Source organism: Maylandia zebra, linkage group LG3, assembly GCF_041146795.1.
Source record: "Maylandia zebra isolate NMK-2024a linkage group LG3, Mzebra_GT3a, whole genome shotgun sequence".
NCBI lineage: Eukaryota > Metazoa > Chordata > Actinopteri > Cichliformes > Cichlidae > Maylandia > Maylandia zebra.
In genome coordinates, this window is record NC_135169.1 from 11,240,398 (window position 1) to 11,369,012 (window position 128,615).

At 43.4% G+C, this 128,615-nt stretch overlaps 4 protein-coding genes and 1 long non-coding RNA gene across 7 annotated transcripts; all 5 read right to left on the bottom strand.

The window, feature by feature from the left end:
- Positions 1–17,777: 17,777 nt before the first annotated feature.
- Positions 17,778–21,633, bottom strand: LOC101464603 (H-2 class II histocompatibility antigen, E-S beta chain). The gene is made up of 6 exons (XM_004575445.4): positions 21,570–21,633; positions 21,089–21,361; positions 18,931–19,144; positions 18,766–18,833; positions 18,558–18,677; positions 17,778–18,150 (listed from the first exon to the last, which is right to left on the bottom strand). Exons 1-6 carry the CDS (start codon positions 21,616–21,618, stop codon positions 18,125–18,127), a joined length of 750 nt encoding a protein of 249 aa, XP_004575502.3. The 5' UTR covers positions 21,619–21,633; the 3' UTR covers positions 17,778–18,124.
- Positions 21,634–23,123: 1,490 nt separating this feature from the next.
- LOC112433277 (HLA class II histocompatibility antigen, DR alpha chain-like) lies at positions 23,124–25,052 on the bottom strand. 2 transcript variants are annotated; one of them, XM_023155168.3, is made up of 4 exons: positions 24,898–25,052; positions 24,574–24,819; positions 23,847–24,125; positions 23,124–23,650 (listed from the first exon to the last, which is right to left on the bottom strand). In XM_023155168.3, exons 1-4 carry the CDS (start codon positions 24,953–24,955, stop codon positions 23,520–23,522), a joined length of 714 nt encoding a protein of 237 aa, XP_023010936.3. In that variant the 5' UTR covers positions 24,956–25,052; the 3' UTR covers positions 23,124–23,519. The 2 variants fall into 2 exon arrangements, with proteins under 2 accessions (XP_023010936.3, XP_076735630.1); XM_076879515.1 differs by having other exon boundaries at positions 24,574–24,783; positions 24,898–25,040.
- A 23,947-nt stretch (positions 25,053–48,999) lies between these two features.
- On the bottom strand, positions 49,000–50,085 carry LOC143416959 (uncharacterized). 2 transcript variants are annotated; one of them, XR_013097196.1, is made up of 3 exons: positions 49,982–50,085; positions 49,733–49,858; positions 49,000–49,239 (listed from the first exon to the last, which is right to left on the bottom strand). It is a non-coding gene; the product is annotated as an uncharacterized LOC143416959 (long non-coding RNA). The 2 variants fall into 2 exon arrangements; XR_013097195.1 differs by having other exon boundaries at positions 49,941–50,085.
- A 9,129-nt stretch (positions 50,086–59,214) lies between these two features.
- Positions 59,215–64,198, bottom strand: LOC101466043 (H-2 class II histocompatibility antigen, E-S beta chain). The gene is made up of 6 exons (XM_076879522.1): positions 64,096–64,198; positions 63,686–63,958; positions 62,751–62,964; positions 60,195–60,262; positions 60,006–60,119; positions 59,215–59,569 (listed from the first exon to the last, which is right to left on the bottom strand). The coding sequence occupies exons 1-6, from the start codon at positions 64,148–64,150 to the stop codon at positions 59,544–59,546; spliced, it is 750 nt and encodes a 249-aa protein (XP_076735637.1). The 5' UTR covers positions 64,151–64,198; the 3' UTR covers positions 59,215–59,543.
- A 4,130-nt stretch (positions 64,199–68,328) lies between these two features.
- On the bottom strand, positions 68,329–72,140 carry LOC143414688 (mamu class II histocompatibility antigen, DR alpha chain-like). The gene is made up of 4 exons (XM_076879518.1): positions 71,990–72,140; positions 71,672–71,911; positions 69,225–69,506; positions 68,329–68,921 (listed from the first exon to the last, which is right to left on the bottom strand). The coding sequence occupies exons 1-4, from the start codon at positions 72,045–72,047 to the stop codon at positions 68,791–68,793; spliced, it is 711 nt and encodes a 236-aa protein (XP_076735633.1). The 5' UTR covers positions 72,048–72,140; the 3' UTR covers positions 68,329–68,790.
- Positions 72,141–128,615: the final 56,475 nt, after the last annotated feature.

Consider the following 128,615-nt stretch of genomic DNA (forward strand, 5'->3'; position numbering starts at 1 on the left):
CAGTCTCCTTTTCTGTACACCATAGAGGGGCTCGTTGAATTTTTAAAATCATCCTAAAAAACACATCCTGGCCAAGTTTCATGCAACTTGTCTTTAAAATGATATACTGAGAATCAAAAACTGAGCAAAAGGACCGTTTTGGGTAAGAGCGTGCTAGAAGGGCTAGAACAGGGGTGGGCACTCTCAGTCCACGAGGGCCGCTGTCCTCACCTTGGGTCAACACAGCTGAATCACATGATTAGTTCGTTACCAGGCCTCTGGAGAACTTCAGGACATGTGGAGGAGCTAATTTAGCCATTTAAACCAGCTGTGTTGGACACATCTAAAACCTGCAGGGACACCGGCCCTCGTGGACTGAGATTGCCCACCCCTGGGCTAGAATGTCTGACTCAAAGCAGGAAGGTGCTCAACAAGCCAGGGCTCATATTTATTTTGTTGTAATGTCATCAAATAGTGATGCAGATGCCATTTTTGTCACATAGTACGAGTAGAAAGCACTGACCACTGCTGTCTTTCATGGGAGTTCAACACTGTGACCCAAACCCACTGCCAGCACCCAGCACTGCACAGCAAAGGACACCCTCAGCAGGTCCACCAGAGCTCCCACAGCTTTGCTCTCATGGAGCTGTTTTGGAAGCAAAACACAAACTGTGACGAGGAGAGCAGCAGGTTACCTGCTACTCAAGAACACCCACTTCTAGAGGAGGCAGCAGAGCTAGTCCACACAGAGAAACACTTTTTAAATGAAATAAAGAAGCTGACATTAAACGATAGATGTATAATATTATTAAAGTGGACTGACAGATACGATGAGCGTACACATGACTCTCTGGCTTTGGTGTTTTGCTTGTTACTAAACTAATATGCAAAGCAATGCTGCTGCCAAACACACCTCTGACAAATACCTGGAGTGTCTGGTTCTGCACATGCAGCAAGCTGTACTGGGAGCATTTTAAATATTTTCTCTGAAGTCTTGAATATATGATGTGTGTATTGATGCAGTGCAGCCACATTTACCCGTAATGACCTTCTTTGGCTCGTGCTCCTCAGCTTTACATGAGCATATAGAAGTGTGCAGTTAGATTATGAAGAAGATAACAGAGAATAGCAGTAATAAGAATGATGAGACAAAAGTATGAAATATTTAAGACAAGTTGTATTTACTCTTTGTGTAAAACTTGTGCAATGACCAAGGAGCTTGGAAAGAAAAGCGTCTGGACTTCTTTAAGTAGCTTGAAGACGTTTCACCTCTCATCAGAGAAGCTTCTTCAGTTCTAAGGTCAAATGGTGGAGAGTCCCAGATATAAACCTAGTGGGAGTTTCCCCCCACAGAGGGACAAAAGGACCCCCTGATGATCCTCTAATCGCCTGAGCCAAGGGGTGAAACTGGGTGTGGGTCCCAATCAGCCAGGGTTTCAGGTGGGCTCACTGTGAAACCCTGAAAGCCTGGCTGATTGTTCCCATTTGGGAACTAATCTTTCTAGCAGTGAAAACAGTGTGTCCATCCTCCCCCTGCTCTCCTCAGCCTCTCTTTGCTGCCTCATGCTGTGGGGGGCTCACTCTTCCTCATCGCTGTCGTTTTGGTCGCCCACTGCTGCACTTGGCCCTGGAGTGTCCTCAGGGAGAGAGGACATTAGGACAGGCCTCTGTCCTCTCACCTCAAACCACACTCAGAAAAATTATGGTTCTTAAATGGTTCTTTAAAGAACCATCATACGTCAAAGAACCTTTTTATTTTGTGGATGGTTCTTCAGCTATTACAAATGGTTCTTTAAAGAACAAAAGGTTCTTCATCCTTAGCAATCTAAGTTTGATGGTGTAAATGGCATAAATATTTATTCACTATAATGAGGCTGTGAATTATACTGTGTGTTTTCTTTGTGTGCATGTGTGTGCGAAGGGAGAGGGCGGGTTACCTGGCAATTACCCTTTAAGAGAACATGGTAGGAAACTGAATATTCAAATAAAAGTTAGAAATATTTGCAAACAGTAGACACAATACACACATTCAAATACTGTACTTTAGTTTTAAATTTTAATAAAGCATTACTATTTTCTACTCCAAGGCATTACTTTTGAGATTATTATATATTTTTGAAAATATAGCATAATGATAATACTAGTTATTGTAAACTTTACAAACCACCCAGCAGTATGTAAAGTCAAATTATAAAATACAAGTAAATAACAACTGCAGAACAGAATGTCAGTGTAATGAACACACACTTCGTTTTGACAAAGCACAGCTTAGGTAAATGATCTGAGTAGTTGTTCATCACTGAGCAATTTGTTGATATGTGTTTCGAGCCAAATAAATGACAGGGAGAGAGAGTGACGTCAGCACACGTCATACTATAACCTCCCGGGAGCGGACGGAGGGGGTCAGTCGTTGGGATGCGCATGCGCAGACAGAGTGTGCGAGCGGCGGGCCTTGACCTTTCGGGAAAAAAACTCACGGACGGTGACAGCGAGGCGGATAGCAGTCTTCAGTACCTGCTGGACTTTGAAGCTGTGGATTCTGGGACTGTTAGAAAAGGTAAAACATTTTCATTAAAACCTTATTACGGTTTTGTTTTTGTTACTCGTCATTGTAGCTTGCTGTTAATGTGCTAACAGTAGCGATTAGCTAGATACGTTAGCCGTTGACGTCAGCGCAATTTAGTATCCAACTGTTTTCCTAACAAAACCACTGTTATAATTAAGTGAAGCTGCTCCCAGCTAATGTGAACCTTTGGCTTCTAAAATATGTGGTTCAATTGCGTGCTGCGTACATAACCTAATGTCAGCTAGACCGAAATTAAAATTTAATATATTGTTAAAGTCACTAAAATGGCGCCTGAAGCCTGTTGTGGCGTGAGCTCTGTGTCTGCTCTAGAAACTCTGAAATTCTGTAGATCTGAGCCGTACATTAAATACTCACATGAACCTGTACTTTGAATTCTGTATGAGCTGTATAAAATACAGCTATGCATGAGTGTTTGAATGAATAATTAGATTAGATAACTCTTTATTGTCTAATCTAATTATATAGAAATGTGACATGAGAAGGTGTCTTTGACTGTTCCTGTATAACTTAGTTTCGGACTAGTTGACAAGTTATGCTCCGGTCATTTGATGTTTCCAAGATAGATGTTCTTTTGTAATATAGTTAATTTTTCTTTGTATATTTCATTTATCCACCATCATACATACAAGCTAAGAAGAGGTCGTTATACTAACAAGAGGTATCAACGCTGGGCCAAAGTTCAGCACATGGTTAAAGTTTGTAATCCAGCCAGGGTGTAAATATCACTCAGCAGCCAGAGCTGAAGCAGGTAGCATCAACACATAAATCTACTCTACCCGGCTTAAATCACAAGAGCACCTCTGACCAAAAAGCTGTAGATTTTTCTTGTTTGCACAAATTAATCCAGATTCACATTAATTGTGTTCACAGCTCCAACAAAATGAGGAAGAGGAGGGGGAGAAACACAATTAGGTTGAATTACAATTGGATGGAAGGCGAGGACAAGGAGAAGGAAGCTTAGGATGAGGAGGAAGAGAAGCAGCAGGAGCATCTTTAGGGATCCCTACGATGTCATTGAGGTTTGTTTCATTAATATGGTCCTCTCACAAAGAAAGATGACTTGTTTTAGTTCACCTACTTCCTGTATTAAATAGTGATGTGCAAAATGTTGTGAAAAACCACAGAGCAGGTACGTATAGTGCATCTGCAGGTAAATGAACATCAAATCTCTAAGACAGACTGAAATCTGTATATTTATCACCCTTATGATAAAACCCATGTCAGCCATTGGTTTATGGACTTTGTATTTTTTTAGCCTCAGCATCTGCTTTATTGCTGTTGCTATGTTGGGACCATATTAGGATGAGGGATCAGAATCTGGAGTCATGCACACTATTGTTTCATTTAGTGTGTATCCATAAGATTCGTACAGCAGATCCAAGTTGTGCCTTGAAAACAGGAAAGTCGTCTGCATAGAGGAGAACTGTAATAGCAGGCTTGTACAAAGTGAGGCTTTGTGCACTCGTTTTACTTCTGTCACCCTGTTTTGATGCAGATTTCACTTGAAATCAGGCAAGAACTGGACTTATTTTTTATAATGTGTTCTTATGAATTGATTGTGTATCGCATATGTTTGATTTGACTTTCTGCAAGGCAACAGTCGTCCGCTGGCCAAAAAAGTTTTCCAAATACCTCCACATGATCTAGCCTGGATTTAGAAAAGAATAGCAAAAAAAATCTGCACCTCCTGCTTCAGATGCAATTTGTGTTTCTGTGTTCAGAGGCAGCGGCGAGAGGGGAGACCTCGGCTCATCCAGCTGGATGAGGCAGCGGCGAGAGGGGAGACCTCGGCTCATCCAGCTGGAGAGCCTGACCAGGAGGAGTCGAACATTAACTCAGCTCTTCCAGGGCACCCTGCAGACTCGGCTGTTGGCATCGGCGAGGGATGACGTGAACGCCAAACTGGAGTCCATCACAGGTCAACTGCAGGTATGCGAGTCAGACCTGAGGAGGGTTTCACTTTTCTCTCTTCTTTATAATTGACCCTTTTCTCTCTCTTTCAGCTCCTTGTCTCAGAGTGGGAGGGGTTTGAAGCACAAAGGGAGGAACTTGTCGTTTGGTTGGCTGATATGGATGTCTGCCTGAGTGAGGTTGACCAGCTGACAGGAAACACCAGTGAAAAACTGAAACAACTGCAGGTGTGGGCTTGTTTTGATATGACATATGTTTGATATGAAACATACGTCAGAGAGATTATCCTAAACTGGACTAACAAAGGACCATGAGTACAACATGAAACGTACATTACATGGCGTAAGGCTGAAGTTCATTGATCATTTTAATCATAAACTTGTTGTTGAAATATTTTTACTGAACATGCAAACATCTGCTGATGAAAATGTGTTGATTTAATGGTCTGTTATGAAGCTATTGCTATTTCTAATGTGTTTTATCACTTTCTGATGTTTTATTAATTAAACAATACATGTATTATTTGTTGTGTTATCTGTAGCTATAGTATTTATATATATTTATTTATAGTATAGCAAATATATTTAATTATTACTGTTTAAAACACTAATATGTGACATGTATTAGTAGTGATGTTGTGCTGAGGGTTAAAATGCCTTTTTGTCTTTTGGTAACTACAAAATGAAAAACCATTAATATATGTCTATGCTGTGCTCGTATTTATTTTACCCTACTCAAATTCAATTTATGATGCATTTTATTTTGAAAGATTTAAAATGGTTCTTTAAAGAACCATTTTTAAAAAGGTTCTTTGAAAAACCATTAAAGGTGCCCCAAAGAACCATTTCTTGATGGTTCTTTGGGGCACCTTTTATGGTTCTTCAATGAACCACTGAAAGAAATGGTTCTTCAAAGAACCATTGTTTGAAAGGTTCTTTGTGGCACCAAAAAAGGTTCTTCTATGGCATCAGTCTAAAGAACCACTTTTGGTTCCAGTTGGCACCTTTATTTTTCTGAGTGCAGGGCCAAGCACAGCAGTGACCCCTCTCCTGAGCCTGGATACTTGCAATCCTAAAGGCAGAGGAAATCAAAGATGACAGCAGGCAAATAAAAACACCACAACAACTCTTAGTAGTTGCACATTTATTAACTTGTGTTCTTAATGATTATCTTGTTGATAACACACAGATGTACTTTGTCTTTAAAGTTATCTCATGTCTTCTGGCCTGCAAGCGGGTGACTTTCCCCTGCAGGCCCATCTTCTCCAGGATTGTCCTGATCACACACAACAAATAAGAGGAGAAAGGAAACCATGGCAACTATGTTAATCCCTAAACCCAAAGGTTTTCACAACAGAGGAACGCCGTCTGGACATCACAGGTTCTGTACAGCAGCGGTCCGTGGGTCGTTTGGTACTGCGCCGCCAGAGTTGAGGCTCCGCTGTGAAATTTATGGTTTTCAGGGTTTGTATCGTTAACTCGGTTTCCCTGGGTCTTTCCCTGTGTTGTAGCTGTGTGTCTTATTTTGGAAGAAATATTTACACGTTACCATAGTGACCAGAGAGCATTAAGTGGCAGAGAGGAGGACGTTACTCTCAAACAAACTTTATTTGTCACATACACAATTATACAGAGTACAACATGTAGTGAAATTCTTGGTTTCCTGGCGTGGTTTTAACATGGGGAGTTATCACGAAATTAATATATTGTTAGAGCTTATTTAGTGCTGATTGTTACTTTCTTTAAATATAGTTTGCTTCCAGTCTAAGAAAGGGCCGACTTTGGTCAGAGGCTGACAGGAAACTGCACGCTCTGTCCAGAGAACAGGAAGCTGCAGACAGAAAGTGAAACTAAGCAGAGATGTTTTGATTAAACTACGTGTGTCTGTGTGTGACGTAGGGCAGAACTACATATACTTGCAATGTTTTCAGAACTGTGCGTGGCTCGTGTCTACAGTTCTCTGTTTCTGGAAATGTACAATAAAGATGATTTTTTTGAGCTTTGACCACACTGAGTCCAGTCTTTCTCTGTCGGCAAAAGAATTCAGAAAAGAACCGAACATGATGATAATTGCATTTATACAGCGCTTTACAAGTCATTCACTCACTCTCACATTCACACGCTGGTGGAGGCAGCTGCAGTTGTAGCCACACCTGCCCTGACCGACAGAAGCGAGGCTGCCATATCGCACCATCGGCCCCTCTGGCCAACACCAGTAGGGTAAAGGACACAACGACCAGGACAGAGAGGCCGGGGATTGAACCAGCGACCTTCCAGTTACAGATGCACCTCCCAACCCCCTGAGCCACGGTCGCCCATGATAGGTTCCAGCCAGGACCCTTACTGGATACCGGGTGGGAATCGAACTCGTGACTCCCGCTCTGATGGTGTGTAGTCTTATATTTACAAAATACCACAGTTTTTGTCTTGGTCATTTTATGTGGTTGTATTTATCCGCTTTACCTTAAACGCTCCGTCTGACATAAACCGGTCTGTGGCGCAACAAAGGTTGGGGAGCGCTGCTGTGCAGCATGAGGGTTAATAGGACCGCACTCATATGAATATGATGTGTCAACTGATGTATTCTTGTACCTGCGAAAAATTATTCTTCTTGTTCTAAATTTACGCAAAACTACTGTCCTGTGTAACCCGCAATCAATCGTGGGATATGTTGGGCCACAAAGAAACACCAGACCCATCCTTCAAATCTGGGAAAGGACACATCTGTCACCACATTGGGAGGACTCTTTGAATTAGGACGGTCTTCGTCGTGTCGCTGTGACATAATTGCCCACAAACGTGGCCTTCGAAGCATGCAACCCTGAATTTGGACATAGCATGTGTATTCAGCCAGCGTCTCCCTCAGTCCTTTGTTGGGTCCTCCCTCATGGTTTTGTACCTCTCCCTGGGTTTCCCCTTTTGCTTTGATTTCACAGGTTTTGTCAGTCAGCAAATAAAGGTGGTTTTGAGTGTAACTCCTGTCTCCACATACGAGTCTGCATTTAGGTCCTTTTCCTGCACACAGCCAATTTATTACAGCAGATGCCATTTTTGTCACATGTACCAAGTACGAGTAGAAGGCACTGACAACTGCTCTCTTTCATGGAAGTGGAAGCTGTGACCCAAAGTGACTGCCAACACCCAGCACTGCACACCGAAGGACACATGCAGGTTCACCAGATCCTTTTAAAAAAATGAAACTGCTCCAGGAGTCGGCGCTTTGGCCTGAACAGCCTGTCCAGGAGTCAGAGATAGTTTTTAAAAAGTGTCTGTGTGTGATGTGTGGTAATGTCAGAGAGTCCACACTAAAGAGTCATTAGAAGGAAGCACACAGAACATGAACAAACTGAAAACACTGGGTCACCAGGAACCCCGGAGTTGATCCCCAGAAATATAGTAAAATTCCAGTTTGTGGTCCCCACAGAGATACGTAAACATGTACACACAGACACACCAAGAAGCAGGAGGGAGGCAGGCGAGTAAGAGAACAGCTGCTACAACGACAACAAGCTGGAAAGGTGAGAACATGAGAGAGACAGTAAATGTAGATGCTCTTCAGTCACACTGTAAGATAAAGACCGTCTGTGTTTCCCCTTTCACAAGACCTTACATATGCCAAGCTAACTTCTGTATGTCCACATTTATTGAAGATGTCATAAAACTCTGGATCTGCTGTTCAGAATGTCTTTCTAAGTTTCTTTGGCTTCTTCACAGCATGAGGTGCTAACAGGCTTCATCTTGTTGTCATAAATGAATGTGTGATTGATTTAACACAGACATCCACACAGGGAAAAGCAGGTGCTGGGTCACATCTGCACAGGATCATGTTGTAATCACTTCAAATCCCTATACAGAGATTTGTAAAGAGTGCTGTCAGTGTTACTGTGGATCAGCCGTGTAAGGGGTTACTCAGTGCTAACATTGTAATGTGTGTTACGCGGTCATAGCGACTAACGCGATTGAACGAGTCTGCATTAACACGTTAACGCTGACAGACCTAATTTAAAGCATGAATTCCAGGAACAGTAAAACAAGAACCGTCATTTTGTGTTGGAGCACACAGACGGCTACATTTCACACAAAGTTATCAGTTATGCTAAGGACAGGAGACGGGTGGGAAGATCATACACGCACTGCCACGTTTCAGGTCATCTGCTACCACGGTGAGAATATGTGGACAGTAATAAGATAATACAATCTTTAATAATGTTATAATTAATTTTATAACCTGTGTTATATCATAGACTCCTGAAAGAGACAGTTTGAAGAATGAGACGAGTTAGCTGATAAAGATGTTTTTGTGTTTCTCTGTTAACTCGACAATGAACGACAATAAAACCTTTGACGTCTGTGACCTGGACTCAGAGCTACTGCAGACAGCATCACACCGACCTGGCCAGTGGACTCCATCAGATATACAGTGAAGAGAAGCTGCAGAAGTCTACAGCCTCGTGGATCGGCCTGTGGTCAGATGGGAGTAACTTCTCTTTCAGATACTGGGACATGGACTCATGCAGTGATGGACTAAACAACAGGACATGTGCTACGACTCTGTTAGAGAGATCAGGAAGATGGGAAACATATTCAGCGACGCTTCATCTCCTGCTTTGCCTTTGTGTGGTCACCCATCAAAAACCTGTCCATTATGTTAGCAGTGTCCAAGCATTCTTTTTTTTTCCTTTTCATACCGCGCCCCCCTGCGATGGCTCTGCGACCCCCCTAGGGGGCGGGCCCCACACTTTGGAAAGCTCTGAGTTAACCAGTAAGTCTATGGCTGTTACAGCTTTCACAAACAAACAAGCGTAACCCGTCTGTAAGTGTTCTGGCGTGAAAGTAAGAGGCAGGAGACAGTACTGGGTCTTTGGCTCTTTACTGCACATCTGCAACACAGAAATATGTGTCTGATCTGTGTGTGTCACACGCCTGCCAGTACACCTCTCCTGATGAAGGAAAAAAGAGTGCATGCTGTTAAAAAACTGCAGCGAGTACGCTCACAAGCCTCTAGCAATCAGGCTAACTTAGCATGCTAACATTTCAGCTGCGTTCTCGGCTAAAACTCATTAAAAACGTATAGGGCTTTGGAGCGTGATGTCACGGGGGTGGGCGTGGAAAGGATTTTGGCCCGATCCGCCATTTTGGGGGTCTAAGTGAAAAAGGAGCGAAAGCATAGCCACGGTTCGTATTTGCTGTGTGGTCGGCTGCAATGTTCGATCGCACGACCGGCAAGAGAATAAGGTTGAAAATGGTTTATCTTTTCATTCTTTCCCAACCTGGAAGCAACATGAGCAGCTCGTGTATCGATGTTACCAAACAAAGGCGTCCAGCCTGGAGAGCAGCTGTGAGACGAGCTGACGTGCAGTTCTCTTCCATCTCCAAATATCTGTTGGTGCTCCAGACATTTTCATTCCGGTAAGTTCTAAATATGTTCATATCTTTATAGCCTATTAGTTTTATTTTCTATGCGCTCTGAGCAAATTAGAACAAACATCCTACTGAGTGATTTTGCAGAACTACCTTCTATTTATAGAGTTGCTAATTATTTGGCATTATTGCAGCAAACCAGCCGATGAAATGGATGAAACATCGTGACTGGGTTCCAGCGCTACACGAGGGACCTGCTTCAAACATACCACCATGCCAATCAGATTACTTCTTCCATGTGAGGGTGAAGAGGTGACCCTCCTGGATAAGATGGTGAAGGTTTGCTGCGTTTGGTGAACAGTGTGATAATAAAACCAGGGAAAATGAAACCTGCTCCTGTTAAATGTTCTTTAGTCTTGTGCTGTTATTTTTTCAAAAGATACAGTAAATAAAGTAATGTTAGTAGTGGGTGATATCATGTAAACACTGTCATGATTTTGTGTAAACATTTTGTCATTTGTAAACTATAAATGACATGGATTTTACACTGTTACTGATGTGATGTTTTACCTTTTACCTGTCACTACAGATGGTCTGTGAATGTTTTGATCAAGAGCCTTTTTTGGGCAGCTGAAGAGGAGAAGTCTATCTTATGGCCAACCTCTGGCTGTATCTTGGTCATATTACCCAGCAAAACCCATTATGCAGGTTCATCTGTAACAGTCCTTGTGCCACGGATCAACACTGCTGCTTCTACATTAAACAGAAGAGCAGCGACATGGCTGCAGGTCTCTGCGACTCCGGCCTTACAGGTGCAGCGGGCGGCTTCAACCTTCCCTGTGATGCTCACAGTGACCCATGGCTGCAATGCTGGTTCATTCAGTCTTTGAGAGTGCAGGACCTGAAACACACACAGACAAAGTTCATTTAAAGACAAGAACTATGAGCCAAGGCCGACACAAATGTGTTTAATCTACTTTATCATAAATGTAACAAAGTGTCTAGAAAGTTAGCACATACATGTAATTTTTCATTTCTTTATGTGTCCATCTATAGAACGCTGCAGGTTATAGTGTAAATCTGCCTGCAGAAAATGAACCTAAAGTATGTAATGCAAGGATGTCATCACTTTAGAGATGGAGAAAGCATAAAGTGACAATTATGAATCACTTAATATGATAAGGAGATTCTGCAGGTCATTAATCAATGTATAAAACTAAAATAAAATGTATTTTTAGTGACACAGGATACAAATATGGAAGCAAGATGTATAATTAGAATTATTTATAATAAACATTAATAAATCATTGCAATTTCTTTAACCATAAAGAATAACAATCCTTCAGGACAGTGTCTCATCAATGCACTGAACTCACTATGTTATCCACCTAACAGCCTCCACATGTTCTCACTGTAATTTCCCCTCATGAATGAATTTATGCTGCACTAATGTGAATGTTTGCAGGGAAATCAAACGCATTTCACTCGCAGTACTCGAGCTGACTTACCTTTGATTGAATGACGACTTGTACGCGCTGACTCCACAGACAAGGTACGAGAATATGTCAGGCTACGTCCATAGCGGTTGGTCTTCAGGGTTTCTACTCCACGGCCGTATTTCATACGGGTCCACATTTCCAATGCAGGCTATTTTCTGCAAGTACCGCCGCTTCGCCTCTGGACGCAATCGGTCTCTATACAGTCCATTCTCTATTGAGCTGCTTTTAAGCATCTTGTAATCGTCGTTCCAACACAGTGTGTTTGTTTTGATTCGTAGACCCCGAAAATGGTGCCGCGCTCCCACAATGCATTGCAGCGTGACGTCAACTCCAAAGCCCTATATTAGTGAACTCCGCCCTCCACAAAACTTATCCCGAATGAGTCTCTAAATGACAAACAAAAACATGGCGGTTCGGCTGTATTCACATTGCAGCTTGGGGTCTGAACAAACTTTAATTCGCAGAGAGCAACGTGGCAGTGACTTACCTATGGGCAGAAATCTGTGCCATCAGAAACTGAATTTGAATAAGTTAAATTTGAATTTGAATTGCTCAGATTGAATCTGAATTGTAACTTGAATAAATGCTTTTGAAAACTGAATTTGAATTAGTCTAATTTGAAATTCAATTTATGGTTTGAAAATGATCATCACTAAATTGAAATTGAATTTTATATTTTGAAAATGAATTGATTTGCTTTGAAACTGCATTTTATCCTTTAAAAATTCAGCTCTCGAATAATTTCAGTTTCACTTCTCACCATTCAGTTTCAGTTCTACAATTCAGTTTTTTGGAACTTACATCCGGTTCCGGTTCAAGCGCAGATTAATAGAACTACGTTTTACTAGCGGACCGAAAGTGTTACTGACGGGAATCTACAGCGTCTTGAGCTGAATTAAGACTTCAGAAGTCATTCGTCATGTCGAATGACCAGCGGATAAACTCTCAGGTTGGTAATAAATGTATTACATGTATAAGAACAAGCGTCATGTTAACAAATGATACCCGTAAGGTAACTTTTATGCTTATTGTAGCTGCTAGCTAAAAACGCTAATTTAGCGTAGTTTGCCCTGAATTCAGCTTTGACAAACATGATCGACTGTTTCTAGTAGAATTCCAAAGTTGTCATCTTGGACCCTCTCAGAGTACCCCCTCTGTATGCTTGCAGAGACCCCTACAGTAGGGAAACATGCAAAACGGTGTCCAAACCTTTGTGTTTTAGCTTTATTTATGTCTTACACAGCATCCCAACTCTTTAGCTAACTTAATAACTTTAGCTAACGTGAATAGTTAGTGTAATTCATTAGTGCAGCATTACTGGATCACCTCTGTGACCGGGACACACATGCACACGCCTACGTCACCACACAGCGCACACACACGAACTCACACAGACTCAGATCACAGGTAGGAGAGTGAGATGCAAAAATGAAGTATTTAATTTAAACAAGGGATGTTTTGGGTGAAATTCATGAGTATTTAACACATATGTTACACTAAACAACCAAAGCCAACGTGGTGCCATTTTTGTTATTGGTTGACATTTCTCCACCAATAGGTGGAATAGGTTTTCTGTCGTTACTGTTTTCACGCTGTCCTTAGAAAATGCTTTTTTAAAGCATTTCTTAATGTGACGATAGTATTTAGCATCACTTATACATATCTTTTTTTATCATAACTCTGGATTTAGCGCCCTGTCATTAAAACTGAAAAACTGGTGTATACTTTGAAGTCCAAACTTTCAACACGGGCTGAAATAGAGACTCAGCGTGGCTGCAGCTTGTTGCTATGTCAGTTTAAATCAGTCATGTGATTTGGAGGTGCGGCACACAGAGGGTTAATAACACTTCATTCCATTTCCAGAGTGGAATAACCAACCACCTGTGTGAAATCTGAAATGCCCATGGTGTTGATTCACAGTCATTGGCATTGTTGCTACTGACAACAAGAAACAAAGTCGGTCTGCCCTATGGGCTGAACCATTTGTTAATGGTGGAGGGGGGAGGTAACACTATGCAATATATTCAGTTTTACCATTTATATTCACTGTAGCTAGGCTCAAAGTGTTAATTCTGGGTGGCATGGGATCATTTTAGGGTGGCACATGCCACCCCGTGCCACCCTTCTAGATCCGCCCCTGCTCTTTCAAAGGCTGCAGAGTTCAGGTGGACCCTCTAAACTGCAGGTAAGCAATCATTTTCTGTCATCTTTCTTTGCTATTCCACTGGACTGGACATAAGTTTAGTTTTTGTTAGCTACATCTGTTGAAGTTGTGGTAAAATGCTAACATTAGCCTATTCGTTGTATTTAGCTAACCTGCAGCTAATATTTGCTAAGTTTAGTGATGCCCGTGTCTCTTTAGAGGCCAGTGTTGTGAATAAGCAAACATATTTGGACTTTTAACTGGATTCTGCAGTACAAGTTTTAGTCTAGTTTTTTTTTTTTTTTTCTTTTGCCTGTCCCGTTTGGCTCTTTTGCATCAGAATTATTGTCTAAAGGCAAAGAAAGATGCCCAACGGATTTACTTTACCAAATAGACCATCCCAGCCTTGCCGTAATGGTCCATTTGATTCACCTTTTATTGTTTATTTTATTTTCACTTGCTGAATACGGGACAGACTTGACTGGGGGAAAGAAGGGGAGAAAGAAAGAGGGAAAGAGAAACAGCTGAGAAGAGGGACGGGGGAGAAGGGCAAAAAACAAAAACCAACAGAACGGGCAGAGAAAAAAAATGCATCTATCGATCACCTGGATCACCTGCTGAGAAAGAAAAAAGAAAACAAGCAGAAGAGAACAAGAGTAACAGAATAAACAACATCACAATGATATATGGGAATATGACAGTAAATACTAAATGTTAAACATTATTGTGCAGCACATAAGATCAACAGAACACAGTGTGCTTTGAGGTAGGAGCCAAAAAGGGTGTAGTTTGTGGGTGTGATCACCCGTGTGTACACCTGTGAGCATGGACGCGCTTGTTTTTTTAAAAGGTTCCTTCATGTAATGATCTGCTAGAGGGTGTGGGGGGGCCACAGCCCCGTCCTCCAGGGCATGAAGCAGGTATGGAGGAGATCAAGACTCCAGACATCCAGAGGCCCCCAGAACACAAGAGATCAAGGAAGACCAACAGAGGGGCAGCTGCGCCACTGTCCCAGTAAGAGCTGAGGAGAGTCCCAGATGAGGGCTCACTCAGCAGCCGCGGAGCAGAAGCCAGGGGGGGTTGCAGTGACGCGCCCGTGAGCTCTGCCGGCAGCCAGCTGCGCCTGAGTGACCGAGCCCCAGGCCGAGAGGCCGGGGGCACCCCACCTCCGAAGTGGCCCGAGCGAGCCCCAGGCTCCAGGCCCCGATAAGCGGCCGCCAAGGAGTGAGCCGGTGTGTACCTGGAAGCCCACCCCCGGACACAAAGAACCACCAACGCACCGATGTCTGAGGGAGTCCGCCACTGGCCAGTTTTAGTCTAGTAAGTGAATGTGTTTAATTGTAGGCATGGACATTACTGGATATTCTTTATTTATTATTTTACATTTACAATTTTTTTTTTCCTGGGGACCCTGTGACACCCCACTGAAGAGCCGTAGGCTGGATCTCTTAAGATCTCACTGTCGGGTTTGTAAGGCCATGTTACTCCTAAATTTCTATCTTGTTCAAAGAGAAGATATAAAACAAAGTTCTAAGCTAATCGAACTTAGTGTTCTCCTTTTTAAAAAGAATCGATAAAGAATCGAATCGTTAAACAGAATCGAAAATGGAATCGGAATCGTGAAAATCTTATCAATACCCATCCCTAGGCAGGATAGAGTGAAGGAGAGAAGACAGGTTGGATCCACTGTGCTGTCATGAACAGCCTGCTGTGGGTGGAGGGTGAGGTGGAGCAGGATGCTGTGGAGGAGGTGAGGCTCCAACCCTAAGCCCAACAATCATGTTTTACAGTCCTGTGGTCTCAGCCTCAGATACTTATTAAATCACACAGAGCTCATGTAGAAACAAATGAACTAAATATGTTCTCCATTTCTGTCACACAAAGCTGTATGAAACGTTTCCCACAGTTGGTATCATGGTTGCTAGGCAACCTGGGCAGCGCGACGGAGGTTAGACCATCCCATTTCATGAGCCTACAAGCCTCGCACTTCCGGCCTTAGTGGTCTTCGCGGCCCTTGTAGACTGTTAAGGCTGCAGAACCTAAATTGGTATACAGTCTTTGTCTTAGCTGAAAGAGATGGTACCACTAACGTATTTTAGTCTCTATATTTATGTTGAGGCTTTTGAGCTGGATCGTAACAAATGTACGTTTAGGTTCAATAGATCCACACTAAAGACTTTTTGTTTTACAAATCACTGAATGCATGTTTCAAACACCTCAGTGTTAAACGTTTTGTTGTTTCAGTGTGTCAGGTGGCACTCGTTGTATACAAACTGATATCCTGTGATTTATCTCTGCTTTAATCCTGTGATTCAGTGTTGTTGGATAAACCTTTTAATAAAATGTTCACGCCTGGTTTCATTGATATCACTTCCACCCAGAAATCTGGACTTCATCATTTTGCCCTCACATCATTATCTGAACAAAGCATTAAACAGCAGCAATGTTAAAATGAATAATGAAAGGAATTTATTGGGTTCTTTGAAGGTACAGAGTTGATGGACGCACCCCATTTAATACCTACAAAATACAACATTAAGCTTTGATCTTTATTTTTAGTTGTGTTATTCTTCTTTTTAACAACATTTTTAATCTCCTCCTCCTCCCCAAAAACCAATCACTAATGGTGTTGACCACACAGATGGGCACTTGTTGGCCTTCTGGTGGAACGTTCTGTTGCTTTAGATCATTTTTATGCTGAAACAGCAGATAAAAAGTGTGTCGTATCAAAGCTGCAGACTGTTTCATGCATTTCCAACTCTTTATTAGAATCTTTAATGCAAAGCACTTAAAACTATTACTGTTAAATACGGTACTGCTCATAATAAGGTGCCATTAAAATATGAATAAGCATAAAAAACAATGAACGTCATTCTTTATAATTTATAAAATATCATTTTGCATATTTGTCTGAACAGCCTGAACAAAATAAAGGAACCATAAATTTATTTAAATTATTGACACAGATATTTTTCTATCTGCATGATTTCTTTCCCTTTGATTGTCTTGTTAACGGTGACCTCGTCCTTCTCCAGTTCCTCATCCAAGTGCTTCCACGTTTCCCCCTCACTATAGACGCTCTGTCAGGTTTCCAGGAGTAGCTGCAGCTGGTTCTGCATGTCAGTTGTGGCCACACCAATGATGTGGACCTCGGATCTGTCCTCTGCGTTTGTCTGTCCACACAGCATAAACACATATTTAGCCCTGCAAACTTTCATCCAAAAAGAAAAACTATGGTGATCATGTGGTTTCAGCAGGTCAACAGGACACAGACATACACATTATGTCTTGGTGAATACTCAATCATGATATAACCTGGCCCCTAGACAGGTCGTAACACCTGGATAAAACATTCTCATTAAAGTCACAGTAACACTATGATGTGGTCCATGATCCATGACCTCTAATGAGTCTGACAGGCTTACCAGGTTTTTCAGGAATGATCTGGAGGTCTGTATACGACTGAAATCAGTCACCCGAGCTTCAACTTTTAAAGCCACAAACTCACCATCAGTTACATTATGGAGGTACTTCAATGTCACTTTTCACACAAACAGCAACTCCACCAGCACCTCTGTTTGCCATGTTTGTGTAGGACAGGTGTTGTTTCCAATGGAGACACACCTGTGGGACTGAAGAGCCCCACAGGTGTGTCTCCATTGGGCACAAACTGCTGCTGGACACAGTTCATGGTGACTCTGGATGTCAGTACTGTGAGCTGCCAGTCCCTCTGTTACTGTGAACAATGGTGGAAGCTCCTGACTGTCTCACGTGCAGACACGCGTGTGCACACTAACAGCTTCTGTCACGCTCTCATCACGTGATTTAATGAGCGCGCTCAGACGACTCCTTCTAGAACATCGACACTTAAAGTGTTATTAATTTAAATGTGTGTGTCCATATTTGTAACATTGTTAGTCATGTCATTTTTACCTTATTATGTGTACCTGTTGGCTCTTCTTTCTGGCTTTTCTAAAGTTTCTGCCCAGTTTTCACAGTTCAACAACAAGTAGTTCTGAGGGAACTTCAGCTTGTTCAGCTTTTTCAATATTTCTGCTAAATCTTTATTGTTCTGCTGATTTTTGCAGTCACACCCCATTTTCTCAGGAAATTGAAATTGTATTAGTTATAGTTATTATGATATTTCCATATATACTGTCACAACATGTGATTTATTTACTGCTTGTATATCTTTCATATCCGTCACCTCCAAGTCTATATGATCTTGAGCCTTCCTGCAGGACAGTGGAGCTCGATAAAATCCTCAGGTTGACATTAACAGGATGCATGTAAACAGCTGAGAGTTTGAGTCATTTATTTTGGAACAATGACCTCCAGTACAAATGTTTGATCTATGGTAATCAGATGAGCAGAAACACCCAAATCATTCAGAGACATGGATTACAGGGATTACATCACATGGATTAAACAGCAGAGGTAAAGCATCAAACAGCAGAGTCTACATTAGACCTGATCCAGGACCAGCCCAGTGAAACCACAACAACCACCAACAACACTGAGATGGTCCTGGATCAGGTTCAGAGTCCAGACAGAGATCATCATCATCATCATCATCATCATCATCATCAGTCTGAACACAGGAAGCAGCTGCTTTTACAATATCAGACAGAACCAGGACCCAGGCTCAGTTAGTGGGAACCAGGATACGACCTGAAAGAAGAAGAGACGAGGACACAGTCACCAACACTCTGAAAACAAACCATGGACACTGGTTTTAAACTGGTCAGTAACAGTGATTCAGTTTCATGTTTCAGGGCTTGGACCAGGTCTGAGAGTTCTCTAAAAAAATGCTTTAAAAAATGGGTTTGAATGCAGCCTGACACTAATGTGGTCTGAAAATAAACTGTACTGGTCTACAACTTTGTGAAACTGGTTTAAAAACAGCCTGAATATGAATTTTAAACATCAGTATATAAAATAAAACACTGATGTAAACCAGATCCAAACCAGTTTTAGACTCATGTAATGTGGTTTGAGATTTAGACTGGTCTAAACTGGTTTCATTCTGGTCTAAACTGGTTTCAGGTATGAACTGGTCTGTGAGTGGGAGTTCTGACCTCGGGCCTTCCTCTTGTAGTAGATGAAACCAGCCAGAGATAAGATCAGACCCAGGATCAGTCCTGAGGCTCCGATGGCGAGCTTGTTCCTCTCTGACTCAGGCATGGACGAGGAGGGATCTGAGTCACACAGGTGAGAGTCAGACAGGTAGGTGTGTACAGGTGTGTACAGGTGTGTACAGGTGTGTAGATACAGACAGGTATTTACCCCAGTCAGTGATCAGAGGTTTCTCCAGGCTGGCGTGCTCCACCTTACAGGAGATCTTCTCCCCAGACCTTCAACACAAACATCAGTGACTCTCAGATCTTAAACTTTTAAACTTTAGTCCAGACTTCATATCAAAAGTCTGTTTCCATGGAAAATGATGCTCACCTGGGTGTGTACTCCAGGTGTGAGTGGGTCTGGTAGTACCAATCACCATCTGCCATCTCCTCAGTGGAAGTGACATCAGCGCTGACTTCCTGTCCATCTCTCAGCCAGCTCACTTTGATGTTTTTGGGGTAGAAGTCATAGACACTGCAGACCAACATGGCTTGATGGATACCAGAAGGAGGCGTACTGGAGTGAAGTCTGACGTAGGGCGTAGCTGAAAGACATTATGAGTTTCTGTCGTTGGTAATATGATATTCTCAGGGATGATTGTATACATGCATCAGATGATGAATCAGCTGTGAGGAGAAACATCATCAGGCTGTAAACATCATTTATTTTAAAGTAACACATGCAGAGCTGTATGTGCTGGAAATCTACCAGACTTGAACCTGGATCAGTTTTTATTAACATCCAGTGAAGTGCTGACTCAGAGTGACATCAGTGTGAACCATCAGTGAACTGATCCTCCTGCAGATGAGCTGCTGTGCTGGTTTAAAACTAAAGTCTGACATATAGAGAGTAGCTGATAAAGTACTGATTGCAAACTAAAGGACTGAATCCACAGCTGGTCCCAGTTTGAATTTCTGCTCATCCAGCTGTTTAACTGATGAGCAGAAATTAATAATGATTTATTTTTGTTTGATACACTTGTTTCTTTTCACAGTGTGTTTGTGTTGTTTGTTTTTTACAGCTAAAGACTCACAGCAGCTGATTAATGAATGTGTTACATTGGTTGCTGTTTCATTACGTTTGGGTGTAGGTATAGACAACTGTAGGCTGAACAACAATGGTGGAGGAGATGGTGATAGTGGTGGTGAGCGAGGACCTGATGGAGGGTCACTCTAATCAGACTGTACCATCCAGAGCCTGCAGGGGGCGCTGTGTCTGTCTATTTGGTCATATTTGTTATTATATCTGTTATTAACCTCTGTCTCTCTTCCACAGCATGTCTTTATCCTGTCTTCCTTCTCTCACCCCAACCAATCACAGCAGATGGCCCCGCCCCTCCCTGAGCCTGGTTCTGTCGGAGGTTTCTTCCTGTTAAAAGGGAGTTTTTCCTTCCCACTGTTGCCAAAGTGCTTGCTCATAGGGGGTCATATGATTGTTGGGTTTTTCTCTGTATCTATGAAGCGCCTTGAGGCGACTTTTGTTGTGATTTGGCGCTATATAAATAAAATTGAATTGAATTTGTAACCAGTCACACACAGATGGGTGAGACAAGAGCTGCTGGCTGATGGAGGAAATCTCTCACACATCCTTCCTTCTCTGAGGTCACACCATCTCACTCCAGAGAGGAAGTCACTCCTGTAAAGAGCCTGCTCATCCACACATGGGTCAACACTCAAGGTGCACTCAGGTGCACTGTAGATCTAGCCATCTATAACCCAAAAGTGATGGATACGACATGTGGAATCCCTTTTCACTATCAGACAGCTTCCCCTCCACAGGAGGTCTGAGCTGGTTCTCCTCATGTTCCTCTGAGCTGCTGGGAGCTGACTGTAGTTCATGACATGAAGAAACACTCGTTTGATTATCAGACGGTTCAACCAGCGGAAAACTGTGTTCTGTCCCATTGGAACACATGAATTATTAAGCTCATGTTACACAGCTCACAGGTTGTGTGTGTTATGATGATAACTTAATAATTGTTTCAGTATATTTAATGGCTCCACTGTTACACTGACTCATTGATCTGAGCTGTAAATGTGTGCAGGTGTGAAGCTGTTAAAGAAACCAACAAACAACAAAGAAACAAACTGCAGACACACATTAGTGTGAAAATCCAACTTTAAACAAACATCAGTGTTTATAAGATTTATCTGCTTTAAAATAAGTAAAGAAGTAAAACGTGTTCAATAACCTGTCAGGCTGCTTCATGCTGTTAGAAATATTTATGTGGAAATATTAATAAATTAAGCAACATTTCACCTCGAACAGGTTAAATAAATACTTTAATATCATCAGTGTGTTATGATGAACAGCTGCAGTTTGCCTGTTTCACCAGCAGGGAGCGCCACAGACTGAGGTTAGAGTGTTCAGAGTCAGTGATTTATTACAGTCATTGATCATCAGAGTCTGACCTGCAGCTGTGAGTCCATCATGAATGATTCAGAGTGAGGTCAACACCTGATGATGTCACACAGACCAGCACACTCACCTGATTTAGACAGAACGGCGCTGTAGTCAAGACCAATGTTGTTATGGCAGTACGTCTCCTTCTGAGCTCTCTCTGAAGCCAGCTGTCCTGGAATACTGTTAAAGTACTTTGCCTGCTTCACTCCAAAGTCAGTGTATCCAACATACTCTCCCACATTGCTGTCAAACCTGACGACCTCCATCATGTTGTAATAGTAAGAGTCGATGAACTGGATGTCCTTCAGCTCAGTGGAGTTAAACACACAGCGAGCCATTCTGTAATTCATGAATCCATCTGAGAACAAACAGAACATCAGGACTGATCACTGTATTGATCACAACCAGTGAGAGAGTGTATGTGTGTGCCGATGAGTGGATTTGTGTGTATTGATCACTATACTGATTAGTGATGAGTGTATTGACCAGTGATCAGTACAGTGATTGGTGATCAGTGTATCTCTGCAGTATATTAAGGAGTGTATTGATGAGTATATCGATCATACCTGCTGTGCTGAGGCTGATGAAGAGGAGGCAGAGGAAGGATGAAGCCATGTTCCTGAGTTCTCCTGACAAACTGACTCAGTCTGACTGAGAGCTGCTCTAAAAACAGAGAAGAGGTCACATGACCACAGCATCATCTGTTACCAGGAAGAACTCTGTGACACCAGCTCACAGCTCACACTCTTCATCACCGTGTGTGTTTGTCTGTTAAAGTCCATTAAAGCTTTAAAAACAGAGAGCACTCAGAATCTTCTGTTCTCATTTATCTCCCACAGTCAGAGCATCATTCATCTTTAATATTTATCTGTACCAAACAGTTTGAATTGGCCATTGGTGTTGGCCAGAGGGGCCGATGGCGCGATATGGCAGCCTGGCTTCTGTCAGTCTGCCCCAGGACAGCTGTGGCTACAACCGTAGCTGCCTCCACCAGTGTGTGAATGTGAGAGTGAATGAATAGTGGTATTGTAAAGGGTCTTTGGGTGCCTTGAAAAGCGCTATATCAATCCAATCCATTATTATTATTATTATTGACATCAGCACTGCTGTAATAATAACCACAACCTGTAATATTAAAAACTGTCATCTTCTCTCTTCTTCCTCCTGTTTAATAATGAATAAAACAATCCAGCATCTTTGTAGCACTTTTGATGACTGCATCGCACTGTTATATTAACACTTCCTGTTTGTCTTTAAAAGTAAAAGGATAGAAACACTTTTATTGTGAAAGATTTCCATGCAGCTGGCTGATGCTCCTCTGTGTGACAGCACAGGCCTCATGGATGTGATGGAAGTGTCTCAAAGATGAAAACAGGTTTTTTTTAATTAATGTGAAGTGTGATGTCATCATGTAGAGATATATTTTTACATTTCAGTGTTCGGAGCAGCTGAATCCCGTTTTCCTGTGATTAAATTAAATAATAATTAGAATTTGCCATTTAAATACTAAAGCAGACAAATTCAAACATAAAATCGTTAACAGTCAGACTGCAGCAGATGGACATCAGCTCATATAAAATGATTATTGTGCTGTGTTACTGTAGCATCTTTGCCTTACAAAAGTGACTCCTTCAGGTCGCTATTGGTGGGATTTATTGGTATATAAAGAAAACTGAATTGAATCATGATGAGATTTTAACAGCATTCAGGATCAATTTAAACGTTATATATTAAAATATGTTACAACAGAAGTGTTAAACATGTTTGATTCATTTCTATAAACTGTTAATTGATTTTTCTCTCACCTGTTTGGATCAGCATACACATAATCAGAAATGTAGTTTTATATCTTTGTGTGGCATTAAGATAAATTCAGATATCTTTCATTTTAAACACACACACAGATTCCTTCATTAAACTGTATGTTTGACCAATGACGTCACGTGACAACAAACAGGAAACAGAACCTAAATAATAACACCAGTGAGACACACCTGACTCAGCTCTGCACTGACTCAAACCACAGAGAGTGAGCATTTGTAACAACACACAAAGAACAGACTCACAGATTTGTGTTTATTACCCACGTTTTTATTGATACATAACGATCTGAAACACAGTTTGATAAACATTGAGTCATTATAGAAGTTTATGAACACACTGAGATCACCCGAGCTCAGATGAAACTGATTTCAGCAACAATGATTTGACTTTTATCTTCTTTGTTTTTGTGGCAGGAACAGAGTCCAGGTAACATCTGCTGGATCGAACATGTGGAGCTGTGGGTGGAGAGCGGCTGAAAGTAGCTTTGCTTTGAATTCCAGAGTTAAACTTTATTGACACACATGATGACAGACAGAACAGCTCATACAGGTGATTAACTTCAGGCAGGTAAACAGGAAGCAGACAGGAATCTGATGTTCATTACAGGTGAACTCTGCACACTTACATACAGGACAGTCACACTGATTATGACCTCATCATATAACACTGATGACATCATCACTGTGAGCCAATCAGCTGCACTCGTTTCCTTTGACGAGGAAGAAGGTTCCAGCAGCCACACCGACCAGACCGAGAGTCAGACCCACTCCACAGAACACAGAGGGTCCAACACCTGGATCAGAGTGAGCGGACGCCTCCACCTCTGGAGACACAAACACAGAGAACATGAACCTCCACATCTGGACACAAACAGGAAACACAGGATGATGTGCCAACATCTGTCTCAAACTGTCAGCTCAGATCAGAGCCAGCTGTTGAGCTGTTGTAATAAACACTGGGCTCAGTCTTCACCTCTGGAGACAGAAACACACAGAGACATTTAAATAAAGTTTTCTCACCATAGATCTTGGTCAGCGGTTCAGTCAGGGACAGATGTTCCACTGCACATCTGTAGATGTCTCCCAGCTGTGGGGTGAAGTCCAATCTGGACGTCTGTCTGAAGGAACCGTCTTTGTTGGGATAGGGAGTGTTGATGCTGGATCCTGTGACCTTCTGCTCGTTCTTGGTCCAGGAGACGTTGACAGGAGCAGGATAGAAACCAGTCACGTGACAGATCAGAGTGTTATTCTCTCCAAACTCCACCTCATCTCTGGTGTAGATCATCACTGAGGGAGCAACTGTGCACAAACACATCAGGTGATCATGATGATAATAAACATCAATAAAACGTTCAGGTGTTCAGTCAGATGATGTCATCACTGTCTGTGTGAGAGAAGCTAGAGTGAGGTCAGAATCATGAAGTTAAACTACAGACAGACTCAGTTCAGCTTCAGAGGAACTAAGAGGAGGAAAAATAAAATAAACTGTGATCTGCAGTAAATGCAGAATACTGCATTCAGAAATACTGAAACATGAACACAAATATAAACACGTCAGTGTTTCTGTACACATGATCAGTCTGAATGTGCTTAAGGTGGAATTATTTCTTATATTTAATCAGGCTGAAGCTGGCTGTGTTTGATTGGACAGAATACATCGATGCTGATGATGTCATCAGTGTGTTACTCTACAGAGCGTGCAGGTAAACACAGGTGAGGTGAGACAGGTGTTACATGTTGTATTTACTGTGTTTGGGAGGGAAGTCCTTCATCCCCACACGAACAATCTTCAGGTTCTGTTGGCAGGACTGTAGATTAGCCACAGCTTGTTCATAAGCTCCTGGGTAAGTCCCATGATCCATAAAAGGAGGCTGAGGGTAGATCATCTCCTTTTTGTTGAAGTCTGCGTAGGCTTTCTCTTCACCATCCAGTCCATACATGTACTCTCCATCAGAGTCTGAACAGCCATTGATACTAATGTCCTCATGAAGAACTGAAACACATCAAACACTGATCAGTGACCTGATCAATAACCTGATCAATAAGCTGCTGTTTACAGAGACAAACTCACCGTCAGCAGAGACACAGAGGACACAGGAGAGGAAGAGGAGCAGCTCCTTCATCTTCATCAGCAGCTCTCTGACAGTTAAACTCTGAGTGTGTGTGAGTGTGTGTGGACCTCACAGAGTGTGTGTGAGAGTCTGTGAGTGAACTGAAAGTGCAGCTGAGCTCTAACACACAGCAGCCAATCACAGAGCTCACAGTTCATGATGTCATCAGTGTCCAGGCAGACAGCAGCTGGAGGTGAACATGATCTGACACACACAGCACGATCAATAATCAATATTTATAGACTCTTCAAAATAAAGTTCAGCCAGATCAGCTTCCACACTGAGGATTTTCAAAATAAAACCAACTTTATTTTAATAAAATGATTCAGTTTGTTTACAAACACTGTGAAATATGACTTTATGTGTTATTTAAATAGTTTCCAGTTGAAATCACCTGAGTTCATGTGTGTTACTGTGACAGTGAGAGTCACAGCTGTGTTTGTCAGCAGGAAACTTTTACAGACACAAAAACTTTACGCCCCCATCATATGTTGTAGATGCATCCAGCAGGTCCATCAGAGTCTTTACTGGGCCGATTCTGGCCCCGGGCCTTATGTTTGACACCTCTACAATAACCTGATCAGCTTTCAGAGAGTGATTATTGATCATAACCTGCTGTCAGAGGAGCAGCTGAGTTAGAGCTGAGGAGGAGTTTAAAGTGTTTCCTGTTTCCTCTGCTGATAATCAGCTCTTTGCTGTCACACAGCTCACCTGTGCAGGTGAGTCAGTCCATCTCAGATCATTGGCTGTGTCCCAATTTAGCGTCCGCACGCTTCGAGTACGCATTTTGGGACGAAGGCTGTCCCAATCTGAAGTGTTCTCCAGCAGCAGCTGACAGATGGAGAGAATAGACAGACTGTTCCCTGTTTGTGAAGGACTGCTAGGAAAGTTTAACATAACTGTCTGTGCTGAATCAGTCTTATTAAGTAATGTTCAAATAATGTTATCATCCCAGTGTTTCAGTGTGGGAGAAAGTACTCAGAGTACTCAGGGCCTTCAAGTTACACACTATGAAAGGCAGCAACAAGTGTAATATTCAGAAACCTAAAGTCTGTATCAGCAGCAGAATGGAGCTAAAATAAATGTTGGTTTCAGTTCTATGAAGCTTTGAGTATTTTGGATCAGTAGCTGCTGTGTTTGTTGCATCATATTGCTGTAACTGTTTATATGCTTTATATATTCTGAGCTAAGTTGATCTATAGTGTTACATCATATTCTATAAGGATGTTATGTGTTTGTAGACTTTCTGCCCAGTTTGACCCATTTAGCAGACGTCAGCCTGTTTAAGGCTCTGATGTCTATTCTGTGTGACTTACAGCAGTTATGACATGGTCTGATTTTCTCACCCAATAAAGGAATATTTCATATATCAGTCGACTCTTCATTCTATCAGACACAGTTATCACAGCTCCTACATTTGCTTTTTACACATATATGTAAGCACTGAGCCAAATTTAGTAATGTCAGCATATTAAACGAACAATGTTTGTCTCTTATACATAACACATCTGTATACACACTGTCACAGATACTTGTCTTTGAGTGAAGATTTAAGGTGACAGGAAATATAAATAACTGCAACTTGAATCTTTACTGAAGCTCAGAGGCACAGAGTTCACTCACTGCTGTAATATATCCTAATACTCTGACAATAACTATAATATTGGCCATATTATATTTACATTATGGATTAAAGGGCTTTGGAGTTGACGTCACGCCGCAGTGCATTGTGGGATCCCGGCGACACGTTAGAAGGCCACGAATCAAAACAAACACACTGGCTGTGTCCCAATTCAGGGTCTGCATGCTTGAAGTACGCGCACTACGCGTACTACGTACGGTGCGTACTATAAGTACGAGAAGTGCGGAAGTGAGAGGCTTGTGAAATGGGACGGTATACGCTTCGTCGCGCTGTTCAGGTTGCCTAGCAACCATGATACTAACCGCGAGACACGTTACAGCTTTGTGTGACAGAAATGAAGGAGAAAAATGTTTTGTTGGTCATTCATTTTTGTCATGACATCACTTTGATTAGTTGAGTATCTGAGGCTGAGACCACAGGACTGTAAACATGATTGTTGGGCTTCATGTCTGTGCTGAACAGTCATTTAAGATTAGCTAGTAAATAACAATTAATGTTGTTCATGAGACTAAAGTCATCTCACTGTGGTGATGTAAATATTCAGTACTTTTGACAGTTCACTCTTCGGCCGCTCCATCTTATTAGGGAAAGTCCACATACATAAATGTAAATTTCAAAACTCAACCCCATCATTTAATTTGTTTTTGATTGAAATTGAATATTACTTAAACTCTCTTAAATTAACTTCCAATAAAAAAGGTTTATCACTGATTGAAGTTCATTCAGAAATGTTTAAGGAATGAGCTGTCACAACTTTCAAGTACAAAGTTGTTATGAAGTCTTTCACATCCCCCCTTTTTTCTTTATTATCCTTTATTTATTCATCCTTCTTATTTCATTGTGCTGTATATTGTTACTCTTATTTGTCTTGTATGTCTACTGTACAAACTGAACTGGAATGACTGTTCGCTTTATGATTTCAATAAAGTTTGGGAAAAAAAGAAAAACCCTCTTCGGCCGCTCCCTTCTGCTGTATTTTGTGGCAAAATTATCCACACCCACCGCCGCGCTATGAATTGTGGGATATATGGGACCACGAAGCGTGCACCGGACCACGCTTGATATTTGGGGAAATCGACGGCGCATTTGGAGCACACTTCGAATTGGGACTATTTGATTGTAAATAAGGTGAAAGAAGTCTCATTTAAAACTCTACATAAATGTTATCCAGCCAGTCACTACATGGTCAAATTTAAAAGGGACATAAATACTAATTGTACTTTCTGTGGGGATCATCCAGAAACTGTGACACATCTTTTTTGGTTCTGTTCTTTTACACAGAGATTCTGGAAGAATTTAGCAGGTTTGTTATTGTCCATATTTTAAGGGAGTTTTCTTTACGATGGAAAATGTTTTATTCTGTTTCTTTAAGTTCCCCAAGAAGTCTGAGAAATGTTTTTTATGATAAATTTGTTAATACTTTTAGCTACATTTTTTATCCATAAATGTAAGTTTACTAACAAAACACCATATTTCTGTCATTATTTTAAGGATGTGCAAATGTCCATACAATCAATATCAGACTGCACCAACAAAAAGGCTCAAAACAATATGTGTGTGAATTTTTGCATGTATTCTTATAATTGTTACCTTTGTCTTTTACCCCTGGCTTTGTGTGTTCATGTTCTGTTGTTTTGTATACTTCATCTGTTCTTATGTTGTATACTCATTGTTTGTTAAATAAAGTTAAAAAACAACAACTTTGAATTGGGACAGCCGTCGTCGCGTGGCGGTGACGTAACCGCACTTAAAATGCGTACTTCTAGCGTGCAGTCTCTTAATTGGGACACAGCCACTGTGTTGCGCAGAGGTTGCACATAACACTGACTTCTCCTCAGCAGCTGCCCCAAAATTTGCTCTAGATGAAAACATAACAGTGACCATTGTCTGCCCCTCACCCTCAGTAAGTCCTGCTACTGTCCTGGGGGTTGATTGTCCTCCTGCCTGCACCTCAGTTCTTTGTTCCCATCTCAGGCCTTTTTTCTATTTTGTATTCTTACACCCATTAACCGCAATATTAGAATGTTGCAAGCAAACTGTATTCTCTTTAACTCTGATCTGTATCAAGGAATCTATTCTCAACAAAGTATATAAACAAAAATAAACAGCAATGTGAATTTCTTTGGAACTTACCGGAATGAAAATGTGGGGAGCACACCAACAAACATGATGGCAGAGAGCTGGCTATCAGCTCGACTCACCGCTGCTATCCAGGCCTGCCGTCCTCGTTTGGTAACGTACATGAGCTCTAGTGATGTGTCCTGTGTGTCAAAGCTCCTTCGCGTTGCTCTCAGGAGGGGAGACGATAAAAAACGAGCCCATTTTCCAGCTTATTCCTTCCCGATCGCGCGATCTAACATTGCAACCGACAACACAGCAAGTACGAGCCATAGCTGATGTTTCTGTGTGCTTTCCTCCTGTAGCCTTTGTTTGGCCTACGAATCAGAATCAGAATCAGAATGGGGTTTATTGCCAGATGTTGAGGTTTACAACATTAGGAAATTGCTGCGGTGCTTCAGTGCAAACATAGTGTCATAAATAGCACTTAAATAGACATGAAAAAAATAAATAAATAAATAAATAAATAAAAGTAAGAATAAGAATTAAAAGTGCTATGTAGAAAGATATGTGCATGAGATATACATGAGATATATACATGAGAATAAGAATTAAAAGTGCTACGTAGATAGATATATACATGATATATACATGAGTGCAGGTGGTGATCAGTGCCAAACATGGAATGATGCAGTGACACAGCGTAGGGTCATGTGTTAGTGGTGGGAACAGTCATACGGTTATTGTTCATGTGTCCAACAGCAGAGGGGAAGAAACTGTTCTTATGGCGAGAGGTTCTGGTGCGAATGGACCGGAGCCTCCTGCCTGAGGGGAGCAGGTCAAACAGACTGTGTCCAGGGTGAGAAGGGTCAGCTGAGATCCGAGCTGCACGCCCCAGTGTCCTGGAGGTGTACAGGTCCTGCAGAGATGGGAGTCTGCAGCCAATCACCTTCTCAGCAGAGCGCACAACACGCTGCAGTCTCTGTTTGTCCTTGATAGTGGCTCCAGCGTACCACACGGTGATGGAGGAGGTGAGGATGGACTCGATGATTGCAGTGTAGAATTGCATCATCGTCCGTGTTGGCAGGTTGAATTTCTTCAGCTGCCTCAGGAAGTACATCCTCTGCTGGGCTTTCTTGATGAAGGAGGTGATGGTGGGCTCCCACTTCAGGTCCTGGGTGATGGTGGTACCCAGGAAGCGGAATGAGTCCACAGAGGTGATGGGGGTGTCAGTCAGGATGATGGGGGGGAGTGGGGCTGTGTGCTTCCTGAAGTCCACAATAATCTCCACTGTCTTCTGGGCATTCAGCACCAGGTTGTTGTGGCTGCACCAGGACACCAGATGTTCAACCTCCCTCCTGTAGGCAGACTCATCCCTGTCCGAGATGAGCCCAATAACGGTGGTGTCATCTGCAAACTTGATTAGCTTGACAGACTGGTGGGTGGAGGTGCAGCAGTTGGTGTACAGGGAGAAGAGCAGAGGAGAAAGAACACAGCCCTGAGGGGAGCCGGTGCTGATGGTCCGGGAGTCCGAGACATTCTTTCCCAGCCTCACGTGCTGCTTCCTGTCCGTCAGGAAGTCAGTGATCCACCGGCAGATGGGATCAGGCACATTCATCTGGGAAAGCTTGCCTTGGAGATGGTCTGGAAGGATGGTGTTGAAGGCAGAGCTGAAGTCCACAAACAGGATCCTGGCGTAGGTTCCTGGGGAGTCCAGATGCTGCAGGATGAAGTGTAGGGCCATGTTGATGGCGTCATCTACAGACCTGTTGGCTCTATATGCAAACTGCAGGGGGTCCAGGAGGGGGGCCGTGAGGGTCTTGAGATGGGAGAGAACCAGGCGCTCAAATTACTTCACTAAGATGGCGGCTCGACCCAAACTCGTGACCACGCCCCCTCCCCTGACGTCACGTCACGAAAGAGGTTGGCAGACCACGTGACTTTCATGCATTGCTTTGTGGGTACCCATGGCAACAAAATCAAAACACTGCATCAAGCGCTAGTGTTTCCAGCACCGGTAATCATTCATTCTGCGGTTTTAATCCCTACTTGCATTTTATTTGCCCCAAAAACAAAACAAACAAAAACAAAACGACGGACACCACGTCAGGTCCCCAAAAATGAAGCCAAAACGTCTCTATCGCCCCCTGGTGTCTGGCTGCAGTATAGGTCATAAACCCCGCCTCCTCCATGTTAGCGGATGGGACTGGGGTCAGACTAAAATAAATTAATTCTCCTAAAATCAACTTTTTCCAAAGATTCTTTCTTTTGTTATCAACAGTTCTCATCACGCTGATTTATGTCCGAGGGGTCTCCTCTCCCATAAGTCTGATTCTAATTCCTACCGCGGTGATGTTAAATTGGGGTGAAACGTCATCATAACAGCTTTGACTGGCAGCTGCAGTCACGGAGAAACTTGCGTATCTCTGTTCGGGAATAGCAGATAGAGCGTAGGCTCTGAGAGGAGGGCCAGCGTTTACGCTACGAAGACACGACCGACTGTTTTAACCTGACAGCCTGAGGTGTTCTTCAGTAAACTGGACTACCCGACAGAAGGACCCGAGGCCCCGCTGCACTGTTTCGGTAAGTTAAACGTGTTTGTAAGCTACTCCGTATCTACCGTCCTTAGCTCGGTCCTGAGACCTAGCTAGCTAAGATGAGCACTCGGCTGTCAGGGTTCGTTTAGCTGTGCAGGTGAATGAATTTACTAAAGAAATCAAGAGAAACGCTTCGGCTGCTCACTGATTACTGTTACTGTACTTTTATTACAAGTATTATACTGTAAGAGCAACAGGCTGCATCCTGCTGCAGCTCCTGTGCAGAGCTGAATATTAAATATGTGCAAACAACAGCATGTTTTCAGTCTCCACATCTGTAAAGATAATAACTTAAAAAAAAAAAAAGCTTGTACCTTGTAGCTCTTCATTAATCAGGAACTATGGATTAAAGTACTGTAGTGTACTGTAATGCTGAAAAATGTAAGAGAAGAGCTTCAGATCCTGAGTGTGTGAGGACAGAAGAATCAGCTTTATTTCAATTTTGAGGGATAAAATTTATATGTGAGTTTGATGGTTCTGTTCTCTTTGATTACAGGAGCTGCCCTCAGATTCAGACCTCAGCACCACCCAGTGACAGCAGACAGATCATCCAACATGTTCACATGTTAACTGCAACATGAACTGATGAAAACAGTACAAAGGTTAAAGTACCACACGTGCTGTAGTGAAAGCTGCAGCTTTATTGATAAAGTTAAAGACAAAAAAACAAAAGGATTACTCACCCCTGTAACTGTGTCACTATATATCAGCATTAACAGGATTATCAGTTTGGTGTTTCACAAAGCTGCTGATCTCAGACCTGCACAGCTTCTGTTTTAAACACTTGATGTACTCAGCTGCATGAAGAGCACGTTTGAGTTTCTCTAACACAATTAAATAAAACCTGATGAAGGTCAAAGGTCGTCACTTGTATGTTGAACTACAAACTTGTCATCTGGAATTCTTTCACAGTTTTTTGCAGATAGTGTGTTATTTACCATAAAGTGATGCAGAGTTATTCATACCAGAGTAACCAGAGAGGATCACATATTTTTAAATATATAACTTTCTACAGGACTGAATATAATATCTTTATGTAAAAGTCCGGAGCCTCTGGGGAGTATCCGAGTATTTATAACATTACACAAAGCAAAGGTCTCATCACAGTGTTGATGAAATGCTGGGTTTATCCATCTCCTGGGGCGGGCTTACGGAGGAGTGATGAAGATTTCCCTGTGAGGGAGCTGCTGGTGAAGATCATGAGTCCTGCTTGATCAATGTGATGAGCTTCAGTCTTCCTGGTGTTTCTTAAATGAAGCCTCTTTCAGTGGGTCAACAGAACATCTGGCACAGGACAGCTGTGATGAAACAAAGGGAAGAAGTTTCTCCAAACCTCTGGAGCCAGAAACCCAGCTTGGTCCTGATGGTCTCCCTCACTAGTTTCTCTCCAGGGTGAATGTAGCTGTTGATATAATATGGACTCTATTATTAAATGAAAAGAACAAATTAGACTACACTACTGAAACCTTCTGCTGCTGCTTTTAAAGTCTCCATGTTACCAGGCTGTAGAGATTTAAACAGTTTTAGATCCATGACACTCACAGTCTTATGTTAAAATCTCAAAGGACAGCGTTATATTGTTGATATTAACAGTAACTCTGGGCCTCTGTGGAGTGTGCAGCTGATCTCATCGCTGTCTAAAAACGGATAAAAAACCATAAGAAGTGCTGAATCCCTCAATAACAAACTATTAGAGTAGCAGGTGTAGCATCGCTAACTAGCTAGCAACAAGCCCCCAACACAGTGCGTATGCTAGCGGCTAATCTAGCAAACGAATTAACAACAGAGCGATTTTAGATGTTGTAGAACTATAAGATGATAAGCTGTGTGTCTTTTTTTATAACAGTGACATGGTTGAATTTACCTTAATTTAACGAGTCGTCAGTCGCAGTAAACCAGCAAAAAAAAAACTCGAGTCGCCAGGCTGCGTAAAAAGTGTAGGGGGCGTGTTTGCGGTCATGTCCAGCTAGGGTTGCCAACTCCCTGAACAATAAATAAGGGACACCTCGTGGCCAGGGCCGGGCAACCCAGTTGTCTTCACCCTTCCCAGTGTGGTGAATTTTCTAGCTCTTTTTTTGTGTGTGAAATTATTTTTTAACCATTTGACTTGAACTTGATTTAAGCAGATGCATATTCTTTGTGATATGACCATATGGGAAACAAATGATCATTTAGCCATTTATTTTTAGCTCAAAATGACAACATTAACACAGTAAAACAGGTCTCTTTCTTAAACAGAAGCCTGTCATGCTTAACTTTTGAGAATATAAGTAAATCTTTCTTTAAAAGAACTCTGTCCTACTTAACTTAAAATTATATAAATTAATAGAAAGCAATAGAACAAAAATATTCTTGTAACAGTGCACATTTAGTGCATTTAGTACAATTGGCTTCAGTTGAGGTATTATTTCAGCTTTTCTAATGCTAATCAGCTGCTCCTGTTTGTAAACCCGCTTGTTCCCATGATTACGCATCTTAACTCATCATCATTATTCATCTATGTATTACTTTTATGTATTAGTGATCTATTTGTTGTAATCATCTATCCTTGCAGTTGTTTATTACACAAAATAAATGATATTATCACACTTCTGGCCACATAGCGCTGATATTCACTGCACATGCCCATATTAACTTTAACCAGAGGGTTTAAACAACAAACCAGTGTTTACATACCATATCTGCTTCTGCCGTGGCCTGGTGGACAAGAAATTGGTTAAGGGTTCCCCGAGCTTTCACGCCCCTCATGTTCTTCATGTGCCCACCACTAGAAGCATGCCTATGGAAAAAGTGCGCCGGCACACAGTGCAGTGCGCTTTATAGGTGTTACCGTGCACTTTTCCAGCCAGGTGTTTTCCTTTTCCCAGTCCTCCCTGTACTTTTGCAGCCTTTTTTTTCTTTCTCTGAGCGAACAAACATTGCTGCTCTAATGCTGGGCTCACACTGTGCAATTTATTCAGTCACGTTATTCAGCTCCTACTCAAACTGCACGATTGACTCGCAGGGGTTAGAAGTTGGTATGTCACGATGCAGGTCTCACACTATACGGCCCGATGCTCTGATGCGACCTGAGTGCTCACACTGTGCCTCCATAACATGAAGGTTATAACAGAAAATTTGTCCCTCGCTCTCCCTCTCTGTCTTTCACTCACACAGACACACCACCACCATCAACTTTGCTAAATTGCTAATGAAAAACATTGATCAGGCAGCTGTGATTGAGCAGCAGTGTAGATCCAACTATTTTCACGGTTGTTGTGGTCGTGATAATTTTGTGATGCCACATCGAAAAGGCTCGGATGAGCTTTCCAAAGTTCTACAAATTGTGCCTCCATCGCTTGTGTCCACATCACTCGCTACACTGCTGTGCTACTCCGTCTTTTTCACCGACGTTTACGTGTTTGCGCGTGAGCAGTGTGAGCGGCTGCGGTGACACCCTCACGAGCGATTGATGATCGGGAGCTGGTCGTGAGGTGTTAATCGCTTCTCGTTACCCCACGTATACTACACGACGCACGATGAAGGCCAAAATCGGGCCGATCACCAAAACGGTCGCACGACTCAAAAATCGGCTCAAAATGGGCCAAAAATTGCACAGTGTCTGCCCAGCTTTAGGTTTACTGTCGTCCGAGACTTGCACCGCCGTGTCGGCGTTTGTTTCCCTGTTGGCCATGCTTCTTGTTGTGGTCATCTGTTGTCTTCCAGTATTTTCTCTGTAAGCGACCTTTCCTCGACCAATGAGATGAGCGGTAATCTGAATTGTCATACTCGTCATAAGTGTGCTGTCAGCTCATTGGTCACAAAGCAGGAGAGGGGCTGGGAATTATGTTTTCCAACAAAGCGTTAATTCCATTAAACGTTATAGACTACTTTTGATTCTCACTGTATTACGGGACAAAGTGCGTCCCTTATTAGCTCAATACGGGACGTGTGCTTTTGTTTCTAAATACGGGACGATTCCGTTTTTTAAGGGACGGTTGGCAACCCTACGTCCAGCGGGTGTGTGGGCGGGAGCGTTACACAGTCGCTCCACCTCAAGTCACTACTGCGCAGACTCTGGCTCCAAATTTGCAAGATGGCAGCCTCCACAAGCGGGATATTTTGGCTTCATTTTTGCACAATGGGAGGAGGCGGGGTCGCGTCGTCCATCTTTTCTACAGTCAATGGTCTGTACAAAGACAGACGTGGCGAAAAGGCAAAAAAAAGGAGGAGGAAAAAATCAAAAGAGTGAAAGGGTCAGACCCACACGAGCACACAGAGTGGAGTAAGCACGTTAGCATGCTGCCCAACTTTCATCACACACATATTTAATTCAATTCAATTCAATTTTATTTATATAGCGCCAAATCACAACAAAAGTCGCCTCAAGGCGCTTCATAGATACAGAGAAAAACCCAACAATCATATGACCCCCTATGAGCAGCACTTTGGTGACAGTGGGAAGGAAAAACTCCCTTTTAACAGGAAGAAACCTCCGGCAGAACCAGGCTCAGGGAGGGGCGGGGCCATCTGCTGTGATTGGTTGGGGTGAGAGAAGGAAGACAGGATGAAGACATGCTGTGGAAGAGAGACAGAGGTTAATAACAGGTATGATTTAATGCAGAGAGGTCTGTTAATACATAGTGAGTGAGAAAGGTGACTGGAAAGGAAAAACTCAATGCATCATGGGAATCCCCCGGCAGCCTACGTCTATTGCAGCATAACTAAGGGAGGATTCAGGGTCACCTGGTCCAGCCCTAACTATATGCTTTAGCAAAAAGGAAAGTTTGAAGCCTAATCTTGAAAGTAGAGATAGTGTCTGTCTCCTGAATCCAAACTGGAAGCTGGTTCCACAGAAGAGGGGCCTGAAAACTGAAGGCTCTGCCTCCCATTCTACTTTTAAATACTCTAGGAACAACAAGTAGGCCTGCAGAGCGAGAGCGGAGCGCTCTAATAGGGTGATATGGTACTACAAGGTCATTAAGATAAGATGGGGCCTGATTATTTAAGACCTTGTATGTGAGGAGCAGGATTTTGAATCCTGGATTTAACAGGAAGCCAAAACAGGAGAAATATGCTCTCTCTTTCTAGTCCCTGTCAGGACTCTTGCTGCAGCATTTTGGATCAGCTGAAGGCTTTTCAGCGAGTTTTTTGGACATCCTGATAATAATGAATTACAGTCGTCCAGCCTGGAAGTAATAAATGCATGAACTAGTTTTTCAGCGTCACTCTGAGACAGGATATTTCTAATTTTAGAGATGTTGCACAAATGGAAGAAAGCAGTCTTACATATTTGTTTAATATGTGCGTTGAAGGACATGTCCTGGTCAAAAATGACTCCAAGGTTCCTCACAGTGTTACTGGAGGCCAAGGTAATGCCATCCAGAGTAAGAATCTGGTTAGATACCATATTTCTAAGGTTTTCAGGGCCGAGTACAATAACCTCAGTTTGATCTGAATTAAGAAGCAGAAAGTTAGCGGCCATCCAGGTCTTTATGTCTTTAAGACATTCCTGCAGTTTAACTCATTGGTGTGTGTTATCTGGCTTCATGGACAGATAGAGCTGGGTGTCATCAGCATAGCAGTGTAAATGTATGCTATGTCTTCTAATGATGCTGCCTAAGGGAAGCATGTATAATGTAAACAGAATTGGTCCTAGCTCTGAACCCTGTGGAACTCCATAATTAACCTCTTTATTATTTATTATTATATGGTCCTAAGTGTGAGTGTGTACACTCACAACATGTTTAGTAACTTCAGATCCTGCAACAAGCCCAGGTCCAGTTTACTTTGGTGATTTGGACGATTCCATCTCACAGCTGTTGTTTTTTCCTTTATCTCCTGTACAGGCAAACGCATCTACTTGTTGTTTCAGGTTGTAGTGTTACACAACATTTTCAGATCTAATAGAAATAAAATGAGTGTTTCGTATTTCATTCAATTTGTTGTCTTTATTTATAACTGGCACTATTGTTTCATTCTATTATAGAATCTCACAAGAAAGAGGCAAAATTATAAAAGTCCATCATGCTTTATTAGCTGCTTCGGTGAAAAACAAATCAACAATGCAAAAAAAAAAACATTGCAAAACAACACACTGGAAAACAGTTATTCTTCACTTGATTGCTTCAACACAACCCTTGGGCACATATATGAGGGACTTTTCGTGGCTGTTTTGATCTCGCTCTCTCTCGTATCAAATCTCACTGTGGAAGCAGCTCTAAACTCGGTATGACCAGTGTTGGGACTAACGCGTTATTAAGTAAGGCGTTACAGTAACTATGTTATTATTGTGGTAACGAGCACGGTAACTAGTTATTATGCCAAAATCAGGGACGCGTTAATCGTTACTAGGATTTAGATCGTTATTCGTACTTCATGTGTTGCGTTCGACTTACCTCGGAAATCGGAACAAGGACCTGGGAATAATGTCACACTCGAGTAAACAGCGTTCTGGTTAGCAGATGTGTAAAATTGTTTGGTGGTGGCTGTGGCGGAGCTTCCACAGATTCAGTAACATTAGCAAATGGTGGAGCCCAGCAGGTGGATGAGGGAAAGGCAGGAGGAGCAGAGACCCGAGGCGGTGAACTGAACTTCAGGTAAGAAGTTGATGATCCAAGATGGCGCCGCGTATGGATGCCCTGGTGCTTCAGTGCGTTACTTCTGTTTTGTTTTTGTGCATTTCTTCTGTGTCTGGGCACTCCTCTGGATATTCTTACACCAGAGAAGAGCTTCTTAACTACAGGACTACAACACCTGTGGATTTATTTCCAATATTTGTCGCATCTGCGGCAGATTTACTGCAGACTCTGATCAGGAAAGTGAGACGCCGAAAGAGAGGTAAGCGAGCCGGCGCACTCGTGCGTTTGAGGAGACGTGGACTGCGAACTGCTCTTGCTGGGATCTTCCTTTCTAATGTACGCTCACTCGGGAACAAGATAGACGAGCTGTCCCTGATGAGAAGCATGAACAGAGACTTTGCCTCCTCCTGTGTCTTATGTTTTACGGAGTCGTGGCTCAGTGAGGACATCCCGGACTGCGCGCTCAAGCTGGAGGGCTTCCATCTGCTGCGCGCGGACCAGCAGGCCGCTCTCTCCGGTAAAACCAAAGGTGGAGGTGTCTGCTTCTACATCAATAGTGGCTGGTGCACAGATGTAACAGCGATTGCTCAGCACTGCTCTTCCTCTCTGGAATATCTTTTTATTCACTGCAAACCGTTTTATTCTCCGCGGGAGTTTGCTTCATTCATCCTGGCCGCTGTTTACATCCCGCCAGACGCAGATGCGCAGGCAGCTCAGTGCGCACTCGCGGAGCAGATTCTCCACACGGAGCGGACATTCCCGGACTCTCTCATCATTGCTCTTGGGGACTTTAACAAAGCCAATCTGAGCCATGAGCTTCCCAAATACAAGCAGTATATTAAATGCCCGACCAGAGAGGAGAGGACATTAGACCACTGTTACAGCACGATCAGCGGGGCCTATCGCGCGGTGCCCCGCGCTTCACTCGGACTTTCTGATCACGTCATGATCCACCTAATCCCCGCGTACAGACAGAGGCTGAAGCTCTCCAAACCTGTCGTGAGGACTAAAAAACTGTGGAGCAACGAGGCTGTGGAGGAGCTTCGCACGTGTTTGGAGTATACAGACTGGGACACATTGAAGGCTGCTTCTAACAGCTTGGACGAGTTTACGGACACTGTCACCTCCTATATCCACTTCTGTGAGGACAGCATTGTGCCATCACGCACCAGGGTGAGTTATAACAATGACAAACCCTGGTTTACTCCTAAACTCAAAAAGCTGTGGCTGGAAAAGAGAAAGGCGTTCAGAAGCGGAGACAGGGACTGCTACAGAGAGGCCAAGTACAGGTTCACTAAAGAAGTGGACATTGCTAAACATCAGCACTCTGAGAAGATGCAGCAGCAGATCTCAGAGAATGACTCGGCCTCTGTGTGGAAAGGTTTTAGGAATATCACCAACTACAAGCCTAAAACCCCCCACTCCACTGATGACTTGCTCTTAGCCAACACCCTTAACGACTTCTACTGCCGTTTTGACGAGCCATCAGGCAGCCTTCACACCTCCAACGGCCCCAACAATAGAGACACTTTGGACACTCATTCCCCCACCTCTCCCCCCTCCATAGAGCCATCACCACCTTCAAACTGTTCACCTACAACACCCCCCTCCTCACCCCACACAAAAGAGGATTTCACACCACCTCCTCCCACCACAACTCTTCATATTCATGAAGCAGGTGTGAGGAAGCAGTTTAAGAACCTGAATGCTCGGAAAGCTCCCGGCCCAGACGGCGTGTCTCCTGCCACCCTCAGACACTGTGCAAACGAGCTGGCCCCAGTGTTTTCTGGCATCTTCAACTCCTCACTGCAGGCATGTCATGTGCCTGCCTGCTTCAAGTCCTCTACCATAATCCCTGTCCCCAAGAAACCTAGGATCACTGGACTAAATGACTACAGACCCGTGGCTCTGACATCTGTGGTCATGAAGTCATTTGAGCGCCTGGTTCTCTCCCATCTCAAGACCCTCACGGCCCCCCTCCTGGACCCCCTGCAGTTTGCATATAGAGCCAACAGGTCTGTAGATGACGCCATCAACATGGCCCTACACTTCATCCTGCAGCATCTGGACTCCCCAGGAACCTACGCCAGGATCCTGTTTGTGGACTTCAGCTCTGCCTTCAACACCATCCTTCCAGACCATCTCCGAGACAAGCTTTCCCAGATGAATGTGCCTGATCCCATCTGCCGGTGGATCACTGACTTCCTGACGGACAGGAAGCAGCATGTGAGGCTGGGAAAGAATGTCTCGGACTCCCGGACCATCAGCACCGGCTCCCCTCAGGGCTGTGTTCTTTCTCCTCTGCTCTTCTCCCTGTACACCAACTGCTGCACCTCCACCCACCAGTCTGTCAAGCTAATCAAGTTTGCAGATGACACCACCGTTATTGGACTCATCTCGGACGGGGATGAGTCTGCCTACAGGAGGGAGGTTGAACGTCTGGTGTCCTGGTGCAGCCACAACAACCTGGTGCTGAATGCCCAGAAGACAGTGGAGATTATTGTGGACTTCAGGAAGCACACAGCCCCACTTCCCCCCCATCATCCTGACTGACACCCCCATCACCTCTGTGGACTCATTCCGCTTCCTGGGCACCACCATCACCCAGGACCTGAAGTGGGAGCCCACCATCACCTCCGTCATCAAGAAAGCCCAGCAGAGGATGTACTTCCTGAGGCAGCTGAAGAAATTCAACCTGCCAACACGGACGATGATGCAGTTCTACACTGCAATCATCGAGTCCATCCTCACCTCCTCCATCACCGTGTGGTACGCTGGAGCCACTATCAGGGACAAACAGAGACTGCAGCGTGTTGTGCGCTCTGCTGAGAAGGTGATTGGCTGCAGACTCCCATCTCTGCAGGACCTGTACACCTCCAGGACACTGCGGCGTGCAGCTCGGATCTCAGCTGACCCTTCTCACCCTGGACACAGTCTGTTTGACCTGCTCCCCTCAGGCAGGAGGCTCCGGTCCATTCGCACCAGAACCTCTCGCCATAAGAACAGTTTCTTCCCCTCTGCTGTTGGACACATGAACAATAACCATATGCCTGTTCCCACCACTAACACATGACCCTACGCTGTGTCACTGCATCATTTCATGTTTGGCACTGATCACCACCTGCACTCATGTATATATCTTTCTACGCAGCACTTTAATTCTTATTCTTACTTTTATTTTTTCATGTCTATTTAAGCGCAATTTTATGACACTATGTTTGCACTGAAGCACCGCAGCAATTTCCTAATGTTGTAAACCTGCTCAACATTTGGCAATAAACTGATTCTGATTCTGATTCTGATTCTGATTCTGATGAGCTGCAGTCTCTGGGTCAGATACAAACCAAGTTTAGGTGGAGTTTATTTTAGTTGTGCTGACTTTTTACAGTCAGTTACAATAACTCGTACTGTGTGAGCTAGCATGAGTTTCTATACAGCTGGGTGGTGCTATGTTACTGATAGTGAAGTTTATTTTATTCACAAGGTTAGTTAGTAAAGTCCCGTAAAAAGCTGAATCGTCTCGTATTCAGAGAAAATATTACGCACTTCGTATTGAGCTGAAAAGAAACACAGTTTGTCCCGGACTTCAGCTAGAATGAAAAAAAGACACAAAGCTGGAGTTATTCTGTGTCTTTGCTGCACAGCTGCCTCTTCTTCTCTCATCCTCTCACCCTCCCTCTCCTGTTTCTACTTCAATCATTAAACTGATCAATGATCAGCTGATCGGCTCTCTTGTTTGTTTATCGCCCACTTTGCGCCAGAAAGAGGAAACCAGCGGATAAACAACAGCAGCACGTTCAAGCTTGATCAGCTGTTGTTAGAATTTATTTAATATTACTTTCTAGTATCAGCTGATGTTTGCTGGAGCCACAGCTGTAAAGCTGCTGGTCATGATGTCAGTTTGGATATGTGGTGAGAGGGAAACATGAAGATGAAACCAGGAGATGTCCTTACTGAACCATCAGAGCTGTGATGGAGAAACAGGTTTACCTTTTAGGTGACATGGATGAGTTGAAGTTATGAACTGTTTCTGAGAGACAAATAACACCAGGATCCTTTTCTAAGCAGCTGACAGCTGGTAACTGTGCAGGGGCGGGTCTAGCAAAGTGTTGCCAGGGGGGCAGGTAGGGCATTAACAGGGAGAGGGGGGCACAAAGATATACTTTTCTTATTCTCATTTAAAATGTCTCACTTTTAAAAAATAATTATCTGAATCTTACAACAAACGATTGATAGATTGATGCATATATACCATCAGAACAGTGAACATCACGTTCACAACAGTGTTTGTTTTCATTCAAAGGCTTTATGATTTTTCCTATAATGGCGGCCGGTCTCTAGTCAAAATGCCCGGGACGATTTATTTGTCCCAGTCCAGCCCTGTTTGCAGCTCATCTGCAGTCTGGTGTTACCTACATCTTCCTATTCAGAAGGCAGAATTTCAGAGTTCTGAGTACAATCGAAAGCACCACGACTGCAGTTTTTGTGTTGGATGTAAAAGGCGCACATGACGCTGTGACGTAGGCTAGAATCATGGCAGCAGTCAATGACGGTCCAGGCGTGGGATTTCTCTCGTGGAAATATGCACATTATCTTTTCCTTTCTATTGGTAGGTGACACAGTGCACTGTGGCAAGTAGGCAAGCTAGAAGACTGGAAAAGTTATGGAAGCAACACATTAACAAGAGAATTCTGAGTAAAACCAAAGTTACTTTCCCTGGAAACTAGTTACTCTGAAAGTAACGAGTAACTTGAAGTACCTGAGTTACTTTTGAGAGAAGTAACTAGTAATGTAACTAAGTTACTGATTTAAAGTAACTTACCCAACACTCAGTCTGACCCAGGTTGATAGAGGGACCCAGTCTGGATCACATTCCTGCATTTTGTTTCTGGTTTTCCTACAAAACACAACAAACATTAGCCCACAAAGCCACAGTGAACAAAGCAGCATAGCAACGAATTAAATTCAAATCAATATAAGACTTATTTGTAACCTACATCAACAATTATGTTATGATAAATACGTAATAACTACAACAGAAGACTGACCTTTGTGGAAATGCTTGAAGCAGACTAACATGTGAGCTGGAGTGTTCTGCAACGTTATATTTGGTCTTTGAATGGCTGCAATCCAGGCCATCCGTCGCCTCTTTGTCACTTTGGAAACATGGCTCGAACAATTTCTCTTCAAAGACGTAATCCGATTAACCGATCTCTTTACCTGTTGACTTCCCGTGGCTGTCATGCGACTAATAATACAACAGCTTCTTGCTATTATTTGTGTTCTTTTTATCGCTGTGTGGCTGTTGTTGTGAAAGCCTGCGTGTGCTAGTACCGCTTGCCACCCCTACCCAAAATCCTTTGCAGTTTTACCCCTGAATGACGTCACATTTTCAATCTCTGTAGGTCGTGTCCAAATTCATGGGCTGCATCCTCCTGAGGACCCGTCCTTCAAATTCGGGGAAGAGGAGGACGCATTTGTCGGCTGCATTCGGAGGAGTCTACGAATTTGAACAGCCTTCGGTGCGTTGCTGTGACGTAATCGGTCTACAAATGCGGCCTCAGGAGGAAGCAGCCCATGAATTTGGACACGACCTTAGTACGCACCGTCCGTAGTATGCGTACTGCGCGTACTGCGCGTACTACGGACGGTGCGGTGGCTGGATTGGGACACAGCCACTGTGGTTCTGTGTAAACTATACAGACCATGTTTGCAGACATCATGTGAGAAGCAGCTCTGACAGTGTGCAGACCGTCCCTCTGTTAGAGTCCTCTGTGCTCCCACAGCAGGGTAAAGTTATCTATAACAGTCACACCACAGACTGATCACAGTCAGGTGTGTGAGACCAGCAGACTGAAACAACCCACCACACAGCTGAGACACTGCACTGAGGTGAGTGTGGTGGTTCAGAGACTCCAGGACCCCAACAGATGCAGACCATCTGGTTTAAACAGGTCAGACTGTGGATTTAGGAAATTATCAAGCTGGTTTTTTGTCTTCATCCTGTTGTTCCTGAGGATGAAGTCATCAGGTGAAGCAGGATGGAGTGAAGACCAGGCTGGGATCAGCTGTGGTGTCATGTAGATGGAGGGCGAGGTGCTGCAGGATGCTGTGGAGGAGCTGAGGCTGTGATATTCTTGAGGTGTCATCTGGAGAGGTGCAGGTTTCCTTCAGGAGTCTGATCCATTTGAATTCCCTGGAGATGGAGACCATAGGCTGTGCTCCACCAAGGAGACTTAGTTCATCCTGGAGGCTGAAATAGTGGATGAACTCCTGACAGCGAGGGGTGGAGTCAAGACCGTCTGCCAGTGCTTCATGCTGTGGTCCTGGGTTTAGATCCTGGTGGACTGAAGCTCAGTGGAGCCTTTGGTTTGGTGCTCAGTGTGCTCCATGGACCTGAAGCCTGGGCTGGTCCTGACCACGGCACAGTTAGAGTTCAGATCTTTCTAGCTTCACTGAGGAGTCCAGGAGCTGTGTCCTTCTTCAGTCTGGTGCAGGGTGGAGGGCCTTGGTTCATTCATGGATTTTTCAGCTTAGACAGACATTTGTCTGACAGGAACAAACAGTCAACCTCATCATCTGAAAACACAAAACAGCAGCAGTCAGAAACATCACATCATTTTAACACTTTAATAAGAAACAAAGACCTAAAACAAATGCTAATCAAGTTATTTAGAGTAAATACAGGAGCCACAGTCAGACCAACATGTGCTGGTTTTTGATATTTCCAGAAGCTTCCTGCTGTATCACAGTTTCTCCTGCATGCAGCAAATATGTGTGCTCACCGAGAGCTTCCAGTCTTATAAAACATTAATATGTTCAGTAAATGTGATTATTCTTCATGCACTGTTTGTGATGTGAGGAGGGTCAGTGCTGCAGCTGCAGCAGGCTGTAGTTCAGTCCAACCAGCTGAGCAGTGACACACGTTTATTTTCACTTCATATGTGGATGATGTTCTTAGTTTATCAGGGAAGTAATTCAGGTTCACTTTAACTGCTCGAAGATGAATCAAAATCTTATCAACTGTAAACACATGAATGTGAACTGTGGATTTATAAATGTGAATATTCCTCTTAAATCAAGTAGGAAAAGTCCACATACTTCACTCAGGTACACATACTTGTGTTGTGCAGCAACAAGCAGCTCTTTGAAGGACGTTCCTATCAAAGCTGAGTGAACCTGGTGCTGTATGAACATAATAGTTCAATAATATATTTGTATGAGGGAACAGGAACTGTTCATGTTTGTGTCTCATCTCCACGTCTTCATATCAATCATGTGTGATAAACACTGATACAAACTAAACAGCTGTATTTATGTGTTGTTGTTCCTCCATTTGTGTTAAAATGAGTTTAATAACTACATACATAACTTATCAAACTAAACCCACACATGTAAACGTATAAACAGTGTGGGTCAGGAACACGCTGCACCTTCATGAGGCTGAGCACACACAGGACTGACAACCTTTACAATTAATTCATCATTTATTTCAAGCATATTTAATGATTAATGAGCAAACAGCAGCAGCCAGTGAAGATGGAAATATGGATAATATGAAGCTCGATGTTTGGATCCTGCCTTCAATACAAGAAACAAACTGTAGATAAAGATGAATCATCAGAGGCTGGATGTTTCTGATCACTTTCATGGTTTTATTGTGACTAAAGAACATAAAAGGCTTTGAATCAGACAGCAAAACGGTGGATGTATGCATGATAGATGGATGTTTGGGTGGATGGAGAAGTGGAAGTGGAGCCAACTTTAGCCTCTTTCCACTGACGACTCTCTTTTCAGTTGCTTTGTTTCCAGAGGTCCTGCAGCAGCTTTATATCCTCTTCTGTTAAAGACTCTGCAGGTTCAGAGATGTCACGGTCTTTAACTGTTTGTGTCTCTATGACTAAAGTCTGAGGTTATCACACACGTGTTGGATTTTGGGTTCAGTTCTGGCTGAAGCTTTTCACTGATTTTGAGGACCCAGAGTTCAGCAGTTGTTGAAAGTTCGGAGGTCAGACTGGCTGCAGAACAGCGAGCTTCATGAAGCTCAGACTGTTAGGCGTCTGTGTTGGAGAACTGAGTCACATGACGTAAAGAGCAGCAGCGTCTCTGAGGTTTACCATCGGTCACCTGAACTCTCAGAAAGTCCCCGCTCTCTCTGTGCTTTCACTTCCTGTTCAGCCAGCAGCCAATCAGAAAAGCAGCTGCTTTAAGGCTGGAATGTCCCAAACCAGTTTAACCAGTTTAACCAGTCTGACAGTCTGAGTGGAGCCTGCAGGTTTGAGTCACATCAGTAATAATCACCTGTCCACACAAAGTCTGAAAAAATACATAAATAAAAATTTAGAGCTGATTATTGCAGCAAGCAGCCAATCAGAAGCAGCTGAGTCATCAGTTACCAGGTAAAGCTGAACAGCAGCAGAAGTGTAATGTAATAATGTGTATGTGTTAGCAGCGCCCGGGGAGCAGTGTGTAGGGACGGTACCTTGCTCAGGGGTGCCTCAGGGTGGCCGTTCAGTGGAGTTGAACCCCGACCTTCCGATCATGGGGCGACCACTCTACCTACTGAGCTATCCCTGCCCCCACAGTGCTCTGATCCTTCACTGCAGTACGGTAATACTACAAACAGACACGAAGTCCTGCATTAGAAACAAATCGACTTCTATTCTTACTTTATTTTCTTATTGTGAAGCAGTGACAGGGGGGAAGAAAAACTCCCTTTAAACAGGAAGAAACCAACTGAACCAGCCTCAGGGAGGGGCGGGGCCATTGATATACCCTCATGTTAGTTAGCTGTCTCACTGCACGTCCTATAGTGGATTTATTTCTACCTCTGAACTGTCCCACCATCATCACTCTGCTGGATTCAGTGTCAGTGATGTTCTGCTTCCATGAGCAAAAAAGGATGTAGTCAGCCACCCATTGTTCTCCCACTTAAAAGATAAGAGAGGCCTGTAATTTTCATCATAGATGTATTTCAACTATGAGAGACAAAAGAGGGACAATATCCAGAAAAATGACATTGACAGAATTTTAAAGAATTTATTTGCAGATTATGGTAGAAAATAAGTATTTGATCACCTACAAACAAGCCAGATTCCTGGCTCTCACAGACCTGTAACTTCTTCCATTACAGGCTCCTCTAAACATATGGACATTTGGTACTGTCCATATGTTTTTCATATTACTGCTCAAAGAAATAAAGGGAATACATAATAAGACATCCCAGATCTGCATGGGTGAAATATTCTTATTAAATATTTTGTTCTTTACATAGTTGAATGTGCTGACAACAAAAATCACAAAAATTATCAATGCAAGTTAAATGTATCAATCCATGTAGGCCTGGATTTGGATTTGGAAAAAACATAGGACAGGCTGATCCAACGTTGATGTCGTGTCCTTAAAACACATCAAAATGAGGCTCAGTAGTGTGCGTGGCCTCCACATGCCTGTATGACCTCCCTACAACACCTGGGCATGCTCCGGACGAGGTGGTGGATGGTCTCCTGAGGGATCTCCTCCCAGACCAGGACTAAAGCATCTGCCCACTACTGGACAGTCTGTGGTGCAGTTGGTGGATGGAGTGAGACACGATGTCCCAGATGTGCTCAATTGGATTCAGGTCTGGGGAACGGGCGGGCCAGTCCACAGCATCAATGCCGTCATTTTGCAGGAACTGCTGACACACTCCAGCTACATGAGGTCTAGCATTGTCTTGCATTAGGAGGGACCCAGGGCCACCCGCACCAGCAGTGGTCTCACAAGCGGTCTGAGGATCTCATGTCAGTACCTAATGCCAGTCAGGCTACCTCTGCCGAGCACATGGAGGGCTGTGCGGCCCCACAGAGTTTGATGTAGACCTTGCAGTTCGCAGTCCATGTTGATTGAATCTTGTTTTATCTTCTTAGTAATCGTGCTTGTCGTGCTATGTCAGCATTTTTCTTTGTCAGATGCTCGTTTATATAGACACAGGTTCCTCTCAGCTTCTTAGCCGTTCTTAGTAGCTCCATTTTTGATTTTCTATTCACAAAGCGTATTATTATACATGGTTTCCACTGTTATTAAGGCAGAGAATGGCAAGTCGCAGTGTTTTTACTATTAATAGTTATTCCCTTGCAGCTGAAAAAAAAGAAAATTTGTCAGTGTCAACTTCTATAGGCTCACTGCCTTCCTCTGCTACTACAGCTCTGGCATACACTGTTTTGTCTCCAATCCACTTACTATCAACTCATTCATACGGATGCTCTAGATCTGCCCTCGGGACTCGAGTAAGGCTATTTTTGTCCTTTTCTTCATTTAGTTTCTGTAGTTCTTTAATCTGTCCCATCATGTCCAATAGCAACTTCTGTTGTTTGTAGATATTAGAAAGCTCTCCTGACATATAATTTATAGATTTCATAATCTCCTCTATCCAGTCCTCAGACTGTGACCTTCTTTGGTGGCATTTTGTAGGCAGCTTTAACAGATGATCATCCACTGTCAGGGCACTTGGGCATAAATAAAACTTATTACAAAGTCCTCAAACACCTTTTCTGGCCAGCACTCAAATCTGATGTAACACTATACTGTCCTACCTGTCACCTTTATAAAGTTGCCAAGTCCCTGAAAGTCAGCGAGCACTTGAAAGATTTCAGCAGACGTTAAAGTCCATGCTCCACAAAAACTGTCTGGATAAAGGCAGGAAGTGGAATGAAGACATCCCATTTCTGTCGTGTGCTGTGCATGAAGCAGTGCAAGAATCATTGGGGTTCAGTCCTGCTGAACCTGTGTTTGGACATGAGTATGTTGCCAGAATGAGAAATTGCCTTAAATCAGCTTGCTCTTTAGCCAAGGATACCTTGACCATTAGCCAGGTAAAGATGAAAAACACTGACCAGAGAGCCCTTGCTAGCAGGTTTCAGCCCCCCCAGGACATGCACCATTGGTGCATATCCTGCCTGAATGCCCAGCCAATAAAACCAGGGCATTAATTGCTCCAGAGGTCTGTCACATCCCATACGCCCTGTCACGGGGTTATAATGAGCCTCCTGGAAAATCATTCAGGATGACCCTGCATTACAGCTGAATGCAGCACAGACACTGCACACCACTTAAGGCCATGAACCCATCAACACACAGATTGCCCCAACAGATTAAATCTGAATCTTTGTTTTTAGGTTTTATTGTTCACATTCTCTCTGTGTGTGGTAACTTAATATCATGGACTCAGGCGCAGACCAGCGCAACTAGAATAGCAGTTGTCAATGTATTTACAAAACACCACGTGAAAGTATGTACGGTGTACAGGGCAGGGGTATGCAATGGTCCGGGGGAAGGGAGAGAAAGTCCAACACACGCTCCGCCCACTCGCTCCTCTCGTATGGTTTTCCCATACGTTTGTTTGGTCTCTCACTCCACTCCACTCCACCAGGGAAACAGATCGGGTGTACAGACGAGTCCGAGAACCTGAGCACAAGAGAACTGCTGTTAAAATAAACAGAGTCATCACACGAGAAACAGGGTTTAATGGGACTGTACTGACAAGAGTAACTCAACAATCCAGCAAAGAAGCCTTCTGAGTCCTGAGCTTAAATAGCCCAGGAGTCCAGGTCATCAGGTAGATTCACGGCAGGTGCGTGGGCCAAGGGCGGAGCCCAGCTGAGCTCCGCCCAGGCAGACAGGTGAGAGACAGGAGAGGGAGAGAGAAACACAAACTAAAAACAACATGTAGCCTGAAACCTAGGTCCACCAAGGAGACAGAGACCATGACACTTAAGCTCTGCGTGTGTTGTTGGCTATAACACTAGTCCTTGTATTTGTTCACCAGAAAATAATAATGACACTTTTATCGTTGTCTAGGATTCAGCCTAACCCTGGGCCCCTGGCTCTATCTCATACATCATATCTCATAAACTGCCTTATTGAAACATACTTCATACAAACGCTTGTACTTTGGTACCTTTGAAAATCAGTTTTGGACTGTTGGCCTCCACAGGTGCTGCGGGGGTCCAAACAATACACTTCTCTTCACTCAACTCAGTCTCTCCAAACACTCCAGAGCAGGAAAAATCCAGAGGTCTGTATCCTTGGAAAAGAACAATGGGATTACTTGCATGAGAAAAGGGCAAGACATACACACAAGATTAAGAAACCGGCGCTGAACTAACTGCAAAGTTTAACAAAGAATGTGGTGGCCTCCTGATCAGACCGTCTGGGAGAGCTGGTTGATTTCTGCAGGCGTGTTCAGCCAAAGGCGGGAACACAGATACAAAAGACAGGGAGAAACAGGGGGAGGGGGCACAAAGAAAGACTTTTATATGTAATTTAAAAACTTTGAATAAACAATTATCTGAATGTTACAACAAAAGTGGTCATCTGATTAAATGTATAGGAGTCCATTACTGTATATAGTAACTATTAAGTCTAGTATACCCTAGTAAGCTATAGTACTTTTTCCTTTGGGAAGGAACCATCTGTGCAGTCTGCAGTTCTGTTGAAGAAAGATGTTGAATCTATTTAAATACTGTAGAAAAATAATTGATTTCTGTGCATTTGTTTTACTCCTGCATTAAATTAAAGTTTACATCGATTAAGGGCGGGGGGTGGTTCCCTAACGTTTTTGCTGGGAGTTGGAAACCCTATGAGGTAGGTAGGTAAGTACTCTTTAAAATACCAGGATAGGGAGGATGGAGCAGGTTTAACTTTATTAGATTGATCAGTGTTGCTGAACTATGAAATGTTTTGGCTGCAGTGTGTTTTTTGCATACAGCTATAACAGAGTAGCTTCAGTCTCTTGTTTTTTAAAACTTGAGTATGAACTTATACAAAATGCAGCAAGATATTTATAAACAACAGTTTTATTGATTACAAAATATGCTATATCAGAGTCATATCGGCAGATATCCAAATTTATGATATCGGTATCGGACGTTAGAGAATGGTATCAGAGTTAAGAGGTCAGGAGTTAATGTTTCCATTGTAACACCTCCAGATTTGACCTAGAAACACTCATTTTTAACACTCGATTTTAACTACTATCATTTTACACCTCAGAGTTACATTAAAAGAATGTGACTCTACTTAGAGTAAAATTAACTCTACTTTTGCAAGAAGACTACTAACACCAAAACATTTAACACTTTTGAATTTGCTGTGTACGTTCATTAATAATCCTAACTGATAAGGGAAGAAATGAGTGCTTGTAGCGGTAAGAAACTCTGCACCTTCGCCCCCAGTTTAGTAAAACGTACTCAGAATGCAGAACATGAGAGGTTAAAATGCCGTCTGCCTGTCTGAGGATGTTCTAGTAGTTCTTGGGGGTTTACAGGAGCTGTCGTGGCCATAATCCTCCCTGCTGTCCTAATCAAAGTTTAATCTGAGCTTTTGACTCTACAGTTAAATTACCAAACCAGCGTGCAGTGTTATACCTTAAGATCGACTCAACTGTTGCTCTGTAAAAAATCATCATGATATCACTGTGAACGCCAAACAACCAGAGTGTAGATGCTGACGGATCAGAGCACAGACACTGTTTGCTTGTGTTCTCCAGCTGAGATCACTGTCAGTATGAACTCGCAGGTATTTGAAGGAGTTAACTTTTTAATTCAGTTCAATTCAATCCTCCACCAGGATCCACCAGCATCTCCACTGTCTTGTATTAATCTGCAGTTGGTGAGCATCGCAGCAGCTGACACACTTCTCCACTGCACAGCTGTGGGGTTTTAAATTGGACTTTGCAGGTAAAGACTAAGTACCACAGTGTGATCAGATAATTTCACAACATCTTGATTTGAATGGGAGATTAGTGTAAAGTGTGATTAATTCATATTTTACACTGCTGTGTAAGAAAAGCTTAAATTAACAGTGCAGTATTGAATATTACATAAAATAAACTATATACACAATGCAGAGATGCAGAAATGTGTGCATGCAGCACAGAGCCATGGCTCGGTGTCTCACAGGATTAACTGTACTTTCACAAGTGTTCGTTTTTCTTACTGATTAAAAACCTCCATTAAGGATGTTAGTTCTACACAAAGTAATTAAGCAAAATATTAAATTACAGAAAAGTGTTTTTCAGTTTCTGCTAAAGAAATTTCATTTTTTTACAACTACAGTTAAAAAAACAGAAGGTCTGGGTAATGAAATACCAGAACATTTTGTGTAATTTTAAATATTTATTTCTTACAATATAAAGAGTGTTCAGATTTCTTCCTGAAGAAAGCGGAGATAGTCAGTGGGCTGTGTGTGGTCCGAGATATATAAATCTAGTCTAACAGCGTAACAGCTTGTAGCTCAGTGTTCCAACATTTAGAAGTAGCAGCTGTTATCACAACTAGAGATCAATGCAGTACTAACATGCTGTTAGTTCATTTTGTAAGGTAGACCCTACAATAATACATACAGAGAATAAAACAACAATCATATGACCCCCTAAGCACTTTGCCAACAATGCTGGGATGGCGTGGTGGGTATGCTGTCATGTGGTGTGTGGAGGCGGCGGTCACGCCTGCCAAAGATCATCTGGATGGATCTTGATATCCCATAGTGCCAAAGCACGCAGGTCCTTCGAATGAGGTCCCGCCAGCTCTGGAAATTCACCCCACGGGAGATTTCCCCACGGGAGCACTCTCGTGATGACACCCTGTGTTCAGCCTTTGACCAAATGATAGAAGCTGATGGTCATGTGATGCACCCTGAACTGAAACTACCTGTGCTTCGTATTATTGAAAGGCTTTGCCAAGTGAGTCGCGACACTGGCATGGAGGAGACACACACCCAGTGTACAGTGTTGCTGGTGAAATGATTTTCCAGGCGGCTCATTATACAGCAATGATTAATGGCCCCATTTTATTGGCCCGGCATCCCTTCCAACAGCACCTTTGCACCTGTTACCATTAATGGAGGTCTTGTTTGAGCGCATTGGCATGGACCTCATCGGGCCATTTCACTGGAGTGCATCGCTTTGTATTAGTGGATTATGCAACGCGATACCCAGAAGCAGTGCTGCTGCCCACCACCCAGTTTAGTGCAGGCGCCATTTCAGGTCATCTACCGAGTCAGCATCCCGAAAGAGATACTGACTGACCAGGGCACACCCTTCATGTCTCGCACACTAAAGGAACTACAAATTACTGGGTGTTAAATCTGTTCAGACTGATGAGCTGGTGGAGCGGCTGAATAAGACTTTAAACTCCATCATTCGTAAGTTCCCTCCACGGGAGTTTCACACACAGTGGGACAGGGGAGGGGCCACGCAGATTTATCACCTCAGCCTGCTGAAAGCATGGAGATGGATAGATGATAGATGGTGAAGTGTAAGTGGAGCAAACTTTAACCTCTTTCCATGACAGAGTTTTTCTTGTATCCAGATCCTGCAGCAGCTTCATATCCTCTTCTGTTTGACCCAGACTGTGCAGGTTCAGAGGTGTCACAGTCTGTAACACTGAACTCTTTATGTTCTTTGAATGTCCTTCCAACAGGAGTTCAATTCAATTTTATTTATATACGTCAAATCACAACAGCAGTGGCCTCAGTGTCCCGACCTGCTGACTGTAAACCTCTACACTGATGCAGTTTCCAAAAATCCTCCAAAGCTGCAGAGTCACCTCTGAAGCTGCTGAAACAGAAGCACTGAAACCATCGCAGTCAGACTCTGTTTATTAACCGTCCACGTGACTCGAGGACAAAATACTGACACTTTATTTGACTTGCAGCAGGAGAAATATGTCTGGGCTCAGAGTTTTATCCTCTGTGTGATTAAAGTCTGAGGTTTATGACACGTGTGTTGGATTTTGGGTTGATTAAGTTTTCACTTTCCACTTCTTTTGAGGACTCAGAGGTGAACAGCTGTTAAACCTGTGGAGGAGTTTTTACGTGATGAGCTCTGATCATGTTTCAGAGAACAGCGAGCTTCATGAAGCTCAGACATTTACGTGTCTGTGCTTGAGAACTGAGTCACATGACCTAAACAGCAGCAGCGTCTCTGAGGTTTACCATCGGTCACCTGAACTCTCAGAAAGTCCCCGCTCTCTCTGTGCTTTCACTTCCTGTTCAGCCAATAGGAAAAGAGCAGCTCCTGATGTGTCAGCTGTTACTACAGGCAGAAGTCTTTTATGTGAACGGCAGCAGAGACGCTCAGAGTCAGACGCCCTGCTGGATCCACACTCAGTCAGAGTTTAAGGCTGGAATGTTTTTAAACCAGTTTAACCAGTCTGACTGTCTGACTGGAGTCTGCAGGTTTGAGTCACATTAATAATAAACACCAGTCCACACACAGTCTGAAAAGTTAAATAAATATTTAGAGCTGATTATTGCACCAGGACAGCCAATCAGAAACAGCTAAGTCATCAGTTACTAGGTAAAGCTGGACAGCAGAGGAAGTGCTCTGATCCTTCACTGCAGTACAGCAATACTACAAACAGACAGTAAGTCCTGCATTAGAAACAAATCTACTTCAGCCGCCCTCGTCAAGCAATCAGAGTGCACAGACTGTGAGATCATTTCAAACTCCTGCTCTGAATATGTGGAATGTCTGACTCTGAGGCCTTTTTATTTGCCCACAGTGCTGCAGTGCATCATTGTGAGTGTCGTGCACATCCCCCCCTCCGCTAACTGAAGGAGCTGCACGACATGAACAACGAGCACGAAAATAAACACCCACACGCTGCTGTCATTGTTCTGGGAGACTTTAATCATTGTAATCTCCAGAAAAACGTGCCTTAACTGCATCACTTTGTAACCTTCCCCACCAGGGGGAATAAAATACAGGATCAGTGTTCACAAATGAAATTTTAATCATTAGAGAAAAAATTACCAACAATCATCCCACAGATGTAATATTATCTACAGCTACTCTTAGTGCCATTGATGCTAAGTTAGACTCTTTATCTCCAGTTGATCTGTCACGGCGGGGTGCGCCGATGTATGTGGAAACAGGACCCAAAAGCAGATGATGACGAGGAATTGTAATGATTAACAGAAAAGTGAACCTTTATTGCGATGACGGCAGGGAATGAACCAAGAGACCAAAACAAACAGGCAAAACACTAAGAAACAAAAACACTAAAGGTACTAAGACCAAAAAACTATAACTATGACTGAGGTGGAGTAAACAGACGAACCGACAATGGCATGAAGAAAACAAAAGGCTTAAATACAGACATGAGGTGATCAGGGGAAGTGGCGACACATGGGGGAAAACTGCTAACAGACATAAACCTAATGACAGGACCAGGAGAGGAAAGCTAAATATAATGAACAAAGAACACATGACATTGTCAGAATAAAACAGGAAATGACAACACAACTTAACAGACCTAATACGTGATGAAATAAATAGAAAACCCCAAAACATAGAAAACCCAGGAACAATAACTGCCTAAACTAAAGGCAAATAGGAAATAACACAAACTAATAACATATCAAAAAGTACAAAGAAAACTCAGAGTGCTGGGTCGGAGACCCAGCCTGTGACATGATCTTTCTGCGTTAACTTCAATAATTACTTCCTCCAAACCATCAACGTGTCTTTTAGACCCCATTCCTACAAAACTGCTCAAAGAAGTCCTGCCATTAATTAATGCTTCGATCTTAAATATGATCAACCTATCTCTAATGATCGGCTATGTACCACAGGCCTTCAAGCTGGCTGTAGTTAAACCTTTACTCAAAAAGCATCTCTAGACCCAGCAGTCTTTCTAGACCCTTCCTTTCATACCAAACATCCTTGAAAGAGTAGTTGTCAAACAGCTAACAGATCATCTGCAGAGGTTTATTTGAAGAGTTTCAGTCAGGTTTCAGAGCTCATCACAGCACAGAAACAGCTTTAGTGAAGGTTACAAATGATCTTCTTATGGCCTCTGACAGTGGACTCATCTCTGTGCTTGTCCTGCTAGACCTCAGTGCAGCGTTCGATACTGTCGACCATAATATCCTATTAGAGCGATTAGAACATGTTTAATGATCTTCTCTTAATTACTGATTCAGGGCATTCTGCTGTATTAGTCTTATTGGATTTGTCCTCAGCCTTTGACATGGTTGACCATAATATTTTATTAACAAGGTTAGAATGCACTGTGGGCATTCGGGGCGAAGCCCTTAACTGGTTCAAATCATACCTTTTGAACAGGTCTTTCTCTGTTACCTTGGGTACTTATTCTTCCTCAACTGCATCCTTATGCTGTGGTGTGCCCCAAGGCTCTGTGCTTGGCCCAATGTTATTCTCATTATATATGCTCCCCCTAGGCTTAATCTTTGAAAAATATAACATTTCTTATCACCTCTATGCCGATGATTTACAGATTTATTTTCAATTAGATGATGACGACATTGCTCCTTCATTGCACTGCTTCCTCGAGTGCGTGAGAGAAGTCAGAGAATGGCTTTCAGACAACTCCCTTATCCTGAACGAAAAGAAAACGGAGATTGTGGTGTTTGGCAACCATATCCCTAGGGGCCTATCAGCTGATACCTTTGGATCCTTTGCCACTTCTTTCTCTGACTCAGTTAGTGACCTAGGGGTTCTGCTGGACAGCTCTTTCAAATTTAACAAACAAGTGTCCTCAGTAATCAAATCTAGCTTCTACCAACTGCGCCTTATTGCTAAGGCTAAGCACTGTGTCCCTCATAAAGATCTTGAAAAGCTCATTCATGCTTTTGTGACTTCTAGATTGGATTACTGTAACTCCCTCTACTTTGGTCTTCACTCCGCTCTCCTTCACAGACTTCAGCTTGTCCAAAATGCTGCGGCTCGCCTCCTGACTGGCACTAGAAAGCATCACCCCAGTTCTTATTGAGTTGCAATGGTTACCCATAAAATATCGCATTGAATTTAAAATATTGTTGCTCACCTTTGAAATTATAAATAATTCAGCCCCTCGTTATCTAGTCGATCTTCTTAGTCTACATGTCCCTGGGCGAGCCCTCAGGTCTTCAGCCCAATTACTCCTGGCTCAGCCTAGTCTTTTAAACGTGCTATACAAATAAAGTTGTATTTCCAGTCACCTTTCTCACTCACTATGTGTTAACAGACCTCTCTGCATTGAATCATATCTGTTATTAACCTCTGTCTCTCTTCCACAGCATGTCTTCATCCTGTCTTCCTTCTCTCAGCCCAACCAATCACAGCAGATGGCCCCGCCCCTCCCTGAGCCTGGTTCTGCCGGAGGTTTCTTCCTGTTAAAAGGGAGTTTTTCCTTCCCACTGTCGCCAAAGTGCTTGCTCATAGGGGGTCATGTGATTGTTGGGTTTTTCTCTGTATCTACTATACAAACACTGTTAAATGTTCAGGTTCGATGCCATATGTTAAAACAAGATCTAGAGTGTGATTAAAGTGGTGGGTGAGTTCTTTTACATGTTGAGAGAAGCCAATTGAGCCTGATAATACAGATACAGCCACTTTAAATGGCCGCCTCATCACTCACAGGACCATGACAGATACTTAGTGGATTCCTGATGGATTGCCAGCTGATCTGTTACTGTAATGATAGGGTAATGTCTTGTACATCCACCAGGGGGCACAGTGGTAATGGAAGTTAACAACCTGCTTACTCACGTCTGGTGCTAATCTCAGTCTCTAATCACCTTTGTGATTTATTTTAATATTCTACGCTGTGAAAGGGACTTTCTAAATCCAACAACTGGTACATGTCCTGCAAACAAGTGTCCAACCTGCAGTATTTATCTATTTAGTTAAAGGTGGAAAAGCTCCATGTGCCGACAGGTAGGAGAGAATTAATAGTTATTAGCGTTCAACCTGGTCTGGTTGTGTACGAACAACGCTCCAAAAGAAGCATCTAAATCCTGACGATGAATGAATAAACTGATAAATCTCTGCAGGACCTTTACACACAGAGAGAGCACAGACTGTCATCAGCATCACAGAGGATTCTTTTGTCACACATCAGGTGGTCATTCAAACAGCTCTCTGACCCCTACAGAAGGACAACAAACCCAAATATCCTCTCTGTGCCAGCTGTGGTTTTAACACACGTACACAGTATTCCAGGAATCACTGACAGGATGTCAGTTATACCTGTCTGTGAAACCTTCTTCGTGAGTGCCATTGATGTGATTTGGCCTTAAATAAAGTTAATCAACGATTAAGATTTTTAGATTTTTACATTAGTGTTAAAATCCTGTTTTCAAAGTATTGTAACGATCCTTGAGGTGATTTTATTGTGATGTGTTCACTGATGTGAGTTACCAGAGCTGGACAGTGAGGTGTTCCGGTGGACCCTGCCCTGTTACCCTGTTAATAAACCATGGTGAGACCAAAATGTCTGCTGGAACATTACAGTATCCAGTAAAGGGTTAAACACTAAAACTGTTATTAACACATCTGCAAACTGTGTGACATCATGTTGAATTTATAGCACACTGTGACTAAAGATATGCAGAAGCAATTTCTACTTGATGAAATTATCTGACAGAACATGCTGTGTAGTTTATTTATGTCTCAGTCAGAAGCAGTTTTCAGTGCTGAGCTGTGTTCATGACAACTCTGACATCAGAAACCAGTCTCTTTTTATCTTGATGTGAGATCTTATCTTAACTGTGAGAGCATGCACTCTGCTCCTTGAAACAAACTGAAGGTTTCAACAGACACAACAAAAACTAAATATCAAGTATGAAAACCTTAAATTTATGGAATTCACATAGTAGTATTGACTGCATTTAAATGGTAGCCTCCTAATGTCCCAGTTTAAGGAAGGCACCATGAGGTTGCTTTTTGTTTGTTCCCTCACATTTCCAAAGACCCAGATCAGCCGCCACAAAACAAACAGCTGGTATGAGTTACACACGAATTAACCTAAATGGCCAAACAGGAAGTCCACAGCTGGATATTAGATTCAACAGGCACCAGTGCTAACCACCACACCACCGAGCTGGCCTGTGACTTGGCGCTATATAGATACAATTGAATTGAATATATCCATAATCACACACACTGTTAAACTAAACTGATCAAAACTGCAAGGTTATTACAGTAAGCTAAAACTAAACCAAAAACTAAAACCAGATATGAAAAAACATTTTAATTAACTAAAAGTAAAAATAAGAAGTGTAAATAACCAAAACAATGTTGTAAGTTTTTTAGTAAAATAAACCTTTTTCATAACTTGTTGATGAAGCCTGAATTTTTACTGAGACTCTGGATGTCAACAAGCCTGACAGTGACTGCTTTCAATGAGTTCTGTTTTGATTGGGATGCCTGTGCTAATCTTACCGCCGACACAATAATACTACAAACAAGCATTGAAGCTGATAAAAACTCATATCAGTCCCCTCTAAACACTCTCCACATGAACACATCTGTAGGTTTGGAACAACATGAAACCTTCCTGCAGGACAGTGGGGCTCTCTCAGTGTTTAAACTGGTTTAAACTGGTTTCTCTGACATCAGTAACATCTGCAGTGATGCAGGCAAACAAACACAGCTGAAAGTTTGTGTCATTTTATTTTGACATGAAAGTTAAAATCTGTAAATTAGAATCAGACGAGCAGAGAGAACAAAGTCACCCTGAGACCTGGATTACAGGGATTATATTACATGGATTGAAGAGCAGAGTTAAACAGTGAAGCATCAAACAGCAGAGTCGACATTAGACCTGATCCAGGATCATCCCAGTGAAACCACAACAACCACCAACAGCACTGAGATCCTGATCAGGTTCAGAGTCCAGGCAGAGATCATCATCATCATCAGTCTGAACACAGGAAGCAGCTGCTTTTATAACATCAGACAGAACCAGGACCAGGATCCAGGCTCAATTACTGGGAACCAGGATACGACCTGAAAGAAGAAGAGACGAGGACACAGTCACCAACACACTCTGAAAACACATCATGGAAGCTGATTTTGATCAATACTAATGATCAGTAAAGTTTCATGTCTCAGGGCTTGGATCAGGACTGAGAGTCTTTAAAAAAAAAACTACTAAAAAACTGGGTTTGACACATGAATGAAACTAACAGTGGTCTGAAAATAAACAAACTGGTCTACAACTGTGTGAAACTAGTTTAAACTGGTCTGAAACGGAATTTTAAAACATCGATATATATATAAAAATACTGATGTAAACCAGATCCAAACCAGTTTTAGACTCATGTAATGTGGTTTGAGATTTAGTCTGGTCTAAACTGGTTTCATTCTGGTCTAAACTGGTTTCATTCTGGTCTAAACTGGTTTCAGGTATGAACTGGTCTGTGAGTGGGATTCCTGCTCTGACCTCGGGACTTCCTCTTGTAGTAGATGAATCCAGCCAGAGATAAGATCAGACCCAGGATCAGTCCTGAGGCTCCGATGGCGAGCTTGTTCCTCTCTGACTCAGGCATGGACGGGTCTGAGGACACACAGGTGAGTCACACAGGTGTACATTCAGGTGTGTACAGGTGTGTAGATACAGACAGGTATTTACCCCAGTCAGTTTTCAGAGGTTCCTTCAGGCTGGCGTGCTCCACCACACAGGAGATCTTCTCCCCAGACCTTCAACACAAACAAGCATTAGTGATTCTCTTACAGCTAAGAACTGGAACAGGAACTTATTTTAACCATCAAATCCACGTAAAAAATTATATAAAGGATTCAATTCAATTCAGTTTTATTTATATAGCGCCAATCACAACAATAGTTGCCTCAAGGTGTTTTATATTGTAAGGTAGACCCTACAATAATACATACAGAGAAAAACCCAACAATCATGTGACCCCCTATGAGCAGCACTTTGGAGACAGTGGGAAGGAAAAAGTCCATCCCGCTGAACTCTAATAGGGTGATATGGTACTACAAGGTCATTAAGATAAGATGGGGCCTGATTATTTAAGACCTTGTATGTGAGGAGCAGGATTTTGAATTCTGGATTTAACAGGAAGCCAAAACAGGAGAAATCTGCTCTCTTTCTAGTCCCTGTCAGGACTCTTGCTGCAGCATTTTGGGTTAAATGAAGGCTTTTCAGCGAGTTTTTAGGACATCCTGATAATAATGAATTACAGTCGTCCAGCCTGGAAGTAATAAATGCATGAACTAGTTTTTCAGCGTCACTCTGAGACAGGATATTTCTAACTTTAGAGATGTTGCACAAATGGAAGAAAGCAGTCTTACATATTTGTTTAATATGTGCGTTGAAGGACACGTCCTGGTCAAAAATGACTCCAAGGTTCCTCACAGCGTTACTGGAGGCCAAGGTAATGCCATCCAGAGTAAGAATCTGGTCAGGACTGATGCTCCACACTTGGCCCTGACCAGGGGCGGAGCGTGGGGGTGGCTTACTGGGCTTAAGCCCGGGTAGTTTTGTCAGAAGCCCGGGGTCTTTTGGAGTGTAATTTTTTCATAGTTAGATGCCTGGCTGACAACTGTATAAAACAAAAAGTACACACAATATTCGAAGCACATAGTGCACACTGTGGGAATTTACGACTGTGCGTGAATCCCCCCTGATATTGGTATGATCCGAGCTCAGGCACTAAGCGACTGAGCGAGGGGGCGGGGCAGCTGCTGCCTGTGAGTGCGCTGTTGGAGAAACGCAGCCAGCCATACTAAGGAGAGCTTAAGTTTGACCAGGTACAAAAGCAAATCATTCGTACTGTACAAATAATGTAAATATGACGGTGCATCACGAAAGATTGATATCAAACTGATCACTTGACCAATATTACGTTACTTGCTCTTCAAGTGAATCAACAAATGGTGAAATGAAAAGCCGAACAAATGCTATTTTTTAGAGAGTCTTAGCTTACGTGTGTTTATTTCATATTTTCAGTTCTTACCCTCCCGACTAAATCGGTTTCAGTTATGTACTGAAACATAAGAATGGACATTAGAGGCTTCTTTCAAAGAAAAAACTCAGGTAAATGTTATTTTATATATTATGTTTTGTATGTTGTTCAGTATATTTCTATGCAAAACAAGAGGGATTTCAGTACACAGCAGGATATTCACATTTATAACCAGTTATTTACTCTTTATGGAGAAAACATAAAACATTTTTACTGTACAACATCAATTTAGAGTAAACTTTTGTTTTAGATAAATATTGAAATATCTTTTGAATTAGTTAAATGTCAGAATAAAGAGAGACAGAGCTGTCTATTTATTATCACTTTGATCAAATTTAGGAGTACATGTACACTAAGTTTATTAATTAATAAGAAACTGCAGATGATTCGATTCTGAGCTGAAGAAGCTTCTGATAGGTTAGTAGAGTCCATGTGAGTAAACTGGTGGCACACCTGTGGATGCATATAAGGCAAAACACAGAGCCTGTTTCTGTGACATGGGAACATCAAGACATGTCAAACAAAACACCAGGAACAGAACTGTGGAGCTCCATAAGTGTGGCTCAGTTTGAATACAATTTGGTGCCATTTGCAATTAAGAAATACAGACAGTTTCTCTCTTTACTCTTAAAGTTAACAAATATGTTTTTATATTTATCTAAAAAATAAACATTTAGTCTGATTTGATGTTACAATTAAAAAAGTGTTTTTATCTGAAGAGTTTGTAAATATCTGTATATTTGATGATTGTCAGCACAAAGAGAGAGAGGAACAGAGAGGGAGATGGAGAATGAGGACAGAACAGAGATGAACAAGAGCAGGTGAGACACACATGTTAGTCAAATGGTTGTTTACCAAAAGTATCAGCGTATCACAGGTCCTCATGTATCTCGTACCTCGTGTTTCTTTTTAGGTTTGCTATTTTTCAAATTCTATATTTATTAAGTTATGAAGGCTTGTTTGCACAACAAGACTAAATGTCTGGCTGCTTAATTAAAAAACTAGTTTAAGGTGTCCTGCACATGTGATATATATTTTTCCCTATATGAAGTCATTCTTTTTTGAACAGAGCCTATTAATCTTTCAGTCATTTCTACCCCCCCCAAAAAAAAAAAAAAAAAAATCCCACATGCATACTACTCTTTGGGCTAAGCCCCGGGTGTTTCAAATGTCTGGCTCCGCCTCTGGCCCTGACTCACCTGGGTGTGTACTCCAGGTGTGAGTGAGTCTGGTAGTACCAATCACCATCTGCCATCTCCTCAGTGGAAGTGACATCAGAGGTTATTTCCTTTCCATCTCTCAGCCAGCTCACTTTGATCTCACTGGGATAGAAGTCATAGACGCTGCAGACCAACATGGCAGGATGGTGACTGGAGAGAGGCGTCGTGGAGTGAAGCTTGACAGTTGGTTGAACTAGAAGACAGTATTATTTTCTTTTATTATTAATATAAAATTTTCAGTGATGCACATAAATTAATAAATATTTTGTGATACATAAATATGTGGATGTGATATCAATTCATTTCATGAACTCAGACATGCACAGACAGTAATCAGTGAGAGGAGTGAGAAACAGCAGTTTAACTTTAAACCACAGAAGCATCAGCAAACTGTAAACTGCATCATTTTTGTTATGCTCAATCTCACAAATACAGCCTGCATGTTCTCATTCACAAATTTTTTTTTATTTAAATGTTTCAAAGGACTTCATATAAAATACAATATGAAATTAAACTGCTACTTTATTGTGGTGTTAGAGGTTTTTACAGGAAAATATGAATAGAAAACTTAAAAATATTAAAAAATAATAATAATAATGATAATTGACATTAAAAGTGTCAGTATGATTTTTATCTGGGGTTCTGAATACTGTCTGTCTCTGTTTCACCACCAGGGTGCAGCAGAGACTGCATTTCATTTTTTTAAAAGACAACTTATTATTGAATTTAATGAATAAAGACAAAGCACAGTGACAAATAAGTTAAAGTGTTTAATGTGTAAATTCTGTTAATACAGTAGTTTTAAAGCATCATCCTTCAAACTAACTGTGTGCAGTCAGTGAGTGATTCAGAGTGTCAGTCAGAGTGAGGTCAACATGAACACCTGATGATGTCACACAGACCAGCACGCTCACCTGATTTAGACAGAGCGTTGCTGTAGTCAATACCAATGTTGTGTTGGCAGTACCTCTCCTTCTCAGCTGTCCATCGAGCCACCACTGCTGGTTGATCGTTAAAGTACTTTGCCTGCTTCACTCCGTACTCAGTGTATCCCACAAACTTCCCCACACTGCTGCTGAACCTGTAAATCTCCAACTTGTTGTAATATGCAGAGTAGATTAACTGGATGTCCTTCAGCTCAGTGGAGTTAAACTGACAGCGCTCCACACCATAACTCAGAAATCCATCTGAGAACAAACAGAATCACATTCACTGTCAAAGTGTGGACTGATCTGACATCAGAGTATTGATCAGTATCTTCAGCCACATCATTGCTTAGGGTATTGATGAGTGATCAGTGTATGAATGAGTGTATTGATCATACCTGCTGTGCTGAGGCTGATGAAGAGGAGGCTGAGGCAGAGGAAGGATGAAGCCATGTTCCTGAGTTCTCCTGACAAACTGACTCAGTCTGACTGAGAGCTGCTCTAAAAACAGAGGACAGGTCACATGACCACAGCATCATCTGTTACCAGGAAGAACTCTGTGACACCAGCTCACACTCTTCATCATCACAGAGTAACATTTAGTAGTCAGAGACTTTCCACTATTATTATTTCACATGTACAGCAGCTTTACTTTGATGAAAGATGTTTAAGTGTGAAATCTATACAACATGTGGATGCAACTATAGATTACATAGTAATGAACTTAATATATTAATAAGCATCAGTCAAATATCTTGCAGCTTTTATTACAAAAACAAAAAAAAATGAGATGAGGCTCGAGGCATCATTACATTTAGGTTTATTTTCGTTTATTTTAGTCCAAAAATGAAATCGGACCCAAACACCACAGTTCCCTGAAATCATTCTGACCATGAGGCCATAAGACACTTCAGTGAGTGTCACATATTTGTTTCAAGGCTCAGGGTCAGCTGTGCTGTTATGTGTTACTGTATCACAAAGGATAACAGCAGCACTTGTTGTACTGGATCGTGTTGCTACAGACAGCTGGAGACAGTTTTAGTTTCAGAGGACGGCTGAAGGATGTTCTCAGAGAAGATGAGAAGATCTGCAGCAAACCCACAAACAGGAAGAGCATCTGAACATAGACGAGGATTTGAACCAGAAGTCTCAGTGTGGATCCATCAGACCTGTTCCTCTGATCCAGTCCAGTTCTTGTCATTTCACTCAGCCTTTCCTCCCGTGTCACTTCTTCTCCCTGACAGTCACCCTTCACTGAGACATTTCTGATGAGGCTTCAGTAAACAGCAGAAAGTCATGTCTCAGGTCCTGTGTCGGGTCTTTCAGATCCTGTTCTCCAGAGGCCTCACACTTCTTCTTCTTCTATCCAGCTTCCTCAGGATTTTAAGCACACACTGAGATATGCAGTTTTCAGCTAACACTTCTTTGGGAATCCGTTTGTTAGAGAAAAAATACTATTTTCATATTAAAATGTTTTTTCTTTGGTATTTTACACAGATTAAACTAAAGAAATAGGACCAATGTTTGTGTGACAGGGTGCTGGGAACAAAGAGCCTACAGGTACCATTTCAGACTGGTTCTTTGCTCAGTGGTCTGTTATGTGCAGACTCCAGTGGCGTGTCTAGAAAATCTTTGTTGGGGGGGCCAGGTAGGGGCACAGATTTGGAGAAGGGTGGCAGATGTAATTGGCAGATAATGTTAAAAAGAATTCTACCAACCGTTCACCATAATTCAATAATCCTGTAAACCTAATAACCGAATGCACTTTTAACTGTTATTAGAATGAGATTTTAACCACTACGGTGCAAAGTTTTTAGATACTGCGTTGATAAAGTACAAGAGATACAATCAGTGCTTTGTCAGTGTTTACTCAGCATTCAAGGACATCAATATTTGCATAGTATTTTTACTGACATGTAGTGCACATATGTTTTGGGCAAAAACATTTTTGAATATTAAAATACGAACATTTGTAACAAACATTTAGCCAGTTCCAATGCAAAACTTTATCTGCCTGTTAAAAAAAGAAGATAATCTTCTTACAAACTGGTGTTTGATTGTGAAACAGGAAAAAAGTGGGGAAACAACTGAAAAGACTAACATTTGAATAAAACCTGAAAGCAAGTAAATACTTTCTATGCTTCCTTATGGTAAACTTTGGTAATATTGATCAAGAACAACACTGGCTGATGATGAAATACAGTCAGCTGGCATGGTGACACTGCCAGTATAACCTGCAGGGCTGGACTGGGACAGAAAATCGGGCATTTTGACTAGAGACCGGCCCCCCAGGTATTAAAGCCATAAAGACTTTGAATGAAAACAAATGCTGTTGTGACAGGAAAAGAAATAGTAAAAACTTATATGACTTAACTCGTGAAAGTGGCCACTTTCTCATTACTTTCATATATTGTTTTAGTAAGTATCCAAAACATACAAGTTTCATTATATAATTTTTTAAGGGCTCTTATATCTGTTTTTACTCTTGTATGCTTTTCATACAAGTTTCACAAAAGACAGATACAAACTTTATAAGATTTATATATATCTTTTTCATATGTACACTGTCTTGTTGGTATATGTATGATTTCTATACATTTTACGTCAGATAAAAACTTTGGTTGTAAGATTCAGATAATTATTTAATAAAAGCTAGATATTTTAAATGAGAATAAGAAAGAAAAGTATTTCTTTGTGCCCCCCTCTCCCTGTTAATGCCCTACCTGCCCCCCTGGCAACACTTTCCTAGACCCGCCCCTGCACAGTTACCAGCTGTCAGCTACACAGAAAAGGATCCTGGTGTTATTTGTCTCTCAGAAACAGTTCATAACTTCAACTCATTCATGTCACCTAAAAGGTAAACCTGTTTCTCCATCACAGCTCTGATGATTCAGTAAGGACATCTCCTGGTTTCATCTTCATGTTTCCCTCTCACCAGATATCCAAACCATCATGACCAGCAGCTTTACAGCTGTGGCTCCAGCAAACATCAGCTGATACTAGAAATTAATATTAAATACATTCTAACAGCTGATCAAGCTTAAACGTGCTGCTGTTGTTTAGCGCGACATCCGCTGGTTTCCTCTTTCTGGCGCAAAGTGGGCGATAAACAAACAAGAGAGAAAAGCCGATCAGCTGATCATTGATCAGTTTCATGATTGAAGTAGCAACAGGAGAGGGAGGGGGAGAGAATGAGAGGAGAAGAGGCAGCTGTGCAGCGTAACGACAGAATAACTCCAGCTTTGTGTCTTTTTCATTATAGCGAAAGTCCGGGACAAACTGCGTCTCTTCTCAGCTCAATACGAAATATTTTCTCTGAATGAGGGACCATTCCATTTTTAAGGAGCCGTTGGAAACTCTACTAACCTTATGAATAAACTTCACTATCAGTAACATCATAGCACCCACAGCTGTATAAAAACTCCATCAAGTGGGCGACTGTGGCTCAGGGGGTTGGGAATCGCATCTGTAATCGGAAGGTCGCCGGTTCGATCCCTGGGCTCTCTGTCCTGGTCGTTGTGTCCTTGGGCAAGACACTTTACCCTACCGCCTACTGGTGTTGGCCAGAGGGGCCGATAGCGCGATATGGCAGCCTCGCTTCTGTCAGTCTGCCCCAGGGCAGCTGTGGCTACAACCGTAGCTGCCTCCACCAGTGTGTGAATGTGAGAGTGAATGAATAGTGGAATTGTAAAGGGTCTTTGGGTGCCTTGAAAAGCGCTATATAAATCCAATCCATTATTATTATTATTAGAACGCAGTATGAGTTATTGCAACTGACAGTAAAAAGTCAGCACAACGAAAATAAACTCCACCTAAACTTAGTTTATATCTGACCCAGATAGACTGCAGGTCATAACTTCTTACCTGAAGTTCAGTTCACCTGACACTCGGACTGGCGGCTGCCTCGGGGCTCTCCTCCTGCCTCCCCTTCCCTCATCCACCTGCTGCCTCTGTGGAAGCTCCCCCATAGCCACCACCAAACAACGGAGTTATTTCTACACATCGACCTGCATCTGGCCAATCCACCACCTCTCATTGTTCATGCCATTACAAAAAAAATAAAAAATAAGTCACTGGGGATATGCCCGGTATGCCCGATGGCCAGTCCAGCTATGTTAACCTGCAACCAAATCTGCAGCTCCATACAGCAATGTTACGACTTAGATTACATCTTATAACTCATAACTCTTATGTTAGCTGCCCTCTGTAGCATACTGTCTGAAATATTCGACGGCTGCAATAATTCTTTAAGTGTTATTTTTTCCTTGGGATTCTAATTTCACCGAAGTTTACTAAACTCAACAAACTTAATATTACTTACCGGGACATTTATTCTGTCCTCATTTTCTTTCACCGAAAAATTGTTTCCTGCAGTGCCATCTTTCGCGCTTGGCTCTCCTACCTTTGCTAACGTGATGCACATAGCGCAGAAGCCGATGCTGCATTCACTTACACTCGGATATCTGAGCTTCACCGTGAAAACATAATCGGACATTTGATATTTGATTGAATTTTATTGTTTTGCCTTTGGGGTGGCACCTGGGGTGGCCAGTCTGGTTGGGGGGGTGGCCTGTGCCCCCAGGCCACCCCGCTGGACACGCCATTGGCAGACACAACACTGATTCATTCCATCAGTTAAGAACATTTATTTTCTTTGTTCACCTTCAATAGTCATAATAACATTTAGAGTATTTTATATTTGGATTTAGTTGTTTATAAGGAGTGTGTTGAATTGATGCAAATTATTGTGAAGCAGATGTGTTAATGTCATAGATCAGACATTTTTCCACAGTCACACTTTATTGACAGAGCAGTGAAAAACAGCAAAGAAAACTCTGATTGGCTCTGCAGATAAAGATCATGTTTTTAACTGTTAAAATAAGAATCATACAGAAAGCAATATTTTTAGATGTAAAATATCACATCATGATAGCATCGTGATGTTTACACAAACACATGAATGTCTGAAGGACAACAGACTGAGGGTCTGTGTTTCATTCACTGAAGCATCATTTACAAAATGTCCTAACAGCTGGATTAAATCCCATTTTTATCTACACTCAAACACTGATGACATCATCACTGTGCGCCAATCAGCTGCACTCGTTTCCTTTGATGAGGAAGAAGGTTCCAGCAGCCACACCGAGCAGACCCACAGTCAGACCCACTCCACAGAACGCCGCTGGTCCAACACCTGGATCAGACTGACCAGAGGCCTTCACATCTGGAGACACAAACACACAGAGAGATGAACCAAACAGCTGGAGACAAACAGGAAACACACACATCTGTCTCAAATGGTCAGCTGACTGACTACAGTCAGCTATTAACATTAATATTGGCCCAAGTCTTGTCAACATCAGAAGAAAATGAAAATATACACACACTATGTGAACTATACATCTGTCTTCAGCTGATTAAGCAGCGTTAACTGTTTGGGCTCAGTCTTCTCCAAAGGAAGACAAAGATAGTTGTCTTTGTATTTCAGTCAGTGTTCTCACTTTAAATAAAGGGTATATTTTCTCACCATAGAGTCTAGTTTCTGGTTGTGTCAGGGCCAGATGTTGCACTGCACAGCTGTAGATGTCTCCCTGCTGTGGGGTGAACTGCAGTCTGGAGATCTGGGTGAAGGTCCCATCTTTGTTGGGATAGGGAACGTTGATGCTGGATCCTGTGACCTTCTGTCCGTTCTTGGTCCAGGAGACGTTGACAGGAGCAGGATAGAAACCAGTCACGTGACAGATCAGAGTGTTCTTCTCTCCAAACTCCACCTCATCTCTGGTGTAGATCATCACAGCTGAAGGAGCATCTGTGCACAAACACAAAGATTTGATGTATTTTACAGATCAAAAAGATCATTTCTAACAGATTTGTACTTCTAGGCATATATTTGAATAATATTCTGTTTCTCTCAGTGCTGTGGGAGGGATTAGCACTGTTCTGAATATGAGAGTACTTATTTGATTTAAGAACCACTTTAGTTAAGGAATGACCGATGGAGGAACAGTATGTATGAGCCCAGTTTTAAACAGGCAAACAAACAAAAAAAGCCACAACAAAAACACTATGCCAGCATAACTACAAATCACCGAATTCTATTTGATTAAGAGATGAGATTAAGCAGGATACATTTTAATCTAACATGGATGGACTGGTCTTTAGCAATTGGTCTGGAAAAATATTTTCAAATAAACTCTGCTCTAATGGGGTGACATGGTACTATAAGGTCTTATCTTAATGACCTTGTAGTACCATATCACCCTATTAGAGCACTTCGCTCTCGCTCTGCAGGCCTACTTGTTGTTCCTAGAGTATTTAAAAGTAGAATGGGAGGCAGAGCCTTCAGTTTTCAGGCCCCTCTTCTGTGGAACCAGCTTCCAGTTTGGATTCAGGAGACAGACACTATCTCTACTTTTAAGATTAGGCTTCAAACTTTCCTTTTTGCTAAAGCATATAGTTAGGGCTGGACCAGGTGACCCTGAATCCTCCCTTAGTTATGCTGCAATAGACGTAGGCTGCCGGGGGATTCCCATGATGCATTGAGTTTTTCCTTTCCAGTCACCTTTCTCACTCACTATGTGTTAACAGACCTCTCTGCATTGAATCATATCCGTTATTAACCTCTGTCTCTCTTCCACAGCATGTCTTTATCCTGTCTTCCTTCTCTCACCCCAACCAATCACAGCAGATGGCCCCGCCCCTCCCTGAGCCTGGTTCTGCCGGAGGTTTCTTCCTGTTAAAAGGGAGTTTTTCCTTCCCACTGTCGCCAAAGTGCTTGCTCATAGGGGGTCATATGATTGTTGGGTTTTTCTCGGTATCTATGAAGCGCCTTGAGGCGACTTTTGTTGTGATTTGGCGCTATATAAATTAAACTAAAATGAAAATGATCCATGTGAGACAGAACATGGACACAGCATGTTATGGGTGGACAGTTTAATTTAATGAAAAGTTTCAGGTTTAATCAGGTACATGTTTTTATAAAAGTTAAATAAACTGTTTTTGCTTTAATCATTAATCAGATCTCTTTATAAGGGCTATTCTATTTTATTCCTTTTACTTAAAGAAATATAATTAAAGATAATACCCCTGTATCATTGTGGTGATATTATATGGAAATTATTAACACATTAATCATGTGGTAATTTCCTGCGGCTAGTTTATGGATATGACCTTTATTTTTGCATTATTTCTACTGTTAAATGCTGTGATTAATAAATTATAGCTTGATTATTTGAAAACTACACATAAGCACCAACACTACAGTGAAACTGAGTTAAACAGTACTTGATTTATTGATCAGTAAATCTTTCTTTGTGTTGATGACGATGGAAGGATAATGATCACCAAGAGTGAAGCCCATTTAAGCACACAGAACTAAGGGCTGGTGTAAATGGGTGAATGAGGTATGTTGCATGAATGCACTTTAGGTGATCAGTTACGATAGAATAGTGCTATATATGAATTCGTCTGTTTACCAGTACAAACATTAACTCTGAGCACAGATTAAGTTCAATCTGCAAACTGCAGAGCAAGAAAACTTTAGAAATAAAGCTAGGAATGATATTTTATTCATACAGTATTAAAACAGATCAAGTGAAAAACATGTGCCCCTTAAAGTTTCTTTCTAAGTTTCCAAGTTTGTTTGTAATTATTTCATTTACACATTTTTGTAGTTTTATTGCAATTTCACGTATGACAGCACTATTCTACATCCAGACACAAGGGGGCGCTCATTGTGCTGGCAGTACAGAGCAGTATTTTGGAACACAAAGAAAGAATAAACATCTGTGTTGTGAAGCTAACACTAGCTCAACATGTGTGTGTCTTCTGTTGTGTACTGAAGCAGAGGCTGAGGACACAGAGCAGTGGCCTCTGACTGCAGATTTAGAGAAGCTGCAGAACAAAATGTGAGCTTTGCTACTTTCTGTAGTTTAAGCAGCAGCACAGAAAACAAAGGTTAAGTGTTGTGTTTACCGTGCTCCAGAGGGATGTCCTTCATTGCATCACGTCTTATCTTCAGGTTGTTTTTGCAGACCTGTAGATTACCCACAGCTCCGTCATAACATGTTGGGCAAGTAATAGGATCAACGAAAGGAGGAAGAACATAGATTTCCTTCTGTTTGCTGTAGTAATAAAGCTCTTCACCATCCAGTCCATACATGTCCTCTCCATCAGAGTCTGAACAGCCAGTGATATAAACGTCCTCATGAAGAACTGAAACACATCAAACACTGATCAGTGACCTGATCAATAACCTGATCAATAAGCTGCTGTTTACAGAGACAAACTCACCGTCAGCAGAGACACAGAGGACACAGGAGAGGAAGAGGAGCAGCTCCTTCATCTTCATCAGCAGCTCTCTGACAGTTAAACTCTGAGTGTGCGTCTGTGTGTGAACCTCACAGAGTGAGTGTGAGAGTCTGTGAGTGACTGAAAGTGCAGCTGAGCTCTAACACACAGCAGCCAATCACAGAGCTCACAGCTCATGATGTCATCAGTGTCCAGGCAGACAGCAGCTGGAGGTGAACATGATCCGAGACAGACAGCACCAATCAATAATCAATATTTATAGACTCTTCAAAATGAAGTTCAGCCTGATAAAATTTTCAAAACAAATGATTGTTCTGAAACATTTACAAACAGATGCTGCAAAATAGAATTTATTATATAAATAATTTCCAACATCAGACACTCTTAAATAAAATCCCTCTGACAAATTTATGTCACCTTCACACTTTTATTTTACTAAATGATTTATGTTTTATGACACACAGTCTGCTGTGACTGATAAAGAATGAGCTGATCAGGTGTCAGAGTGCAGATGAGTGTTTCCCAGCCGTCCTCCACCTGCTGCTCACTCTTTTTAACTGACTGAGATTCATTTGTAGATGTGTTTGCTGAAAACAGTTCAGTCTGTTAAACGTGTTAGCGGAAAATAAAACTGCTGAATTCTGATCCAAGTACGTTACAGAAACATCCTGTGAAAAAGGAAACTGACGGATAAATGTATAAGTCATCAAATTTATATGAACTTATAAACAGTCTGAATAAACTAACATGTAACTGTCACAGGCTGGATCAATGGAAGGACATAAGAACAGAAGGTCACATAACAAAGTCTTCTGGATAAGTTATGTGGAGCGCTCTGAAGGAAACTAACCATGACCCCAACAAATCAAACCCCAAGCAGAGAGACAGTGATGCTAGCAGCCTTTATACCAGCTCAGACGTCACCTGCTTCACCTGTTGCAACTCTGCAAAGGAGGAAACAGCCTGTAACCCTCACAGTGAGACATAATGGAGGATGTTTTATTCTGATTAAGATTACTCTGATTACTCACACTGATTAGGTTTTGTTGTAGAGAATTACAACAGTTTTGTTACATTTGAACAAAATTATGAATATTTTGGCGACCTACAGCGTTGGTCTTGTTAAACTAAACCTCCTGTGGCCAGAGTTAGAATAATCTGGGTAAACTCGGGTTCACATGGCTTTTGCTTTATTTTGTGAATTGTGATTGGTTGTCCTGCTACTCCTCAGGAGACATACAGAGACTCGGATTCTTATTCTTTTAGTAAACCGTGAATTTAGACAGTATCTGGTATCAGTATTGGATCGATACTAGTGTGATAGGATCAATACCTTGTTTCTATCCTCTAAATTCAGTATGTAACCCACTGAACTGTGTTAACTGTGCTATTAAATAAAAATTATCCCTCAAACTTTCACCATGTAAAATGTCTGAACTGTCAGATCAGTTTGACTTACAGCTTAAAGCAAGTTTTAACAACAGAAGCTGACCACAGTGCTTTAGAGCCAGGCACCATTACACTGCAGGTCTTTAAAATAAGTTTCAAAATAAAAGCTGAAGGATGTGTTTTTATTGTATTTTGTTTTTATTGTATTTATGATGCGTCACCTCATAAATCATGACACACTGCTCTCATGACATGACAATCATGTCATTACAGATGCTCCAAAAGGCTCCAACTGCACAAACGCGGTCAGCACACAGTCACCTGTGTCACCATCCACCTGTCAGTCAGAGAGGCCACGCCCCTGATAAGCAAAATTTACACCTTAATACAGTTTAAACAGGTGAGCTACAAACTTTCAATTCAATTTTAATTATACAGCACCAAATCACAACAACAGTCTCCTCCAGGCGCTTTATATTGTAAGGTAGACCCGACAATAATACATACAGAGAAAACCCAACAATAAAATAAACAGTTTTAAATTATATACACAGACTAATCAGTTTGCTGGACATTAGAATAACTGCAGGTTTGGTGTTCTCTTCATGTTTCAGGCACAGAGGTTGTTGCTTAGATTTCCAGTTGCCAGTTTTGATTGGCTGTTGTAACAGCCGTTATGGTGTGGTGTCCCTTTAAGACACCCAAGTCGAGGGTTGATGGTGTCATCAGTGTGTGCCACTGCTCTCGCTCTCTCTCTCGCTCTGGGATTATGAGGACACGTGCCTTCACGCTCGTGCTTAACGAGGGACGGACTTATGTTTTCTTTTCCAGACCCTTTTTTTTGTTTTGTTTGCAACGCTTGGGTTGTATGAACGCTGGGCATTTTGTTGTTGAGCCGCAGCCGTTCAGCCGGGCTTTTATATGGTTGCTGAAGAATGCGTATTAAAGAACCACCGTGGATTACTGATACCAGTGTGGGTGTGTATCCTTCCGCCTAGCCTGCTAGGTGTTTTGCCGCCTCTTCTCAACCACACAACACAACCCAACGTTACAAAATGGCGCCCGAACATCTTCTCTTGGACCTCAGTATGCAGTATCTTCGAGCAGCGGATGATTGATACACTGAAAGGTACATAGCGGCAAAGTAGAGCTAGTAGTAGCCTGCCATACTTCGCGGAGACAGACCAGGCTGGCCTCGACGCGGACGTCCGATTCGCCGGATCACGGAAGTGTGTTTCTACGGCAACGAGTGGAGCCGCCGCAGCGCTGTTTTCGGGATGTATTATCGTCATCTGCCGAACGCCTTTACTGCGACATTTTTGGATTAACGTGGATTCACGCTACTTGGACGCGAGATGGATGCCGTTTCTTCATAGTTTCTGAAGTACACGTAAGCGGAGTAAAGCGCACCGGATTTTTTTTCTTCCTCGCCAGCTGAGCTCACGCTGCAGACTTTGCTTCGTTCGTATGGTCTCTGCAAGTGGGAACTTTTCCACGGGACAAACCTCTATACCGCGTCAGGACTGGACAAGTTTGGTGTCCTCTGGAAAATCGCCGAACTGATGTTGTGAGTGTATTTAAAAAAAAAAAAAAAAAAAAAAAAAAAAAGACCGCTGTCTATATTTCAAACTGATTTGCTATTGATTCTCACTGGCTTAACTGTCCTTATTGAAATGCTGTTTTAAGTGCATCTGACTTGAAAAGGTGTTGCTCATACTCAGTTACTCGTAAGTTTGGATCTATTTTACACCTGAATGCTTTTGATCAAGGGTGTTTGCTCCTTCCACCTCCACGTTTCAAAGTCAGATAAGACATGTGTAGCTAAACTTCAGAATTCACATGTTTCGTATATTTTTGTGTGACCAGAACTGAAGTTGATTTCTGCTTAACTGCTACCTTGTATAGATTTGGGTCTTTGATAAGTGTGTATTATGGCTACTCATCCTGACTTGAATGACATGTGTGATGATATAGACTTTATGTTACACCCCAACCGACTTACTGCCAGACATAGTACTGCTGACCTTGGGCATAAAGTGCAAAGTCTGCAAGCAGAGGTTGATATGCTTCAGCGGTGTCTTCATGACTCTTTGGACCTCCAGAGGAATATTCTGGAGCAGTGGACTCAACAAAAACGACCAGTCCCAAAAGTGCCAGCTGCCCAGATTACTCACCCTTTTCCTCAGGCCTCCTCTACCCCATATGTGCCAGGCCTGCCAACCAGGGAAACGCAGCAATCTATCTCAGCACCTGGCCCCACGCAGCCCGCCAGAGCCTTGTCCCAATCCCACTCAGATTCACTGGAGCTAATTAATACAACCAGAGTCCTTGCTGCGGCATTGCACCAAGCTAAATTGGAGCCCAAGGTGTTCGCTAATGATGGCAGCCTTCACCCAGAAGAATGGCTGCAGTCTGTTGCTGCTTATAAAACCTCCTTAGACCTAACAGACGCCCAAATCCTCAGAGAGCTGCCACACTTCCTAGCTAAGGAACCAAGAAAGTGGTCTAATGTGCTCATTCCTCACGTATCTACATGGGCTAAGTTTTGTGAACTTTTCAGAACCGTCTTCTTGCCTGCTGACAACCAGGAGCAGATTTTGAGAGGCATCCTGGACTGTTTCCAGCACCCCGAAGAGCCTCTGCCAACGTTTGTTGCCCACATGCTCAGTGAATTTAGGAGACTGAGGAGCCCACCATCTGAACTGGAGCAAATTGAGCTCATCTGTAACCACGCAGTGGAGAAGTACAGAGTGGCACTGTTCGGAACGCCTGTAAAGTCAGTAATTGATCTAGTGCTGCGTGCCCACGAGCTGCATTCTGCTCTTGGCACTAACCTTTCACGGCCCTCCCGAGCTCAGCCGAAAAACAGAACTGAGGGAGGACCCCGCTGTTTCAAATGTGCCATGCCTGGTGTTACCTCTCGTACGTGCCCTAACTGTTCCACTGATTTTCAGGGAGCTCGACACTCTCCCAGGATGGCTCCGGAGCTTCCCCAAACGCTGTCTCCTGACCAACATCCAGTAACTCAGCCTGCGGATCCATTGAAACTGGCGGGGTCAGGGAGACGAGAGCAACGGGCAGGAGGCCGGGAAACTTCAGGGGGGGGAGAGTGTTTCACAGGGGCAACCCTCCCCCCAACCAATAACTCAGCCCTCATCGTCTTTGTCAAATCAAAGTGTGCCACCAGTGCTCAATCACGTTGAAGATGGAACTTCGCAAGCATCGTGGAACACCCCTCTCAGAGTTAAAGTGAACTTTAATGGGGCGGCTCTGGATGCCACACTAGATACAGGAGCATCTCTTTCAGCAGTAAATGCAGACCTATTATCTGAGAGACACCGAAACCAGTCATTAGAGAATCCGTGGGATTCTCCTCCAATAAGACTGGCCAATGGCACCAACTGCAGTCCATTAGGAATAACCTGGCTGACCATTGGATTTATGGGCAAGCGAGTCTATCAGCGGTTTGTGATAGTGCAGGACCTGTCATCCCCCTTTGTTCTTGGGATGGACTTCATGACTCGCACTTCACTGACAATACATGTCCCAACAAGAACTGTAATTATGGATGATAATCCCCCATGTCTTGATGAACTCTGTGAAAATGGCTTTGTGGAAGCTGATCTTGAGTGTGGAACTATGACCCTGCAGAACACCCCGCAACTCCATGATAAGGCTGGAGAAGCTAACTTGGATTCTGAGGAACGGGAAGAACTGTTGGAGTTGTTAAATAGTTTTGGTGACCTGTTTGATGGCCACCTTGGTCGCACTTCTCTGGCAGAACATGTCATTGTAACTGGGGATGCAAAGCCTGTTAACTTACCACCATACCGCACCTCACCAGCTAAAAAGCAAATCATAGAAGAGCAAGTGGAAAAAATGCTACAGGATAACATCATCGAACCTGCATCAGGACCATGGGCAGCCCCCGTGGTCATTGTGAACAAACCCCCCCGCGAACCACGGTTCTGTGTTGACTTCCGTGGTCTGAATCAGCTGACCGTGAAGGATTCTTACCCACTCCCGCGAGTGGATGAATCACTGGACTTTCTGTCGAGAGGGAAGTTTCTCACAACACTAGACCTCGCTCGAGGTTACTGGCAGGTCCCCATTGCTGAAGAAGCTAAACCAAAGACTGCTTTTATCACGCACTGTGGCCTGTTTCAGTTCAGTCCTTCCTTTCGGCCTGTGTAACGCCCCTGCGACTTTTCAGCGGCTTATGAACAATGTTCTAGCTGGCCTGATTTATAAGTCCTGCGCGGTGTATCTAGATGACATTGTTGTCGCATCACCGACCTTTGAGCAACACCTGCTTGACTTAAAAGAGGTCCTTGGTAGGCTTCAGTCCGCTGGCCTCTCTTTAAAGCTGAGCAAATGCCAATTCTGCCTTTCAGAACTCACCTTCCTTGGTTATCCGGTTACGCCGGCTGGCATTCATCCTGACCCTGACAAGGTGAGAGCTGTGACTGACTTCAGAGTGCCGACCACAACAAAGCAGGTGCGACAGTTCCTTGGCCTGACTGGCTACTATCGCCGCTTTGTGCAGGACTATGCCCGCCATGCAGAGCCACTCTTCGCCCTCACTAAAAAGGACGTACAGTTTCACTGGGATGACAAGTGCCAGGCAGCTGTGGACTTTCTGAAACATTCAATAACCTCAGCGCCGGTCCTCAGGTTCCCAGATTTTTCGCGTCCATTCTTCATTCACACTGATGCATGCGATGCTGGTCTTGGGGCAGCATTAATGCAAAAAGATGAGGATGACAAAGACGTTGCTGTAGCATTTGCTAGCCGGGCTATACACAAATCGGAAAAGCCCTACTCAACTCCAGAGAAGGAGTGTCTGGCCGTGATCTGGGCCTTGGAACATTTCCGACCCTATGTCGAAGGCTTGCACGTAACCATTTACACCGACCACAGCAGCCTCAAGTGGTTGATGTCTCGACCGAATCCCTCTGGCAGGCTTGCTCGGTGGTCTCTGCGCCTTCAAGACTTTGACTTCAGCATCATCCACAAACCTGGAGAACGTAATAAGGTGCCCGATGCCCTTTCCCGTAATCCTCTACCAGATGTGGATGCCCCCATTGATCTTCTCCCTCCCTATGCCGTGATTGGGAGCATGGACCTTCGTGCTCTACCTTCTGTGATTGTTTCGGACCGCCTGCATGTTCGTCAGCTGCAGCTTGAGGACCCAGTCACAGGCCCGTTGCTCAATCAACTGGAAACTGACCAACAAACGGGGGAGAATAATCAAGATCTGGAACAGTACGTTGTCCATGACAGTCTCCTCTATTTCCTCGACCCAAAGACAAAGTGTGGTCTCCACCCACTCAAGCAGCTTAAACTGTTTGCTCCTACTGCCCTCCGTGGTTATCTGCTCAAATATTACCATGATCATCCCACAGCTGGACACCTGGGCATTGCAAAAACGCTGGCACGCTTGCGTCTCAGATTCTTCTGGCCACACATGAACTCTGACGTGAAAAAGTATGTGGTCTCATGTTGTTTGTGTCAAACCACTAAGCCGAGTCAAAGAAAAACAGCAGGCCTTATGGTCCCTATCCAGCCACAAAGACCATGGGAGTACGCAGGGGTGGACTATGTTGGCCCACTGCCCCGCACACAAAGGGGGAATGCTTATATCCTTGTTTTTGTGGACTATTTCTCAAAATGGGTCGAGGTGAGTGCTGTGAGAGAAGCCACTGCTCAAGTTGCTGCGAACAAGTTCATTACTGACATTTTTGCCCGACATGGTTCTCCCTCACACCTTATTTCTGATAGGGGAACGCCTTTCGTCAGTGAACTCTTTGAGCATGTTTTGTTGACTCTTGGGACTGAACACAGACTAACAACTGCATACCATCCTCAAACGAATGCAACTGAGCGTGTAAATCGCACTTTGAAAACGGCCATTCGAGCCTATGTTGGGGATAAACACACCTCTTGGGACAAGTATCTTCCCCAGATCTGTTTTGCACTGCGCACTGCGCCTCACGAGAGCACAGGCCTGAGTCCGTCCATGATGCTGTATGGGCGAGAGTTGGACACGCCCTTGGACCTTGTCACTCAACCCTCCTGGGAGGGACTGAGCGACCCGGAAACGTCCCACTCAGATAACCTGAGAGCTTCGCTTCGGGATGCTCATGAACATGCTCGCTTGGTGCTCGGAGAGAGTCATGAAAGGCAAAAGCGCTACTATGATCTGAGACGTCGCACGGTTTCTTATGAAGTTGGGGACCTCGTCAGGGTAAAGTCACACCCAAAATCAGATGCGTCGTCCAACTTTTCTGCTAAGTTGGCCCCGCTTTACACGGGTCCCTACCGCATCTCCAAGAGGATGTCGGATGTGAATTACTCTCTCACCACAGTGGACACTGGGGAGAGAGTGGGAGTTTTTCATGTTGCGAACATGCAACCATTCCATACCTGGGACTCAGCTTTGTCTAGCCAGCGTGCGACGCTAAATGCTACAGCAGCTTTGGATCTCAGTGTCCCGGACAGCAGTTTGCCTCCTGCTCTTTCAGTCCCGGGCCGTATTGACTGTGACGCGGTTGACGCAACTCCCGCGGTCTGTAGCAACGCCCCTGCTGAGACTGACTTTGACTGTGCTGACGCTGCCCCGCTTGTCGTGGACCAGAACTCTTTCCAAGAGACTGCTGATGTTGCTCTGGAGACAGAGGTTAACAGTTCACCTCCTGCTGCCGATGGGTGTGCTGTTAGAGGTTCTTATGACCTCAGACCAAGACGAGTTCCTAGGGTCACCGCTGACTGGTCGGTCAATAGGTGGACCAACCCTTTTCATACTGACAGATTTAACATAAAGTGACCTTGTTTGCTTTCTGATGTGTTTCATGTGGTCTACTGTTGTCACAGGACCGTTGTTTGAGTTTTCTACGATTCATGTTGGCACTGTTTTCATGTTGTGGTGATATGTTCATGCTTACTGTTGCAATTTTTGGGGAAACGGTGGAAACGCAATGTAACAATAAGAGGGAATTTCATTCTGTCATCGTCCTGGCTATCCTAAGCTTATTTTCTTTCTTTGACATTTATTTGAATGGGCATTCACCATGTGGGACACTGTCATGTATGCCAGGTTGTCAATTTTGGACTGTACATTCCCCTATTTTGGTTTTAATGTCTTATCCTGCTGACCATGTATGGAGGCTGGTTAAGTTTGAACTGTGCCTTTGCTGTGTTCGGCTGGGGACAGCCTTTGTTTAACCGGGGGGGAATATGTAACAGCCGTTATGGTGTGGTGTCCCTTTAAGACACCCAAGTCGAGGGTTGATGGTGTCATCAGTGTGTGCCACTGCTCTCGCTCTCTCTCTCGCTCTGGGATTATGAGGACACGTGCCTTCACGCTCGTGCTTAACGAGGGACGGACTTATGTTTTCTTTTCCAGACCCTTTTTTTTTGTTTTGTTTGCAACGCTTGGGTTGTATGAACGCTGGGCATTTTGTTGTTGAGCCGCAGCCGTTCAGCCGGGCTTTTATATGGTTGCTGAAGAATGCGTATTAAAGAACCACCGTGGATTACTGATACCAGTGTGGGTGTGTATCCTTCCGCCTAGCCTGCTAGGTGTTTTGCCGCCTCTTCTCAACCACACAACACAACCCAACGTTACACTGTGTCAGGTTTAGCTGACGCTGAGGCTGTGTCCAAATTCAGGGGTTGCATCCAGCCGGGTCCTTCGAAGACTGAAGACCAGAATTGCCAGACTGTCTAGTCTACAGTGTCTGGTTTCTGTTTCTGCAGGGCAACAGAAACCGTGACATAAGCAGCTTCAGCTATGGTGGACAGCATGTAAGACAGAAATGCAGAAAATCTTTATTTTATGTCATTCCACTTTTATCTGGGAAAATTGTGTCATTTAATTTCTGTGTGATGTATCTGTGAGAACATTACAGCCACCCAGAGTCCCCTTGGCCAACAAGGACACTAAGTTTAGATAGGAAAACAGTTTGCTAGGGTAGCTGCTGAGACTAGTCTCATTTCACTTTGATGGTACAAATGTAACAGGATTTACATTACTGATATTTTACTATATATACTCAGTGGTTGAATTTAACTCAGTTGTCTCAAATGATGCTGAAGATATGAGAGCATTAAACAGGCTGATGTTCGGGTAAGAGGCTCTAACAGGAGACAGATGATACAGAAACATGACATCCTTATAAAATACTGACACACTTTATGAATGGACCACCTTTCTCAGCTCTTTGAACCTTTTATTCAAATGAGCTGCATACTTTTCCCACTGAAACCAGCACAGTCCCACTGTGATGAAAATAATATTTTAACCAAATATATTCTGGATAAATCAAAGCATTATCAAAGTTATCTGTGGTTCCCTTTAGTTTTCCTTCTTTCCCCATCAGATCCTGTCCTGCAGGACAAACAGCAGTGAGTGGTTCCCTGTATGCAGCTGTCTGTTCTCCTCTGCTGGCTCCTCTTCCTCACACACTGTCCAGGATCTGTCCTGGTGCTTCATCAGGGGTGGAGAGCCTCCATCTCCTCTCAGCTTCTCAGTCTTTTCTGACTCTGGACACTTGCAGAAGGAAATCAACCACGGCAGTCAGCAACTAAAGCAGCAGAAGTTTATCAAATATCTGTTAATTTGCAGGATGAAAACACAGTTTTCTCTTCACACTTTGTATTTAAATCAGAGAGAAAAAACTCAGAAAGGGGAACATTTAGTTTTTCTTCTTTTATACCCTTTCTTGCCAGCCACGCTGTGGAGTACTTGGACGCGTGTGATGGAGCATTGTCCTGCATGAAAATCATGTTTTTCTTGAAGGATGCAGACTTCTTCCTGTACCACTGCTTGAAGAAGGTGTCTTCCAGAAACTGGCAGTAGGACTGGGAGTTGAGCTTGACTCCATCCTCAACCCGAAAAGGCCCCACAAGCTCATCTTTGATGATACCAGCCCAAACCAGTACTCCACCTCCGTCTTTCAGCCTTTCTTACCTTGGCCATGTCTCTGAGTATTGCACACCTTGTGCTTTTGGGCACTCCAGTGATGTTGCAGCTCTGAAATATGGCCAAACTGATGGCAAGTGGCATCTTGGCAGCTGCACGCTTGACTTTTCTCAGTTCATGGGCAGTTATTTTGCGCCTTGGTTTTTCCACACGCTTCTTACGACCCTGTTGACTATTTTGAATGAAACGCTTGATTGTTCGATGATCACGCTTCAGAAGCTTTGCAATTTTGAGACTGCTGCATCCCTCTGCAAGATATCTCACTATTTTTGACTTTTCTGAGCCTGTCAAGTCCTTCTTTTGACCCATTTTGCCAAAGGAAAGGACGTTGCCTAATAATTATGCACACCTGATATAGGGTGTTGATGTCATTAGACCACACCCCTTCTCATTACAGAGATGCACATCACCTAATATGCTTAATTGGTAGTAGGCTTTCGAGCCTATACAGCTTGGAGTAAGACAACATGCATGAAGAGGATGATGTGGACAAAATACTCATTTGCTTAATAATTCTGCACTCCCTGTAAGCATGACAGACACAGGAGGAGGACTTCTCCATTTACTGTCTGTCTCATTATTAGTGGATTAGAGCTCTTTGAACTCCAAACTTCAGCACAGCAGGTTCGAGTCTGCATCCTCACTACAGTCCACGGGTCAGATATTTGGTCAACCGTCTGCTCTGTGTTAAAATGTTTAAGTATGTTTGGTTTCACACCGACAAACAGACCCAGCTTTGGTTTTCACAAAAATTCCTTCAACCTTTCATTTGCAATGAATCCTGGGATATGTTGGGCCACCAAGGATACACCTGACCCGTCCTACAAATCTGGGGAAAAGAAGGATGAATTGGACAGACTTCATCGCCTCAATGTGATGAAATCGGCCTAAAATGCAGCCTCCAAAGGATGCAGCCCCTGAATTTAGACACAGCCAGTGGGTCTGAGAGATCAGATACAATTAGATCAGCCAGTGATCTGTCAGCTTTCTTCTTCTGTCTTCTCTGACTTCCTGTGTTTCTTTTTAGTGGCTCGGTCTGTGTTCCAGTTTCTCTGCTCACCACAAACCAGTCTGACCTCATGATGCCTTCGGGTGTCTCTGTGAAAACAAGATTCACCTCTTCTGATCCTCAGTTAATCTGAGGATACTGATATTTCCTGCAGAGCATGAACACAGCAGCAACTCTGTGGAAAGTCCCAGTGTTTACTAACCTCTGCATGAGCAGCCAATCAGGAGCTGAGCTGCTGGTGAGTCATTAGGAGAACCAGGAGAACTGAGCTGGATTTAATTAAGTAGACAGGCACCCCTACTGACTCAGGTGACCTCTGACCCAGGCACCCTGACCCTGCTGTGATCCTGATGATGTCAAACACATTTTAACGGAGGGCCCTCCGTTAAAATGTGTTTGACATCATCAGGATCATAAGTATTTTTTATCACATTTCCAGCTGATAAATACAGACAGTGTGGACAGAGATACCAGAACCTCTCTGTAATTACACACATTTATGATGCAGAAACACTGAGACGTGCTGAGGAAGAACGTCATCTTATCTTAAATCTTATATTCACACATCTTAGATTAAATATCTTTACAATGGCAGAAAAGTTTCCCTCTTCTCACCCACTGAAGGTCACAGTGTGGCAGTTCAGAGACTCCAGGACTCCAAACAGATGCAGAACATCTGGTTTAACGGGTCAGACTGTTGATAGGAAAATCATCTGTTCCAACATGAACTTCAACTCACATTCATTCAGGACAGTCCTGACAATCTCAGCTGAGCAGGTTTTCTGTCTTCATCCTGATGTTCCTGAGGATGATGTCATCAGTAACCACAGCTGTGAGGCAGGATGGAGTGAAGACCAGGCTGGGATCAGCTGTGGTGTCATGGACCAGCCTGCTGTGGGTGGAAGTCGAGGTGCTGCAGGATGCTGTGGAGAAACTGAGGCTGTGACATTCTTGAAATGTCATCTGAAGGGGAACAGGTTTCCTTCAGGAGTCTGATCCATTTGAATTCCCTGGAAATGGGGACCAAAGATTTTCCTCCACTAAGGAGACTTAGTTTATCCTGGAGGCTGAAATAGTGGAAGAACTCCTGAGAGCGAGGGACAGAGTCAGGACCGTCTCCCAGTGCTTCGTACCATGGTCCTGGGTTTAGGTCATTGGTGGACTGAAGCTCACTGGAGCCTTTGGTTTGGTACCCAGTGTGCTCCTGGGACTGGATATTTCTTTCTCATCATTTTCAGTGTAAAACTTTATGATTTATTATGACTAAGGATCATAAAAGGCTTTGCTGTCATCAGAGATAACAAGGATGAATGCATAGATGATATCTGGGTGGAAGTGTAAGCAGAGCTAACTTTAACCACTGACTGAGGTTTTCTTGTTTCCAGAGTTCCCACAGCAGCAGCAGCTTTATATCCTCCTCTGTTTGATCCAGTTAAAGACTCTGCAGGTTCAGAGGTGTCACAGTCTTTAGCAATAATCTCTTTATGTTCTGAAAATTCCAGCATGAATTCAGCTTTGTTTTCTTTTTTAGAAGAAACCTATCAGGGGGAGGATATTTATGAGAGTGACAGAGGACACAGATCTGTTAATGACTCTCACCGCTGACCTCTGAGGGGTTTATTGTGTTTCAGAGAACTGTTACAGTCCTGCTTTTATCTCATGACTACAGTTTGGTCTATACTGAGGTGTTTTATATGTGTGGATGATTTACAAACATGCTGACTGTAAACTTCTACACTGATGAAGGGTCCAAAAAATCCTCCAAAGCTCCAGAGTCACCTCTGAAGCTGCTGAAACAGAAGAGCTGAAACCATCTCAGTCAGTATCTGCTTAGTAACCGTCAGAGTGACTCAAGGGAAAAATACTAACATTTCAATTTACTTGACTTACAGCAGGAGAAATGTGTGCCAGGCAAAGTTAAAGTCTGAGGTTTAAGTTGAAGGTCCTGTTGAAGTTTTTACTTTGCATTCATTTATGATGGGATCAGAGGTGAACAGCTGTTAAACCTGTGGATGATTTCAGAGATCAGACTGATTTTTATGTGGTGAGCTACGATCATGTTTCCAGAGTACAGCAAGTTTCATGAAGCTCACACTTTTACATGTCTGTGTTGGAGAACTGGGTCATATGACGTAAACAGCAGCAGCGTCTCTGAGGTTTACCATCGGTCACCTGAACTCTCAGAAAGTCCCCGCTCTCTCTGTGCTTTCACTTCCTGTTCAGCCAGCAGCCAATCAGAAAAGCAGCTGCTGCTGTGTCAGCTGTTACTACAGACAGAAGTTTGTATGTGAACAGCAGCAGAGACACAGAGAGTCAGACGCCCCCTGCTGGAACCACACTGTAACAGCTGATCTGGGATCAGTCAGAGTCAGCGTTTAAGGCTGGAATGTCACAAACCAGTTTAACCAGTCTGACTGAGTGGAGTCTGCAGGTATGAGCAACATAAGTCACATGTCCTCACACAAAGTTACAAAATGAAATATATATTTAGAGCAGATTATTGCAGCAGGACAGCCAATCAGAAGCAGCTGAGTCATCAGTTATCAGGTAAAATTGGACAGTAGCAGAAATACTCTGATCCTTCACTGCAGTACAGCAATACTACAAACAGACACGAAGTCCTGCATTAGAAACAAATCTACTTCTATCCTGATTTTATTTTCTTAATGTGCAGCAAGATTTATTTCTACCTATGAACTCCACCATTATCACTCTTTTGAAATTGGCGATCAGTGTCAGTAATGTTACAGTTACAATGACTAAACAAAAAAACCAAAACAAAACAAAAAAGAATTCCCCCCCTGTGTGCGGTCTATCCTTCAAGCTCGGGTCCTCTACCAGAGGCCTGGGAGCTTAAGGGTGTTACGAAATCAGTTTCATCCCTGTTCTTTTATTCCTCGGGCATCCAGAGACGGCACCGGACCACAGTAGTCATTTCACAAAACCTTTATTCATCTTTATTCATCTTCATTTAAGCATGCATCTTCTAGAAGGGGAGACGTGCAAGGCCGGTGTCCCTCTGCAGATCTTCCCTGTGAACCACAGTTTTGTAGAAGGGACTCTATCATAAAACCCCCATGGTGTGCTGCAAACTCTGTGTGTCTGTGTGTGTATGCACGAGCACGTGAGTGCCTGTGTGTGTGCGTACCCGTGTGTATGTGTGTGCACGTGAGTGAGTGTGCATGTGGGTGTGGGTGCGTAACAGTTAAAGCACTGTGTGTGTGTCTCTGTGTACGTGACTTCCAACTGGTCATAAAAGTAATCTCACCCAAGCTACACCAAATTCCTCTACACAACATAGAAAACAGAGTTAACATATTACAAACAGTGAGACTCCCACTCTGCATTCACTGGGCCATTGGCCTCTTGTTGTTTTACATTTACAGATAAGCATGTGGAGAGTCTCCTGCAAACCTACTTCTAAGTTATACCAATTATGAGTTTTTATTAACAGTACAAGCATCAGCAACCCCCAACTGTAGCTTCCTGACTCCTTTTACGACACCAGACCCCCAGTGTCCATAAATTCCTTTCTCTCGAAACCATAGGTGTCAAACTCTGGCCCGCAGGCCAAATTTGGCCCGCAGCCTAATTATATTTGGCCCGCGAAGCCATGCCAAATTACTATTAGAGCTGGCCTACTGGTATTATACAGCTAATATATATATTGTTTAGTATTAAGCTTTGCTTGTTCCATATTCAGTTTTTCAGCAAAACTTGTTTGAGTCCATAAGAAAAGATTCATTCTTATATCTGGAGGAATATTTTTTTTTCAATAAATATTAACGTTAGCCCGCGACTTTGTTCAAGTTTTGAATTTTGGCCCACTGTGTATTTGAGTTTGACACCCCTGCTCTAAACAATTACACACACTCTCAGGCCTACAGCTAAGCCAAACTAAAACACAGATCCTTCCTTATTCCTGTGATCTAAACAAATTTAACACATCATATTATAATAATTATTTTCTTGTACTCACAAGGATTCTGCGCAGTATCTTAACTGTTCCCAGGACTGCGCTCTTCTGGACAGAGATCTCCGATGTTATTCTCGGGATCTGCTGGAGCCACTCGCCTAGTGCTCCGATTACCACGGGGACCACCATTACCTTCACCCTCCACATCCTCTCGAGCTCTTCTCTGAGCCCTTGGTATTTCTCCAGCTTCTCGTGTTCCTTTTTCCTGATATTGCTGTCATTGGGAACCGCTACATCGATCACTACGGCCGTCTTCTTCTGTTTGTCTACCACCACTATGCGAAGGTGGCCACCACCATTTTGTCCGTCTGTATCTGGAAGTCCCACAGGATCTTAGCTCGGTCATTCTCCACCACCCTTGGGGGCATCTCCCATTTTGACCTCGGGACTTCCAGGTTATACTCGGCACAGATGTTCCTGTACACTATGCCGGCCACTTGGTTATGGCGTTCCATGTATGCCTTGCCTGCTAGCATCTTGCACCCTGCTGTTATGTGCTGGATTGTCTCTGGGGCATCTTTACACAGCCTGCACCTGGGGTCTTGCCTGGTGTGATAGACCCCAGCCTCTATGGATCTTGTGCTCAGAGCTTGTTCCTGTGCTGCCATGATTAGTGCCTCCGTGCTGTCTTTCAGTCCATCGTTGTCCAGCCATTGGTAGGACTTCTGGATGTCAGCCACTTCTTCTATCTGCCGGTGGTAAACACCGTCTAGGGGCTTGTCTTTCCATGGTGTTTCCTCCTCCTCTTTCTTGGGTTTCTGCTGCCTGAAGTATTCACTGAGCACTCGGTCGGTTTGCGCCATCCATTCGTGGATGTTTGTTGTCTCATCCCGGACTGTGGTGCTGGCACTCACTAGTCCCCGGCCTCCTTCCTTCCGCTTGGCATATGGCCTCAGGGTGCTGGACTTGGAGTGAAACCCTCCATGCATGGTCAAAAGCCACTGACATCAAGACCAGGAATCTCCTATCTCCTCCTTTTGGGAAACTTACTGTATGTCTTTGAAGGATGTACAATAACAATCTGTGGCTTATGTGATAGGCGATAATCATCCAAGAATATAACCTCAACATTTGCTATAAGTAAGGGTCAGAAAATGTCTTGGCTGATGACTGTCACATGATCTCGTATTTAGAAGCTCCAAACATCTTGTTTGGGCTTGGAAGGGTGGGGGTGTTACATATCTTACAGACTGTTTGTTTCCTCCAATCTCCCTAGAATGCAGGCAGGTGTGAATTTGAAATCTCCAGCTAATTAGAATTTATAATTTTTTTATAATTTCCTATAAAAGGAAGCTTACCTGTGGCTGGACTCACGCTCCCCTCCTCCCTGCTGATAACTGTTTGGCACACCTGTGAGCATTTTTCTTGTTTGTTAAAGGCTTGTGGTGCGAGTTAGAGGACTTAGTAAGTCTGGGGTACCCTGCACATTTTGCCTGAGGCCAGCTCCCCGCTGACCGAAGTAGGTACCCGCGTTCCCTGAAATCCACCAAAGGAAGGGGACCAATCCAGACAGGGTCCACAGTAGCCGAACCACCAAGCTCCACAGAGCACGAGGCGGCCCATAGTTCCATCGATGCACCAGAAGCCCCCCCCCCCCGCACCAGGGCTGGGCCCCCATGCACGGATAAGGTAGCCCTTCCCCAGACAGAACAATCCATCAAGCTTCCAGCAACCAGTGCAGAGAATCAGCCTGCTGTTGCCTCCTTTTCCTCAGCAAAGCCCACACAGAAAAAAACACTCTTATAGAAGTCTGGAAGAAGTTAAGAGTTCAGCTTACTCGAGTCCATCAGAAACAGAGAAAATCCAAACCCATATGACCAAGCTGCTGAAGAATACAGCACGATACCCTCCTCCATACTAGATCTGGGGGTCCTCCTGTAAGCAGCCTCTGAATAAACTGAAAGTGAAAAGCAGCCCCTTTACTGGCCAAAAGAACCAGACCTTGTCCACCTTCCTCTCTAAGGAGAAAAAGGACACTTTGAGGAATCCAGTGCAGCTTATCCCAAAGAAATCCAACAGGAGCCTTTGAATGTTAGACAAAAGAGGAACTGGGGGGTCAACACAAGTCAACCGGTGCCACAGAGCAGAAGAAACCAGATTATTGATGACGAGAACCCGACCTCTGTATGACATTTTAGGTAAAATCCAATTCCATCTTGAAAGCCGGCCATTTATTTTAACACATTTTCCCAATTTTTCTGCAAAAAAGCTGCATTACCTACAAACACCCTTAAATATTTAAGCTCACCCTTTTTCCAGACTAAACCTCCAGGCAGGCTGAGCTGATCCTCCAACTGCCCTCTCACAGTTACAGCCTCACTCTTTTCCCAATTTATTTTGGCAGAAGAAATATAACCAAAAAGAGAAACCTTGTTCACTAAAATCTTTCTGTGAGTTGATCAGAACAATTAAATCATCAGCATAAGCCGACAATTTTAGAGGGACGTCGCACCCAGCAATATAAACACCACACAAGTTCTGTCTTAATTTTTAAAGCAACGTTTCAATCGCCAGGAAGTACAGCATCCCTGACAAAGAACAGCCCTGCCTCGCCCTCCTTAGAACATTGAATGGACCACTTAAGACTCCGTTCATTTTCAGTACACTCGTAATGTCACAGTATAGAACCTGAATCATTGCTACAAAACCATGGGCTGGAGCGAAAAGCAGTTAAAGTTTGCCACAAATATTGGTGTTCAACCCGGTCAAAAGTTTTTCTAGGTCTATAGAAATGAGACCAATATCTATACCCAAAGAGCTAGAGATTTCCAAAACATCTCCAATTAACGTGATATTGTCACTTATCAGCCTGCCGGGCATGTTTGGTCTCCACGAATGACAGAAGCCATCACATCTTGAAGTCTGGTGGCCAGGACTTTGGAAAAAATCTTGACAGAGCAAGGAGACTGGTCTCCAGTTCTTCAAATTTCGTAGATCTCCCTTCTTTGGTAGCAGAGTAATGATCGCCCTTCTACAGCTCAGAGGCAGTAAGCCTCTCTGCAGACTATCTGTGACAACCTCCAGAAAATCCTCACCCATCACAGACTAAAAGGATTTGTAGAACTCAACAGGAAGACCATCAATGCCAGGAGTTTTGCCACTCTGAAAACTCATCAGAGCAGTATAAAGTTCATGCAGAGTTGTCTGAGCCTCCAATTTTCAATTGGCTTCAGCCGCCACCTGAGGGAGTCCTTTGAAGAAACTATTCTACGTCAAAAAGGTCCTTATAATAGCTGACAGCAAATGTCCTGATCTCAGAAGGATCTGAGATTGTGGAGCCACTGTCAGACATTGGAGAGTGAACAAACTTTCTTTGCCCATTCTTCGTTTCTAGTCCAAAGAAGAAGTGAGACGGGGCATCCATCTCTGTGACACTGAGGAAACGTGACCTGACCAAAGCCCCTTTGGCTTTCGTGCCCAACAGGTCGACCAGAAAAGCCTTTTTAGATTTGAGGGAATCTAAAAGCCCTCGTTTTCCTGTAGACGCTGCTAAACCCTGCAGTTCTACTACTTGAGTCTCCAGGTCCCTCATAGATCTGGTTATGTCTCTGGTAACATTACGAGTGAACTGTTGACACAATTGTTTAATATGACACTTGCCAAAATCCCACCACAGTTGGATACAAACAAAATCTGATGTAGATTTTTTGTGACTGAGCCAAAAATACTCGCGGGCCACATCCGGCCCGGTGGACATTTATATCCGGCTCGCAAGATCATTTTTTATAGATTTATTATTATTGTCATGCGTGGCCCAGCGATTTGAGGCGCTAATAACGCACAAACTACAGATCCCACAATGCAGCGCTGCAGCCTCCTTGCTGATCGCTAGGCTACTGGGAACATTCCCGCGTCAATCAAGTCAAACTTCTGTTATTGAAAAGTCGATTCTGAAAGCAGAGCCTTTCAGCGCCAGTGGGAGACTGAATATATGTTTACAGACATTGCTGGTAAACCCGTGTGTCTTATTAGTGGAGCTAATGTGGCTGTAATGAAGGAATTTAATTTAAGACGGCACTACGAGACAAAACGTCAGGATAAGCTAAAAAACCTAAATGCAGAGCAGAAAATACAGAAAGTAGAAGAGCTGAAGAAGAATCTGACATTTTTCACAAATATCTTTAAATCCATAAGCTTGAAAAAAGCTCTTTTAACATCATCTCTGCACAATTCAAATTTAATGTGCCTATTTTAAATTCACACGTAAAAAAGGAGAGACAGAGAAAAAAGGACAGGAACATCCATCCATCCATCCATCCATCTTCATCCGCTTATCCGAGGTCGGGTCGCGGGGGTAGCAGCCTAAGCAAAGAGGTCCAGACCTCCCTCTCCCCAGCCACCTCCTCCAGCTTGTCCGGGGGAATACCAAGGCGTTCCCAGGCCAGCCGAGAGATATAATCTCTCCAGCGTGTCCTGGGTCTGCCCCGGGGCCTCCTCCCGGTGGGACATGCCTGGAACACCTCGCCCAGGAGGCGCCCAGGGGGCATCCTTGCCAGATGCCCGAACCACCTCAGGACAGGAACATTTAGAGTATATTTCTAAACATCATCATCAGCACTAAGTGCTTGAGCTCTCACTTTAAAAATCAATTTCTTTAAACGATAAATCTCTCGATCCGTTAATACGTCATCAACGAAATTTCCAGATTTTTTTTGTCAAGACCCAAGACGACTCAACAAAAAGCTTCAGGTCTGAAAAATAATCCACTTTCACCAGCCTGAGGCCTTTGGTTTCTGTAAGAACCTCCTGATGTCAGCAGGAGAGTACAGGTTCTGGTATTCCTGGCTCAGGGACAAATCACTTTCAGACTCCATACTGCTCTCTTCTGCTTTGTTTCCTAACTCAGCTTTTAATGTTTTAGTACTGCAGTGGGCAGGTTCAGAGGTCTTCCTCTTTTGAGACAACTTCAACAAATCCTTATCAAACATACTGTCATTCTCACAAAGATCCTCACACACAGACTCAAGAGTTGTTTCATCTTTCTGACTTATGTCAAAAACACCTGCAGACTGGTCATTAGTCAGATCAGTCTCTATGCTGTCAGCTCTCCTCACATTGTATTTTTCACCAGACCTATCACTGCTCATAAGTGGCTGTTTTTCTACCAGCGCCTCGACAGCGGCGTCCGCCTCAGCAACGGCAGGGCTGCCTGCAGCTTCGGCGGGCTTTGCAGGGGCAGCTCCTTGGTTAGAGTTTCATTTTTAATAAAAGGAGGTGCATTTGAGATGGTAACCTTTTTAGGAGGGCTAACCAACGGGAGAATGGACATGAATGTGTCATGAATAACAACACCTCTTTCCACCAAATTATTAGATACATTATCAAGAAAGATAACAATTGCACCATTCATACGAGAGGCAGATTTGAAGCTGTCGTAACCCACCACCTCTCCTACAGCTAAACTAGCCTCCTCCACTCAACAGTTCATAGTCGGTATGAGTTTGACAGCATGAAGGCGTGTCAGCTTCTCAAACTCTGCACCGCCCTCAACAACGGTCAAACTGAGAGGGATCACAATGTGACAACATCTTGTAAAGTAACCATGACAGTTCATATGCTTTGGATTTTATAAAGGTTCACCGGTTTAACCCAGTCTTAATCATTACTTTTTACTAGTGTAATGGCTTTACAAAAAGGGTTGTTTGTTCATTTAGTGACAATATTTTTAGGAAGCATGACTTATTTCCAGTATGATTCTTTTAAGTGTAGGTTTTTAATTGCGTTGTTGCTTTTAATTTCTGGCAATGTACAACCTAATCCAGGTCCTGAGTCCACTACCTTCTTTTTTAAAAGACTCCTGCTGATTTTATAGCAAGAACTGGACTTGGCTTAACTCCTCTATCACTGTGAAACTTCTTTTTAACAAAAACTGAAAATCTCCTTCTTCTTTTGGGATGGTCTGTCCTATATATATATTATAGCCTTCAATACCAATGTCTTTGTCAGTGATAAGTGTGATATAAGTCATATAACAATATTACTCTTCTTATATTTATTGTTTGTTTACTTGCACTGCTGTAGCTGGAGCCTCGTCGTCTCGTCTCTATATACTGGACTGTATGTAGCGGAGATGACAATAAAGTTTACTTTGACTCCAGCAGCGAGCAGGCGCATTGAGGGCTCTCGCGCTCACTTTTTGCGTATAGAATTTCGAAAAACCATCGGTGCAGGCGCACCTTGCAAACGGAGGGCGGCCTTACTCCCAGCAAATGGGCGAAAGAAACCGATCGGTGCCTATGCCATTCCCAATATGCGCTGGCTGACGTTAGGGCAGCATGAGTATGAGCATTTTTTTTTTTTTTTTGCCGATGCCCGTAATGCTGCCCCCCACCACGATGCCACCCCGGGCAACCGCCCGTGTCGCCCGTATCAAAAACCACTACTGCCAATAAGTTCTGTGATGTTTCAAGTTCATCTTTCGGTTTTAGTTCAATTTTAAATTCACAGGTACATGAAGCTCTAAAGTGTTTTTCTTCCGTACAATTTGCTGCTGTTATTTAAAAGGTGCAACCCAGTGACCTAAACAGTTCCAGCCCTATATTAAAATCATCTGTTCTTGTGAAAATCTTGTAAGTGAGCAACTGAAGGAGTATCTTATAAGTTATGATATTATATCATATGTTCATTCTGCTTTTAGAAAAGGTCACAGTACAACTACAGCGTTAATAAAGTAATAAATAATTCATTGACGCTTTAGACAATAACATTACCTTCTGCTTCTTTGATGTGGTTAAAGGTGCTCCCCAGGGATCAGTTCTGGGGCCCTTATTATTCACCTTATATGTTAATGCTCTTGATCAAGGTGTATCAAACATGAATTTCCATTTTTATGCCGATGACACTGTGATGTATTCCACTGGATCCACACCTCAGCAGGCATCAGCTCCAACAAGCCTTCCATGCTGTCCAACAAACTTTACACACTTCTAAATTTGCTCTCATTGCTAAAATTTTTTTTTATAAAATTATGTTGTTTTCAACAACTAAATGTAATTCTTTGAATTTTCCATCTAGTACAACTTTTCGTGGTTTCATTCTCCTTTAAGTCATATATCAAACAGTTGGTAAAAATATGAAACTGAAGCTCAGATTTTTCTTTCGACTTAAGTCCTGACTTTCTTTTGAGGCTAAGAAAAGACTTGTGTCTGCGACTTTCATGTCATTGCTTGACTATGGAGATGTAATTTATATGAATGCTTCGTCAAAGTGCTTAAATTTTCTTGATACAGTCTACCACCGAGCCTTGAGATTCATCACACGTTGTACCCCACTGTCAGATGTTCTGTATTGTTGGTGCAAAGACTAAATCACTGGTATATGCTCCTTTATAAAGGTATCTACGGCTTTCTCCCTTATATATAATATCTTATATTATCCAGTGTGGGACCTTACTACATTCATTCTTATTGATGAGGTCAGGGGTTCGCACTGAGTTGGGGGAAAAAGCTCTCAAGTACTAATTTGCCCCTTTATGTGTGGAATCAGCTCCAGAATGAGCTACTCTGTGAGTTTAAACAAATGTCTAATATTTGAAATGAACTAAAAAGAGATCTTATTTTAAAAATCTCTATCTCCATTGATATTAAGGGTACCAAGCTTAAAGTTGCTCATATTTGAAGAAGAGCTAAAAGAAAACAAAGACAACAGTACCAGAGAAAAACAAGGAACCAGTCAGCCTCACTAATTTGATTCCTAACCTTCATTATCAGTTTTCTCAGTCTGAAAAATTCTTCTTCAGAATGTTTTTTTTTTCACTGAAACATATTTCAATTATAGTTATATGATGGACATGATCTGTAGGCTCGCAGCTTCCATGTCAGGGTTTCCACATTCAAACTGGATGAAAGGTTTAGAAGTTTCAGCTCTTTAACATTAACCACCCTCTTTTTAAAGTAATTGGACAGTTAACTCAAAGGCTATTTCATGGGCAGGTGTGGGCAATTCCTTTGTTATGTCACTATTAATAAAGCAGATAAAAGGCTTGGAGTTGATCTGAGGTGTGGTGCTTGCATTTGGAAGATTTTGCTGTGAGCAGACAACATGTGGTCAAAGGAGCTCTCTATGCAGGTAAAACAAGCCATGCTTAAGCTGTGAAAACTGAAGAAAACATCAGAGAAATTGCTACAATATTAGGAGTGTCAGGATCTACAGTTTGGTCCATCCTGAGAAAGAAAGAAAAAAAGCAATACAAGAGACCTGGACGTCCACAGAAGACAACAGTGGTGGATGATCGCAGAATCATTTCCATGGTAAAGAGAAACCCCTTCACAACAGCCAACTAAATGAATAACACTCTCCAGCATGAAGGCGTATTGATATCCAAGCCTACCATAAAAAGAAGACTGCATGGAAGTAAATACAGAGGGTTCACTGCAGGGTGCAAGAAACTCATAAACCTCAAGAATAGAAAGGCTAGATTAGACTCTGCTAAAAACAAACAAACATGTAAAAAAGCCAGCACAGATCTGGTAAAACATTCTTTGGACCGATGAAATGAAGCTCAACCTCTACCAAAATGATGGAAGAATAAAGTATGGAGAAGGCGTGGAACAGCTCATGATCCAAAGCACACAGGTCATCTGTAAAATAGCGGAGGCAGTGTGATGGCTTGGGTGTACAGGATTTCAAACAGGTTTGATTATCATGCGACCATACAATTGATGATTGGGAGCTGATCGTGAGGTGTTAACTGCTTTTCGTTAGCCCATGTATACTACAAGATGCACACACGATTAAGGCAAAACACGGCCGATCCCCAAAACGGTTGCGCTCAAAATGGGCCAAAAATCGCACAGTGTATGGCCAGCTTTTGGAGGCTAGCTCCAAGCAAACATCCGCAGCTTGGCAGTGTATACAGCGCCATAATGACCAGACCTGATTCTTTTGAAAACATCTTTCCACAGGTCTCCACTTCATCAGACATCACCTAGACTCAGAGCTGGATGAGGCCAGCACAAACAGCAGCCTAACCGACGAAGATGATGGATCCATGGGGTCAGGAAAGCCAGAAGCAGAGGAACTGGAGAGGTACCTTTCATGTCACTGGAGGTGTGGATCTATTGCATGGCGTTCCTCACATCAAGAAGCTGTCGATCAAAATCAGCACAGCTCTTCCTGCATCAGGAGCTTGTGAAGGACTTCTCAGTCATGCAGGACTCCTGTTCACTGCTGAACAGTCACAGCTTCACAGAAAGAACCTTGAGAGCAAACTGCTGCTGAAGCTGAACCATCACCTCACTGAGTGAAGAAAGGGCACATTTTTGCTGAATATGCAGAAATAGATGCACACCCATACAACTTATGGTAAACTGAGCTGCCTTGTATGAACACATGTTGAAGATGCCTCGTTCTGTTTTCTCTGAGGCTGCTGTGCCATTTGGAGCAAAGATGAATATAAAGTTCACAGCATATCTTGTCACTGGAAATCGTTTGCACTGTTTATATGTTTATATTATTTACTGCAGGTTTTGGTGAAAAAAGCTTCATGTTGTGAAAAACTGAAACCTGGACATTAGAATTGTTGTGCCTTATTTTGTTGATGTTTTTACATATATTCCTGTTGAAAATACTAAAGTTTGTATATTTGTTTTTGTTTGTCTGATAGCTTTTATTTATAAAATAAATCTGACATTTCAAACAGTTACTCCCTACTTGAGTAGTCTTTTCACCAAGTACTTTTTTACTCTTACTTGAGTAACTTTTTTGATGACTACTTTTCACTTTTACTTGAGTAATAATATTTTAAAGTAATGCTACTCTTACGTAAGTACAATTTTTGGATACTCGACCCACCTCTGCCAGTGAGTCACGACAGTCGCATGGAGGAGACACACACCCAGTTGTTGGAGCCACAAAGCCGCCGGGAAATGATTTTCCAGGCGGCTCATAATATAAGAATGAATAATGGCCCAATTTTACTGGCGGGGCTTCCAAGCGGATGTGCGCCGATGGCGCGCGTCCTGCCTGGAATGCCAACTTGTTGAGCCGGCCATTCCAAAAGCGCCTTTGCGCCTATTACCATTAATGGTCTTGTTTGAGCCCATTGGCATGGACCTCATTGGGCCATCTCACCAGACTGCACAAGGCTATCCCTTTGTGTCAGTCCTGGTGGATTATGCAACGCGATACCCGGAAGCAGTGCCGCTGCCCACCATCTCTGTAAAGAGTGTAGTGCAGGCGCTGTTTTAGGTCATCTCCCGAGTCAGCATCCCGAAAGAGATACTGACTGCCCAGGGCACGTTGTTCATGTCTTACACACTAAAGCATTTGTGCAAATTACTGGGTGTTAAATCTGTTCGAACCCTCAGACTGATGGGCTGGTGGAGTGGCTGAGTAAGATTTTAAAGTCCATGATTAGTAAGTTCCCCTCACATGATTTTCACACACAGTGGGACGGGGAAGGGGCCACGCAGATTTATCACCTCAGCCTGCTGAAAGCATGGAGATGGATAGATGATAGATGAAGTGTAAGTGGAGCAAACTTTAACCTCTTTCCATGACAGAGTTTTTCTTGTATCCAGAGGTCCTGCAGCAGCTTCATATCCTCTTCTGTTTGATCCATTTACAGACTGTGCAGGTTCAGAGGTGTCACAGTCTGTAACACTGAACTCTTTATGTTCTTTGAATGTCCTTCCAACAGGAGTTCAGTTTTTTATTTGAAACTGATCAGAGGGAGGATGTTCGTGAGACAGACCAGCTTTAATGGCCACAGCTGACCTCTGAAGGGTTTATTGTGTTCTATTTATTGCAGTTGAGATGAGAGAGGTTGTGTTTCAGAGAACTGTTACGGTCCTGCTCTTATCTCATGGCCACAGTTCGGTCTATACTGATGTGTTTTAAATGTGTGGATGATTTAAAATGACACTTCACTTTATTTGACTTGCAGCAGGAGAAATATGTCTGGGCTCAGAGTTTTATCCTCTGTGTGATTAAAGTCTGAGGTTTATGACACGTGTGTTGGAATTGGGGTTCAGCTTTGGTTGAAGTTTTTACTTTTCACTGATTTTGAGGGATCAGAGGTGAACAGCTGTTAAACCTGTGGATGAGTTCAGAGATCAGACTGATTTTTATGTGATGAGATCTGGTCATGTTTCCAGAGAACAGCGAGCTTCACGAAGCTCAGACTTTTACATGTCTGTGTTTGAGAACTGAGTCACATGACGTAAACAGCAGCAGCGTCTCTGAGGTTTACCGTCGGTCACTTGAACATCTCTCTGTGCTTTCACTTCCTGTTCAGCCATCAGCCAATCAGAAAAGCAGCTCCTGATGTGTCAGGTGTTACTACAGGCAGAAGTTTGTATGTGAACAGCAGCAGAGACACAGAGTCAGACGCCCCCTGCTGGAACAACACTCAGTCAGATCAGTCAGAGTCAGAGTTTAAGGCTGGAATGTTTTTAAACCAGTTTAACCAGTCTGACTGTCTGAGTGGAGTCTGCAGGTTTAAGTCACATTAATAATAAACACCGATCCACACACACAGTCTGAAAAATTAAAAAAATATTTAGAGCTGATTATTACAGCAAGCACACAATCAGAAACAGCTAAGTCATCAGTTACTAGGTAAAGCTGGACAGCAGATGAAGTGCTCTGATCCTTCACTGCAGTACAGCAATACTACAAACAGACAGTAAGTCCTGCATTAGAAACAAATCTACTTCTATCCTGACTTTATTTTTATTATGCAGCAGGAACAGCTGCTCCTGAAACTCAATCAGATCAATTCAGTTCAGTTCATTTTTATTTATACAGCACAAAATCACAACAACATCCAACAATCATATGACCCCCTATGAGCAGCACTTTGGCGATGGTGGGAAAGAAAAACTCCCTTTAACAGGAAGAAACCTCCGGCAGAACCAGGCTCAGGGAGGGGTGGGGCCATTTATTTACCTACATGTTAGTTACCTCACTTAGTTAGTTACTGCGTGTCTCATAGTGGATTTATTTCTACCTCTGACCTCTGACCTGTCCCACCATCATCACTCTGCTGGTATCAGTGTCAGTAATGTTACGGTTACAATGCTTGTCACACTTACTGTAACCAGCACAGTATAAGCATTAGGGCAGGGCAATAAGGCCAAAAATATTAATCACAATATATATTTGAAAATGTGCGATAACATTTGCATTAAAGTTATATAAAAATTCACAGTGCAAATGCAGAATTCACACATAAGGCACATGGGATTATAAGGGGCACTGTCGATTTTTGAGAAAATTAAAGGATTTTAAATGTGCCTTATAGTGCGGAAAATAGGGTATTAACGACAGCCCGCTTGCATGTTCTACAAAAACAATGTGCTTTAGTGTGTATCTGACGGACAAAAGCCAAACCAGTTCCACACCATTGAAGTTGCAGCATTTTTACAAACCAATTCTGGTTCATTCAACGATCCGCTGTCGCCCTTCTCATTCTCTATCGCCACCGTGCTTTTTCCACCATGTGCGTATGAAAACAAAGGCACTGCGCGTTTTACCCATATTCTATCGTGATATTTCATTTTCTTATCATTGCCTAACATTACCTAATATTACCGTGAACGGTATAATATGGCCCAGCCCTAATAAGCATATATATATATATATATATATAAAAAAACACCCAGCACGCCCTGCGGGCGGTTTATCCTTCAAGCTCGGGTCCTCTACCAGAGGCCTGGGAGCTTGAGGGTCCTGCGCAGTATCTTAGCTGTTCCCAGGACTGCGCTCTTCTGGACAGAGATCTCCGATGTTATTCCCGGGATCTGCTGGAGCCACTCGCCTAGCTTGGGAGTCACCGCACCTAGTGCTCCGATTACCACGGGGACCACCGTTACCTTCACCCTCCACATCCTCTCGAGCTCTTCTCTGAGCCCTTGGTATTTCTCCAGCTTCTCGTGTTCCTTCTTCCTGATATTGCTGTCATTCAGAACCGCTACATCGATCACTACGGCCGTCTTCTTCTGTTTGTCTACCACCACTATGTCCGGTTGGTTAGCCACCACCATTTTGTCCGTCTGTATCTGGAAGTCTCACAGGATCTTAGCTCGGTCATTCTCCACCACCCTTGGGGGCATCTCCCATTTTGACCTCGGGACTTCCAGGTTATACTCGGCACAGATGTTCCTGTACACTATGCCGGCCACTTGGTTATGGCGTTCCATGTATGCCTTGCCTGCTAGCATATTTATATATGCTAAGAATATATATATATATATATATATATATATATATATATATATATATATATATATATATATATATATATAAAGTGGTCATAATACATCACAGCGTCAGACTGAGGAAGAGCTCACAGAAGTCTGCTGTTATACAAAGAGCAGAAACACAGGATAAATCCATGTTCACTGAACTTCAATAAAAAGCTGTTCTCTTTGTGCTCTCGGAGCTTAAATCACTCATTTTTATACTGGACTCTGGTGAGTCAGGATGTGTTTTGTGGTGATGTGAGTTTGTCTGGTTGCAGCTTTTAACAGATCTCAGTATGAACAGATATCTGGGTGACTTCCTGATCAAATAAAAGTTTATAACCTGCTGGTTTAATCTGTGATAACCCGAGACCATTAATCAACCAGCCGGGGACCAGAATCCGCCGATTCCCAGTGATCTGAGCCTGGATCTATGTATGATTATGAGCTGGCTCACTTCATGCACAGCCAACACACACACACACATACGCACATACACAAGGTTCACCAAAGTAAGCTGCACAGGGACTGCTCACACAGCCGAATACAGACATTTTAAAGAAGCTAAGTGGCTAAAGCTAAAGCTATCAGAGCTCAGAGCCTCGGTATGAGCAGTGAAAGAATCAAAGCATTTAGGAGGAAAGTCAGGAAGAGGAGAGGGGATGTCCTGTTATCCACTGAGAAGCAGCTGAGATTAACTTCCTGTAAGGTCAGATCTGAGCACACAGCAGCTCATGTTCACTCCATCATCTGTACCTCTGCCCTGCTGCTGAGCTCTTTATCACCTCCACCAGGCAGGGTCTGTGTTTGGTGTTTGCATCACTCTGTCCGGGGGAGCGGTGTCTATTAAAATGTTGCTTCCATCCACAGGATGAATAACACAAGCCTGCATTTGGACAGATCTTTACTACAGACGTCTGACAGTGTGTTGAAAGATATGAAAGAAAATTAAATGAATATATATAAATATATATTCCGTGCTAACCAGGCAGCACGGTGGCACGGTGGTTAGCACTGTTGCCGCACAGCAAGAAGGTCCTGAGTTCAATTCCACCATCAGGCCGGGGTCTTTCTGTGTGGAGTTTGCATGTTCTCCCCGTGTTTGCGTGGGTTCTCTCCGGGTACTCCGGCTTCCTCCCACCGTCCAAAGACATGCAGCTTGTGGGGATAGGTTAATTGGATAATCCAAATTGCCATTAGGTGTGAATGCGCGAGTGAATGCGCGTGTGAATGGTTGTCTGTCCCTGTGTGTTGGCCCTGCGACAGACTGGCGACCTGTCCAGGGTGTACCCCGCCTCTCGCCCTATGACAGCTGGGATAGGCTCCAGCGCCCCCCGCGACCCTGAAAAGGATAAGCGGAAGCGAATGGATGGATGGATGGATGGATGGATATAAATATTCCCTTAAAAATAAATATTGGTGGAGGGGTGTGCTCTCTGAGTGCTTCCTGTTTTCAGAGGTTTCACTGAGAGATCCTCAAACTAACTGCAGTTTGAAACAAACTGTAAAGTTTAATCATTTTTTTATTATGAAAATTATATCTACCTTTGGAGAAAAGTTGATTTTATCAGCCTTCAGTTAAGAAAATACAACAAAATCAGTATCAACAAAAATTAGAATAAAAATTAGAAAAAGGTTGGACACCTGAATCAGAGCATGTGAGTGTGTGTTTCTGTGTAGTTGTGTGTGTACATGCTGACACATGCTGTCACTTTGTTGGGACAAAAACAGAAAGTAGAAAGTAGAAACCTCCAACAGCCAATCAGAAAAGCAGCTGCTGCTGTTACTACAGGCAGAGGTTTGTACATGAACAGCAGCAGAGACACACAGAGTCAGACGCCCCCTGCTGGATCCACACTGTAACAGCTGATCAGGGCTCAGTCTGAGTCAGTCAGCAGTTAGCAGATAAAGCTGGACAGCAGCAGAGGGTGAGGTACTCTGATCCTTTACTGCAGTACAAGTACCACAGTCCTATTTCTAGACTGAGACAGCAGGCGCATCGCGCACCACTGCCCAGTATCCTACTGGCCAATGTACAATCCATGGAGAACAAGCTCGATGACCTAAGAGCAAGGGTCACCTTCCAACGTGACATGAGGGACTGCAACATTCTGTGCTTCACGGAGACATGGCTGTCCCCCACCGTGCCGGACCAGGCCGTAACTCCGTCGGATTCATTCTTTGTGCTCCGCGCGGACAGAACGGCAGAGTCGAACAAAACCAAAGGTGGAGGAGTGTGTTTCATGATAAACAGAAAGTGGTGTGATGCCAGGAGCACTTCTACTCTCTCCAGCGGCTGCTCGCCACATCTGGAGTTCCTGAGCATTAAGTGCCGCCCTTTCTATCTGCCCCGTGAGTTCACCTCGGTCATCGCCACGGCGGTCTACATCCCACCCCAAGCGGACACAGGTATGGCTTTGTCCGAATTACATGATGTGCTGAGCTCGCTTCAAAACAAGGACCCGGGCGCAGCCCTCATTGTATCAGGAGACTTTAACAAAGCGAACCTCAGACAAGTCATGCCAAACTTTTACCAGCATGTCTCGTGTCCAACGAGATCGGATTTTGGATCACTGCTACACGCCATACAAGCAGGGCTACAAAGCTGTCTCACACCCGGCTTTTGGGTAGTCTGACCACAACGCCATCTTCCTCATTCCCCAGTATAAACAAAGCATACGGAGGGAAGACGTGACCACGAGGGAGGTAAAATGGTGGACTGCCCAATCAGAAGCTACGCTACAGGACGCACTCAACGACGTCGACTGGGACATGTTCAGAGCATGCGCAGTCGACATCAACGAGTTTACGGAAGTAGCAGTATGCTTCGTCAATATGCTAGCGGAGGAGATTATCCCCACTGCGAGAGTCACCACATTCCCAAACCAGAAACCGTGGATGGACAGATCGATCCGCACTGCAGTAAACGCCAGGACCGCCTCCTACAACGCGGGTCTCGCCACTGGCGATATGAGCGCCTACAAAGCAGCCTCATACGGCGTGCGGCGCGCGGTGAGAGATGCCAAACGCCGGTACCGGGAACGTGTGGAGTCCCGCTTCCACCAGGGCGACACACGGAGTATGTGGCACGGACTACGCACCATTACGGACTACAAAGCCAGGGACACTGCGCCGATCAACGCCGACTCTGCATTCACCAACGAGCTGAATCGGTTCTACGCCCGTTTCGAGATTAGCCAGGCGGCTAATGCTATCTACCGCCTGACTACCGAGGACAGTGACGTCATCAGCGAGAGACCGGTGACCAGCATCGCGGAGCATGACGTCCGAGCGGCACTGAGGAGAGTGAACACAAGGAAAGCGGCGGGGCCAGATGGCATCACCGGCCGTCTGCTGCGCTGCTGTGCTGACCAGCTAGCAGGTGTGTTCACTTACATCTTCAACGAGTCCCTGGCGAAGTCTGTGGTCCCCACATGCTTCAAAAGATCCACCATCATCCCTGTGCCCAAGAACAGCAAACCCTCATCCCTGAACGATTACCGGCCAGTTGCGCTGACCTCGGTAGTAATGAAGGTGTTTGAGAGGCTGCTGAAGAACATCATCTCCTCCTCCATCCCAGACACCAATGATCCGCTGCAGTTCACCTACAGATCCAACAGATCCACAGAGGATGCCATCGCTCACGTCCTACACACCACTCTCAGCCACGTGGACAAGAAACAGGGTAACTATGTGCGAATGCTGTTTGTTGATTACAGTTCAGCGTTTAACACAATAGTGCCCTGCAGACTGTTCACAAAGCTGAGGGATCTGGGACTTAACAGCCATCTGTGTGCATGGGTGTTGGACTTCCTCACTGGCAGAACTCAGGTGGTGAGGGTGGGCAGGTGCTTCTCCAACAGCATCACCATCAACACAGGAGCACCTCAGGGATGTGTCCTCTCACCACTGCTCTACTCCCTCTACACTTCAGACTGTGTGGCCACCCATGGCTCCAACACCATTGTGAAGTTTGCTGACGACACAGTGGTGTTGGGTGCCATCTCCAACAACGATGAGGCGGCCTACATGGATGAAGTGAAGAATCTGGCATCGTGGTGCCAGGACAACCACCTCCAGCTGAACGTCAGCAAGACCAAGGAGCTGGTGGTGGACTTCAGAGACTACAAGCCCATTATCATCAATGGAGCTCCAGTGGAGAGGGTGCAGTCCTTCAAATATCTTGGTGTCCACATCTCCTCAGACCTGACATGGGCTGCCCACATTCAGGTCCAGACCAAAAAGGCTAGGCAGCGCCTGTATCACCTACGACAACTGAGGAAGTTCAGGGTCTCTCCAAAGATCCTCAGGATTTTCTATACAGGCGCTGTGGAGAGCATCCTCACACAGAACATGACATCGTGGTTCGGGAACAGCTGTGTGAAGGACCAAAAAGCTCTCCAGAGAGTGATCCGTACAGCAGAACGCTGCTGCAGGATTGCTCTCCCCCCGCTTCAGGACACCTACACCAGGAGATGCCGGACTAGAGCAGATACTGAAGGACCCGTCCCATCCTGGCAACAAACTGTTCCAACTTCTGCAATCTGGTAGAAGGTTCCGCATCTTCCGGGCAAGGACAGAGAGACTCAAGAGGAGCTTCTATCCCCAAGCCATCCGTGCCCTAAACACACACACCCGCCCTCTCACATCATCTATAATTGACTGAGACAGGACTCTCTTCCAGACACTAAACCAAGGCACAATGTACATTTCAATTCCTTTAATTTTAAATATGTTTATATTGTCTATCCTGTAAAATAGTCAGATATCTATTCATATTAATGTACAGAATTCACCTGCTTGCTGCTACTACTGCACATTCACCCAGTGTATATACTATATATATATATAATGTTCTTCCTCTACACCCCCCCCCCCCCCCACCCCCCCAATTTTTGCACATGTCGAGGAGCGTGTAAGGCCACATTTCACTGTGTGTTATACTTGTATAACTATGCATGTGACAAATAAAGAACCTTGAACCTTGAACCTTTCTGACTGGAACAGCTGGAAGCATCTAAAATCAGATTACGCACTGAGCTGAATCCTCCACCTCACAGATTTAAATACAACACATGTTTATAACATGTTTGCTAATGAACATATTCCTGTGTGTGTGTGTGTGTGTGTGTGTGTGTGTGTGTGTGTGTGTGTGTGTGTGTGTGTGTGTGTGTGTGTGTGTGTGTGTGTGAGATGGTGAGTTTATGTGTGCTTCTGGATTATTACAGTCTCTCATTATCATCCCCCTGTTCTCCCACTGTAACCAGTATAACCAGTGTCAGTGCTGGTGCCTACGCTCACTGCTAGTTCACCTTGTTTAAAGGTCCATGAAGAACATCACGTGCACCACAAACAGCCATGTAATGTACCAGGATGTGAGCTTCAGCAAAGGTCAGCAAAGGTCACCCTGTATGACCAACGGCAGAGGCTGATGATCTGCACTGAGATCAGACGTTAACACTGACCATGAACACTGTGTGTGTACAACTACACACTAACAACATGATGTCATGGCGTCGATGAGCACTGATGACCAGCAGTCTCGTGCTTGTTTCTCTCCTGAACCTTTAGTAGCACTGTAGTTTTCACGCAGCTCTCTTTATACGTCTCATTAACTCGCGTACATCAGCGGCTCCTTTTCCAGTACAAATGATCTAATATGTGTGGCTCATTTAAGGGGAAATAAACATGTTCTATAACTACAGGATTCACTGCAAAGAAGAACTGTTACACCAAAGAAACAGCCAACTACAGAGATCTGTGTATGCATCTGATACTTCTTATGTGATGCATAGTGCACGTAGCAAGTGCTTAGCTGTTTTTGTTTTCTAAAGAGGAACAGATCATCATTTTGACTCCACCTGAACTAGAGACACACATTCATGAAACAGGCGAGGATTGTTCTGATATCAGGGGCGATGACCAGAAAAAAGAGTGTTCAGTGACACCTTCACCTAAGGATGATGGACCATATCACAGATGATCTCTGTCACTGTTTTTGTAAGACACAAACGTCACAGCAGTGTTCATAACCTGTGAAAGGAGAGTTAAAGCATTCAGAGAAGTCAGAGTTTACTCAGAATCAGAATATCTGAATTACTGAATTTCCCGGAGGAACCCACCCGAGGGATTAATAAAGTTTCATCTAATCTAAATCTAATCTAATCTTTACTGCCACTGTAACAAGTACAGTGAAATTAAGTGCCATCCCTGCAGTGTCAAGAGAAAAGTTTAAATATGTTTACAGAAGAATGACATAAAAAAAGAGGTAGAACTCAGGCCTTCAGTATAATAAATCAAACCTTATTGTACATAGACATTACTGAACAAATATCAGGTTTTATAAAGTGTTACGAGTTCAAAAATTGGGGATGGAGACAAGAGGAAAAACCACAATAACAACACTGGTCCGGCCGGGTTGAGTCAAACAATGATTTTAATGATCACACGCGTGGGAGATGGACACTGTATGCAGACAGCCTCAGATCTCTAAATGGTGGAGCATTGATCAAACTCTTATAGCCTCTGGTGCCCCCACCTTATCATAAAAGCCTAAACATTCACATGCTTTCTCTCACACAGCGCCTAAGCTACGACCTTGGCTCCCCGTTTATCTGCTCCTGCTGAGATGGGGCAGAAAACTCCAGCATGTTCTCTTCTAATCAGACAAATAAGACGATGACTTTCTGCAAACAGTATTTCTTATAACTCAGCAGTATAATGCATCATAAAACAATATCATTCATTCACAATAAATCAGCAGTCTAATGTAATGCACATCAGTTTAACTAATGCAATAGTTATCAGCTTCTTCTAATTCAGGAGAATAATGCAAACTAAGACTACATAATAATTCACAATCTTTAATTAGGGGTCTAACATGGCATAAAGTAATATTATAATTTAACAAAAGTAACAACATCATCTAATCATGGATGAAAGCCTCATCAAGTGAGTCCATACTGTGTAACAAATTTAATGTTGTCCAGTCACCTAACAGAACTCATGACCCCAAAAAAGTAATCCCATTACTTTACTGATTACTTATTTTCAAAAGTAATTAATTAATGATAGAGATGAGGAGAAGATTAAAGTACTTCAAGGAAAGCTCACTTAATCTTTCGTGGCTCAAGAGTTGGGAGTTCGCCTTGTAATCGGAAGGTTGCCGGTTCCAGCCCCGGCTTGGACAGTCTCGGTCATTGTGTCCTTGGGCAAGACACTTCACCCGTTGCCTACTGGTGGTGGTCAGAGGGCCCGGTGGCGCCAGTGTCCGGCAGCCTCGCCTCTGTCAGTGCGCCCCAGGGTGGCTGTGGCTACAATGTAGCTGCCATCACCAGTGTGTGAATGTGTGGATGACTGGATATGTAAAGCGCTTTGGGGTCCTTAGGGACTAGAAAAGCGCTATACAAATACAGGCCATTTACCATTTACTTAGTTACTTTTTAAAAACAACCTGAATAGGTGATAAAGCGATAGATCTTTCAGCCCAATTCTACTTTTTCTGCATAATCCATCATACAAAATGTAATCAAATGGAAAAGTCTCTTTTTAACTTGTTTTATTAGTTTTAATCTTTTAACTTTATGCATCAAGCAAAAATGTAATTATATGCAACATTCTCTGACTTGAATAAATTAGTTTAACATTTAAACCTATTTTCTGCACATTCCAGCACATAAATTTTTTTTTGTGTGTGTGTTTACACTCAGTCTTTCAAATAGATGCAAGTAAAACACAGCAGAAAATAAATAAAGTCAAAGACTCAGCGGTCCTGTTGCTCTATTTTCACCTGTAAAGCAGGAGCAGGGTAGGCGGAGGTTTACCCTGGTGCAGGTGTGCCGCGGTCAGTGGAAGAATCCGTGAGTTTCTCTGTGAGTTTCCCATCACGTCGTAGCTACTCGGTGCTTGTTTGGAAGTTTAGGGGTTTTTTCGCTGTAAAAAGAAGTTTTCTTCCCACGCACAGCGGACACTAATGTTTTTGTCACTTTTTATGGAATCAAACTCAAAGTAAGGTCAGTACTTCCACGCTTTAAACGCTGCACGCTCATACTCTCTCTGCACTCGATATGTGATCCATTGTTGATCTGCACACAGCTGTTGTCACGAACGTCGCACTCGCTTACGTCATGAGACATTCTCGCAAAAAAAATCACGGTTTTAGTAACGCAGTAACGCAGCGTTCCTACGGGAAAGTAACGGTAATCTAATTACCGTTTTTGCCATAGTAATGCCTTACTTTACTCGTTACTCGAAAAAAGTAATCGGATTACAGTAACGCGTTACAAGTAACGCGTTACTGCCCATCACTGCTCATGACAGTTTTCAGTCACACAGACGGTGTGTTTACAGAGACCACACCTGTTACTAAACACCTGACAAGTCCCCAGTAGGCTGCTCCCAGTCTGGGAACTCTATCTGATCATTTGTAGTGATAAGTTGGTTTAGGTCCTTTCTGAGATACTGCCTGATTGTTTTTTCAGTGCTGTAGAATTACCAGAAAAGGGCGGCTCCCACCACACATACTCTGGTCATGTGTCCCTACAACATCACAAAGACAAGGATGGGTGGATGTGTTGGTTGACCACATGCTTTCACTTCTTCTATGAATAGAAACAGAAAGTAAAAATCCTCCAGCAGCCAATCAGAAAACCAGCTGCTGATGACTCATCAGTTGTCAGAGGAAAACTTTCTCTCCTGAACAGCAGAAAACTGAATAAGCTTGAGCGCCCCCCAGTGGAGGTATTACATATGTAACCAGAGAGCTCCTGAATCACAGAGCAAAGCCTCAGAAGGCACACGAAGGAGAAACTACATGTAAATAAATCTGTGAGATCACCAGGATAAAAAAATGAAGTAAAATAAAGTGGCTCCATGATTCAGTATGAACATTTTTACAGAAGAAACAGTCTAATAATCAATGATCATTACAGGACTTTAAGTCAGTCTGTTTCCTGTGAGTGTCAAACTCCTGCTGACCTTATAAACTTTCATACTGAAGATTTACCTGAACAGGTGGAACATAAACCAGCATCAGTGTCTGAATGTTTCAGGTAAACTAACCTGAGAGTGCAGAGTTTCATACTAAACTGACACACCTTCATCAGCTGACTGATCAGCCAATCAGCTAACAGCTGCTGCAGTCTGCAACTAAATGAAGGAGCTGAGGCGCCCCCTGCTGGCTATCATCGTCACCATCATATCATTACTTTAATCAGAAGATGAATGAATCTTTATGTATGACCAGTTAAGAGTTATTATTAAACTGCTCATTAGTGAAATAATCACATTTCTGATCATGTTTATGGGCACAGAAATTATTTCCAGGGTCTGCATCATTTTCCAAGTCTGCAATCAGTGTACTCAGAGGGTTTTAGTCCCAAATCCTTATAAACAATGTTCATGTATGGGTAAGGTTCATTCTCACCTTACAAAGAAAGTGATTATTATCAGCATTCTGTCGTGTTATATCATTTATATGTATAGTTGGCTGTCAGTAGATTCCAATAGAGAATTTTAATTTTTATTGAACCTGTCATAGTTTTTAACATTTCTAATATTTATGCAGAAAGTTCTTTAATGACCACAACCTTTTGTTCTTCTGCTGTTCCTTTGAGTTTGATGTAGACCAGGCACGTACGGGGGGAGGGGGGATGTAGAGAGGATGTAGAGGAGAGGGCGAGCCAGGAGAGAGTGAGACAGAGGAGAGTGAAGCCATAGAGAGGACGTTCTCAAACCTACTTGGACTTACACACCCATCTGATCCTGCCCATGTCACACAGTTCCACAGACAGTATGATGAGGCCCAAATGTGTGATAATATTGGACCCTGCCAACCAGTCCTGTCATCACATCCAAAGAATGAATGATGATGAGACCTTGTCAAGTCAAAAGTGAGGAAACTTCTGGGAGTTAGCTGAGTTGTTCATCAAGTATGACGGTGTAATTACACCTCGATGCCATAAAAGAGCGACAGGGACCTGGAAAAGGACCCCTCGTCTCTCTCCTCTCAAACAGAAGTCAGAACGACATGATCAAAGCTTTGGCCACATCAGTGAGACGTGTACTCCATGCAGAAATGCAACAGTGTCTCTTGTCTCTTGAAAAGCCAGTAATGGCTCTACTGAAAGAAAATCAGAATCAGAATCAGAATACTTTATTCATCTCGTGGGAAATTAGGGTTACAGCACGCTAATGGCGCATGCGCACTTACAAAGGAACCTTCTGACCAACTTTACACAAACATCACATTGGGCAGACATGTCAGAAGGTAGGCTGATAGGAAAAAAACAACGAAAATACACTACATGAGGTAAGAGGAGGAGAAAAAAAACTCCACTCAGACTGAGCTCCTAGTGGGAGAACAGTTTGATAACAGAAAAAACACCTCAGCACAAAAGCACATGACTATCAATACACCATAGAAACACAAGACAAGCAACAGGGGCGGGTAAAGGGTAAGAGAGAGCCGGTGTAGACAGCACATCCGGTCCTGCAGCATCTGTGCTGGTCCAGTTGACTGCTATCTTCCCCGGTAGGGCACAAGCATCGAAGGCGTTGGAAAGGGAGGGGGGATGAGTGAGTGCTTTTCAGTGTAAGTGTGTGTGTGTGTCCATAGTTTAGCTGAGACAGTGTCCTTCGGCCTATCAGGCTAAGTAAACAGTCCTCCAGCCAATCCAGGTGTCCTTGCATGGGACGGGAAGAATAGCCGTAACATAGTCGTTATCAGGGAGTGATTGTTCGGCTCCAGCCTTGGGCAGCTGGCGCCGTTATGGGGGTCCGCAATTTTGATGTTGATTTTGTAAATTTCCATGCGAGCAGCCCAGGAGAATAACCTGAAGATTGACAACATCCCGGGTCAACGTTACGATGGGGCTGCACACTGTTGCAGAGGCGCACGTCTCTCCATCTCAGTACTCCTTTCTTTTGTTTAGTTTGTCCGTCCTTCTTGTTTCTTTGTACACTATCGGTTCTGCTTTCAACATTCACCTGCCAGGACCTCATAGACATCAGTGATCAGCACCAGACATCTTCATCGGACTTTCATCGTACACACAACATCCCAGATCACATAGCGAGACCACGGGGCTCTCCGTGGATTGTTATCAGGTCTAGGCGGCAGCGCAGACGGGGGGGGGGGGGGGGGGGGGGGGGGGGGGGGCGTCATACTGAGGTTAAAAAAAAAAAAATCAACAATACAAGCCACCTCTGCCAAGATCATGTTTACTCCAAGGAGGTGGTAACTCCACATGGGACATCTTGAATGCCTTACATTGCCTGACAGTCCCAGAGAACAGAGGCACACCAAGCTGTGAGAAACTCTGCCGGTTCTATAACACTGAGGAGGAAGACGCTTTACAAACTTAAGGTCTTTCATGCTTCATACTCACCAGTGTGACATTCTTTCAAAGAAAACAATGCACATCTGATCTGCCCCAACATGACTGAGCTGCTGAAAAGATTATTCTTATCATTAGAGAAAAGATTACCAATAATCATCCCACAGATGTAATATTATCTACAGCTACTCTTAGTACCATTGATGTTAAGTTAGACTCTTTTTCTCCAATTGATCTTTCTGAGTTAACTTCAATAATTACTTCCTCCAAACCATCAACGTGTCTTTTAGACCCCATTCCTACAAAACTGCTCAAAGAAGTCCTGCCATTAATTAATTCTTCGATCTTAAATATGATCAACTATCTCTAATGATCAGCTATGTACCACAGGCCTTCAAGCTGGCTGTAGTTAAACCTTTACTCAAAAAGCATCTCTAGACCCAGCAGTCTTAGCTAATTATAGGCCAATCTCCAACCTTGCTTTCATATCAAACATCCTTGAAAGAGTAGTTGTCAAACAGCTAACAGATCATCTGCAGAGGAATGGTTTATTTCACATGTGTCAAAGTCAAGGCCCGCGGGCCAGATCTGGCCTGCGAATGACTTATCTATGGCCCCCGGGATGATATTTGATTAGTATTAGAATCCGCCCGCAGGTCACAAACCAATACTCCATTTCCCACAATGCAACGGAAGCCGGTGAACTCACTGCAGTGACACAAGCGGGGCTTGGCTTCATTATTCATTCATTATTCATCAGCATTCAGAGCAGATGTCAACTTTCAGCAACTCCCCTCCCCAATAATGGCTAAACCGAAGGTGGACGGTGAGAACAGGGAATTTCAAGCCAGGTGGGAGGCAGAGTACATGTTCACGGAGGTGAAAGGCATCCTGTTTGTCTTCTGTGTGGAGAAAGTGTGGCTGTAATGAAAGAATATAATCTAAGAAGGCACTATGAAACGTTTAAGAAACACAAAGAACATTGACTTGACTTTCTGATTAATAAAATGTTTGATTTATCCTCCTGTTGGTTTGTCATTTTTAATGTTTGAAAGAAAGAAAGAGATTTTAGAGTTCTACGATCTAATCCCCCCAGCTGGTGGTAAGGATCATGCTACTCTGTGATGCTTAAGGTTCAAGGTTCAAGGTTCTTTATTTGTCACATGCATAGTTATACAAGTATAACACACAGTGAAATGTAGTCTGACACGCTCCTCGACATGTGCAAAAATTGGGGGGGTGGGGGGGGGGGTGTAGAGGAAGAACATTATATATATATATAGTATATACATTGGGTGAATGTGCAGTAGTAGCAGCAAGCAGGTGAATTCTGTACATTAATATGAATAGACATCTGACTATTTTACAGGATATACAATATAAACATATTTAAATTTAAAGGAATTTGAAATGTACATTGTGCCTTGGTTTAGTGTCTGGAAGAGAGTCCTGTCTCAGTCAGTTTTAGATGATGTGAGAGGGCGGGTGTGTGTGTTTAGGGCACGGATGGCTTGGGGATAGAAGCTCCTCTTGAGTCTCTCTGTCCTTGCCCGGAAGATGCGGAACCTTCTACCAGATTGCAGAAGTTGGAACAGTTTGTTGCCAGGATGGGACGGGTCCTTCAGTATCTGCTCTAGTCCGGCATCTCCTGGTGTAGGTGTCCTGAAGCGGGGGGAGAGCAATCCTGCAGCAGCGTTCTGCTGTACGGATCACTCTCTGGAGAGCTTTTTGGTCCTTCACACAGCTGTTCCCAAACCACGATGTCATGTTCTGTGTGAGGATGCTCTCCACAGCTTAGAAGGTGCCAACAGGACACACATAATCCTCTGTACAGGTTTTTGCTTATATTCTTACAATTCAATTCAATTTATATTTATTTATATAGCGCCAAATCACACCATAAGTCGCCTCAAGGCGCTTCATAGATACAGAGAAAAACCCAACAATCATATGACCCCCTATGAGCAAGCACTTTGGCGACAGTGGGAAGGAAAAACTCCCTTTTAACAGGAAGAAACCTCCGGCAGAACCAGGCTCAGGGAGGGGCGGGGCCATCTGCTGTGATTGGTTGGGGTGAGAGAAGGAAGACAGGATAAAGACATGCTGTGGAAGAGAGACAGAGGTTAATAACAGATATGATTCAATGCAGAGAGGTCTGTTAACACATAGTGAGTGAGAAAGGTGACTGGAAAGGAAAAACTCAATGCATCATGGGAATCCCCCGGCAGCCTACGTCTATTGCAGCATAACTAAGGGAGGATTCAGGGTCACCTGGTCCAGCCCTAACTATATGCTTTAGCAAAAAGGAAAGTTTGAAGCCTAATCTTAAAAGTAGAGATAGTGTCTGTCTCCTGAATCCAAACTGGAAGCTGGTTCCACAGAAGAGGGGCCTGAAAACTGAAGGCTCTGCCTCCCATTCTACTTTTAAATACTCTAGGAACAACAAGTAGGCCTGCAGAGCGAGAGCGAAGTGCTCTAATAGGGTGATATGGTACTACAAGGTCATTAAGATAAGATGGGGCCTGATTATTTAAGACCTTGTATGTGAGGAGCAGGATTTTAATTCTGGACTTAACAGGAAGCCAATGAAGGGAAGCCAAAACAGGAGAAATCTGCTCTCTCTTTCTAGTCCCTGTCAGGACTCTTGCTGCATGGAATGGAAGAAGGCAGTCTCACATATTTGTTTAATATGTGCGTTGAAGGACATGTCCTGGTCAAAAATGACTCCAAGGTTCCTCACAGCGTTACTGGAGGCCAAGGTAATGCCATCCAGGGTAAGAATCTGGTTAGATACCATATTTCTAAGCTTTTCAGTACAATAACCTCAGTTTGATCTGAATGAAGAAGCAGAAAGTTAGCGGCCATCCAGGTCTTTATGTCTTTAAGACATTCCTGCAGTTACCCCACCATACCAGCCCCTTTCTTTTGCCCTGCTAATATTCCAGTTTCATTTTATTTCCCACAGTTTTTTAATCTGTTGCCTTATGGTTCCAAGCGCTGTCACCAATCTTTGCATGTTATTGTCTCATAAAGCTTGTTTAGTTGTATGAGTGGGTGTGAATGGGTGAATGAGGCATGTTGTATAGAGCGCTTTGAGTACTCCAGGAGAAAAGCCTTATTTAATGGTAAATCAGTCCATTTACCATTTAGCAGCAGGTCAGAGGTCACAATAATAAATGTAAAACAGTCCCACATCCTTAAATTCACTCTTTTCTCTATGGACTTCTGCAACTGAATTAGCTCAAAACACTGATTGGCTGCTGCTCTGCCTTATGTCATGACGCAGAGAGCCTACATACGCAGTGCTTTGCATGTATGTATTTATCGCCCGCTTCGCAAAAACAGGGTCAGACTGGGACTCACAGCCTCAGTGCTGGGTTTGACCCGGTCCAGCAGTTGCTGGGGGGTCCATGTCTTCAGTCCGGGTACTAGTTTCTCCCCGTGCGGACAAACTGCCGCTCAAAGCTTTTAAACCGGTGTTGTGCCAAAAACTGATTTCCAGTGTTTCCGTGTATTTTTTATGTGTAATATCTTTACGTATGTTGGTAAATAGACTTCGGTGAACAGCGTTTACAAAGGATTTATATATAAAATTTAAAAAATATCTGTTTTTTCAAGTATCTTTCCAACTCTGTGTTATTGTACTTAATTATAACCAATCCAGTCCTTTATCCCCACTTAAAATAATTTTACTGAACTATGGTAATATTTGCTGCCATTTCTGCTGTCCTCATGGCCAACTTACTCTTACAAAAGACATATTTAATGTTAATGACATTTTTTACCTGCATAAATATTTGTGACCCGTGGTAGGTACCTATTTAAAATAGGACAGAGCCGTAGGCGCACAGTCAGTTTAAAAGAGTTTAATTTTTTAATACAAAATAAAAGAAACAGTGTAACAGCGGCACCTCAAACCAATTAAAAACGTTACCTTATTAGAGACGATAAAACTGTGCGATTGCCCGTGAGACGGGACAAGCGCTGCGGGGAACCGTTTAAAAACAAATCGACATAGCACACAGGTTAAACATGGACGGCAACTCACACATGACCCCAAATGGGTAAAACACTATAGAAAAAAAGTCAAATCTTCAGTGCCGTCTTCACTCGGGCCCACCGCTGTGCATGCAAAAGCGGGGAGACAAAAAAAAGGATTTGTTTTCCCTGCAGCGCCTTCACCGTCTGCGACGATATATATATATATAAATAAAGGGGTTAAAATACTAAAAGGATCAATATCTGTGGTGCCTACTGATACAGAAAAAGTAAAACCAAAAACCAAAACCATCGACAGCCGCAGCAGTCAGTCTGTCGGCTTACACCAGTTTAAAACAAATTAAAACACACTGATGTGTCGGGTCCTTTGCCCGCAGCCAGAAATCCACCTGGCAAAGCAGCAGCTCGGTACTCTGTCCACAAGTTCGTGTCACACCCTAATAAATGTGGGTCAGTGGCGATGAAGTCCACTATACCGTTCTCACGGGAGCAATGTTTCCCACCGTTCTAACAGAAGTTTAGGGGAAGGACGCGTATCAGACTTTCATAGTTAAGAAACACCAACTTGCCCAACTCGGACCAAGCACTCGCAGCTTCAGGTTTGCAAAGGAATACCCAATTGCCCACACCTGCGCTTATGAAAGGAGCGAAGACCAGCTCCGCCCACCAGGGGCGGTCCCAAATCTCCAGGTCTCACCTGTCACATTCTCCCCCCTGGTTCTTGCATTGGCGACCCGACAATGAAACCTTAAAGCCACGGTCTATAAAAAGCTGTAACTGAATGTACACTAGGTGGCCTGGCTTCAGCTGATTGGGGCAGATGGTGTGGATTGGAATGGTGGCCAGCTGTTGAGCGTGTCGTTCTTCTAACTGTACCACTTTCAGCTAATGGAGTGGGGACACTACACTGTGGAGTCAGGGTACCAGGATTAGTCCTTCTGGACTGCGGCCTCATTACTATAGCCAGGTCCTCTGGGAGTTGTTGGGGACAAGGTGCAGAATCAGTTTGTACACTTTGGGGGTCACCTCTTGGGGACTCCCTTCGTTGCCACACATAAAAGTCTCCCTCATCCTCAGACAAGGGTAACCGGTCAGGTGAACTTCTAGGGTTAGCAGTTTGCTGGAGCTCTGCCCTTATTTTCTCACAGATATCAGCAGGGATCGGCTTGATAAATTGTCTATTAACCTGTCTTTTCTGTTCTGGATCATTGAGTGGGGCCACTGTATACACAGGACCAGCATCAGCAGGGGCACGGACAATACAATACGGTGTAACGCCCCAAAAATCTTGGATTTTATTCCGTCCCCGAATGCTATGATCTCTCAAATACACTAACTGATGCAATGGCAAGGGGTCAGAAGCTGGGGCAGGTTGACGATCTGCACGCAGCGTCGCTGCTGCTTTGGTGCGGTTACTCACACCTTTATAAGCTACATCTAGACGTTTCTGATGCTCTTGGACCCAAGTGTGTACCGGGCCGTGGGTGGGTTCCTCCACTCTGCCTAACAGGAAGTCAACTGGGAGCTGGGGCTCTTGGCCAAACATAAGAAAATAGGGTGACTCACCCGTAGTTTGATGGATTGTGGTATTGTAAGAAAAGGTGAGCTGCTGTAAATACATGGGCCAATGACGCTTTTGCTCAGGGGGCAGGGTTCTCAACAGATCATGCAGAGTCCGATTAAAACGCTCACACTGGCCATTACCTTGTGGGTGGTAAGGAGTGGTGCGAGTCTTTTCCACACCATATAACTGGCATAGCTGCTGAACTAATGCTCCTTCAAAACTCCTCCCCTGATCGGAGTGGATCCTAGAGGGAACACCAAAGCGATAAAACCACTCATAAACCAAAACACTGGCCACAGTAGTTGCCTTTTGATCCTTAGTAGAAATGGCCTGAGTGAACTTGGAAAACACATCAGTAAGAATCAATACATTTTCACGGCCATCAACGGAGGGTTCAAGGCATGTGAAATCAATTGCCAGAATCTGATTGGGCCTCGCAGCCATGAGGTGACCCATGGTTGTTTTAGGTTTGGGATAAACTGCTTTAGCCTGCGCACAACGTTCACATTGCTGACAGTAATCCTGAACCTCCTTAGACATACCTGGCCAATAACACCTCTTGCGTATCAAGTCTGCAGTCCTGTCAGTTCCCTGATAACCATGGTCATTATGCAAGCCATGTAAAACCTCATTCTTGAGACTCTGAGGGACCACTAATTGGCACACTGGTTCCCCCCCATCTGGCTGAAAGATCTGCCGATAAAGGACGCCCTCCTTTTCTACCAGTTTCCTCCACTGGCGCAACATTTCCAGCACTGCTGCTGGCAAATCTCTTCTCTCCTGGCGAGTAGGGCCAGTTCCTCTGCGCCAAAACTTCAAAAAACCACTAATCGTGGGGTCCTCCCTCTGCAAAGTAGCAAGGTCTGCAAGTGAATGAGAGGGTAAAACCGAAATCATAGATTGGATTACTTGCTGGGGTGGTAAAACTGTTTGCACTAAAGAGTCTGGAAGGGAAGTACCAGGAAGCAGTGTTTCTAAAGACACAGTTTGATCGGATGGCTGACACTGTCGAGACAAAGCATCTGCATTGCCATTTGTACGACCCGGACGATACTTAATTGAAAAATCAAAAGAAGAGAGCTGAGCCGCCCAGCGCTGTTCCAAAGCTCCAAGCTTTGCTGTAGTCAGATGGCTCAAGGGGTTGTTGTCTGTATAGACAACACACCTGTTACCCAGCAAATATTCTCTGAATTTTTCAGTCATAGCCCATTTCAAGGCTAGGAATTCAAGTTTCATGGAGCTGTAATTGGACATGTTACGTTCCGTGGGCTTTAGCCCTCGACTAGCATAAGCTATAGGACGCACCTTGCCATCAGCTTGCTGTTGTGAAAGCACTGCCCCCAGACCCCAGTGGCTGGCATCAACCTCCAAGATAAAAGGTTGTGAAAAATTAGCATAAGCCAATACGGGGGAATGCACCAACCGAGCTTTCAACTCTTGAAAGCTATTTTCACACTGCTCGGTCCAGACTTCCTGCAATGCACGCTTGGAGGGGCGTTTGTGCTTAGTCCCAGCCAGTTCGGCCACCAGCTGGTGGAGCGGAGCAGCTAGGGATGCAAAACCTGGAACAAAGCGGCGATAGTAACTAGCAAACCCTAAGAATGATCTCAATTCAGCAACAGAGCTAGGAGTTTGCCAATTAGACACCGCAGATATTTTGTCTGGGTCCGTGGCTACCCCGTCCTTGGAGATCACATGCCCAAGGTACTTTACCTCTGTCTGCAGAAAACAGCATTTTTCCAACTTGGCCTTCAAGTTTTGTACCCGCAAGGTCTCCAGTACTGCTCCTAGGTGCTGAATATGCTCATCTACTGTGGTAGAGAAGACAATCACATCATCCAAGTACAACAACAAAGACTGGTGATTCTGGGAACCAAACATTCGCTCCATCAATCTCTGAAAGGTGCTTGGTGCATTACAGAGGCCAAACGGCATGCGGTTGAACTCAAATAACCCAAAAGGAGTACAGAAAGCAGTTTTCTTTTTGTCTGGCTCAGCAACAGGGACCTGATTGTAGCCACTAGCCAAGTCCAAGGTAGAGAACCAACATGCACCTGACAACACATCCAAGGACTCCTCAATTCGGGGCAAGGGAAAAGCATCCTTCCTAGTCCTTGACTTCAGCAGACGGTAATCCACACAAAGCCTAATACTGGAGTCCTTCTTTCGTACTACCACGATTGGGGATGCAAAAGGGCTACAACTTTCTCTGATCACCTGACTCTCCAACAGGTGTTGAATATGGGCCTTAACGCTCTCATACTCTGAAGGTGGAATCCGTCGATACCGCTGGCGGACCGGAGTCTCATCTAAAAGTGGGATCTCATGAGTCATTAAATTGGTACACCCTAAGTCACCATCATGTGAAGAAAAAACAGATTGGTAGTCACGCAAAAGGGCCCTTACCCTGTCCTGATCCTGTACAGTGAGGGCTGAGAGATCAATTGCATTAATTGCAGTTTTCAGAGGGTTGGATTCCACACTCTGGGTTGCCATGGTAACACGTTTTTCCTCTCCCAAATCTTCCAAGAGCCTGGTCGAGCCATCCGATTGGCTGACAATTTCAACTTGGCACAAGGTGCCAAGCTGACTGCGAGGTGGCAAAATGGCCTCAGTTAATCCCACATTGGTAACTGGGATAAATGCAGTGCCACTGACCACCTGGACCAAAGCTGGAGAAGAAAGGAGACCATGAGGCAAACCGGCATCTAATGGTTCGAAAAGCGCTGTTCCAGTGTGTGCTGAAGGGACTTTCCGACATGTAGTTGGTACAAACTTCATTGTGCCTGCGGGGATGCAAATTTTTCTCCTACCCTTAACTCTCACTGGGCCACTAACTTGTGCTTCAGGCTGTAGCTGCGCTGTATGGCAACGCTGCAAAGCCTGCTGCCAAGGATCCTCCTGCACTAACGGAAGGTCAAAAAGAGCAGAGCCATGTTCCAAAAACAGCTCCCTATAACACTCACGGATCACATTCATGCCGAGTACTCCACATATTTCTGAGTTGGGGCTGGGCTCCAAAGGATCTCTAACAACTAACACACCACGTTTCGGTATTTGCCTCCCTAACACTTGGCAATCAAGCTCCAGGTAGCCAACATAGGGAATATCTAGCCCATTAGCTGCCCGTAACCGCAGCCAATGGCATGCTTTCAGTTTCTCTGGACCCCAGTTCTTAAAATGTTTGGCAAAAAAACTCTCCGTGATGGTAGTGACCATGGATCCAGTGTCTAATAAACAGGAGACATCTACCCCTCCCATATTAATGGTAACCTTTGGACAGGAGCCTACCAACTTGGGTGGGGGACCAGACATTTGAGCATTACAACTGTTGGAGCCAGTTATGTCCCCATCTGATATGTGGCTCAGCATAACAGAGGGTGCTAGTTTTCCGCCTGCATGGAAAACGTACCCTGCCCAGATGAGCTCCTGCTAGGGGCTGTAGATTCAAAGGCTACTACCCTCTCATTATCACAGTCTTTAGCAAAATGGCCAGGCTTCTGACACCGTCTGCAAATAACCTGCCTTCCTCTCTGCGTGAACCTAGACTTACTTGATGTATGGGCAACTCTCAACTCATGTGTAAGCTGATCAATCTGGGCCTGCTGCCGTTTTAACATTTCCTTAACCTCTGCTAATTCTGACCCAATAGTATCCCTTGGCCCCTTTGTTTGTCCTGTATGCTGAATGCTGTAGACTGCTGGGACAGAATAAGTCCTGAACCGGCCGGGTTCTACTCCTACTCTGCCTTCCCGCTCCCACCTGAGGCCTTCATCTCTTAAAGTATGGAGGTCATAATCTGGATGTTCGCGAACAATCCTTTTAAGCTCGCGGCTCAAATTTCCATCCCGGACACCCTCTACAAACTGATCAGAAAGCAGTCTAGCAGCCTCAGGAATTCGCCTCTCTGGACAACTTTGGATCATTTTGTCCATGAGAGAAAACAATGCATGTGAGAATTCCCTCAGTGACTCTCCTTCTTGCTGCCTTCTTGCATAAAAAGCTTCCTTAACAGCAATAAAGGACATGGGGCAACCATACTGGCTAAGGAGAATATCAAAAATGCGGTCTGGATCTTCTCTTACTTGCTGGGACCTATATTTTATTTCCTCACGAGCATCACCAGTCAAATGATCATAGATATAATGGGCTCTATCAACAGGGGCAAGTCTACGAGTGCGCATCACAGATTTTATTTCCTCCACCCAACTTTGGACACTAATTTCCCCAGTTCCACTAAACAGGGGGCACGACCTCTCTCTAGGGATATAAACCAGCCTCTCTTGGAGAGAGCCCTCCATAGGGGTAGAGTCATGAGGTCTACAGGGGCTAGAAATGCCTGATTGGGACTCCATAATAAAAAATAAAAACCCTCAACAGTAAGTGCCTACTGTGTTTAAATGCAGATTACACTTTGTTACCACCAGGATTTACCAGCTGCTGCTTTGCCTAAAAAAATAAATACAAATATAAAACAGTTTAAAACACACACCCATAAAAATAAAAATTTTACACAAACCAACTGACTAATCGCTGTGCACACCTAGAGGCTCGTCCTGTCCGACAACGCCAATTTGTGACCCGTGGTAGGTACCTATTTAAAATAGGACAGAGCCGTAGGCGCACAGTCAGTTTAAAAGAGTTTAATTTTTTAATACAAAATAAAAGAAACAGTGTAACAGCGGCACCTCAAACCAATTAAAAACGTTACCTTATTAGAGACGATAAAACTGTGCGATTGCCCGTGAGACGGGACAAGCGCTGCGGGGAACCGTTTAAAAACAAATCGACATAGCACACAGGTTAAACATGGACGGCAACTCACACATGACCCCAAATGGGTAAAACACTATAGAAAAAAAGTCAAATCTTCAGTGCCGTCTTCACTCGGGCCCACCGCTGTGCATGCAAAAGCGGGGAGACAAAAAAAAGGATTTGTTTTCCCTGCAGCGCCTTCACCGTCTGCGACAATATATATATATATAAATAAAGGGGTTAAAATACTAAAAGGATCAATATCTGTGGTGCCTACTGATACAGAAAAAGTAAAACCAAAAACCAAAACCATCGACAGCCGCAGCAGTCAGTCTGTCGGCTTACACCAGTTTAAAACAAATTAAAACACACTGATGTGTCGGGTCCTTTGCCCGCAGCCAGAAATCCACCTGGCAAAGCAGCAGCTCGGTACTCTGTCCACAAGTTCGTGTCACACCCTAATAAATGTGGGTCAGTGGCGATGAAGTCCACTATACCGTTCTCACGGGAGCAATGTTTCCCACCGTTCTAACAGAAGTTTAGGGGAAGGACGCGTATCAGACTTTCATAGTTAAGAAACACCAACTTGCCCAACTCGGACCAAGCACTCGCAGCTTCAGGTTTGCAAAGGAATACCCAATTGCCCACACCTGCGCTTATGAAAGGAGCGAAGACCAGCTCCGCCCACCAGGGGCGGTCCCAAATCTCCAGGTCTCACCTGTCACATAAAGGTTATATAAAAGTCACTGCCAAAAACTGATTACGCCTTCTAGCTTGTTACACGAATGTTGTTTGTGGCTCAGTGTGACTTTGTGTCATCCATGAGGTATGCATTTGACATGTTTCACATATTATAGCCCAACAAGTTACTTATAGCAGTTTAAATACGAGCAATCACTTTTTGGCAAATACCGGAAATCAGTTTTTGGCAGACAATCACTTTTTGACACAACACCGGTTTCAAACAGCTTCCGGTCGTCCTCTTCTTTATGTCTTCCCTCTGATCGTCGCCCTCCGTGTTTCCACCTCTTACCGTTCATAAAGCCGTGTTGTCCTCCATCCAGCTTTATTCATTTTTTATTCTATATTTTAACCAAATCATCAAACTTACCGGTATTAAAATGCTGATGGAGCATCTGTACCGCGCATGTGCCGAACAACTTGTTCCCTCCCTGCATTTCACAATAAAAGATGCCACATGCGTCTGATTTCCTCCTCCCTGTTTAGCATTCTGTGGCTGCAGTAAAATTCCCTCCATCACTGATCTAGCTGACCCTGAAACATCACCTCAGATCTCTGTGAGGCTCAGAGAAGAACCCAACCTGATGATCACCTGGAGCATTGATGACGTACAGTTGTGTCAGACTTGTGGGTGTGGTCACCATGATGGTGGTGATGGTGTTCTTTGTTTATACTGAGAGAAGTTTAGGAGACAGTCATGAACAGTTCAAGATTCAGCATGCACAGCTGTGGACGTCTCTATGTGAGGCAGTCTGCATACAGAGAAGTGAAGCACTATTCATAATTGCCTTCTCCACACTCACAGCACCCACTATCCTAAAAAAGCCCAGAACATTATAAAAGACATTATTACACACCCTGTTTGAACTGTTGGCAGACGGTACAGAGCAATCAGTGTAAGGACAAATAGACTCAAACACAGCTTTTACACAGCTGCAATAACATGTCTGAATGCTGCTACTAAATAATAGCCATTACGCTGCTCTTGAATTGGTCTATGCATCTCTGAGGTTGAAGCATGTTGCGTTGATATATGCAGAGGTCTAAGTCTTCATCAGTGAGGTTAAAATATGTGTGAAGCCTCAGAAACACAATGAGCTGTGAGCTGATGCACTTTAAAAACATAGGTCTGATTAAAGAAGCTCATGTAAAGCTCCGTCATGCAGGTTCAGTCCTGATGAAACAGGAGCAACGTCCCACATCTCCAGAGCTCCTCAGAGAGAGCCGGCAAACCAGCTGAAATAAGACCACATCAGCTGACTAACAAACACCTGGACTTCCTGCCAACAAGGCAAACGTTAAGAGTATGGTGAACGTGAAAAGAAAATGGCAGCTCTGCCCCACAAGCATACTCTGGGCCACTGTAACAGGACGCAGAGAAACAAGGACACGTCAGTCAGGTTAACGACGAACATCATGCTAGCCAGAAAAATTAGCCTAGCAAAACTAGTGCAGTGATGCATTGAGTGAGTTGTAGTGAAATTTCTCCAAACTACACTGTGTTGTTTCTGTTTTTTTTATTAAGTTACATTACATAAGTTACATTTAAATTACATTTCTGTACACCTAAGGTTCCATATGCCTCTGTTTAGTGGGGCGTTAATCAGCAGTGCCCAAATTCAGGGGCTGCATCGGAGGACCCCGCCTACCTGTGAAGACTGGAAGTGCAAGGCTGTTAAATTGGATGGTCTAGCGGCTAGACCATCCAATTTAACAGCTTAACAGAGTTTCTATACAGCTGGGTGGTGCTATGATGTTACTGATAGTGAACTTTATTTTGTTCATAAGGTTAGTTAGTAGAGTTGCCAACCATCCAGTAAAAAACAGAATCGTCCAGTATTCAGAGAAAATATTACGCGTTTCGTATTGAGCTGAAAAGAAACACAGTTTGTCCTGTACTTCAGCTAGAATGAAAAAGACACAAAGCTGGAGTTATTCTGTGTCTTTGCTGCACAGCTGCCTCTTCTTCTCTCATCCTCCCCCCTCCCTCTCCTGTTGCTAGTTCAGTCATAAAACTGATCAATGATCAGCTGATCGGCTTTTCTCTCTTGTTTGTTTATCGCCCACTTTGCGCCGAAAGAGGAAACCAGCGGATGTCGCGCTAAACAACAGCAGCACGTTTAAGCTTGATCAGCTGTTGTTAGAATTTATTTAATATTACTTTCTAGTATCAGCTGATGTTTGCTGGAGCCACAGCTGTAAAGCTGCTGGTCATGATGTCGGTTTGGATATGTGGTGAGAGGGAAACATGAAGATGAAACCAGGAGATGTCCTTACTGAACCATCAGAGCTGTGATGGAGAAACAGGTTTACCTTTTAGGTGACATGGATGAGTTGAAGTTATGAACTGTTTCTGAGAGACAAATAACACCAGGATCCTTTTCTAAGTAGCTGACAGCTGGTAACTGTGCAGGGGCGGGTCTAGCAAAGTGTTGCCAGGGGGGCAGGTAGGGCATTAACAGGGAGAGGGGGGCACAAAGAAATACTTTTCTTTCTTATTCTCATTTAAAATGTCTAGGTTTTAAAAAATAATTATCTGAATCTTTCAACAAATGATTGATAGATTGATACATATATACCATCAGAACAGTGAACATCACTGTCACAACAGTGTTTATTTGCATTCAAAGGCTTTATGATTTTTCCTATAATGGCGGCCGGTCTCTAGTCAAAATGCCCGGGCCAATTTTTTGTCCCAGTCCAGCCCTGTTTGCAGCTCATCTGCAGTCTGGTGTTACCTACATCTTCCTATTCAGAAGGCAGAATTTCAGAGTTCTGAGTACAATCAAAGCACCACGACTGCAGTTTTGGTGTTGGATGTAAAAGGCGCACATGACGCTGTGACGTAGGCTAGAATCATGGCGGCGGTCAACGACGGTCCAGGCGTGGGATTTCTCTCGTGGAAATGTGCACATTATCTTTTCCTTTGGTAGGTGGCACAGTGCACTGTGGCAAGTAAGCAAGCTAGAAGACTGGCAAAGTTATGGAAGCAACACATTAACAAGAGAATTCTGAGTAAAACCAAAGTTACTTTCCCTAGTAACTAGTTACTTTGGAAGTAACGAGTAACTTGAAGTAACTGGGTTACTTTTTATAGAAGTAACTAGTAATGTAACTAAGTTACTAATTTAAAGTAACTTACCCAACACTGCTCTTTAAAATATGCAATTTTGATGGGCGTGAAACGGAACATGTGGGAGGAAGTTGTGCCAGACCGGTATCTTTGCAAGATGGCAGCTGTCTAGCTAGCGTTTGAAGAGAGAGTCTCCCTTCTCTATGTACTATGGAGAGCAGAGCAGTGGCGTAAAGGACGTCCTCGCCGTACCTGGGTCCATCAGGTCCTCCAGAGGGGTGAGCAGTTTGTTGAGTTTCGCCATTTGTTCCAGGAGCTGCGCCTGGATGACGGCGGCTTTCAGCGGTACCACCGTCTTTCACTCGCCCAGTTTGACGATTAAAAGTGTTTAATACGGTAGTCCTTTAATGATACCTGTGCTGATATATAATAAACCATCGGTTTATACACTGCTAACATGGCTGTGGTATGCTATCAGTACTTAAGATACTTAATATATGGTTAAAAATCTAAAAAATTAAAACCCCCACTAGGTGAGCTGATCCTCCCTCACCTCTATGGGGGGAATCCCCCCCCCCACAGAATTCAAGTTTTTATTACATTGTTTTTTTTTGTTTTTTTTGTGTGTTAGTAGACAACAGAGTTCATGCAGCTGTTAGTAAACACAGCAACCACATCCAATTAGTTTTAGTTGAACTCTTTATTCACATATCAATGAGTACTTTCTTAAGTGAAGGAAGATCAGCTCACCGGTCAGTGTCTCAATTAGCCACCAAATCCTGGCTACTCTTATTCTATAAAAGGCTCTCAAAACCAATAAAAGTATAAAAATAAATAATAAAAACAAAGACCTGTCCCACCTCCCTACACACCAAATTGCATTAAAAAACCTTTTATACAGGGTGTAATTATTCGCTCATATATCATGTTTAACCTGAGTAGCAAAAGACTGCGGTGGATTTGCTAATGATGTGCCGGGAGTCCACTGTTCTCGCCGTCTCTAGTGAGCCTTGAACCCCACCTAGCTATCGAGCTGGTGGGTAACAGATGTCTCAGAAAACGTCGGAGCGCTTTTGCAAATATGTGAAGTCTTGATAAACTGAGCAGATATTTGAAGGTTACACAGCTACATTCTCTTTTTTTTTTTTTTTTTTTTTTTGTCCCGTTTGGATCTTTAGCCATCAGAATTGTTGTCTTGAGGCCAAGAAAGATGCCAAGCGGATTTATTTTACCAAGTGGATCATCATGGCCTTGCCATATTGGTCCATTTGGTTGACCTTTATTATAATTATGAATTTATTTTATTTTCAGTTGCAAACGGGACAGACATAACTGTGGGATAGGACAGGGGGAAAGAATGAAAGAAAGAGAGGGAGAGAAAGAAAGAAAACCAAAGGGGGGAAGAGACGGTGAGAAGGGGGGGAAGAGAGAAAAAAAAACAAACAACAAAAAAAAACAAACTCCTGGGTCACCTGTATGGAGAAAAACAAAAACAGAGGAGACAGCAAACAACAAAGAGCAACATAATAACACAGCTACATTCTCGCCAAAATGGAATTGGCTGGTTGCGCTATGATACCTGGGATAGGTTTATGGGCTCAAAATATGGTCATAAATATTTTGTACTTGTAAAAAAGATTTGTATGTGTAAAAAAAAAGATTTGTGTGTGGACTTAGCCAAAAAAACCCTGCAAGTTACAAGTACAAATTTTGACCCTATTTTTATTCCATGAAGCTGATTGGTCAATGTCATGTCAATCACAAATTAAACAATCCAATCAGAGAACAGATGGGTTTGGCTGTCGGAGGGGTGCTTTTTTGAACTGCAGGTCCTTGAAGGGTAATCTCTATATAAATACCTGATAGCAGCTAGGTCCCCTAACTTTCAGCAGCTGTTGAAAGGATAAAGTTGTGGTATATCAGTGGTTAGAAACACCATTATTACTTTAGGATTAGTTTAACACAACGTCAGGGCTGACCCGGGACCATTGCTGTGAGTCACAGTGCGCAGCATAAAAGTCCTTTCACATCGGACGCAGCATGTGCTGCTAATGCTAACTGCTAACTAAAAGCAAAGGATCCAGAATTTGTTGCTGGCTGCTGAGCTCTGTGGGTTTTTGCAGCAGCTCTACCTGCACTAGATGCACCTGCTCCTTGTCTTTTCTATCTCTGACTTCATGTCCTCTACAAGAGTTTCTGGGGTTTTTTTGCTAGTTCTTCAAATGTTCAATAAAAACATGTATGCTAATTCATAACGAAGAAAGCTTTGTAACGAAGACTGTCATTTCCAAAACACTGCCCGCCCCCACCCTGCGTTCCACAGCGCTGTTGAAAAGGCTGTGGTAGTCCCTGTATTAAACACGTAGACCTGTGACACAAAAATCACCAAACTCGGACGACCACAGACTGTTTTCCTTCGTGGTGATGAAGGAAAACGCTGGGTTGGCATGTAAAAGGGCATTTATTCCCTTCAAAGACCTGCAGTTCAAAATAAGCGCCCCTCCGACAGCCAAACCCATCTGTTCTCTGATTGGATTGTTACATTTGTGATTGACATGACATTGACCAATCAGATGAAAGGAAGAAAAATAGGGTCAAA

What these genes read in the sequence shown, in the direction of transcription:
- LOC101464603 (XM_004575445.4), bottom strand. Translation starts at nt 21,618, where the DNA reads ATGGCTTCATCCTTCCTCTGCCTCCTCTTCATCAGCCTCAGCACAGCA. An exon ending in CATCAGCCTCAGCACAGCAG is followed by an intron (nt 21,362 to 21,569) that starts GTATGATCGATA and finishes GTTTGTTCTCAG; the next exon opens with ATGGATTCATGAATTACAGA. An exon ending in CTACAAGAGGAAGGCCCGAG is followed by an intron (nt 18,151 to 18,557) that starts GTCAGAACTCCC and finishes TTCTTCTTTCAG; the next exon opens with GTCGTATCCTGGTTCCCACT.
- LOC112433277 (XM_023155168.3), bottom strand. Translation starts at nt 24,955, where the DNA reads ATGAAGATGAAGGAGCTGCTCCTCTTCCTCTCCTGTGTCCTCTGTGTC. An exon ending in GGACTTCCCTCCCAAACACA is followed by an intron (nt 24,126 to 24,573) that starts GTAAATACAACA and finishes GTTTGTGCACAG; the next exon opens with TTGCTCCCTCAGTGATGATC. An exon ending in ACCGCTGACCAAGATCTATG is followed by an intron (nt 23,651 to 23,846) that starts GTGAGAAAACTT and finishes TTGTGTCTCCAG; the next exon opens with AGGTGGAGGCGTCCGCTCAC.
- LOC101466043 (XM_076879522.1), bottom strand. Translation starts at nt 64,150, where the DNA reads ATGGCTTCATCCTTCCTCTGCCTCAGCCTCCTCTTCATCAGCCTCAGC. An exon ending in CACCTGGAGTACACACCCAG is followed by an intron (nt 60,263 to 62,750) that starts GTGAGTCAGGGC and finishes TTTGTGTTGAAG; the next exon opens with GTCTGGGGAGAAGATCTCCT. An exon ending in ACCTCTGAAAACTGACTGGG is followed by an intron (nt 60,120 to 60,194) that starts GTAAATACCTGT and finishes GTGTGTCCTCAG; the next exon opens with ACCCGTCCATGCCTGAGTCA.
- LOC143414688 (XM_076879518.1), bottom strand. Translation starts at nt 72,047, where the DNA reads ATGAAGATGAAGGAGCTGCTCCTCTTCCTCTCCTGTGTCCTCTGTGTC. An exon ending in GGACATCCCTCTGGAGCACG is followed by an intron (nt 69,507 to 71,671) that starts GTAAACACAACA and finishes GTTTGTGCACAG; the next exon opens with ATGCTCCTTCAGCTGTGATG. An exon ending in ACCAGAAACTAGACTCTATG is followed by an intron (nt 68,922 to 69,224) that starts GTGAGAAAATAT and finishes TTGTGTCTCCAG; the next exon opens with ATGTGAAGGCCTCTGGTCAG.